General features: G+C 43.2%; 2 protein-coding genes across 4 annotated transcripts; one reads left to right on the top strand and one right to left on the bottom strand.

The window, feature by feature from the left end:
* Window positions 1-47,594: 47,594 nt before the first annotated feature.
* Window positions 47,595-67,160, bottom strand: SPRING1 (SREBF pathway regulator in golgi 1). Its single transcript, XM_043989086.1, has 5 exons — window positions 66,551-67,160; window positions 60,493-60,649; window positions 59,628-59,779; window positions 58,203-58,316; window positions 47,595-47,779 (listed from the first exon to the last, which is right to left on the bottom strand). Exons 1-5 carry the CDS (start codon window positions 66,659-66,661, stop codon window positions 47,696-47,698), a joined length of 618 nt encoding a protein of 205 aa, XP_043845021.1. The 5' UTR covers window positions 66,662-67,160; the 3' UTR covers window positions 47,595-47,695.
* A 180-nt stretch (window positions 67,161-67,340) lies between these two features.
* On the top strand, window positions 67,341-142,950 carry RNFT2 (ring finger protein, transmembrane 2). 3 transcript variants are annotated; one of them, XM_043989061.1, is made up of 12 exons: window positions 67,341-67,518; window positions 70,059-70,272; window positions 70,997-71,095; window positions 79,326-79,384; window positions 86,531-87,006; window positions 88,955-89,031; window positions 95,153-95,253; window positions 97,584-97,737; window positions 135,533-135,682; window positions 137,568-137,633; window positions 139,998-140,099; window positions 141,451-142,950. In XM_043989061.1, exons 2-12 carry the CDS (start codon window positions 70,249-70,251, stop codon window positions 141,583-141,585), a joined length of 1,443 nt encoding a protein of 480 aa, XP_043844996.1. In that variant the 5' UTR covers window positions 67,341-67,518; window positions 70,059-70,248; the 3' UTR covers window positions 141,586-142,950. The 3 variants fall into 3 exon arrangements, with proteins under 3 accessions (XP_043844996.1, XP_043845013.1, XP_043845005.1); XM_043989070.1 differs by lacking the exon at window positions 67,341-67,518 and adding an exon at window positions 67,681-67,801; XM_043989078.1 differs by lacking the exon at window positions 70,997-71,095 and having other exon boundaries at window positions 141,451-142,948.
* The last annotated feature ends 1,229 nt before the right edge of the window (window positions 142,951-144,179 follow it).

Genomic DNA, 144,179 nt, shown 5'->3' with positions numbered 1-144,179 from the left:
AAATTCCAAAGGAAAGATGTAATAGAAGTTTGGAAGCTGACTGGCTTTGGGGAATTTAATTGAGAAAACATTTAGGGGCAGCTAGGTGGCATAGTGGATACAGCCTCAGCCCTGGAGTCAGGAGGACCTGAGTTCAAATCCAATCTCAGGCACCAACTAGCTGGGTTACCCTGGGCAAGTCACTTCACCCAGATTGCCTCAAAAAAAAAAAAAATACAAGCATTCCCTCTCAGCCCTGAGAACCATTTGGACTATCATGATCTTTGAACTGAAAAGGGAAATTGAGTCATGCCCAGAAGTTTTAAAAAGAGATGAACACAGGGGGCAGCTAAGTGGTGCAGTAGATATAGCACCGGCCCTGGATTCAGGAGTACTTGAGTTCAAATCCGGCCTCAGACACTTGACACTAACTAGCTGTGTGACTCTGGGCAAGTCACTTAACCCCCATTGCCCCGCAAAAAAAAAAAAGAAAAGAAAAAAAAGAGAGAGATGAACACACAGTTTGAGAGGAAGGATCAGGAAGATGGTTTCTCCATTGGCCTGAATTGAATTGATCCGAACTAGTGAGTGCCAAGACCTGCATCAACCCTTTTGAGTCCCATTGGAAGCATGTTCTCACCATTGCCTGGCTCCATTTCCTCAGCCTCTACTATGTGATCTCTGGGCCAGCCAGCCCAGAAGGGTTAAACTTGACAGCCCTCAGCAATTCTGCCCCTGGCTTTAATCCATCAGAGCCAAAGCTAGCAGGATACACTCCCTACCATTGATGTGGACCATTGTTGACCTGGTACAGAGAGTCAAATTTGACTTTCTGTGGAACAGAGCTAGACAGGGCTGCCCCTCCACCCCTCACTGCTGGTGCGGCATCAGATCAGTGCTTACCAAGCATAACGTGCTCTTGGTTAAAATACAAGGGCCCTCTTGAATTTTTCTCTGGGCCAAGTGGTGCTATTTTCTTTTTTGCCGGGCAATGAAGGTTAAGTGACTTGCCCAGAGTCACAGAGCTAGTAAGTGTCAAGTGTCTGAGGCCATATCTGAATTCAGGTTCTCCTGAATCCAAGGCCAGTGCTTTATTCACTGCACCACCTAGCTGCCCCCAGTGTCCCAGTTTTCCCACATCCCCTCTAATATTTATCATTTTCCTTTTCTGTCATACTGGTCAATTCAAAAGAGCACAGGATTGGGAGTTTAAGGACCTCAGTTCAAATCCTGGCTTTTCCTCTTCACAGAATCATATATTTAGAGCTGCAAGGAACCTAAGAGGCCACTGAGTCCAAACCCTGCAATTTTACATGTAAGAAAACTGAGGCACTGAAAAGTAAAATGACATACCCAGGGTCATACAATCTGTAAGTCATAGGCTCCTGAATTTTGAACTAGGTAGACCCTAGCATTTAGGTCAGTGGTGTCAAACTCACATAGAAACTTGGCAAAGTATTCTAGGGAAGCTTTCCCTAACCCCTTTTCATCCCAGCACCTCCCTTCTGGTCATTATTTCCTATTTATCCTGTATGAAGCTTGCTTTGCATATATTTGTTTGCCTGCTGTCTCCCCCATTAGACTGTAAGCTCCTTGAGGGCAGGGACTATCTTTGGCCTCATTTTGAATGCCTTGCACTTAGAACAGTGCCTGGCACATAGTAGGTGCTTAATAAATGTTGTTCAATCATTTTAAAATCATGTCAGACTCTCCATGAACCCATTTGGGGTTTTCTTGGCAGGGATACTGGAGTGGTTGGCTATTTTCTTCTCCAGTTTACTTTACAGATAAGGAAACTGAGGTAAATCAAGTTAAATGACTTGCCCAGGGGCAGCTAGGTGGCACAGTGGATAGAGCACCAGCCCTGGAGTCAGGAGTACCTGAGTTCAAATCTGGCCCCAGACACTTAACACTTACTAGCTGTGTGACCCTGGGCAAATCACTTAACCCCAATTGCCTCACTAAAAATAAATAAATAAATAAATGACTTGCCCAGGGTCACATGGCCAAGAAGTGTCTGAGACCAGATTTGAATTCAGAAAGATGAGTCTTTTTTACTCCAGGCTTGGCACTCTATCCACTGTGCCACCTAGCTGACCTACTAAATGTTTATTGAATTGAATTAAATATTAACTTGGAAACTAGAGGTTAATATCATCTATATTCTATTGTACTTTTATTTATATCATTAAATACTTCTCAATTATACTTTAATCTTGTTCAGCACTTAGGAGTGTTGCAGGCCTGTGACTGACATCTTTGAACTAAGCTAACCCCCTAGTTTACAGAGGAGAAAACAGGCCTGAGTTCAAATACAATCTCAGATACTTATTAACTGCATGACCCTAGACAAATCACTTAACCGCTGCCTGCCTCAGTTTTCTAGTTTATAAAATGGAGGCAAAAATAGCATCTACCTCGCAGGGTTGTTAGGAAGACTAAATGCAATATTTGTAAAGCATTTGTAAACTTGAAAAGCATCATTTAAATGCTAGCTATTATTAAAATACTATGGAAATAGGGGTTATCATTATGGAAGTGGGACTGGGTTAGGAAAGGGGATCCTGGAGTCCTGTGTCACCTCTGTGAGCAACAGGGTAGGGATTAGGTGATCCTAGATCTAGAAATGATCATACAGATGAGTAAACTGAGACCAATGGTGGTTACATAACATCATAGAGTCATAGCTCTAGAACTGGACACAAGCACTGAAGCCATCTGGTCTAGCCCCCTCATTTTACAGCTGAGGAAACTGAGGCCCAGTAAGGTTAAGGGGCTTTCATAAAGTCACTCAAGTTGGGACAGAATCAGGATTTGAACCCAGGACCTCTGGCTCCAATCTCTCACTCTTCCCACTGTGTTACCTCCTGAAAATGATACATTTTCCTTTAAAAAGACTTACTGCCCTAAAGAACCAGATGCCCCAGTTCAGAATGGTTTGGCTGCTTGGGCCTCTTGGCATCCCTGTTGGCATAGAGGCAGCTTAGTCTCTATCTGGAGCCACCAGTCAAGCTGTCTACAGCTAGCCTCAGTGGGAGGCAAGAAGAGGATCTGTTTTAACATGGATATATATGCATGTGTGCCTCTCTCTCTAATCACCAGAATACATTTTCAGGGGAGGCAAGCAGGGGGATTAGCTGCAGGCCTCCCATTAATGTTAACTTTATTTCAGTAATGAGGTGCCGAGGTAGAGAACAATCACAGGAGCTAATATACAGTGTAATCACAGTGATGAAACTAGCATGCTGGGAAGGGAGGGAGAGAGGAATAATAGGCAGGAGAGAATGCCTCTCCCTCATGTGAAAAATCACATGGAACAAGAAAGAGGGGAAAGCAGAGGACATAAAATTGTGGACAAAAAGTTGGGGTGGCCTCAGAGACCAGAGGAATAAAAGACAGAAGTGATCCATACTGGAAAAGCTGCAGGAAACCAGACACACTCATACGCTGTTGGTGGAACTGTGGCTCAGCTAGAAAACATGAACATGTCAAAAACAGAAAGGTCCTATGAACAACAAAATATTCATAAAAACATTTTTGATAGTAGGGAAAGAAAACTGGAAGCAAATTGGCTTCCTATCCATTGGGAAATGCCTGAATAAATGATGGTAAATAAATGTTACAGAATACTACTGAGCTATAGGAAATGACAAACACGAGAAATTCAGAGAAATATAAGGAAAGGGGTACCAACTGATGCAAAAAAAAAATCAGAACCAGAACAATGAGGTACTAAGGTATTGATTAAAAATATGTCAGTAAAAAGAACACTAAAAGGAAGCTATCAACCCTAATTAATTAATTGACCAATTAAGGAGAGACAAGATTTGTGGATAGAGTGTTGGACTTGGAGTTGGGAAGACACACATTCAAATATCACCTCAGACATCTACTAGGTGTTTTGACTGGGACAAGTCACTTAACCTGTCAGCCTCCATTTCCTTATCTATAAAATTAATGGAGAGGCAGCTAGGTGGTGCAGTGGATAGAGCACTGGCCCTGGAGTCAGGAGGACCTGAGTTCAAATCCAGCCTCAGACACTTGACACTTACTAGCTGAGTGACCCTGGACAAATCATTTAACCCCAATTGCCTCACACACACAAAAAAAAGAATGGGTTGGACTCAATAGAGTCCAGTTCTGAAGATATGACCCTATGAGGTCCCATGATCTGTAATGATCAGGACTAATCAAGATTAGTCCTAGATAACTGATAATGAAACCCACTTTCTCAGTAGACAGGTGAGCGACTCTGAGTATAGAATGTGATATATACTCTTAGGCATGCCTCCCCATGTCAATTGTTTTTACTTAAACATTTTTCTTTTGTTACAGGAAAGGCTTCTGGGAGTGAAGAGAGGGGTGTTTTAGGGGGAGTGACTTGGTGTATACATAAACACAAGGCATAGGTAAAACTCAAAAAAATTTGGAGGAGGAATAAAAGTTGGGGTGCCCCCAGCTATAGGCATTGCAGGTTATAAGCTCATAAAATAAAGTTACAAGATTCCTTAGAGATTGTCTGGTCCAGTCCCCTTGGATAGGGAAATCAAGGCTGAGGAAAGTAACATGAGTTACCTAGATTCTGTTCTTAGTGAATTAGTTAATAAGGAGATTCACTATTTTTATTTAAGTTGGGAGTGTAGAGAGGAAAAAATGGAGCCATAATAGAACCCTTGGGATTTGTAGACTCCCCCCCCCAAGCTAGAAGAGTCCTCAGAGGCTGTCTAAAATAACCCCCTTCATTTTACAGATAAGGAAACTGAGTCCCAGAGAAGTTGTCACATGGGGGTCCTAGATTTGGAGTCAGAAGGATCCTCAGACACCATCTAGTCCAACCCCCTTAATTTTATAGATCAGGAAACTGAAGGTCAGGGAGGTTGTAACAAAAGGGACAGTTCTGTAAATGGTAGCCCAGGTGATTAAAACTATGGCTCACAATTAAATAGATTCTCACTTGAAGGTCATAATGGCTCCTAAGGGAGGTAACCCCAGTGTTCTTGTCTCTGATTTACAATTGAAGGAGCTGAGGTTCAGAGTGGAAACGGAAGGGTCCAGACCACATTTGGTGCATTGTGCTCAGTTGTGAGCACCATATCACAGAAGGGCATTGAGAAGCGAGACAGTGTCCAGAAGTGGGTCACCAGGAGGGTGATGTGTTTCAAGATCAGATCAAATGAGAATCAGCTGAAAGAGCCAGAGTTGTTCCACCCTTTAGTCCTAATTCTGCCCTCTGGGAAGAACAAGTCTATTAGATTCCATTCCATTCCATTCTCCACTCAGTAAGCATGGAGGTGGTATTATAAATAGAATCCAGAGCTTGGAGTCAAGACGACCAGAGTTCAAATTCTGACTCAGACCTTTACACGCTGTGGGACTCCAGTCAAGTCCCTCTGTTTGCCCCAGTTTCCTCATCTTTCAAATAGGGATGATAATAGAAAAATAAAATGATATTTGTAAAGTACTTTGCAAACCTTCAGATGTTATTTCAATGCTAGTTTGTTGTTTTTTTTTATTTTTAAATTATTTATATTTGGGGCAGCTAGGTGGCACAGTGGATAAAGCACTGGCCTTGGATTCAGGAGGACCTAAGTTCAAATCCAGCCTCAGACACTTGACACTTACTAGCTGTGTGACCCTGGGCAAGTCACTTAACCCCCATTGCCCTACTGAAAAAAAAATAATATGTAATTTAAATTATTTATATTTATTGAACACTTACTAGGAATCAACCAAAAGACAAGAACTTATGAAGCACCTTTACATGTCAGCCATTGGTGATACAAATACAAAAATGAAATGGCTCTTGCCCTCAGTGAGTTGACATTCTTTGAGGTGGAGGACAAATGCTCAGAGTAGTAGTAGTATGTTATGATGGAAAAAACCATGACCCCTGTCCTCAAGAAGGACCCAGTGTACTCTGATTGGATGGGATCCTCTCTCCACTAATTCAGTTCAATTAAATTGGGTCTTTATTGCATTGGTATATCCTTGCATGAAGCAGATCTCTACTTGTTGCGCCACAATAGCGATCAACATCTGGCTACCATCTCTCCAATGGTCTTTCCCAAACCCACCTATGCTGGTTATGAGACCACACAATCCATTCTGTTTCAGAGCCCTAACTCAACATGTTTCCAGCTTAGTTAGACTTGTAGTCTGCACTCATTCTCTCCATCTCAATCTACTCATCTATAAAGTGGGTATGATAATAGCACCTATTTTGCCAGTCTGTTTGGGAGATCAATTGAATTGTTTGTAAAAGGCTTTGCAAACCCTAAAGAGCTATGTAAATGTGAACTTTAAAATGTTTATTTCAGGAGTCAGCATGGAGTAGGGGACAGAGCACAGACTTGAGTTCAAATCCCACCTAGGAGATTTATCCTGGATAATTGTCTTTATCTCTCTAAACTTCAGTTTCCACATTTGTAAAAGGAGGATAATAACACTGCCTATCTCACAAGGTTACCTTAAGGATCAACCAAGATACTGTGCCCAAAGGGCTATAAAACTGTGCATACTCCTTGATCCAGCAATACCACTACTAGGTCTATATCCCAAAGACATAAAAAAGGGGAAGGACCTATTAGTACAAAAATATTTATATTAAAAATATTCTGTAGTGACTGAGAATTGGAAATCAAAGGAATGCCTGTCATTGGGGAATGGCTAAATGACAAGCAAGACAATTTCAGAAAAACCTGGAAAGACTTACATGAATTGATGCAAAGTAAAGTGAGCAGAAGCAGGAGAACATTTTACACAGTAATAGCAATATTGTACGATGAAGAACTGTGAATGACTTAGCTATTCACAACAATAGAATCATCCAAGACAATCCCAAAGGACTAATGATGAAGCATATTACCTGCCTCCAGAGAAAGAATTGATAGTTTGAATACAGACTGAAGCATGCTATTTTTCACTTCCTTTCTTTCATTTTTTTCTTTTATTTGAGTCTTCTTGTACAAAATGGCTAATATGGAAATGATTTACATGATTGCACATGTATAACCTGTATCTGGTTACTTACCCTCTAAGGGAGGGAAGGATAGAATTTGGAACTCAAAACCTAAAATAAAAGCAAATATTTAAAAAATTGTTGTTATATGTAATTGGGGTATAATAGAATATTATATATTAAAAAGGATCAACCAAAATACTAGTTGTAACAGTGATATTGTTTGGTGAAGAACTGTGAATGACTATTAGCTATTCTCAGCAATACAATGATCCAAGACAATCCCAATGGACTAATGATGAAGCATATTATCCACCTCCAAAGAAAGAACTGATGTTGATAGAACACAGATTGAAGCATGCTATTGTTCACTTTCTTTCTTTTTTTCTTTTGAGTTTTCTTATACAAAATGACTAATATGAAAATGTTTTACATAATTGCATATGTATAACCTATATCTGATTGCTTAGTGCCCCAGGGAAGAGGGAGGAGAGGGAGAGGAGGGATAGAATTTGGAATTCAAAAGTTTAAATAAAATTTTCATTTAAAAAATTCACTTAAAATAAAAACTTAGAACACGAAAAAAAGATACTAGTCATAAAATACTTTGTAAACCTCAAAGTGCTATAGAACTGTAAGGTTAAAGATTAGTTCTATAGTTCATTGATATAGAGAACCCCAACGTGAGGAAACTACCCCCTCCAATGAAGCATCTGTTTTTGGTAAGACATAGCTTTAAGCGTTGTTTAGAGAACTGAGAGGTTAAGTAACCTGGCCAGAGGTACACAGCCTTAATTTCCTTTTCCTATGATTATCGATAGAGAGATAGAGAGAGAGAGAGAAAGAGAGAGAGAGAGAGAGAGAGAGAGAGAGAGAGAGAGAGAGAGAGAGAGGGATGGATGGATGGATAGATAGATAGATAGATAGATAGATAGATAGATAGATAGATAGATAGATAGAGATAGATGGATGGATGGATGGATGGATGGATGGATGGATGGATGGATGGATGGATGGATGGATGGATGGATAGATGGATGGATAGATAGAGATAGATGGATGGATGGATGGATGGATAGATGATAGATAGATAGATAGATAGATAGATAGATAGATAGATAGATAGATAGATAATCATCCACAATCCCCAGCACTTCTCAAAAGGCAAACTCCTGGGAATTAGAAATTTCTATTTTGTGGCATGGAAGACATTACCTGGTAGATATTAAGATCTTAATAAACGCTGCTAAGGTAGCATAGTAGATAGAGGGCTAGAATTGAAGTTAGGGGGATTTGAGTTCAAATCCTAACTCAAACACTCACTAGTTATGTGACCCCAGGGCAACTCTTTGTGACTCAGTTTCCTCATCTGTAAAATGAGGATATGACAGCACTTACCTCCCAGGGTTATTCAAATGAATAACAAATCAAAGTGTCTAGAAAATCTCAAAGCACTTTATAAATCTTTTTGTTGCCGAGTTGTTTTTCATTTGTGCCTGACTCTCCACGACTCCATTTGAGTTTTTCTCTTGGTAAAGATACTGCAGTGATTTGCCATTTCCTTCTCCAGCTCCAAAGACCCAGAGATGAATCTTCCTAACTCCAGGTCTAGCATTCTATCCACTACACCACCTTGCTGCCCCATTATAAATTATTATTATTAAATATCACTTTCTAAATCTTCTCTAAGCTAAAAACCAACACTTCTGCCAGCCTGTATCATGTGAGGATAAAAGAATGAATTTGGGACACAGTGAATTCTAACTTGTCACTGATACCAAATTCATTTAAAAAAAAATTTAACAGTATTTGTTAAGGTTCTGCTACAAACAGAGCCCTGTCCTAGGTACCAAGGGGCCAAAAGATACTGGTGGAGGACAGGGAGCACACCAGTATAAATAAGATCCCATCTTTCTCTTCCAGGACTTTATAGCCTAACACAGTTGATTAACAATGTACACAGATAATGAGAATGTGGTCTCTCTCCTCAAAGCTTCTTCTGTTTCTAAGGATTAATGACAGACAAAGGTCTTGCCCTAGGGCTGAGCTATATTGATTGGTGAATAAATGAGTGCAAAGTCACCTAGCCCACTATCCATATATTAGCTGGCACCAAACCCAACCATGCCTTATATCCCATATAGCCATACCTCATGGCCATCTCGCCATCTGCACTACCTGTGTATGGATCTCCCTCCCTCACCCTGCTTTCCACCTCTTGCTCTGGGAATAATAGGACCTGGGTTCAAATTCTGACTCTGATACTTGCTACCCTTGAGACCTTGGTTGTCACTTAATTTCTCTAAGCCTCATTTTCATCATCTGTAAAAATGGTTGGATTAGATGGCTTCTGAGGGCCTTTGCAGTTCTGCCTCTATGATCCTACTGTGAAGGTTACCATTCCTTCTGGAAAGAGCATGTCAATTGGCTGCCTTCGGGATCAACTCTCCCTGCCTATGACTCTTCCCTTCTTTGGCCACCATGTACCTAAATGTGTAGTCCCTTCCTTTTAACAAGTAAGCTCCCTGAGGGTATCACTCTCACTGTTTTATTTGTATCCTCATAGTTTAGAACAGTGCCTAGCACATAGTAAGCATTTAATACATCTTTTTTTCATTCACTCCATTTATTCATTCAGTCAGTCAGTCCTTCCATTCATTCATTTATTCACTCCATTCATTTATTCATTCACTCATTTACTCATTGCATCCATTCATTTATTCACTCTTTCCATTCATGCATTCATTTACTCATTGCATCCATTCATTTATTCACTCTTTCCACTCATTCATTTATTCATGCATTTAATTCAAATGGAGAAATATTGAATTATCTGAATAAGTTCACTTACCTTGGCAGTATACTTTCCAGGGATATACACATAGATAAGGAGGTTGATGCACAAATTGTCAGAGCTAGCTCAGTGTTTGGGAGGCTCCAAAGGAAAGTGTGGGAGAGGAGAGGTATTAGACCAATTACCAAACTGAAGGTCTACAGAGCTGTTGTGCTAACCTTGATGTATGCCTGTGAAACTTGGACAGTATAACAGTGCCATGCCAGGAAACTGAATTGCTTCTATTTGAATGGTCTTAGGAAGATGCTAAAGTTCACCTGGCATGATACAGTACTGGACACAGAGATGCTTTCTGAAACTAAACTGTCAGTCACTCAAACTCTACTGCAGAGAGCACAACTCTGAGGGGCTAGCCATGTTGTTCTAATGCCAAACACATGTTTACCTAAAAGACTATTTTATAGAGAATTCCCACTAGGCAAGCACACACATATTGGTCAGAAGTGATACAAGGATACTCCCAAGTTCTCTCTGAATAACTTTGGAATTGATTTCATGACATGGGAGATAGCTGCCCACATCAAAGAAGGCACTATACTCTATGAACAATGCAGAATTGCAGTAGCTCAAAAGAAATGTGAGATGCACCAATTTAGAGCCATCTCCACTCCAAGCCTTCTGAGCTTGTATTGGTCTGATCAGCCAAGTCAGACACACCGTAACTTGACCCCAATACAGTGATGTCATTTTGGTCCTCTTCAAGCATGAAGGACAACAACTAGCCAACCAACCATTCAATTCATCCATTTACTTATTAATTCAAAAAGGTCCAAAATTCAAAAGGTTGTGACCAACCAAAATAGCCTAATCTTGTCATTTCTGCCCTTCATCCATGGCTGAATCACAATCTCAGGTTTTCAGCAAGCATGCTAGAGTCTACTCATAGGATCCTGGGTTTCTCTTTGGATCTCCTTTTCTCTTTTTTTTTGGGGGGGGGCAGGGCAATGAGGGTTAAGTGACTTGCCCAGGGTCACACAGCTAATAAGTGTTAAGTGTCTGAGGCCAGATTTGAACTCAGGTCCTCCTGAATCCAGAGCTGGTGCTTTATCCACTGCACCACCTAGCTGCCCCTGCTTTTCTCTTAAGAACAAATGGAAGCTGAGTCTCCTCAGCTGGTTGGCTCTGGGATGAGAGGTTTGGTCCAAATGCATTGCTGAAAAAAGTGGGTCTTTGGTTTTCATATCCCTCTCCCTTTCCACCCTCCCCACCCTACATCCTCCACTCCAGCTCAGTTGGGACCTAGCTGGAGCAGGCATCATTGATGGATACATCTTGGTGGCTAAGGTCTATATTAACATCATCTCATTTGCCTCTGACAATGACACAGATCAGATGCTACCACCAACAACAGTAGCAATAGCCTCCTGGGAAACAAGACCATCAAACAACATATTGATTGTCCAACTGTTCGGGGTGACTGAACTCACACACATCCCCTCCTGGGTTACCTGAGCATTACCAAGGCAGGGTGATTAAGCCACTGTCCATCACCACTTCTTATTCCTGTGAGTCATTTGTTCTTCATTCTCCAAAGAGGATCATGACATCACAGTGATGTCATGGCTTGCAGGGAATTGTATTTAAGTGAAAGGTCACCAACTTCGATCTTTCCTCAAGAGCCATCTGGGTACAGTAGCAACATGTACTTCAGGACACTGGGAGAAAGCTCTGGATGTCTGAGGCAATTGGGATTAAGTGATTTGCCAATGGTCACACAGCCAATAAGTGTCTGAGGTGACATTTGAATTCAGGTCCTTTCAACTTCAGGGCCAGTGCTCTATCCACTGCACCATCTAGCTACCCTTCTTGAAATTAATCTTGATAGGGCAGCACCTTAGGGTCTTGAGCAAAAGATCCAAAGGGCTTCAGAGGCCCTTTAAACAGAAAGGTCCATGGGGAATGATGCCCTCTTGTCTCCAGGTAACTGGTTCTCCCACAAAAACCCTTTCAGGATCTAACAGCCCTGCTGTCGGGAATCAGGCAAGGCAAGATGGTAGGAGCCAAGATCTCAGGGTAGAAATACTCATTCATCTGTGTTTGGTTCTTTCCCCCTGCACCTTGTTACTTCAGTCCTGGGTCTGGCACCACAACAGAGCATGCTTCCAGGTGGCGTCTTTAAGAGAACTAGTTAGAATTCTTGGCACTCACATGGTGCGGGCATCTTAGCATTTTTTTTTCCAAAGCACTTTGCTAACATTAACTAATTAATCCTCCCAACACTCCACTGAAGAACAATAGGGAAAGAGTATGATCTCCATTTCCCAACATTCACTGTAAAAGATTCAAACTAAGTCTTTCATCACTTGTATTTAACCTGGCTCCTTCTCCAAAGAAGTCCCTGAACTTCTCTCCCCGCCTCCCCAATTCTCTTCTTTACTCTTGCTTAAAAGAATCCTCAGACTCCTTCCTGGCACAGGTCAGGCGCTACCAGCAATCTACACAAGGCCTCTCCCTCCTATTGTTCATGATTATCTTTCTCTCTCTTGAAATTACATTGCAGATTTTTTTGACCCAGACTCTCAGTATGGAAACTTCCTCTACCAATGCAGACAGCAACTGTTCTGTCATTTAGAGTCTCAGAGAGTTGGCAGAAACAGTGAATGGTTAAATGACTTTCCCAGGGCCACATAGCCTGTCAGAAATGTCAGAGGTGGGACATGAATCCAGATCTTCCTAGCTTTGAAGGCAGCTCTGTCTATCCACCATTCCATGCTCCAGCCTCATGACTTTTTTATTTGTCTATAGAAACAGTAGGTTCTTAGGGCACAAACTATTTCACTTTGATCTCCATGTTCCTAGCACCTAATAGAACACCACTTGCCTTGTAGGTAGATGCTTAATACCTGTTGATTGAATTGAATGCTCCTTCATTAGGATGTATTTCAAAAGAATTGCCTGCTATTCTACCTCCTCTGCTCTAAAGTTGGACAAAAGTCTATGCAAGTTACTTAATTATTTGTTTATTATTATTATCATCACTGGTAGTAGTGGTAGTAGTGGTGGTAGCAGTGGCAGCGGTGGTAGTAGTAGTGGTACTAGTAGTGGTGGTGGTGGTGGTAGTAGTAGTGGTACTAGTAGTGGTGGTGGTAGTAGTAGTAGCAGCAGCAGCAGTAGTAGTAGTAGTAGTAGTAGAAGACCATACCAGTGATTTCATTGATGCAATCAATCAACCAACCAACCAATCATAGTCATAGTCAACTAATCTTAATTAAGGACCTACGGTGTGCCAGGCACTGTGCTAAGTGCTGGAGATTAAAAGAAATGCAAAAAGAAGCAGTCCCTGTTCTCAAGGAGCTCATCATCTGACAGACAATCAACAAGCATTTATAAGGCACCTACTATGTGTTAGGCATTGCTATACACTAGGGGTTCAACGAAAGGCAAAAGACAGTCCCTGTTCTCCAGGAACTCACAATTTAATGGACAATCAACAAGAATTTATTAAGTGCCTATGATGTGACATCAAGGAATTATATGATGGGAAGGAAAGAGGCTGGTCAGCTGGCAAGAGCAAGGATGACAAGCAGATAGCCAGTGTTCCACTGCACTCTCATACTGATGGAGAAGAACAAGGAAGACTTCAGTACATTGGGTGGACCTACAGTGGCAAATTTTGGGGAGATCACAAAAATACACATGATGGGCAGTCATGGGTGGCTTGTAACTTTTACCATTGGTGAGAAGTACTGAATTGATGAGATTCCAGGTCCATCTGAGTATTTAAGTATGTGCTGGGAAATGTTATTGGATTGAATGGGAAGCAATGTAACCCTTGCCCTAAAGAAGCTTACATTCTAAAAAGAGAGCCAACATGTATCCATCAATGTTTATATAAAACAGAAACAAAATAACCTTGGAGAGAGTGAGGTGGACCAAAAATAGCTTCAAGCAGAGTGTAGTTCTTGAATTGAGTCTTTAAGGAAACTAAAAATTCCAAGAGTATGGAGTCAGCTAGGTGGCGAAGTGGATGAAGCACCTGCCCTGGGTTCAGGAGGACCTGAGTTCAAATCTAGCCTGACACTTGACACTTGCTAGCTGTGTGACCCTGGGCAAGTCACTTAACCCTCATTGCGCTGCAAAGAAAGAAAAGAAAGAAAGAAAAAGAAATTCCAAGTGTATGAAGTGAGATGGGAGGGCACTTCAAGCATGAGGAATGGCCAGTACAAAAGCAGAGAGGTGGGAGATAGAGTGCTGAGTGTGAGGAATGTAGAAAGACACTTCTGGAGAGAGCAAGTCTACTAATGCAGACTGGTACCCTCTCTGAGACACTGAGTGACCTGTCCAGGGTGCTGGAGCCAGTAGGTTTCAGATGTTAGACTCGAATTCAGCTCTTTATCCATCACTCCACACTACTTGTCAATAACGAGAAGGATGGACATTTTTATAAATCCATTCAGAAAATTATATATTAAGCACTGCTATGTACTGCATTAGGGACTGGGAATATAGAGAAAAAAAATAAATGATTTCCTGTCCATAAGGAGCCTGTATAGAAAAGAAATGGACACTGATAAGTAAATTCAAAGTATCCATGTGAGGTTGTACCCTGAGAAGATTAAGATTGATCCTGTATCATTTTCTTATCGATCCTATTTACAAGTGGTTGATTTTGTCTCATAAACTGCCTTTGCTCTGCAGCTTCTTAAGTCATGGCTCTTTGTCTCTGAACTTAATTTAGAGTTCAGTATTTAAATCCAGCTTTCTTGCCTCAAGGAATTTAACTAACCTTGGAGAATGCATGTAAACAGAAAGGGAGTCGGACCCAAGATCTTTACTCCACCAATCTATCTTTCAAGGATGTCTAGTTTGCTGTCCAACAATCTAGGCTGCTATCTCCCACCTGAACTCAAACAATGAGCACTTCTTAGTCTCCTGAGAAGGGTGGTCATTGCTAGTACCCATCATCAAACTTCCAACTAATCTTATTGTTTCCTTTGCCTTAGCTCTTTCACCAATCATGTTGCCCTTGATTCCACAATGACATTTACTCTGTTCTGTATTCCTCAAAATCTATAAAAGGGAAATTGTCCTTTGGCTTGAGGTCATTGGCATTAATAGATGCAATCCATTGACCCGTTTTTTTTATTTAGAAGCACATGCTCCTGTGAATAAATAGCATCATGTTCAGAGCTCTGCCTCAGTTTACCCTTTGTTAAAATTCAATCAAAATGACCTTATTTAAACTTTAGTGAAGTTAAATATCCTAGGGCAAAGACAGAGACACTGAAATGTAGAGTATAAGGCCTTTCAGTTGTGACATATGAAGACTCTGGAACTATTTTCCCAGTTTCTACAAGTGAGATCATCAAAACATGACCTCTATATCTGTTCAGGTTTCAAGGGCTTAGAGGGTGAGTTCTCTAATGTTATCACTTATAAGCCCCCACTAGTGTGCTTGCCATCATGATTATCTGTTAAGGTAACTTAGTCAGACAATTGACTTTAAGTAAGGGATATTTTACTGCAATGACATAGTTGGTACAAAACATCCTCCCAAAAACCTGTGACCCAGTCTCTCACAAGTATAAACAGAGTCTCTGGGAAACTGAGTTCAAGCTTAAAGGTCACATGTTGCAAAGGGGTATCTCACATCTGGAAATCCCTTTACTGGAGCACTAAAAATATTGCCCTTTGGTGTGGTGAAGCTTCTGACGAATTTTTTGTAGCAACTCGAATCTTTGTCCAGACCATCCTTGACTTCCAATGTAGACATTGTCATGAGCTGATTCTGAGACACTGCTCAAATGGTGATGGGAAGTCCTGAGCACCTCTTAAGTTCACAAAATCCTCTTCTGGTCAAAGGCCAAAGGATAGGGGAGGAGGAAACCAAGGTTTACTTGTTTCTTCCTCTCAAGCAATTCTTTCTCAGGAGTTTGCTTAGAATGGTTCCCACCACTAAGCTGCTGAATACTCCATTCTCTTCAGTTCTGAACTGATCTGCTATTATATAGAAGACCCACTGGGCATGACCAAATTCCTCACTTAATCCAACCAGACTTCCCATCTGGCATCATTTCACTTTATCCAATGGCTTTCAAAGACATCTTTAATGGATTAAAGATTTTTCATACTGAGACTAAAGACTTTGATAGATGGATGAATTGAGACATGTTCTCCCTCATTAAAGTATCAGGGCATAACATCTTATATTTATTTTAAGTGCATTTGGGTTACTGGTTGACCAACTCAGTCATCTGTACCCTTACACAGATATAAAGGAAGCATTCCAAAGTTGTGAAGAATTCTGCGGCTTGAAGACCTCAACTACAAAATGAAAAGGCCGGCAAAGACAATGAACTTCCCCCAAGGCACACACTGTCTTTACAAACTTCTTTCCCAGGTACTCATTTAAATAAAGAAACTTGGGGAATTAAACTAGCTGGTCACTAAGTGAAGGTAGGGTCATTCACTGAGGGAAGATGATTTGAATCAGGAAAAATCACTGAACAGGAAAGCCTAGAAATCTTCCATCTCCTGCCTGGAAGTGACAAATGTAATCACTGAGGTCCTGAAGAATCAAACAAAAGAGACTCTGGCAATCCTAGGCTAAGGGTTGCTGCCCTTACTGAAAGAGCACAGTAGTACTGCAGGTGAGAATAACACTGTAACACTCCCATTGAAAAGAGCCCAGTAACACCCAGCAGAGCCAGAGGTTAGAGGTGTTGGAGATAAGAGCTACACATTGAGGAGCCAAAAAAGTCCAGGGGTGGGGGTGGGGGAGTCTAACAGATCTACTTTCCTGCAGAGATGCTACACTTTATGAAGAGCCCAGCAGGTAAGTGGTCTGCCTACAAGCCGCCCAGCAGCTGAGTGACCTGTCCATCCCAACCCAGAAGCCTAGTCCAGTCCAGCAGCAGCCAATCACAACAAGGAGCCACCCCAGCAGTCAAGCAACCTCCTTGGCCCAACCCAGCAGTGAATCAACCTATCTGGCCAAGACAGACCAAAGAGGAGAAAGCCTAGCTGAGCCACCGAAAGGATGCTGTGCTTTATGAGGAGTTAGCCCAGCTTAGTAAGAGAATGACTTAGGCATCACTGATACCTTGCCCCACAGTGAACTCCAAGAGGACTCTCTGAATGACAAATGTGCCCTGTTGAGCCCTATTGTTCAGAGTTTTGAATTGCCTTGGCCACGGCATTTCCTAAACATGTGCACCTCTAGAATGCTACTTTACATTCTTTCCCACTCTCTTCCCCATTAACTCTGATTATTTGTGGGAGAGTATGCCCCAGATTATAGGAGTGCCTTTTAATTTCTGTTTTGCCAAGCCATTTGGGTAAATGCTTTTTCTAAATGCTAATTGAGTCTACTGGGCTTGTTGTTAAGGTGAAACCTACAGGTAGGGGATCATGGGTGTTCGATGCAATTACCAGTGTGTTATTTCCTAGATCCTAAGATAGCAGCTGCCCCTTTGGCTACTTAACCTTCTAGTTTTAACTGGAGTCCTGGAATCAGAAAGGGGTGCTACATATACAAAATTAGATTAAATAATTTAAAGAGATAGAAAGCATAATAATGGGATAATCAGGGAAGACTCATAAAGGTGGTTTTTTTGGTAAGGCAATTGGGGTTAAGTGACTTGCCCAGCGAGTAAGTGTTAACTGTCTGAGACCGGATTTGAACTCAGGTCCTCCTGACTCCAGGGCCAGTGCTCTATCCACTGTTTAGCTCCAAGACCCCATCCAGACTCATAAAGACCCCATCCAGACTCATAAAGACCCCATCCAGACTCATAAAGGTGGTTTTTTTGGTAAGGCAATTGGGGTTAAGTGACTTGCCACAGAGAGTAAGTGTTAACTGTCTGAGACCGGATTTGAACTCAGGTCCTCCTGACTCCAGGGCCAGTGCTCTATCCACTGAGCCACCTACCTATCCCAACTCATAAAGTTTTAAGGTAATTTTTATATATTAATTATGTATATTAATCTCATCTGCTTCTCACAACTTTTCAAAGTAGCTACTGGTGGTAGTGGTAGGATAGGGTAGGGTTGTGAACAGTATAATTCAGCTATCTTTATTTCTCCCTTGGTTATTGTCCTTCATTCTCAAAGAAGACTATATCGGGGGTCAATGTACAGTGTGTCGGACTGTGGCTGATCAGACCAATCTGACCTGAGAAGGCTCAACCACAGGTCGGGGACAAGTAATCCATACGAACATTTGGGGTGGAGATGGCTCTAGATTTGTGCATCTTACATTTCTTTTGAGCTACTGCAATTCTGCTTTGCTCATAGCACAGTGCCTTCTTTGATATGGGCACAACACGTTGGATGGTCTTATACCCCTGTCTCCCATATCACACAATCAATTCCAAAATGTCCTTACCCTACTACTGAATCATTGCTTAGAACAGTTTCTTGATATAAGCATTATCCCTCTTGCCCTGGGAAGTTATAACAAATGTATCTATCATTCTTGTTTTGTTGTAGTAGTACAGTAGTGGCAGCAGAAGCAGGAGATAGTGATGGTGGTACTGATGTGTGTGTCTGTGTGTGTGTGTGTGTGTCTGTTTAGCTCCAAGACCCCATCCAGAGACGGTACTCTGGCAAAACACTTCAGGTTGAAATCTCTATCTCCTCTCCCAGCATATTCCTTTCAATCACCTCCCAACTACATTCCCTGTAAACACACTCAGATTAGCAAATGTTTGTGGTTAACACCATTCATGTCAGTTGTCAGATTAAAAGACAAAATAAATGTTTGAAATAAAGAAAGGCAAACAAACTTTTAAGAAAAATTCTTTTCCAGTACCTGGAAGAAAAGGCATCAGGCTCCCAAGTGGGAAGAAAGGAAATAAAGATTCATCACCTTGGATGCTGCAGTTAGAAAGGATCAGTGATGTTACACTGAAACCAACATGCTTCATGGCAGATCACCCACCCAAGCCGTGCTCTTAGAGGCCCTTCCCCATGAAGGCTACCTTGACCAGTGCTCCCTCACTATACTAAGTATTATTGTAGCCATTTTACAAAGTTAGAAACTGAGGCAACAGAAGCAAGTAACTTGACCACCGTCAAGTATAAGGGTTAGAAGTGGGATTCAAACCTTTCCTTACTTCAGGTGTATTCAACAATAAGGCACTTTCCTTTCTTTTGTGGAGGGTCAGCCACAGTCATCCCAGCACTAAGTTATCCCTTCGGATGACAAGACAATGGTCCATCTTCCACAATGGCAGGTCAAATCCTGCTTGCAGATGTGCTTGTCCCCAGCTCATTTCACCTGTCTGTCTCCCGGACACTCCGGCATCAATCACTTTGGTATGCCAGCTCTCAGAACAAGCCCACTCACTGAGCTCAAGAGCAAACACACAGAAAGAGAAAAACTTTTTCTCAGCCTAAGCTGGGGTGAACTTCCCCTGACTATTCAAAGGCCAAACTAGAATAGATACAATTGGCTCCTACTGTGTGCATGTGTTGGGGCAAAAAAAAAAAAAAAAGAATGGAAGAGATGGAGATGCTGATAACCTGACATTAGAGTCACCCCTCTCCAAAGCTCAAAGGGGCCTTAGAATAGGGGATGTCAGAGCTGATTGGGCCTTAGAACTGGAAATGTCAGGGCTGGGAGGGGCCTTAGAACAAGGGATGTCAGGGGGCAGCTAGATGGCGCAGTGGTTAAAGCACCAGCCCTGAATTCAGGAGTACCTGAGTTCAAATCCAGCCTCAGACACTTGACACTTACTAGCTGTGTGACCCTGGGCAAGTCACTTAACCCCCAATGCCTGCACAAAAACAAACAAACAAACAAAAATAATTTAAAATTTTTTTAAAAGAACAAGGGATGTCAGAGCTGGGAGGGGCCTTAGAACAAAGAACCTAGAATGTCAAATATAGAAAGGGCCTTAGACACTTAATCCAACCCTTTCACTTTACAGACGGGGAAACTAAGGCTCAGAGAGGGGAACTCAGTCAACAAGCCAACAAGCTTAAGTGCTTACCATGTGCCAGGCATTATGCTACATGCTGGAGAGACAAAGAAAAAGCAGAGTGTCCTCACCTTTAAGGAGCTCCCCTTCTCAAGGGGGAGACAACATGTAAATGCCTCCATGACACATGCAGAAGAGATGGAAGGTATTCTGCAAGGGAGACGCACTAGTAATTAAGGGGACAGGGGAAATCCTCCTGCAGGAGTGTCCCAGTGCTATTGAATGTCTGACCTGGGATCGCCAGCCAGCTTTCCTTCGGGAATTCCGCCCTTTAAAGAATGGCTTATTTTCTCTTCATCTAACCCAGGCTGCAGTTTGAAAAAGGGCTGAGGCATTCTAAAATGTAAGCAAGACCAAAGCAGCAATCTGTACCAGGCAGACAGGATTTTCACGGCCAGTGATTCAGGAAGACTCTTTAGTAGGCTAAGATGCAGCCGGGGCTGGAGGCAGAGAGCCAGGAGTGGGGACCGCTCCTGACACTGAACGTGAGCTCTCACCTGCCCTTATCATTGCATTGTTTGCCTTCAGAACAGCGCCCGCCCGGAAAGGACACAAGCTGTCCAAGCTCATCATGGCAAGCGCACGTCTGCAGGTCTTAGGATAACCTCTGCTGGCTGCTTTTGGTTGCTACAACTCATAATTGGTTAGAAAAGGATCCCTAGGATCAGAGCTGGAAGAAACCTTAGAAATCAGCTAGTCTAAGGCCAGTGGTTTTACAGAGAAGGAAACTGAGGTCCGGAGAACGGAAGGGATGGGACCCATCCAAAATTACCCAGGTGGCTACTATCTGGGATGCCTTGTCAAATGCTCATGGGCGAGCATATGATGAAATGTAACCTTATAAGGAATTTAGACAGAGTTGGATTCTCTCAGTAATGAAGAGAGAAGCAAGTGTTTGCCCCATATGTTCATGGGGCACAGCTGGAACTGGACATAGGATTTACATGTTCACCTGTATTTGGAATCCAAAGAAACTGGGACCAGTGTGGGGGTTTCCTCCCAGTTGGCATAACTACTAAAGAGGAAATTCTGTACCAAAGCAGTTCAGTGCCTGTTTTGCAATTTATAGTTTTAAAGAGGTGTCAGGGGCACTGAGAGATTGAGTGACTTGTGCAGGGTCACACAACCAGTATGTCAGAGGTAGGATTTGAACCCAGGTTTTCCAGGCTCTGAGGAAGGCTTTCTATTCATAATACCATGGTACCTCTCAAATGCAACCGATTCTGACTATTAGTGAGGTGGGGGGAGGGAGAGAGAGAAAAGGAGAGAGAGGGAAGGAGAGACAGAGACAGAGAAATCATAGAATAATAGCTGAAAGCAATGTGAGAGGTTGTCTTATCCACTCCCACATTTAACAGATAAGGAAACTGAGGCACAGAAAGAGGAGGGACCTAAAGTTATGCAACTAGTTAGCAGAAGATTTAGAATTAGCTTCTTTCCACCAAAACCTTATAAGGTTTCAGGTAGTCCTACTCTCTGAGTGGCAAAAGAATTGTGAAGGTAGGGGCAGCTAGATGGCAGTGGATAAAGCACGGTCCTGGATTCAGGAGGACCTGAGTTCAAATCCAGCCTCAAGTCACTTGACACTTACTAGCTGTGTAACCCTGGGCAAGTCACTTAACCCTCATTGCCCCAGGGGGGAAAATAATTATAAAGGAAACAAACTCACTCTCCCAAAGGTATACCTCATACCGTCTTTGCCTTCAAGGAGCTTGTATTCCAAGAATATCAACAACAAAACAATAGAAGCTGAAGTTTGTGACATTATGCTGACCAAGAAGAGATTTGAGACTTCACCTTCCTCCCTTCTTTGCCAAGGCGGGTGGGGAGGATTATAGGTTTGGAATACTACATCTAATGTCAAAGTTGGTTTATGTGTTAGATTGCTTTGCTGGACTATTTTTTTTATCTTTAAAATGTTTTTGTTATAAGGGGTGGCCTTGTGAGAGGGAAAAGGAGAGAGATTATGGAGACATGCATTTGACGTAGAAACAATAGATAGCACTAAATTTTTAAGACAACTGAAGCAAAATTAAAGCATATATTCTCTGAGCCTCCATTTCCTAATCTATAAAATGAGGACATTGGACTAGATAAACTCTAAGTTCCCTCAAAGCTCTAAATCTATGAATCATGATTAATCCAAAGAAAAATGGGAAGACTTGCCTAAAACGATATAGACTGAAGAACATGGTCCAATTTCAGTTCAATAAGAATTCGCTAAATTGTAACTTGTTGAGGACAGGGACTCTTTTTTTTGCCTCTTTTTGTATCCTCTGCTAGCACATAGTAGGTACTTAATAAAGGTTTTGGTGATGGATTCACTAAAGGAGAGTGCAGAATGGAAAGCTTTTTGACTATGTAAAGTAGGGGGTTGTAACTTTGGGGGGATCATTGACCCCACTGACATCCTGGTGAAGCCTACGGGCCCTTCCTCAGAATCACTTTTATCTTCTCAAAATAAAATACAAAGGATTCTAAAGTTAACCAACTAGATTTAAATACAATTATTGAAATTATTCATATTTTTAGTTCAGAGATCCTAGGTGAAAAACCCTGTTGTAAAGGAAAGTAACAACTTGCTCAGCCATTTTTCAGTCATGTCTGATTCTATGTGACCCCACTGGGGGTTTTCTTGGCTAAGATGCTGGAGAGGTTTGCCATTTCCTTCTCCAGCTCATTTTTTTTTTTAGTGAGGCAATTGGGGTTAAGTGACTTGCCCAGGGTCACATGGCTAGTAAGTGTTAAGTGTCTGAGGCCGGATTTGAACTCAGGTACTCCTGACTCCAGGGCCAGTGCTCTATCCACTGCGCCACCTAGCTGCCCCTCCAGCTCATTTTACAGATGAGGAAACTGAGGCAGACAAGGTGAAGTGACTTGCCCAGGGTCACATAGCTAGTCTGAGGCTAGATTTGACCTCAGGGAGATGAGCTTTCCTGATTTCAGTCCCAGTGGTCTGTGCATTATGGTACCACATAGCTGCCCCTAAGTAACATCTAAAAGCTTCAAAATTCTTGGTTAAGTACAATGGATAGCAGCAGTGCCACCTGGTCAGAATCCTTGGATGCACCTTTCTTTGATCAGCCAGTAGATGACCAAAGGGGTAGTGACCTGTACTGCAACTTACCTTGCTATTTTGCTTAATTAAGGTTTATAGAGCTTGGCATTGTTTAGGGTTCTGTTTGGGAAAAATAAAATTTTGAAAAATAAATTAATAATATTTTTATAATGCCTTAAGTTTTATAAATCACTTTACAAATATTAGCTCATTCGATCTTCACAGCAATCTCGGGAGGTAGGTGCTCTCATTATCTTCAAGTTACAAATAAGGAAACTGAGGCAAACAGTGGTAAAGTGACTTGTCCAGAGTCACACAGCTAGTAAGTGTCTGAGACTAGATCTGAAAGGCGTTCCTGACCCCACGTCTAGTGCTCTATCCACTTTGCTACATAGAAATAGGAAAGAGGGGCAGGTAGGTGGTGCAGTGGATAAAGCACTGGACCTGGATTCAGGAGGACCTGAGTTCAAATGCGGCCTCAGCAGACACTTGACACTTACTAGCTTTGTGACCCTGGGCAAGTCACTTAACCCCAATTGCCTCAGCAAAAAACAAAGAAAGAAAAAAAGAAAGAAAGAAAGAAAAAGAAAGAAAGGAAGAAAAAGAAATAGGAAAGAAACAGTTGCTGAACCCCTATGGAAGGTATGGTAGATGAAACTCTTGTTCAAGGGTTGGTTGGACAAGATAGACTCAGTCATCTCTTATGGTTCTGAGATTCTATAAAAGTACAAACTATGGTGGAAAGGCAATGGAAGCCAAAGGGGTTCTGGAGAGAGAGAGAGTAGGTTCAAATCCCACCTCTGACACAACTTATGTAATTTTGAGGAAGAAAAGCAACATGGCATCATGGATGGTTTGGACTTAAGATCAGTAGGACCTGAGTTCAAATCCTTCCTTAGACATTTTTTAGTGATTTGAACCTGGGTGAGTCACTTCATTGCTCTCTGGGTCTTAGTTTTCTGATCTTCAAAATGGCAGAGGTTGGACTCGATGGCTTCCAAGGTCCCACCCACCGAATTCTAAATCTCTGGTCATAGGGCAAGACCTTCAGTTTCATCCTCTATAAAATCGTTGTGGTTGGATGAGATGACCTCTCTCTAAAGTCCCTTCTACCTCCATAGTCTTTGCTCCCATGGCACTGTGCCAACCAGTCATCAATAAAGATGGGAAGGGAAGGGAAGGGAATGAGCATTTTTTAAGCCCTTACTGTGTGCTCAGCATTGAGGATGCAAAGAAAGGCAAAAGGCTGACTCTGCCCTCAAGGAGCTTACATTCTAATAGAGGAGACAACATGCAAGCAACCATGAACAAACAAGCTCTAGACAGGAAAGAATGGAGATGATCAAGACAAGGAAAAAGTCACAGGACATTAGTTCAAAACCTGACCCACCTCCTCAGTTATCTGAATGACTTCGGGAGAGTCACTTAATTTCTCTAAACCCATTTCCTTATCTTTGGAATTGATGGGGCAGATTCAATGGCCTCTGAAGTGGTCCCTTCCAGCCACAGGGTCATTCTTCTGGTTCTAAAGTTGTGATGAACATACCCATTATTTCTTTGCTTGCTTGAATCTGAGGGTCCCAATTTTGCATTTTGACTCCTTCCCCAGCAGATGGCGATGTGGTCCCTCTTGGTGGTTTCATACTGAGAAGAGGCTCCATGTGAGCTCAGATGAGCTCCAGGGGGCATTGGTTGGGTGATGACCAATAATTGGTCTATCCCATGAAGCACCATAACCTACTTGTTGTTGATAAGGAGGCATGTGCAGTGGTGAGGTATGTATAGAATTCTAATTATCTGGGTCAGAATTGGATTCGTTTGTTCATTCATTCATTCATGCATTTGTTCATCCCGTCATCCAGCCAACATTCTGGGCCCGGCATTTTAATAGGCACAGAAGAGCATAAAAGGAAGCAAAATTCACCTGAGATGAGCCAACTGGACAATGTCCTTTCTCTAGTTGTATCCCAGACCCATTCAGCATACACAGCCTTGTGTAGCTTCATGACCAACCATGATTCTGGAAGACCAATGATGAAGATGCTATCCATCTTCTGACAGAACTAATGGAGTCAGGGTGCAGATTGAGACATGGGGTTTTGGGTGTGGCCAATGCTGTTCTTTGTTTTGATTGACTGTGCATATTTATTACAAGGTGTTTACATTTTCTTTTTTTTTAATTGGGGAGGGGAGTTAGGAAGGAAAGAAATATTTATTAATAGAAAAAAAAATTTCTTTAAAATTTCATGTTGCTTCAACTCATTTCTGTCTCCATCAGTCAGTAAGCATTGTTTGCTTTACTATGCTTACTAAACTGTTTGCACCAGGAATTATGCTAAGGACTAAGGATATCAGAAAATAAACAAAAAGCCAGTCCAGTAGTCCCTGCCCTCAAGGAGCTTCTGTTCTATGAGAATGATAACATGGAAAATGAGGTTGGACTAGATGGCTTTGAAGGCCCCTTCTGGTTCTAAATCTATGGTCCTGTGATCTTATAGGGAAAAATACTTGCAAGATACAGAGAGTAAAAGGAAGATTATGATGGTGGGCAAGGGTTGGGGGAGATCTTCTGGTGGCATTTCCCTATACCTCTCATTTCTACAGGGAGGGGGAAATCTATTGACCTTGGCATCAGAAGCTTGGGGCTTATGACTTCCCAGCTTTGCCACCTGAAACCTAGACATCTTTGGCTAAGTTACTTTATCGGCCTTCCTCCTGCCACCTTTGCCCCCCTCCCCGGCTAGTGTATCAAATCATAGCCATAAAGATTTCCAACTCAGGTTCTCCTGATTTCAAGACCAGGACCCTATCCATTATGTCACACTGTCTCCCTTGCCCAAATCACACAGATTGTAAGCAACAGAGGTGGGATTTGAACTTGGTCCTTCTCAGTTCCCATTACCTTTCTTTACTTGCCCAAATTACTACTGGAACACAGCTCCTTAGATGCAAAACATGAGGTGGTCTTAGTAAGAGAATTTGCTTCCACCCCTATCCCAAGAAATCTTCAGGGATCCTCAGTGGGAAGTCACACTTACCTAGGCCTTGATATTACCTGCTCATATGGGCACTTTTTTGATAGCAAAGTGGATAGAAGCCTGGATTGTGACTTAGGAAACCTGGAGTCCAGGCCTGGCCCTACCACTACAACAGGTGTAACTACTTACCTGTGGAGGCATCAGTTTCCCCACCTGCAAGATGAGGGGGTTGGATGATAGCATCTCTGAAGTCAAATTCTAGCTAGTCTGTCTAAAATATTTAATGAGTGGTCGCCAATAAATTATAAGCTTTAGCAAGAGTTAGACTTTTAAGCATTTATTAAGGAGAATAAGAATTTGGTAAAGAGAGAGAAAGGCCTAGATTCCTATCTATTAAAGGGAGAGCACATTTCTAGCTCCCTTCTCCGCCAGCGTCCTCCGGAAAGAGTCCCAGACTGAGCGCCGGTCTCTTCCTTCCTCCTCCCACTAGTCTGCGTCACGTCCTGATACCAAAGAAAAGACTCCTGGTCTTGCCCTCAAAGACCTTCGCTTCATGGGCAGAACTCTTCTACAGTTAGTATCCAGCAGGTGGCGTTATTCCAATCATTACAGTCCCCCCTGTTGTTCCTCAAGAAACAAAATGTTTCCTTGACGGAACAGTAAAAACAATATAATAACTATTGCTAACTAATAATATGTGAACAACAATATAGAAAAGGAAGAGAGGAAAGTTTTGTCCAGAGGGGCGATTTTTTGTCCTCATGAACCGACGCTTTGACATTAGTCTTGCAAAGGGAGGGCCTCTGCAGAGAATACATGTTACAGATGGTGTATATTATAACAGAAAGAGAAAAAAAACAACAAAAACAACAAATCAAAACTGTTCATTTAAAGTCTCTGAAAGTCTTTTCTCAGATGTCCTCTAGGTGTAGTCGTGGAATGGAAGTCTTTTCAGGGGTTGATGTGTGGATGCTGGTAATCAGCCAGGAAATTTCCTACAAAATTGAGCTTAACACAACTTTAAAATAGCTTTGTCAATAATCAAATCAAACAATGAAAGTTCTCAAAAACATGTCTAAGGGAATTCAGAATCTTAGTTGTTAACACGTGAAACATACAATAAAACAAAAATTGAACCATTCTTTAAAATTATATTATTATTATAGTCCCCCCTTATGGAGGGTAATTGAGAAGACAATTGCTGCAATATTAAGTAATAAAAATAATTTTTATCTTTGTTTTATCACTTTTTGCATCATCTGCCTAATTGTCCTCATGCCATTATGAGAAATTTTAAAATCTAATATAATTGGTAACAGGTGTCAAGGCCAAATTCAACACTGTATTTATCATGACACATGAGATAATTATGGGGGTTACCATAAAAGAACAGAGAAATGATGGGATATGAGCATTCCCACACTTGAGCAATATGTACTGTCCATGCAGTATGCCAGGCTTAAAATAGGTGGATGGAATATATGTCCATGCCACCGAACATATTGGAGGAAACTGAGTCAGACTTAATCAGATGCATGGGATTGAGATGTCCATGGCATCAGGCATATAGGAGGGAGCATAGAAGCCAGGTGTAGAAGTGAGATGGGTGGGATGAATACTTCCAGCCATCTGTACAATATTGTGGGGAAAAATAAAATAAAATATTAAACCAAGAGAATCCAACCTCAACATTAGTCAAAAGCCGTTCCCTCGGCCATACCTTGACTTCATGCATGTCTCTCCCCTCATGTGACAGTTCAGTGTCTGCTCTTGCATGTATTCCTCTTGTGATTGGATGGCATCTTGGCCAACTGGCATCTGATAACTCAGAATAAAGGCAATTAATATCTTAAATGATAAGTTCCCATAATCCAAGTCTCATATGGATTTAAAAATTGAGGATAATAAATGATTGCAAAAAATGTGAATACATCTTGACTCAGAACACAATATATAATTATGCAACAATTTCAAATAATACCTTTTTTTTAAACTTAGTATACAATTACTTTTTGAAAAATCTGAACATATTTAAATACAAGTTAAAGCACAACACAATCCCAAAGAAAACTTTTACAAATGTTCCCCTCTTTTTTTTTTTTTTTGGAATATGCTTATCAAAAATAATACTTCTAGAATCAATTTACACTTGCCATGGCAACCAATTTGCCAGGGAAATGCTTTAAAGAGTTTGATCAAATAATCAGTTGAGAAAAATAACAAAAACAAATAACTCAGAATATGGGAGCACAATACTCCTAGAATTAACATTGTATTATGAAATCAAAACCATCTTGCAATGTTTCAAAATTAGAGATGAATAAATAGAAAAAAAATACACATGGAACAATAAAAGACAATGAAATTCAAACTAGGGAAATCTAAATGAATATGAACTTAATATTAATAAGAGTATTATAAAATATAAACTTGATCACATGACTATAAAAAACTTTTACAGATATTCTCCTTGTTTTAGAAACTAAGTATAAGATCCAATCTCAAAAGCATGAAAATCTCTATGAAAATAAACCCATACCATTAATTTCAAAATGTATATGTAATGGCATAGAAATCCTATGTAACCTCTGAACTGACCTTAATACTCTGAGTAAAGTTAGAACACTTTTGATTCCGATATCTAAAATCCCCAATACTCATATCAATACCTTGCTGCTTACTTCCACATTTCTGTAAAATATATACCCTTCCATGGCAAAAGAAGCGGAGTCTTGAACTATGTTGATTGTCATTCTTATTCAGCTTAAGTTTTTCTTCTTTAACCCCTCTATATTGTCTGTCAGGCTTTTCACCATACAAATGCTTTATAAGATTACTAATTAAAGACAAAAGCAGGTTAGCAAAATTATGAACAAAACGAGCATATCTGGAATTTAAAGGGTTTTCTAAGGTTGTCTCAGAAGCACAGTCAGGCTGGGGAAGGGCTGAGCCTGAAGCTGCAAATGCAGGTAGAAAAAGTTGAGCATGCGCATCAGATCTCTGGACTTCCCAGGCAGGGGAAGCTATGGGCTTGGCCATAGGAGGAGTAGAGGGTGGGGTCTGGAGAGGAGGGGAGGGACCAGCACAATTTGAATCAGACTTGATTTTGAACTCAGGCCTGGATTCCTCTTCCCCCACTTTGCCTCCAGGTGCTAGGGAATTAAAAGCTTCTAGAGGGTGGGTCATTGCCTCCAGGCATGCAAAATTAGAGCAACAATTAGTGTTAGAATTGGGAAAAGCTGCAGGAATCTCTTCAGGTTTCTCTGAAAAAGCATGGTTGGGAGAGGGAGAGATATTTCCTTGTGTGAGTAAGTTGCTGGCTCTTTTAACAAAAATAAAAAGAAAAATAGAAAATCCACAAAAACAAAGCATTAACATGATCTTATCTCCCATTTGTCTGGTTAAACAGACTAAAATCAAAAATAGGATAATTAGGGAGTTTAAAAGGTCCATTCGAAAAAATTTAAAGGAAAACACAGCCAGTACACCAGTACTTAGCAGTTAAAGGGAGAGGGAGGGGAAATTTCTTACCCAACTAGAAGATCAGAAGAAGACTGAGGGTTAGCTTTCCTCTTCGTGGTCAGCCATCTGTTAACGGCTAAAATTCTAGCTAGTCTGTCTAAAATATTTAATGAGTGGTCGCCAATAAATTATAAGCTTTAGCAAGAGTTAGACTTTTAAGCATTTATTAAGGAGAATAAGAATTTGGTAAAGAGAGAGAAAGGCCTAGATTCCTATCTATTAAAGGGAGAGCACATTTCTAGCTCCCTTCTCCGCCAGCGTCCTCCGGAAAGAGTCCCAGACTGAGCGCCGGTCTCTTCCTTCCTCCTCCCACTAGTCTGCGTCACGTCCTGATACCAAAGAAAAGACTCCTGGTCTTGCCCTCAAAGACCTTCGCTTCATGGGCAGAACTCTTCTACAGTTAGTATCCAGCAGGTGGCGTTATTCCAATCATTACACACCCCTATCCCAAGAAATCTTCAGGGATCCTCAGTGGGAAGTCACACTTACCTAGGCCTTGATATTACCTGCTCATATGGGCACTTTTTTGATAGCAAAGTGGATAGAAGCCTGGATTGTGACTTAGGAAACCTGGAGTCCAGGCCTGGCCCTACCACTACAACAGGTGTAACTACTTACCTGTGGAGGCATCAGTTTCCCCACCTGCAAGATGAGGGGGTTGGATGATAGCATCTCTGAAGTCACTTCCAGCCAGAATCTTATATTTTGGAGCTCTTCTCAGCTGCAATACGCTCTAAGAACATTCCAGTTCTGACATTGTGTTCTAAGGGCCCTCCCAGCCCTGACATTCCCTGTTCTATGGCTCCTCTAACTCTGACATTCCCTATTTGATGACCCCCTCCAGCTCTGACATCCCTTGATCTAGAACCCCTTCCAGCTCTGACATTCCATGTTCTAAGGCCCCTCCCAGTCCTGACATCCCCTGTTCTAGGACCCCTCCCAGCCCTGAAATCCCCTGTTCTAGGGCCCCTCCGAGCTCTGACATTCCATGTTCAAAGGCCCCTATCAGCCCTGACCTTCCATGTTCTATGAACCCTTCCAGCACTCACATCCTTTCTGCACTTCCTTCTTCCCAAGCAGCTTCCTCCTTGAGTCACTGACTACTAGCCCTCAGCCTCTGAAGCACAGACCTTGGACAGTCTCTCATTTGTGGTGAGACTCCAGAGAGTGTTCTCAGTCTATAAACTAACCTTGGCCCATCGCCCCAGTGATGCCACAATCCCTCAACCAAGTTTCTTTGGGAAGAGACAATGTATAGCATTGATACCTCAGCTCCATGTCACTTTTCTCTTGTCCTCTCCCTCCATTCTCTCTTCCCCCTTGGATTCCTCTTCAGTTCCCTCCCTCCTTTCCCTCCTCCTGTTTCTGTCCCCCCTCTGCCTCTCCCATGCCTCAGGTTTGCCAGCACCCACAGGCCTGGCTCAGCCTGTAGCCCTGCTCCTGTCAGAGGGAGCTACTAACTTCTGGTTAACACAATGCATGGAGAACAACGGGTTTTAAGATCGAATTTAACTCCCTTCCACACAGCATCTCCCTGTGCTAAATCAGGCCAATGGGCTTATTTGTGTCAAATAAATTAACTGAACCTTCTGCTAAGTTTCAGGCCATTCAATTTATCTTGTACTCTCTATCTGGCCCTTGGCAGGCTGAGAGCTGTCACTGCAAAGCTGAGGGAGGAGAAGAATATCGCGAACTATGCTAAATGAACACAAGCTGAATGGTTGCCAAGGTCTCAGCCTCCCGGAAGAGAAAAATGCTGAATCCAGGGTCCCCATAAAGCTGATGGGCAGGCCTCCGAGAGCCCCATTGCCAACAGCCTTCTCCAAAGGGCAATGGTGGGCACTCACAGGACGACTTTAAGGAACAGGGCCTCTGCCCTCTGGGCAGATGGCAGCTGCATCACAGAACCTTTTCCAGAACAGGGCTTGGCTGTGGCCTGAGGTTTCTGCTGCCCTAAGCTCAGATAATCCATTCACTGCCTTAGACATCTAGAAAGACCAACTTTTCCCGGATTTACATTGGATCATTTCTACTTTCAATGATTCAGCTGAATGAAAAACATGGTTAGGAGTTTTCTTAGTGCTTTTTTTTTTCTTTTTACTGCCTCAGGAAGATAGAAACTGTAGTGGCTTCTACCCAATGGCCCACTTATGGTCCAATAGGTCAGAAAAGTATAGTGGGCAGAGTGGGGGAGGGACCTAAGTAGAGTTGGAGTTAAAAGACCCGGGATGGAATCTTGATTCTCACACTCTATTGGTGGTGTGACTCTCTGAGCCTGTTTGCTCAGCTGTCAAATGATAACTACCTTGTTATGAGGCTCAAAGGAAATTATGTGTGGGTTGGCACACCCCAGGTTGGTCTGATGACTCCCTACAAGGAGGGGGGGGGTCATGTGTATAGATGTGTACATAGTTTTACTAATATACACCACATTAATTAAATATACTATAATTGAAATATTAAGATATACTAATATACTAATTAATATTATTAATATATTATACTTATGGCATAACATAGTTAATATTAATGCATACTAATCTAGACAAATTAATATTATCATTAATATAGACTAATATATGCAGAGAGCTTTTATTAATACCATCATTAGTATGTTTTTATTAATACTTCAACATATTAAGATCAGATAGGAACTGCATTTTAACCTAGATCAGGCTGCATGCAGGAGTATTGTAGACTGCATGCAGCCCACCTGTATTTGACACCTCTACAGTAGGACACCGAATGGACTTGTAGGAAGGCATGTCCAAGGGTTGCATAGGAAGGGCAAGTATAAACATTATACATAGTATATAACATAATATATATTATATCATATTAAAGACGTACACAGTGGATAGAGTACCTGCCCTGGAGTCAGGAGGACCTGACTTCAAATCTGGCCTCAGATACTTTACACTTACTAGCTGTGTGACCATGGGCAAGTCACTTAACCCCAATTGCCTCACCCCCTCAAAAAAAAGACATACACATAAACAGGTTGTGATTTGAATCATTACAAGGGGGAGAGGAGAAGAGAATAATCATTTATATAGGGCCTACTATGTTCAGGCACTATACTGAATGCCCATTACAAATATTACCTCCTTTGATCCTCACAAAAACTCTTCAAGGTAGGGGTTGTTAATTATTTTCATTTTACAGAGGAGGAAACTGAGGCAGACAGAGGTTAAGTGACTTATCCAGGGTCACACAGCTAGTTACTGGCTGAGGTTGGATTTCAACTGAGGGTTTCCTGCCTCTAGGCCTAGTGTTCTCTTCATTGTACCACCTAGCTGCCTCACCAGAAAGAATTATCCAAATAGATAATCCGCTGGAGTGTCTGGGTCAAGAATCTGAAACTGTTTTGTCTTTGTATCCTTAATGCCTAGTAAGCAATTAAGAAACAATTCAATTCAATAAACATTTATTAAGCACCTACTATGTGTCAGGCAATGTTGGGGATACAAAAAGAGGCAAAAGATAATCCCTGCTGTCAAGGAGTTTACAACATAATGGGGGAGGGGTAGCTAGGTGGTGCTGCAGTGGATAAAGCACCAATCCTGGATTCAGGAGGACCTGAGTTGAAATCCAGCCTCAGATACGTGACACTTACTAGCTGTGTGACTCTGGACAAGTCACTTAACCTTCATTGCCACACCCCTCCCCCCAAAAAAATAAACTCTGTGAATGAGTCCTTAATTTGAAAAGAGCAGAGAGGTTTGGGGTCCTTGGAAAAGATGGATGATGCCATATAGGAAACTATTTGTGATTGGTTGAAGATCAAGTCAAAAGTCACAGTAAGCTAGTTTGGACTCCATGAATTAAGTGAGAGAGCACTCTAAATATGGAATCTAAGGGTTCCAGGACTCTGAGAAAGAATTGCTGTTGGGGGAGAGAGAGTACCTCACCCCCTTTCTCCTCCCTCTCCATTGACCATTTTGTCAGAGAGACTGGGTTACTAGGAGGCAACACATCCAACCAGGAATAGAGGGAGTCATGACAAATGCAAATAGGCCTTCTAAGAAAAGGCAACGAAGTAACCAGAGTTGTAATCATTGAGGTTTAACCTTGTCAAAAGGTCAAAATGCTTGGAGACCCTGTCACTGTTAGTGGTGGTATACAATGGAGACAGAGTTCTTGGTGGCATTAGTTATATTGGGAGGTGAGAGACACAGTGATAACAAATAAGACATATCGAGAAAAGGGAACTTCAAGACTCTTCCCACCAACCTTGGAGCCCAGTGGAGAGCTAATATCTAAGGGGACCTTAGAAGAGTATTCCACAAAGGAAGGAAAGGACTTCTAGTAACCAGAAGCTGTGTTTACTCTTTAGACACATGTGCTCTTAACGTTTTAAGCTTACTATCCCTAGGAATTATATGTGCAAAGGGATAGTGCACCCCTGTCTTGGGGGAAATGTTTTTATGACTGCCCTTGCTATACTTGCTTAGTAAAAGTTAATGAAGGCTACTGGCTGATTATCAATATGAAGTCCACTAGTGGGGGCTCATGGGTGGCAGTACTAGAAATCCTGGCTACCCTCAGAACTGTTACTAGATTTCAAAAGGAAAAGTAATCAACAACCCTCTGGGCACCCTGTCCAGGGGTCGGTTAGGGAAGTAGGGATAGAATGGATATTACGATTTTAAGTAAATTTAGAGGGCAACTTTCAGGAGAAGAAGTATAGAAAATCGCCATTCCATCCTTTTGTGACGAAATAATGGGATTTAGCAGATGCTCAAAGACCCACCTGGAGATTAATCTATACTGATTTAATTGAGAGTGATTGACTGCTGATTAAGCCTACTTCAAGTTAATTGGATTGTAATCACACCTGGCTATCCTTTAAGAAGGTATTGTTCTCAGAAACTAGACTGTGAACTCAACTTGAGAACACCTTCAAAGCCAATGGATTTGGATAATGCCAACCAATCACCTTGAAGCAGTGTGTAAGGACCACCTCTGTTCCAGATCTATAAAAAGCTTCCACAAACAGCTTGCTGTGTATTCCTGATTAAAGCAGGCTCGTGGAGGAGGACTTCAGGAAGAACCCAATCAGGCTGGAACTCTAGGCTAGACTGGAGCTGAAGCTTCTGATTTAAGGCGACCACAATTTAGATTTTAAACATCACGCTTTCCAAGCAAATTCCTCAGAGGGCCTGATTCCCAGAGGGCTCCAGTTGAGCTCTTATGATTTCAAGCTTTCAAACCTTCAGAATAGTTACTGCCATGGGAGATTTAGCCTTCCCCAGGGACAAATTCCCTAATCATTCAGGGCTCACTGAGCTCTTCCCCAGAACTCACAGTGGATTTAAGGGGCTCAGAGCAGCTCAGATCAAGCACCTCCTGAGTTAAGATCATAAAAATAATTTAACAGAGTATTAGGAAGGTATCAACCCTTGACCAGAACTGCCTTCCTCCCTGCTGACATACAGCTGTTTCTGGGATCGAGAACAGCAGCTGTTTGCACAGGTGCAGAGAATCAATACACGATTCTTTGGCTGCAGCACAGAAAGTTATGGTGTTTGTTCATTTGAACCTTTGGGAGAAAGGAGGACTGAAACCTGTTGGGTAACTAAGATGAAATCTGGTTAGGGAGAAGAGAGATGTCCTTACTCTTAGAAAGATGTATGATGGTGGAAGTCAACATACATTTGTTGTTGTTGTTCAGTTGTGTCTGATTCTTTATAGCCCCATTGGGGTTGGGTATTTTTTGGCAGAGATACTGGAGTGGTTTGCCATTTCCTTCTCCATTTGACAAATGAGGAAACTGAGGCAAACAGGGTCCAGTGACTTGCCCAGGGTCACACAGGTAGGAAGTGTCTGAGGCCAAATGTGAACTCAGGAATATGAGTCTTCTTGACTCCAGACCCAGCACTCTGTGCACTATGCCACCTAGATGCCAAAAAGCATTTGTTAAATGCTTATTATATTGTAGTCACTATGTGATTTTGCTAGCAATATGGCAAAAACAGCCTCTGCCCTCAAAGAGCTCACAGTCCAATGAGGGGGGGGGCGCGTGACCACAGCAAACAGCCATGTTCATATAACATGTGTGTACATAAGCATACATGTAACACATGCATGCACATGTGGTGTAAATACAAACACATACGCATGTGTGTGCATGCGTACATACTGTGTATGTGAATATAAACCTATATGTGTGTACATGTATAAATACACATATACATACACACACATGTGCGTGTGAAGTAAATCATGATTCCTGGTTTCAAATCCAAAGATCCTTTTTGTTCTCTTCTAGTTCTCAAATTCTGTGATCATGTGCATCCTGACTGACATTTACTAGTTGGATGACCTTGGACAAGTTACCCAGCCCCTTTGGGATTGTTTCTATGATAAGAGAGGGTTCAGCTGAGCACTGCATCTGGAGTCCAAGGCCCTAGGGTCAACTCCTGCCAGACTTGCCACTTCTCAGCTGTGTGACTTGAGGTCAACCCCTAACCCCTCTGGGCCTCCATTTCCTCCACTGTAAAAGAGGAGGTTGGACCGGATGACCTCTAATAACCCTTCCAGATTTAATATATAATCCTATGACCTCACAGAGAAGTTAGTTGAAGAGGCTGGAAAAATAAAGCAGGATACCCATCACTTTCTCTTGCTCCTGGTCTCCTGTTTGTTCATCTGTTGAACCAGGGGATTTCTAAGATCCCTTTCAGCTATAACATTCTGTGGTTTTTATCACAATGGCCAACATTTAATAACCATCTCTTGTGTGCAAAGCATGGGGGGAAAGACCTGTGCATTTCTTTTCCTGCCTTCTTCTTACAAGCATCTCTTGTCATGCCCTTTGGCCACTGGAACATAGAATGATTGAAAGACATACTGTTGTTTGTCCTGCAAGGCACCTTGTTGTTTTCCAAGAGGACCAATAACATCATGGGGTGATGTCTTGACATGTGAGTGAATTGGACTTAGGTGAGGCAGAGCTGCACAAAGTCAGCCTCAAATTTTCTCTCAGTTATCAGTCCAGTGGCAAGACCAAAGGCAGGATGACTGATGATGGCCCAGGATGCAGCGGGTGATCTTGGAGTCTTCAGTGTCTGAACAAGCTCGAAGAACTCCACAGCACCTTCTTCAGCCACCTTCATGGTCATTGGAACAAATCGTCTTATCCCCCCATTCCACGGGGGAAGCCTTCATATGCTTGGGATAGACACCCCCACCCTGCAAGTCACTGATGGATTTGAGACTCCTCTGTTACCCTCAACTTGGTTTAGCCCGCCTGCCAAAACAGTTTTGTTATCACTGGGCTTTCTACAGCTTCTTGGAGCCAGAGGCGAGAGCTGGGTGAGAGGTGGACACCAAAGGTAGATGAGCAGCCCTGAAAACTTAGAGATCATCTGATCTGCCTCCTTCATTTTAGAGATAATAGCCCACATTTCCATGGTGCATACTGTTTTACGAGATTGTTTTATATACAATATCTCATTTGATCTTTAGAGATACTTAGGTTATCCCCATTTTATGGAAAGGAATCTAATGCTCGGAGAGGCCAAGACTGACCCATGATCACACAGCTAGTGAGTAAGGAAGGTGCTACTTTACCTGACTTAAAGTTTGGTTAGCTGACTACTCTACCTGTCCATCAAATGAAATAGCAAAGCTAAAGAGATTTGGAAAAACCCTTAAAACAAGATATATCAGGGTGTACCTGTAAAGTGAGCTAGAGAAGGAAATGACAAACTACGCCAGTATTTTTGGCAAGAGAACCCCAAAATAGGTCATGAGGAGTTGGACCCAACTGAAACAACTGAACAACAACAAGAAATATCAGGGGGTCCATGCATGTACAAAGGATTTGTAGATACATATGGAGAAACATTAATAATAATAGCCAGTGTTTGTACAGGCCAAAATATAAATATTATGTAATTTGATCCTCACAACAACACTAGAAGGCAGATGCTATTATTTTACAGTCAAGGAAACTGAGGCAAAAAGATTTTAAATGACTTTCCTGGAGTTATTCAGTTAGTAAATGTCCAAGGTTAGATTTGAATGCAGGTCTTCCTGACTCCAAGCCCACTGCTCTATCCACTCTAACCTAGCTGCCTCTTTATTTTAATATAAATGATTTTGTTTTTAATCTTATGTATTTTATTTGATGTATTTAAACACATTGTTCTGAGAAGGGATGCATAAGCTTCAGCTGACCGCCAAAGGACTCCCTGAGCTATATAAATACTTGCTATGGTGATGATTATTATTGTTGTTATTACAAATGTAGAGAGAAGTACGAGGCAGACATTCAAATAAATGTTTAAAAGAACCGTGTTCTACAAATGGTTTGTTATGAACAATTATTAGTAAGTTAAGAATAACAAGGCAAAAAATAGTCATACAATAGTAGCACATAGTCAGTCAATTCTGGCACAAGCTGAATGAAGTTCACTCACTGTCACCTAGCACCTGGAGTCTTGTTGATAATACAGTCATTAATTTGGCTGCCACTAAACCTGAACTTATCATGTGGACATAAGCTGGGTGGAAGTTTATCCTTGTGCTTTAGTACATAAAATTTTTAAGGGTATGTGGGGAGAGGGGTGAGTTAGCTGTGTGTGCCAATTATTAATCTACATGAGACTATGGAGGATAATGTTTTACCTATTGAGAAAGAACAAGTACTTTGCAAGCACTTTGGAAGCCCCTGATTCTACTGCACTAATTAAAAGTTATATATCATTCTCAACAATCCATTAAAATGATTCTCTATAGAGCCCCCACTCTGTTTGGTAACATGCCTTGGCCCCACTCTTCACATTATAGTATTTACATGTAATAGAATAACACTTTGAAAACATTAATCCAGTCTTCTCCTATTAGTTATAAGTAGAAAGGTCGTGTGTGTGTGTGTGTGTGTGTGTGTGTGTGTGTGTGTGTTAGAGAGAGAGAGACAGACAGAGAGAGAGAGAGAGAGACAGCATAAAGGGAGGGAATAAGTATTTATATAGCACCTACTATGTGCCAGGCACTGTGATAAGCACTTTTACAAATATTATTTCACCCTTTGAGATAGTGCTATTATCCTCATTTTATAGTTGAGGAAACTTATGCAAACCGATTTTTTTTTTTAATGATTTGCCCAGGGTTACACAGCTAGGAATCATCTGAGGCTGGATTGGAACTCAGTTCTTCTTGTCTCCACTTCTAGCACTTTATGCACTGAGCCACCTAGCTGCCTCTTAGGTAACAGAGGTTAAGTGACTTGCCCAAGGTCACACAGCTAGTAAGTGTCTGAGACTGGATTTGAACTCATATTTTCCTGACTCCAGGCCCCACACTCTATCCACTGTACCACTCACCTCGGGTGATCCTTAGGACAACCATGTGAGGTGGTTGCTGTTATCAATCTCATTTTACAGATGAGGAAACTGAGTCTGAGAGATGTTAAATGACTTCTCCAAGATCACAGAACTACAAAGTGTTTGGAGCAGAATTTTAACACAAGTGTCCCTGACTCCTTGCTAGATGCCCTATCCTCTATGCGACTTAGCTGTTTCTTGCCTTTATAAACTTGAGAGTGGGATATAAATGGGACTCACCATGGGTGTCAAAGGCATTGGCCAGAAGGTCCCCCTGAATGGGCCCACCTGGACTCAAACAGACAGCCACAAGCCTGGGTCTCGGCCTTTTCCTCTTCTACGGATTCATTTCAATCAAGGCTAATTGATCACAGAATGCTAGACAGGTTCCTCCCAGCGATGGACTAGCAAGAAGCCCGTGATGAGTTTTCTTGGAACAACGCACTTGGTAATAAACATTTCAAACCTCATCCTTCTCCTGCGCTCGCTCCCCACCAGCCGCACTCCCCTTCCTTGCCAAGTCCACTCCAAGAGCTTTTGTCCTGGTGCTTGTCAGATTTAATCTGCAAAGAAGAAAAGTCATGTTTACAAAGCTCCTGTCCCTTGTGCAGGCAGAGCCAAAGCAACAAACACGAGGAGGGAGAGCAATGACGAGGCACCGGAAGGAGCTCGGAGCTGGTATCGACACAAGAGCAATGACTGTCTTCCCCCCGGGGAAGTTCGAGCGTAATTTAATCAGCAACGACTCAGAGTCATCCGAGAGCAAAGAGGAGTAGATAATAAAGTCGGCCCTCCGTTCCTAGTAGTAACTCCGTTCTGCCTAAAGGGAGAAACGGGACTCCTTTCAGCTGCAACTGACAATAGAATCATGGAGTCCTCGCTTAATGGAGGAGATCGCAAGGACAATCCGCTTGTTTATAGAATCAATCGACCAACTAGCATTTATTAAGCACCTACTATGTGCCTGGTACAGCGCTACGTGCCAGAATTAGAGACAAAAAGAAAAAAGCCACCCACCAATAAGACTGCCAACCACCTGCCCCTCAAAGACCAAGCAAGTCAGCCTAGCTTAAACAGCCAGGAATCTTGGGGCAGAAACGGGAGACAGCATGGGTAGGGCAGGGCAGGCCACCATCACCACCCTGACCACCATCTCCCCTCAGACCCTCTTGCACAGAACCCTAGAGCCTTGGGAATAGCAATGCTTCCAGCCCACTGCCCTCAGCCAATGGGAAGCAGCCCCTGGGGAGGATGCAGCCTGGCCACTGCTCCTGCGGATGCTACAGCCACAGCTACTGATGACCCAGTAAAGTGCTTCCCACCAAATTCCCTGGCTGTCCAATGGCCCAACATCAGAAACAGATATGATTTTATCAGGGGTAATCACACTGAAGAACGGATGTCATCATCTGCTTTGCTTCTGCACCCCAAGGAAGACAGGGAGCTTTCCTTCTGATGTGCAGCTAAAACCTTCCCTGTGTGGGTCTCCCTGATTGGACTATAAGCTCCTCCAGAGCAGAGACTGTCTTACTTTCCTATTTGAATCCCCAGAACTCAGTAGGATGCAATTGCACGTAGTGAATGTTTAACCAGTGTTTTATTAATCTGTCTATCTCTGGGAAACTCTGCCCCCCCCATCTGTTCAGACTAGCAATTTCTAATCACCCCCTACACCAAAAGTAAACTGTTGAGAATCTCTGTTGTGATCAGAAGTTTCTAACTGCCCCTATTCCCATACAGAAGTAGCTCCAAGGACATTTCTGCCACCCCTCCCTTACTGCACTTGGGCTCTTCTGGTGAGTTTACAGGTGATCCTGGTTAGGGGTTCCCATCAACACTGCTTCTGTTGGCTAGAGGTGGCTTAAACCAATCCTGTGGCTTTTCTAGGAAAGTGCTATCAGCCCACACGAAATAATTTGTGACCCACTGTTCCATCCACCTAGCCACACTCCCCCCAATCTGAGTGTATATAACTTGTTTGTAACCCCTCTCACTGAACTTCCCTGTCTGAATAACACAGTGCATTGCTCCAGATTGCAATTCCTTGACCTTGAATAAATGACTCATTCTATTTGATCACCTCATTGACCTGAGTTTTTGTTCAGGCTTAACACATTAATTCAATTATATAATGTATGGGACCTGAACAAAACTAAAAGGATTTGTCTTGTAGCAAGGGGCCCTGGATTCAGATTCTGATATCTTAATAATTTTAACAAACTGGCTGGATCCATTAAAAGGCTAAATGACCCCCCAGAGTTACACAGCATGTGTCAGAGGCTAGGCTTGAACTCAGGTCTTCGTCTCCAAGGCTGTCTTTCTAACCACCACCCCACCCTGTCTTTTGCTGTGTAGATGGGTACAAAGGGAAGAGGACTTGTATTTGACTCCTGCCACTACCACTTATTGGGCAATCCTCCAGCAAGTCACTTCCCCTCCTGGTATGAGAAAATAATAGGGGTTTTCAGACTTCCAGGCCCCCCCCCAAAAAACCACACCTACCTTGAAAGCCTTGTTCCTGCAAGAGGATCTGAGCTCAGATATCAGCATGACTGCACCGAACTGCCCTCAAACCCAGTGAACCAATAGATTTGAGTGATGCTAGCCAAGGAGCTTTGAACAATCTTTACGGGTGGACTTTGCTCCTGCCCTTAGCGAGCTAGCACAGACGCTCTCTTGGGTGCAGGAACCTCGAGTGTGGAGGCAGCATTTTCTCTCTTCTCTAGGCTTTCCTATCTTTCAGAGGCACGTGTTCTCTCTTTATTAATCTCTAATATACTTTAATAAATGCTTAATGGCCCAAACTGGTGTAGTAGCCTCTAATTTCTAAGTAACAACTATATTAGAAACCCCAGCTAATTTTCCCTACACTTGGGACAGAAATAGGCAACCATACATTTAATTTTAAATGTCACACTGTGCCTCAGTTTCCTCATCTGTAACAGGAGGGGTTTGTTTTAGATGCTAAGATCCTTTCCTGCTTTAAGCCTATGATCTCATGAATTGAGTCAACCTGGAGCACTAAGACTTTGCTCATAGTCCACACCCTTCTGGTGCTCTGTTACTTCCAAATATTAGAAAAGCTAAGCTTTTATCCACAGCAAATATTGTTTTAAGTTTGTATAACAGTAGCACTAGGAAATCCTTTGTTGACACACCAGTGGCAAATTTATTTCTCTATGCCCCTTGGAACTGAGCACCCTGCTTTTAAAGCAAACCATTTCACATGAGCTATCCAAGGTAGAGGCAACACAAACCAGAAATATACTGGCAGCTAAGTGGTGCAGTGGTTAAAGTGCTAGATGTGGAGTAAGGAAGATCTGAGTTCAAACCCAGCCTCAGTCAGTCATATTAGCTGTGTGACCCTGTGCAAATCACTTCACCCTGTTCACCTCAGTTTCCTCATCTGTAAAACGAGCTGGAGAAGGAAATGGCAAACCACTCCAATATCTCTGCCAAGAAAACCCTAACTGGGGTCATGAAGAATCAGACACGACTGAATAAGAGGATGCTTGTTTAGCTATGGCTTGTGCTAGGTGGCCTCTGAGGTTCTTTTCAACTCAGATGATGCAAATTTCTATACTAAACATATATATGAATTCATGAATAGCCACACTAATATAGTCATGTACATTCCCATACATGTATGTGGATATATATGTGGATATATGTGTAGCAGAAGGTAGGGTGATGGATTTGATTCAGGAATCCCAGTTATGTCACAGCTTGGTAACAAATCAGCAATGTGACCTAAGCCAGGTCAATTCAATATTTTTGTTGTTGTTCAGCTGTTTCAGTTGTGTCTGACTCTCCATGACCCCATTTAAGGTTATCTTGGCAAAGATTTGGTTTTGTCATCTCCTTCTCCAGCTCATTTGATAGACAAAAAAACTGAGGCAAACAAGGTCAAATGATTTGCCCAGGGTCACACAGCTAGTAAGTGAATGAGGTCATATTTGAACTTAGGAAGATGTCTTTTTGACTCCAGGCCCAGCGTTCAAGTCACTGCGCCACCTAGCAGCCCTTAATTCAACATTAAGTCCCTCCAATATGCAAGAAACCAGAGATACAAAAAACAAGTCTGCCTGATTTGGGGGAGTTTACCTTGGAGGGCACAATGCACATACAGATCAGTAAAAACGTAATATGATGATGAAAAGGGAGAAAAACTGGTGATAGGGAGACGGGCAAGGGAGCCTTCCCAGCCAAAGAGGTACTTCCAGTCGAGTCTTGTAGGACAGTCAGAAGTCTGAGAGGACAGTGCAGATGCCAGGCCTAAGGCGGAGTAGTAAAGGAAGAGGTAGATTTAATGACAAGTATGAGGAATGGCTAGCCTTCCAGGTGGGCCATAACACAGCTGCAGTGGGGAAAAACTCAAGTCATAGGACATGGGTTCAGATTCTGACTTGGACACCACTTGTCTGTCATTGGCCAAGTCAATATGCTTCAGTCCCCTCATGTTTAGTGAGAGCTGTTGGGGGAGAGGGCCTCAGAGGTTCCTTCCAGCACTGGGATATATGAACACAGGAGTAAGGCAACAATATAATTGGAATGGAAAAGCAAGATGGAGGCAGATAATGGAGAACATCAAAGGCCAGACTGAGAAGTCTGTATTTTATCTTTGAGGCGTTAGGGAGCAGCAATCTTCAAGCAGTGACATCTCTTGTTAGGGAAGTCATAGTAGGAATTCCTTTTATATCTGGATTGGCCTGGATGCTCATTTAAGTTCCTCCTGACCCGGATATACTATGGTTGAGTAATGTGGTCAGGTTTGCCCTAATTGTTTTGGTAGCTGTGTGGAGGCAGGCTTGGGACAGGGAGAAAACAGGAAGACCACTAGTTAGAGGCTGCCAGAGCATCCTAGGTGTTAGGGTCTGACCTCTGGTAGTAGCTGAGTTAAGAAAAGTGGACAAGTGTGAGAAGTAGGGGAGGAATCAAGTCTGTGGGCCTCAGTTTCCTCATCTGGAAGACAGGGATAAAAACTGGTCTCCTTACCTCACAAGGAGATGGAGACAAGATTTGTAAAAGTGTCTCGAAAAGTCAAAGGCATTCTAATTGGGTATCTCATGAGGCAAATTTAGAGACATCACTCCAAATGTTCATATGAACTATTTGTGCCCCACCTGGTGTGTCTGATCAGCCGCAGTTGGGCACATCGTACCCTGACCCCAACATAGTGATGTTATTTTGGTCCTCTTTGAGAACAAAGGACAACAACCAACCAATTAGGTATCTGAAAATAGGGACATCTCCCTAAAAAAGTCAGAATCCACTTACAAGCAGCTTCCTCCTTCATGTACAGTCTTCAGCTGCTAAAGAAGGTGACTCAATGGACCATCTGGTTTCATGTAATTCCCTAAAGAGGGACATATAGAGGTGTGCTGGCCCCACATCCCTCTATCCTTATGAAGGGAAGATGGTTAAGAAAGACACTCAAGTCATTTTGAGAGACAAATTTTATTAAGTCAGCACCATTGAAAACACGTTACATACAGAGAAGGCCCCACCCAAACACAAAGGCCGGTGCCAAGATGAAAAGGCAAAAACAAAGGGTTGCCAATCAAATCATCTTTTTAAGAAGCTTATTTAGGTTACACTAGTCAAGGATGACTTTGGGGAAGTCTGAGTGGGAAGAGTAGGGTTGGAATTGAGGGAAATACTTCTAGAAACACAGCGAGTGGAAAGAAAGAATACCAGATACATGAAGAAGAGACCCTAGTTTAAACCCTGCCTCCCCCACCTACATTTACTAGCCAAGTGACCCTGGGCACAATTAAGTCTCAGTTGCTTCCTGTGTAGCATGGGGACAGAACTAACTTGATATCCAACTTTCCCAGGGTTACTGGGTCCAATGAGGTATTGGATGGAAACATTGTATGGTAGTTATCCTACATGTTAACAAGAAAGAACTCACAGGGAAAGAAGAGGGGGACACAGGGAGTCAAGTCTAGTAGTTTCCACCAAACTTGGCTGAATCCAAGATGGCGGAGGGGAACCTGGACGAGGGAAGCAAGAGCATGGTGTGCGTACACACATGTGCAGAGGGTAACAGTAAGAATGAGATATCATACAAGATTCAGTGTTGACAAGTAGCACCACAAACAGTAGAGACACTCAATGTGAAACAGAGCTGGAGGTGGGGGGAAGCCCCTAGCATTCAGAGCAAGCATCAAAGCTGGGGGAGGGGGAGAGGGAGAGAGCTCTAGCACAAAGACCAAGAAAGCAACAGAATTGGGTTTTTTTTGTGGTTTTCTTTTGGGGAGGTGGGAGGAGCCCTTAGCACACAGAACAAGCATCAAAATTGGGGGTAGTGGGATTCTTAGTACACAGACCAGGAAAACAACAGAACTTTTATTACTGGGGTGGGAGGGGGAGTTTTTAGTACGTGGAGGAAGAACACAGAGCTTTTTTGGGGGGAGGAGCACTTAGCCCCCAAACCAAGAAAATATCAAAGGTGGAAGAGAAGCCCTTCTCATACCAAAGCATCAAAGCTGGGAGCAGGGCAGGATTGAGGAGCTCTTAGGACATGGACCAAAGAAGCAGCTGAGCTTTGAAGTTGGGGAGGGGAGGGTGTCAAGAGGAGATGTAGGCCTCAGCATCCTGCCCCCCCCCCAAAAGCATCAGTGCTTGGGGAAACTCAAACTGAGAAAGGTTAAGATTTAGGTGGAGAAGGTTGGGGTGGGCGGAGGAACTCATCACTGAGTTCAAGAAAGCATCAGAGGGTGTGTGTGGCACAGAGAGCAAGCAGCAAAGAGGGGTGTGTGTGTGTGTGTGTGTGTGTGTGTGTGTGACAGAGAGAGAGAAGTAGAGAAGAGAGACAGAGAAAGAGAGAGCCCTTAGTACACAGAGCAAAAAGCAAAGCTGGGGAGGGGACACAGACTAAGCATACAGAGAAAGAAGCAAAGCCAAAGGGGGAGGTGGTTCTTAGCACTCGGAGCAAGAAGCAAAGCTGGGGGTTCTTAGCACTCAGAGCAAGAAGCAAAGCTGGGGGCTCTTAGCACTCGGAGCAAGAAGCAAAGCTGGGGGCTCTTAGCACTCGGAGCAAGAAGCAAAGCTGGGGGTTCTTAGCACTCGGAGCAAGAAGCAAAACTGGAGGCTCTTAGCACTTGGAGCAAGAAGCAAAGCTGGGGAATCTTAGCATTTAAGCAAGAAGCAAAGCTGAGGGCTCTTAGCACTCAGAGCAAGAAGCAAAGCTGGGGACTCTTAGCAGAAGCAAAGCCAAGGGCTCTTAGCACTCAGAGCAAGAAGCAAAGCTAGGGACTCTTAGCAGAAGCAAAGCTGGGGGCTCTTAGCACTCAGAGCAAGAAGCAAAGCTGGGGGCTCTTAGCAGAAGCAAAGCTGGAGGCTCAGCATTTAGAGCAAGAAGCAAAGCTGGGGGCGGGGGGGGGCTTTAGCACTTGGAGCAAGAAGCAAAGCTTGGGGTGGGGAGCCTTTAGCACACAGAGCAAGCAATAAAACTTGGCTGGGCAGAGGGAGCCTTTAGTACTTGGAGCAGGCAGCAAAGTTGGGGCAGGGGAGCTCCCAGCATACAACAGACCAAGAAAGCATCAGAACTAAGGAGAGAATGGGTTGGCTGGGTGGGATGGGGAGCTAAAACAGAGAATCAAGATGAAAAGGAACTTTACAATCATTCAATCCAATCCCTTCCATTTTACAGATGGTAAAACTGAAGGCAGGAGAAGAGCACACTTTACCCAAGATTATCTATCAAGCAAGTGGCAGAGTGGAGACTTGAACACTCAAACACAGGTCTCTTGACTCCCTGACCAGTGTTCTCTCAATGCTCTTCCAAAGGCAGTTACCTTGCTCCATTCTTCGTCAGGTCAAAGAGCCAGAGTCACTTTTCAAGTCTGGGGGCTGTGGCCCATCCACAGGCTGTCCACGAGGCAAATGCTCCCTGCCACAACAGAAGTGGTCTCTCACTGACCGCTTGCACATAAAAAACAAACGGAAACCTCTCAAAGTTGGGAACGGTTGGGAGCACAGGGGACCTAAAATGTCAGTTCAGGGGCTGGGTTAACTGATGCACAGAAGCAGCAAGACAGCAAGTCTGCCAGGCATACGCTGCAAGGCCATGCTCAGCATTTCTACCCGGCTTCAAAAAAACAAGACTGATTTTCTCAAGGTCTCCCCCAGGGGAGCAATTGAAAGCAGGACGTAGAGAATCAGAAACTAGGATGATTCCAGCATGAAACCCTTGGGTAAAATTGTTCTCTCAAATACCAGTGAATGAGCCAACACCTAAGGGTAGACCAGCTGGCCCGCTGGAGGTTTGGGTAGAAATGTCTCTTGGGAGGTATCAGATTCTTTTGTACATTAGGCTGAAGGTAATGGGGCACCACCGACATCAGGAAAAGTTAGGCATGAAGACATTTCACTGGACGAAAATCTGGAGCCCCAGTGGGAGGAGTCTGGGCCCCAGGAGAAAAAACGATTTGATGTGTACAAATAGATCCTTTGAACTCACAAAACATGTTAACATGAGGCGATCAGCAGAAATCTAATCTTTTGTTCTGGGACACAATTAACTAGAAGCTGAAAGGCAATAGGTTTTAGCTGCAGGAAATACTCCTCTTTTCTACTATTCCAAGTCAGTTCAATAAATAATTTACAGTTATATACAAAGCTGGAGCTCAGGCCACAAGCAAAACATTGAACCCCAAATCCCAAACAGAGGGGCACGACTCCCAGTTCCATTTTGTAGGAATGGAGGAGAGAGGGGAGAAAAGGGGAAGGGGTCTGCTCTGTTTGAGGGAGGGGTTCCAACCACTTGGACGATCCTCATCTGAGCTGTGGCCTGAGAGAACGTGTCCGCCCGGCAGGGCCAAGGTATTCAGCATAAGGAGAAGGGTGGGTTGCGGAGGAGGTGTCCTGCTTCCCTCACAGTCCCTTTTCAGCACCATCCTCCAGCTCATACTAGGGCAGGCAGAGGCCCAACACTCATTGGAGGGGTAAGTCTTCTAACCCATGGGCTCATTTTGAGTCTGAAGAGATACCCCACCCCCACGCCCCAGGCAGAGGTCTTCAAGGATATTCCACCTTCTCCAGGTTCTGGCCTTGTGGGCACAGTTCTTTCCACCCTTGCTCCCCATCAAGCAGGGAAGAGCTCTGGTGGGTTCTCTCCATAGCAATATTTTGCAATGGGGTCTCTGTAGGTGTTCTCATGCTGCACACTCTGTGGGGGAAGAGAAAGAGAAGAGACCCATCAAAGAGAGCAAGAGAGATATGGGGGAAGCAGTAAGGAGGGGGGAAACGGGAGGGAGAGAGGGGGGAGGGAGAGAGAGAGAGAGAGAGAGAGAGAGAGAGAGAGAGAGAGAGAGAGAGAGAGAGAGAAAATGAGCAGAAAACTTCACAAGACTTTCCAACTTGGAGAAAGGTAATGAGACAATCTTGGACATCTTCAACAGAAACTATCACATTCTACCTGCTTCTCACTCCAAATAACCATTAATTCAACAAACATTTATTAAATACCTGCTGTATTCAAGGTACTGTGCTAGTCCAAAAACAATCCCTAGCCTCAAGAAGCTTGCATTATAATGAGGGAAACAACACATGAGTGGAATAGTGGCCAGGGAAGAAGTACTCTAGCTTGAAAAGTTACCAGGATTGGGGTGGAGCCAATGGAGAGCTGACTGATACATTTCAAGAGTAAGCAGCAGTGCTGATTTGGGTTTTTTCCCCTTTCTTTAAAAAAAAAATTTATTATTTATTTTAAACACATTAAAAAAACCTGAGTTCTGAATTTTCTCCCTCCCAATGAGAAAACAAGAAATGTGCTATCAATTATATGTGTGAAATCATGCAAAACATATTTTTCCACATTAGCCATGTTGCCAAAAAAAAAAAAAAAAGGCAAGAAAAATAAAGAAGGTAAAAAAAATTATGCTTCAATCTAGACTCCATCAATTGTCTCTTTACATAGCATTTTTCATCATGAGTCCTTTGGAACTGTCTTGTATCATTGCATTAATCTGAGTGGCTAAGTCTTTCAAAGTTGGTGATAGTACAATGTTGCTGTTGTACAATGTACTATGTACAATGTTCTCCTGATTTTGCTCATTTTAGTCTGCATCAGTTCACATTAAGTCTTTCAAGTTTTTCTAAAATACTCCTGCTCGTCATTTCTTATAGCACAGCAGTATTCCACTACAATAATATGCCACAAGTTGTTCAGCCATTCCCCAATAGATGGGCACCCCCTTAATTTCTAATTCTTTGCCTCCACAAAGAGTAGCTATAAATAGTTTTGTGCATATAGTCCTTTTCTTTGATCTCTTTGGGATATAGACCTAGCAGTGATATTGTTGGGTCAATAGGTATGCAGTTTTACAGCCTTTTGGGTATAGCCCCAAATTGTTCTTCAGAATGGCCAGACCAGTTAAGAATGCCACCAACAGTGTATTGGTATACCAATTTTTCCACATTCCCTCCAATACTTGTCATTCTCCTTTTCTGTCATATTAGTCAATCTGATAGGTATGAGGTGCTACCTCGGTGAATTAACATTTTTCTAATCAATAGAGATTTGGATCATTTTTTCATATGATCATTTGACTCCAAGGTTAGTGCTTTATTTATTGCACCACCTAGCTGCCCCAGCTAGCATTTCTAGTACAACACTAAATAATAGACATCCTTACTTCACCCCTGATCTTATCAGGAAGGTTTCTAGCTCACCTTTATTACACATTTGTTGATGGTTTTACATAAATACTCCTTATATTTAAGGAAAGTTCCATTTATTCCTATGCCCTTTTTTTTTGGTTGTTTTTTTGCGGAGCTATGGGGGTTAAGTGACTTGCCCAGGGTCACACAGCTAGTCAAGTGTCTGAGGCCAGATTTGAACTCAGGTACTCCTGAATCCAGGGCCGGTGCTTTATCCACTGTGCTACCTAGCTGCCCCTATTCCTATGCTTTCTAATGATTTTAATAGTATGTTATATTGCCAAAATCCTTGTCTGCATCTATTGAAATAATCATATGATTTTTGTTGGGTATTTTTTGTTATTAATATGGCCAATTATGGTGATAATTTTCTTAGTATTGAATAAGTCTTCCATTCCTGGGATGAATCATATCTGGTCATAGTATATTTGTACTGCTGTGATTTCTTTGATAGCATGTTATTTAACATTTTTGCATCAATATTCATTAGGGAAATTGATCTATAATTTTCTTTGTTTTGGCTCTGCCTGGTTTAGGTATCAGCACCATATTTGTGTCATAAAGGGAATTTGGTAGGGCTCCTTCTTTGCCTATTTTTCCAAACAGTTTACATAGTTTGGAATTAATTGTTCTTAAAATGTTTGGTAGAATTCATGCTGAATTCATCTGGTACTGGGGTTTCCTTAGGGAGCTCATTTATGGTTTGTTCCATTTCTTTTTCTAAGACAGAATTATTTCAGATAGAATCTATTTCCTCTTCTGTTAATTTGGGAAATTTTCATTTTTGTAAAAATTCACCCATTTCACTTACATGGCTAGATTTATTGGCATACAACTGGGCAAAATATCTGCTAATAATTTCTTTAATATCCTGTTCATTTGGTGGTGAATTCAACCTTTTCATTTTTTTTTTTGTTTGTTTTTTTGTTTTGTTTTGTTTGCGGGACAATGAGGGTTAAGTGACTTGCCCAGGGTCACACAGCTAGTAAGTGTCAAGTATCTGAAGCCGGATTTGAACTCAGGTATTCCTGAATCCAGGGCTGGTGTTTTATCCACTGCACCACCTAGCTGCCCCCAACCTTTTCATTTTTGATACTGGTAACTGGATTTTCTTTTCTTATTTTAAATCAAATTTACCATTGTTTTGTCTATTTTCTTGCTGTTGTTTTCATAAAACCAGCTCCTAGTTTTATTTATTAGTTCAAGAAATACACAGATCCTTCCTTTAGTTTTCAGGATTTCCAATTTGGTGTTTAACTGAGGATTTTTAATTTGTTCTTTTTCTAGTTTTTTTAATCGTATGCCCAATTCACTCATGCTCTTTCTCTATTTTATTGGTATAAGTGTTTGTTGTTCAGGGTTTTGTTTTGTTTTTTCAGTCGTGTCTTGACTCTTTGTGACCCCATTTGTGATTTTCTTGGCAAAATACTGGTGTGGATTGCCATTTCCTTCCCCACTTCATTTTACAGGAGAGGAAATAGAGGCAAACAGGGTTGTGATTTGCCCAGCTCATATAACTAGTAAGTATCTGAGGCCAGATTTGAACTCAGGAAGATGAGTCTTCCTGAATCCAGGCCCAGAACTCTTTTTGCTATGCCACCTAGCTGCCCTATTTATTTTAGTTCAGATTATTTAGTTTCAAATTAATTTTTAATCTTTGCATCCAAGGCCCTTTATTGAATGCAATTTTTATTGCATTATGGTCTGAAAAGGATGCATTTAACATTTTTTGCTTTTCTGCATGTTTGTGTAATGATTGGAATGACGCCACCTGCTGGAGACTTACTGTAGAAAAGCTCTGCCATGAGGAGAAGGTCTCTGAGGGCAAGCCATGTGGTCAAGGTCCTTAGCATCAGGAAGTGACATTTGCTACTGAGTACTGTCTATCAAGGCTACCAGCCAATCAACTTGAGGAGCCTCCCATTTCTGGGAGGGGGACATGAAGTAGGAAGTAGAAACTGGCAGAGGGGTTCGGTCTCTTTTTGGTTCCTGACCTCGCCATGGTGGGTCAGAGGATAGGGTCTCTTAGAAATAGTTAGATTTTTACCATTCTCTCTGATCCTAATGCTCTTTAATAAATACTTAAACATTTAAATACTCTTGTTAAAGCTTATAATTTATTGGCGACCACTCATTAGATTTTAGATAGTTTAGCTAGAATTTTAGCCCCTTACATTTGTAAGGTTTTTATACCCTAATACACAGTCAATTTTTGTGAAGGTTTTATATAAAGCTGAGAAAGAGGTACATTCTTTTAGAATATTATTCCCTTTCAATTTTTTCCCCCAGAATTTTATCATATCTAATTTTTCTAAAAATTTTATTCTTCTCCTTAGCTTCTTTCTTATTTATGGCTATATTTATCTAGTTCTTAGAGGGGAAAGTTGAGGTCCCTTACTAGTATAGTTTTATAATTTCCTCCTTTAAATTACTTAACTCTTCTTTAAGAATTTGGATGCTCTGCTATCAATGCTAAATATATAAGCACCAAATAGCAGAGCATCCAAATTCTTAAAGATATGATAAAATTGAGAAATTAGGCCTTTATTAGAGATATTTGTGTCAAAAATTCCCAGTTTTCTGCTTCCCTTGTAATCTTGGTGACATTAGTTTTGTTTGTGCAAAAGCTTTTTATTCTTATATAATCAAAATTATCTATTTTATATTTTTACTCTCTATATCTTCATTGGTCCTAAATTCTTCCTCTGCCCATAAATCTGACAGATAAATGATTCCATACTCTCTTAATTTGCTTATGGTATCATCCTTTATTTGTAAATCATGTACCCATTTTGACCTTATTTTAGTATACGGTGTGAGATGTTGGTCTATACCTAGTTTCTGCCATACTGTTTTCCAGTTTTCCCAGCAGTCTTTGTCAAATAATGAGTCTTTATTCCAAAAGCTTGAATCTTTGGGTTTATCATATACTAGATTACTATAGTCATTTATTATAGTGTAATTTGTACCTATTCTATTTCACTGATCCACCTCTCTATTTCTTAGCCAGTACCAGCATTGTTTTGATAATTACCGTCAAGTGTGTTTCTTGCAAACAACATATTGTTGGATTCTGTTTTCTAATTCACTGCTATCTCTTTTTTGGGTGAGTTCCTTCCATTCACATTCATAGTTATGATTACTATGTATTTCCCTCCATATTTTTTTTCTTGTTTATCCTTTTTTTTTTTTCACGCTATTCTTTCTCAAAAGTCTGTCTTGCTTCTGACCACTGATTTTCTTAATCTACCCTATGTTCTCTTGCTACCCACTCGCTTTTATCTTCTTCCTCTCTTACCTGCTGTGGTAAAAATTATTATTGGAGTTTTAGCTGACTCATTTGGGAGGGGCCACACCTGGCCCATCCTGAAGTTGTGTATGCTACTGAGGTCAGAAGGAGAACTCTCCATAGGCAGTTTTTGAAGAACCTCCCCTTTTGGGGGAGAAAAGACTGAATGCTCCCTGAAGGAAAGCAGAGGCTCTTCTGGAACACAAGCTCTCTCTCTCTCTGGCTTCTCCCCTTCCGGTGGCACGAGCAACTGCAGACTTTCCAGGTTTTGGTGAGTTAATTATGGAAAACCCTAAATTCCTCTGAATTAGCTTAATTGGAAACAATCTGGGGATTGCATAGGCTCAGTTTAGAGTTAAGAGTATTTATCTGTATTTCTTTTTTTCCTATTTCCTTATCTTTGATTTTTATTAGTTTCACCTTTGTTGTTTAATTAATTCCCAAGTAATAAAATTTGATCCTTTTGTGAATTAAAGCTTAAAGGCTCCTTTCTTATTGGCCTGGGAAAAATATTTTAAAAGGGCAGTTCAGAGGGGAGGGTGAACCTAAAAGGTCCCTCATGTTTCCGGAACCCTAATATTCTGGTGAGTCACCCAATTAACGCTCCGTATATCAAATTTTGGCCCTCACACTGCTGAATAATATAGACTCCAATTTAGTGTATGTTATTTCCTCTTTGAACTGATTCCAGGGAGAGTAAGCTTCAAACGTTTTCCCCAACCTTCCCTTTTTATCCCCTCCATTGTAAAAGCTTTTCTTTGTGCACCTCTTTTATGTGAAGTAATTCTCTCCATTCTTCTCCCTCCTCCTTCTCGCAGTACATCTCTCTCACCCCTTCATTTTTTTGAGATCAATCCATACACAACACAATCATACACAACTCATTCTCATGTCTCCTATGTTTACTCCTTCCAATTGCCCTAATAATGATAAAGTTCTCAGGAATTACAAGTATCATTTCCATATAGGAATGTAGACGGTTTAACCATATTAAGTTACTTAATGATTTCTCTCATGTTTACCTTTTTATATTTCTTTTGAATCTTCTGTTTGAATGTAAAATTTTCTAGTCAGCTCTGGTCTTTCCAGTAGAAATCCTTGAAAGTCTTCAATTTTATTAAATGCCCATTTTTTTTCTTGAAGGATTATACACAGCTTTTCTGGGTAAGTTATTTTTGTTTGTAATCCTAGATCCTTTGCTTTCTGGAATTTCATATTGCAATCCTCTGTACCTTTAATGTGGAAGTTGCTAAATTTTGTGTGATCCTGACTGTGGCTTCATGATACTTGAATGGTTTCTTTATGGCTACTTGAAATATTTTTTCCTTGACCTGGGAGCTTTGGAATTTGGCTATACTATTCTTGGGAGTTTTCATTTGGGGACCTTTTTCAGGAGATAATGGGTGGATTCTTTCAATTTCTAATTTACCTTCTGGTTCTAGGATATTGAGGTAGTTTTCTTTGATGATTTCTTTCAATATGATGTTTGGGTTCCTTTTTTCATCATGGCTTTCAGGTAGTCCAATAATTCTTAAATTATCTCTCCTTAATCTATTTCCCAAGTCAGCTGTTTTTCTAATGAGATGTTTCACATTTTCTTCTATTTTTCATTCTTTTGACTTTGTTTTATTGTTTCTTGATGTCTTGGGGATTAGCTTCTCCTTGCCCAATTCTAATTTTTAAGGAGTTATTTTTTTTTTTTGCTGAGCTTTTGTCATCTTTTTTCTATTTGTCTAATTATGCTTTTTAAGGAATTCTTTTTAGCAAAATTTTGTGCCTCTTTTACCATTTATCCAATTCTCTTTCTTAAGGTGTTATTTTCTTCAATTTTTTTGCGTCCTTTACCAAGCTATTCATTCTCTTTTTGTAATTTTTCTTGCATCAATTTCATTTCTTTTACCAATTTTCTCTCTACCTTTCTAATTTTTAAAATCCTTTTTAAGTCCTTCTAGGAATTCTTCTTGGGCTTGTGTCTATTCACTTTTCCCCCCTTTGAGATCTTCTGACTTTGTGTCTTGATCTTCCCTGTCACCATAGTAGCTTTTCATGCTCAGGTTCTTTTTTTGCTGTTTCTTCATTTTTCCAGCCTATTTCTTGATCTCCTGGGTGGTGCTCTGGTCTTTACCTAGCAAAGAACCTTGCTCCTCTATAGCTACCAGTATGTTCCCCTTGGCCCTGAAACTCTAATCAGGTTCCCTGCAGTCACTTGTGTCAGAGCTGTTCTTTGCTCTAGAAATGTGACCCAGAACTAAGTATGGGCAATACAACAGAGCCCTGCAGCCAGTACCAACAAAGCAACCCCTATAACCTCTTTCTGAGCAGTCATCCAATCCCTTTATTGGGTCTGGGCTGAGAGCTCCTGAAGTTTTGGTTGTTGCTGTCATAGTCACCTCCAAGGCCAGCTGCTGGTGCTGCTGCTTCATGCCCTCTGGGCAGGCCTCCATCCTAATGTCACAGACCTCTCCTGCTGACCTCCCAAGTTGTCTTGGGCTGGAAAAATATCTCACCCTGACCTTTTGTTGGTTCTGCCTCTCCAGAATTCAATTCAAGGAATTATTTTAGAGTTGTTTGGAGGACAATTTGGGAGAGTTCAGCTAAGCTGCTACCTGTACTCTGCCATCTTAGTTCCATGCCCCCAGCAATACTGATTTGATTATGATTACAGGACTGGGGGGGAGGAATGGAAGGACAAGGAAGGCAATAGAGCATGGGGATAACAGCAGAAATATAACTGGTGAGATGCTGAAACATAAGGGAAACCTGGGTTCAAGCCCCACCTCGGACACAACCAGGTTCTATGTGACCTGGGACAAACCACTTAAGCTGTCAGACACAACTCTTGAAGACCATAAATTGGAGACGATTAATCACAGAATTCCAGGAGGCAGAGCGAAGGGTGCAGAGGACCAAATCTAATGTTAATGGTTTGTTAAATCCCAAGCAATGAGCAGGGTTCCCTTTACCAAAATACAAGAACTATCTGCGAGTATCTATCAGTTATCTGACTCTTAGAGTGCTTAGTCCAAAGCCTGACACATAGTAGGTGCTTAAGAAATGTTTACTGACTGGCAGACTCATTTATCCTTTTCATGCATCTCTCCAACTAGAAAGTGTGTATTTGGACTCCAGACTCCCCAAATGTCAGCTCCTGAAAAGCCCCATTCCAGGAGGAAAGCTGTGTAAGGACATGCTTCCAAAACACCTTCCATTTACCCAACAATGGCCTAATGATCCCGAAGTACACAGTAAAAACCAGTAGGGAGAAACAACAAAGGAGAACAATTTAAAAATCAAAAGGACAGGAGGCAGAGGTCTGAGTCAGTGATTAAGGCTGAAGAGGTGCCCATATCAACCAAAACCCCTTTTGATTTCATGAAGTGGGAGCCACAGCAAACAGCCAACCACAAGAGAGAGGGAGAAAGACTACAGTTCACTTACTAGAAGGATCAAAATCTCTGGCCTCCATGAAACAATCTAGGGCATGTCAAACAGCCAGCGTGAGTCCTTAACACTAATTATAATAATGATGATTATGATAGCCGATAATAGCTAACATTTCTATTAACTATGTGCCAGTCGCTGTATTAAGCACTTTACAACTGTTATCTCAATGGATCCTCAGAACAACCCTAAAAGGGAAGTACTGTTATTATCCCCATTTTTACAGATGAGGAAATTGAGGCAGACAGAAATTAAGCGACTTGCCTAGGATCACAGAGCTAGTGTCTGAGGTTCAATTTGAACTCAGGACTTCTTTGACTCCAGGCCCTAAGCTCTAACCTCTGTACCATCAAGCTACCTTTAAAGATAAAGAATTTAGTTGTAGGGGGTAAACCTGTAATTTCATTAATAATGGGATGTCCCCAGTGAGGAAACTCCCTCTACAAATTCGAGGTAGCGCCTCCTCTACAACAAATGTTAGTTGTCTAGGGCACTTAGAGGGTGAGTGACTTGTCCATGGTCACCCAGCCAGTCTGTATTGAAGGCAGGATTTGAAGGTAGGTCTTTCTAGCTTCAAATTGACTGAATAGGCATTTCTTGAACACCTACTATGGGCTAGGCATTATAATTAAATGCTGGGTGGGGGGGGATGCAAAGACAAAAATTTCACAGCAATGCCTCTCTCAAGAATTTAACCATACAATTTCAGAAAAACCTGGGAAGATTTATATGTAAAGTGAAGTGAACAGAACCAGCAGAAGAGCATACACAGTAACAGCCGTATTGGGCAATGATCAACTGTAAATGATTTAGCTCTTCTCAGCAATACAATGATCCAAGACAATTCCAAAGGACTCATGACTAAAATGTTATCCATCTCCAGAGAGAGAACTGATAAGTTCTGAATGTATATTGAAGTATGTTTTTTCACTTTATTTTATTCTTTTCTTTTTCCTTTTTTGCAACATGGCTAATATGGAAATGTTTTGTATGACTTCACATATATAACTGATATATCTCAATGGGTGGGGGAGAGGCAGGAGGGAAGGAGAGAATTCAAAACTCAATTTTTTAAAAAATTAAATGATGTCATTTTAAAAAAGAGAAAAGTGGAAAAGGTTGTTTTGGGGGTTTTTTTGTGTGAGAGGCAATTGGGGTTGAGTGACTTGCAAAGGGTCACACAGCTAGTAAGTATTAAGTGTCTGAGATAGGATTTGAACTCAGGTACTCCTGACTCCAGGGCCGGTGCTCTATCCACTGTGCCACCTAGCTGCCCCAAAGTTTTTTTTTTTTTTTTTTAAGAATTTAACCCTCCATAAACATATCTGCTTATCTTTAACTCACCTCCCCCACCAAGTTGTTACAGCTACTATAACAAAACAACCTTCTTCCTCCACTCACAGAATATTCCTCTGACTTTAAACAGCAGTTATTTGCAAGTGCTAATGAATTTTATTGTGGGAAGTTAGGAATTCTCCCAAGCCCGAAAGCCTCTTTCCAGGCAATATGGGGTCACTCCCCAGACTTGAGGTGAAAGGAGGCTAGTCCCAGTATATTCTACTTTATGGGATGAAGCATCTATGATGATAAGGGAGGAGGGACCCTTTCCTTCAATCCTTCACTCATCTCAGCAGCTACATATATTTTGCTTCTCCATTCTGTAATGGGCTGAGTAGAACCCTTGAATTTGCTTATAAAGGTATCCTTGTGAAGGATCTTCTAAAAAGACCTCCGCTTAAATAAGTCTCTGAGGAGGCCTGGAGGTGACCATGGCTTCCCAAAGGCCGCAGCTGTGGAACAGAAGCTCAGACTGGTCCTACCAAGCTAGAAAGAATTCCAAATGTCATCCTGACGATGGACCAATACTGAGGATAAGCATGGTGAAGCCAGGAGGGGCTCAGCCCCAGCAGGCTGGACGTTAGCCTTCTACCTGCTTGGCCAGGGCATTCAGAAAGGAGATTTTTTTTTTTTAATGGCCCTCTCTCCTGTGCAGGATCCTTCTGCCTCCTCAGTGATGGTGGTGTTAAAAAAAAAAAATCCAAGAACTCCACTTTGAAAAAAGTCTCCCCAACAATCAGAGAATAAACAATAGCTAAATTTTCCCAGCCTCCGAAGCAGCTAGTGTATTCTCCTCTTGGAATTCTTTTCTCCCTCCTCTCCTTCCCATCCCAACCTACCCCACCCCATAACATCTACCCACCTGAGATGAAGTCCTGCATTTAGCCAGACACAACTCAAAGTGATCTTCCACAGCCATGAAGAGGTTCTGGAACGCCGCCGCAGCCTGGTTGAGGAACCGTTCTAATAGTAATTGCTGAGGAAATAGAGGAGGTTTAAGCTGTAAGGTCCCAGCAAATTAACTGAAGCGTAGGCCTGGGAAGGAATAGTATGAGGACCTAAAGGCACCTCACAGGCCAGCCAGTCCAACTCCTTCACTCCATGGCTAAGGAGACTGAGGGCCCTGGAAGTGAGTTGCCCAAGGTCACATAAGTAGAGCATGTGGCTGAGTCAGAATTCAAACCCAGGGCCTCTGACTCCAGATCCAGTGCCTTCCTCCATGGTGCAGTAAGAGAAGGATGTGCTTTATTTAAAAGGAACACCATTATGCTCACAGAGCCTCACAGTGTTCTGGAACCGCCCATTTGGCTTCTTTCCTTGTAAACATGGGCTGGGTTACAGGAATTAACTTCCTGTAATTGCCAACAGGTTCTGAAAGACCTCCCAGCAGGAGTCTTAATAACAGTCATAAAATAAAGAACAGGAAGGCAGGGAGGGGCAAGAGGAAGAAGAGTCCTTCCTAAGAGAAGTGCAAACTATGCACCTTTCTCAGGTGATCAGGAGTAATGCTCCACATTGGTGGGGTTATGGAGAAACAGGCACTCATGTACTGAGTGTGGACCGCCAGGTTCCTCTGTAAAAGTATGCATCCAGCTAGCAATGTGAGGCTCAGCGATTTATACAAAGTTACAAAACTAGCGGGGCAGCTAGATGGCGCAGTGGTTAAAGCACCGGCCCTGAATTCAGGAGTACCTGAGTTCAAATCCGGCCTCAGACACTTGACACTTACTAGCTGTGTGACCCTGGGCAAGTCACTTAACCCCCATTGCCTGCAAAAAACCAAAACCAAAAAAAACAAACAAACAAACAAAAAAGTTACAAAACTGGTGATAAACTAAGTTATATCACCTGACGCTAGGCACAGTGATCTAAAGCCACTGGAAAAGACTTTAGTGATCATCCAGTTTCCTCACAGTACAGAAAAGGAAACTGAGGCCCAGAGGGATTAGTAACTTGTCCAAGGCAACACAGGTAATAAAGAGCAGGGTCAGGATTTGAATACACACACCCTCACCCAAACTCCCAATCTTTTGCTCTGTCTATTGCCTCCTTCTTTGGTGTTCCAAAGCATGGCCTAGTGAATCAAGGTCTGGACTCTGAGACAGGAAGACTGAGGTTCTGAATCCCCTCTCAGACACTAGCTGTGTGAATGGGCTAAGTCACTCTAAAATTCTGGGGCCTCTCTTTTCTCATCTGAAAAATGGGTGTAAAAGCCACCCCTACCCCTGAGATGCGGTTAGAACAAGTGAATATCTATTAAGAGCCCGTTGAGATCCCAATGATGTACCTTGCTGGGCTGCAGGCAGCAGGAGACGCAGTATTCATAGGCTCCACAGCATCCATTGGACAAACAGCCATCACAACAGAAGCGCCTGGCACTGGCGGCATTGACGTTACAGCAGCCATTCACGAGCAGGTCCTTCCTTTCACAGACGTAACCTTGGGAACCAAAGAGAAACCCTGGGATGAAGCCAGAGTATTGAGAATGCTCTCCAAGGTGGGCAAGAAAGGGAGGTTGCCCTGACTGCACATAATTACTGGAGTAACCACTAATTTCAAGAAGCCGTTCTTACTGAGCTGTATGCTGTGCTTAGAGCACCAGACCAGCTGTCGTAGTTTGTAGGCCATGTGGGTCTGACTGTTAACATTTACAAGTTATCTATTCATCCATGGCAGCAACCCACAGTAAAACCCAGTTTGGAGGCCTACGGGGTCTGACTCATGGTTTTTAACTGGGCTGTGTCAGCACAATTTATCATCGATGATTAAGCAAGAGAGGCGAGATTCAAGAAGGGAGCTTGGTAGCTTCTGAGAGATCTAACAATGAGGCTGCTAAGGGTCCTGATTCAGGTACCATCTTGCAGCATCTAGACCTCAGACACATCCCTTTCCTCTTCCAATGGAGAAACTTAACCCAATGCTATGATCTCATTGCAAATTCTGACTCAACATATTCAAAACAGAACTCATTATCTTGCTCTAAACTAATCCATCCTCTATTCAGATGTTAAAATGACTTTCTTAAAGCATTCTGATCTTATCACTCCCCTCCTCAAGAAACCTTCATGGTTCCCTATCACTGTCAGGATTCCATAGTGAGGCCCAGAGTGGGGCAGCACATGAGTAGCTGAGCTGAAGGGCCAGGGCCATACCTAGCTCATCCGTGATGAGAAGCTTCCCTTGGATGGAGTTCCGACATTGGTTGCTTGGACGACTGCTGTTGCCCAGGTTAAACTGCACTTTCCACGGGATGGGCTGTTCACGGTCTTGAACCTGGAGAAGATTCCGGTCTCTCACTGCCCTCTCCTCCTACAAAAAGGACCAGAAAGAAATGGTGGTAAGTGATGAATGACTTCTAGACCACCTATGGGTCAAGGTCACTTGGGTCAGATGAGTATTCTGGGAAAAATAAAATGCTTTAAACTCTTTTTTTTTAAAGATAGAAACACTGAGAAAACCCATCTACTCAGATTTCTAGTCATGCCTGAGCTAATTAGAGGCAATGAGGTACAAAGTAGGACCTGGAATCAAGAAAGCTTATCCTTCAAATCCAGCCTCAGACACTTCCTAGTTGCGTGACTCTAGGCAAATTGCTTAACCCTGTTTCCTTCAGTTTCCTCATCTCTAAAATGGGGATCACCTACCTCTCAGGGTTGTTGTGAGGATCAAATGAGATAAAGATTGTAAACTGCTTTGCAAATCTTAAAGTGCTATATACATTATATCAGCTATTATATCATCTCCAAAATGTTGTTTGTAAGGATCTAGATCTATCTTTCTTTTCTTTTCTTTTCTTTTCTTTTCTTTTCTTTTCTTTTCTTTTCTTTTCTTTTCTTTTCTTTTCTTCTCTTCTCTTCCTTCCTTCCTTCCTTCCTTCCTTCCTTCCTTCCTTCCTTCCTTCCTTCCCTTCCCTTCCCTTCCCTTCCCTTCCCTTCCCTTCCCTTCCCTTCCCTTCCCTTCCCTTCCCTTTCCCTCCCTTCCTTTTTGGACCAGATTTATGATTTCATCTGTATAGTGAGCCCCCAATGAAGAATAACTTACATATTTAAATGGGTATTGATTCACCAACCAATAGTCTCAAAGGATATCTAATAATAGATAGTAGGAGAACCTTAGAACAGGGATTGTCAGAGCTAGAAGAAACTCTAGAATCCAGAATGTCAGAGTTTGGGGAGATTTTAGAACACCGAATGCCAGAGCTTGGAGAGACTTTGGAACAGGGAATGTCAGAGCTGGAGATGGGGGTGGGGGGGTGGGAATCTTAGAATATTGAATGTCAGAGTTGGGAAGGATGCTGTTCCTCTCCCCCCGCCCCTCGTCTCATCTCTCTGTTTCTCTTTCTCCGTGACTATATTTAATCTGGAGAATATTTAATGGGAATAGATATTCCACATATGCATGCATGCACTTTTTTTTGGCTTGAAAGAGTTATACTAATGTTAAGTCATTTCACTTTTCTAAGGCCTGATTTCTCATCAGTATAAGGATAGTGACGCTTCTTCCATTAAAGACTCATCCTTGGATGGGTTGTTGTGACAATGTGCTTTAGGAGCCATGATGCGCAATGGAAACAGGCCTTATTTGGTAGGGAAATCAAAATGGCTATGTGCACTGTGGTCCATGGTTTGGTTTGGTTTGGTTTTTAAATTCTTTGCTATAATATGAGGAAGAGGTTTTTAACCTTGTCTATGTCATGGACCCTGCAGGAGGTCTGAGGAAGACTCCTGCACCCCTTCTCAGAATTATGCCTTTAAACCATCACAGAGGGAGGGAGGGGGAAAGGCTCTATTTGAAAATGAAGGTGACATCATTTTTAATGTGACTTTTCATGAAGAGCTGAGACAATTTTTACATAATTGTCAAGAAATGTTGACGGTGATGAGTCACACCAGTCTCCTGACCTTAAATCCAAAGCAAACAGGCCGGTGGCCTCAAGCTACCTTGCTGGGGAAGTGCTCAAAGAGGAAGGAACTGAGGTGGTAGGCAGGAAAGAAGCCAAGCATGACAGAGAATCCCAGTTAATATTTATGACTGCTCTGCAGTAGCAAGAGGGAGAGGGGGGAAGAGGAAGGGAAAGAGGGGGAGGGAGGGAAGAGGAAGGGGGACAGGAGAGGAAGAGGGAGGGGAAATGGGAGAGAGAAAAGGTGAGGGAGAGGAAGAGGGAAGGAGAAAGGAGGGAGAGGGAGAGGGAAGGGAAGAGGGAGAGGGAGGGGGAAGGGAAATGGGAGAGAGAGAAGGTGAGGGAGAGGGAGGAATCAGGGGGAGAGGGAAAGGGAAAGGGAAGGAGAAGGGGAGGGAAAGGGAGAGGGAGAGAGGAAATAGGAAAGGAAGAGGAGGGAAAGGGGGGGAGGGAGGGGAAGAATAAGAGGGGTAGAGAGAGGAACAATCATTCCTCCATTTTATCCAAGGGTCAATTTTCTGGGGCTGCTTGATAGAAACTGGGGCACTGTTCAAATGTCTCAGTTTCTATCTTAAGCAAGTTGCCAAGACCTCATGGGACTTTAGAGCTAGAAATTCCCAAGTCCCATGGGGGGTGGAGAGGGGAGGGTGAGTGCCCCAAGCCACCCCAGACCTGACCAAAAATCCATTCCATGTAGCAAGCCTTTATTAAGCTGCTGCTATGTACTGAACACTGCCCTAGACTGGATGGGAAGAAAAGACCACAAAAAAGCCTCTGCCTCTTATGGAGTTTACATTATCCAAAGCAGATACAAAATGTTCCCAGATACATCTATACAAGATACAAAATACATGTAAAAATCCTCTGGCTGGGAGGGCGGGGCAAGGGAGATTTAACAATGGGGAATCTGAAGACTAAGAGCTGGAAGGGCCCTCAGAGGTTATCAAACCCAATCTGCCCATTTTACACCTGAGGAAGCAGATGGCTCACACAGTAAGCACCAGGGGCAGGATTTGAAACTAAGTCCTCTGCCTTCAGAACCAGAGCATTTCCCCTGTACCGCACTACCTCTGAAAGCCTTCTTTAAGGTGGTAGTTTATGAGTAGGGCTCAGAGTGGGTTCTAGGAGGAAACTGAGTGGCCCAGTGGTTAGAGCACCAGGCCTGGGAATCAGGAAGCCCTGGATCCAAATGCTGACTCTGGCCCTGACGGTATAGCCTCAGACCAATCACTTGCCCTCTGCACCTCAGTTCCATGTCTATGAAATGGGGATGGGGCCTACAGAGGATCTCTAAAGTCCTTTCCATCTATGATTTCTATCGCTCCATCGGCTCCAAAGCCAATGAACTTTTCCAGAAGTCAGAGAAAATCAAGGTCCCTCCCTTGGATGAGTAAGACAGACCCTTGTCTAAAGCCTTGGGAGCTGGCCAGACCCTGGGATCCTGAAGGCAATGCTTTCAGACAATCAGCTCTTTCCTGATTTCAAAGTCACCCTCCAGGTCAGCCTAGCTCAGAGAAGGCTCATCCCCAAGGGGGCTGGTCACCAAGTGAGGAAGGTAAGAGAGGCTCAATGAAAAGAGAAGTCAGAGGTCCCAGTTTCAAATACATGTACAGTTGAATGAAAAATGCTATCCATCTCCAGAGGAAAAAAAGGATAGAATCTGAATGCAGATCAAAGCATACTTTTTTTAAATTTGGGTTTTTTGTCTGGTTTTTTTTTGGGGGGGGGGGGGAGGAAATGAGGGTTAAGTGACTTGCCCAGGGTCACACAGCTAGTAAGTGTCAAATGTCTGAGGCCGGTTTTGAACTCAGGTCCTCCTTAATTCAGGACTAGTCCTCTATCCACCTAGCTGGCCACTTGTCTGTTTTCTTTCACAACATGACTAACATGGAAATATGTTTTGTGTGACTACACATGTATAACCTACATCAAACTGCTTGCCTTCTCAGTGAGGGGGTAAGAATAGAGAGGTGGGGAGGGAATTTGGAACTTAACATTTTTTTTAAAGAATGTTAATTCTTACATGTAATTGTGGAAAAGTCAAATATCAAATTTTAATTTTAAAAAAGAAAAAGTTGCCAAGAGCAGTTGTGACCACAAACCCATACATAAGAATTCATGTCACAGTAAGAAAACCACATGTTAACATTATCTATGTTCTTTTGTATTTTCACATATATTGTTCAATGTTTCCCAATTGTATTTTCTTTCTTTCCTTTTTTTTTTTTTTGCAGGGCAATGGGGGTTAAGTGCCTTGCCCAGGGTCACATAGCTAGTAAGTGTCAAGTGTCTGAGGCCGGATTTGAACTCAGGTACTCCTGAATCCAGGGCTGGTGCTTTATCCACTGTGCCACCTAGCTGCCCCCCAGTTGTATTTTCATCTGGTGAATGCTGCTGACCACAGGCATCCCTGTTGGATACCTCTGGCCTTGAGCACTGAGATAATGTCCAGGGTCGAGATTTGAACCCAGGTTTGACTCCCAACACCAATTCTGCATCCACTAACCCACAATTCCTCTCTTTTACTAAAATGGTTGCTGGTTGACTGGTGAACCCTTGACATAGTGACATTTTAACAGTATTAAAAAAACCAGCTGCATATATTTCACAGAACCAATAGTTCAATCCAAGCCTGAATGAGAATCTCCTCCATACCATATGCAGGAAAATATAAACCCCTTTAGGGCAGAGACCTGTTGTTTGTCTCTGTATTCTCTGGATCTTGCATAGGGCTGGTAATGTCCTCTGAATGACCTTTATACAAGTAGTCATCCCCTTCAGCCTGATGTCCCTCAAAGATGGGGGATGCACTTCTGATCCTAAGGCGGCAATCTCCCTTTGTGAGTCCTAATCTTTAGAAAGTTTGTTTTTCCTTCCCAAAATAAAATTTTTCCAATTTCCATCATTTGCTTCATGTTCTATCCTCAGAGGCCAAGCAGAACAAAGCTAATCCCTTCTCTACCGCAGTGCGCTAGAAAGACAGTGACCTACTCTAGCCCACGCCCCTCTCTTTCTCTAGACTAATTATTTAAATTTCAGCTCATTTTAAAAAAGTACTTCACAGGCACAATTCCTACAAACATTCTGCCCCTGTTTACCAAGGAAGAAAAAAAGGGAGGAATGGGGGGGGGGGAGGGGAGAACCCTAACAGCCCCTGGTTTCCTAGTACCAGTCAAAACAATTTAAAAAAACAAAGGCAACAACAGATCGGTTTTCTCCCTCTTTATTCTCTCGTTCTTCCATACTCCCCTGCCAAGTAACTACAGCCAAGGCAGGGGAAAGTTGAAACAGTCCTTTACTGCCCGTTCAAGGTCACCTACTTCCTGTTCACATACTTAGTACCACGCCCCCCAACCACCCAGCCAGGCTGACCACAAAACTGGAACCCAGCCCACTGCACCTAATTGTGATTGCTGAGAAAACCTCAAAACGGCGACAAACAAAATCACGAGACTGGGTTCCCAGCTTCGTTACTGATACAGCCAGGGAATGTCTCCCCATTTCGAGGCCGAGATGCCTCTTTCCATCTCTTTCATCCATCTGGATACATTTCAAGCACTCTCCATGGTCCAACATTCCAAGACTCAATTCCAAGACTCAATTCTCTCCACCATCTTCTCAAATCCCGACGAATCTAATTGGGGTGGTTGCTGACAGGTAGCTCTAGCCCTATTTTTTTAGGATGTCAACTGAGGCCCAGCAAAGTGGGCGGAGCTTTGGGGATTCAGGACTCCCGGGTTCTAGTCTCCAGCAAGGCACTCTGGGAGGTCTGTAAAACTGAGAGATACAGTATCTCTCCCTAACATCCCTTCTGGCTCAGAAAACCCGATTCTGACGTTTAAACGGGGTCAAACTGCTAATCTTGCCTAAACGATCTGGGGCCAATTTCCCGTCTATAAAATAAAAGGTTTCGGGGAGGTGGGTGTGAGTCCCTATGGTCCCTTCCACCTCCGGCTCTAAAAGTGATGGCGAGTGGATTCTAGTCCGGATTAGCTGCGAAACGCTGGGCATGCCCCTGAAATTTCTCGGGGTCTCAGTAGATGGGCTAGATGGGCTGGGTTCCCTTCCAGTGCTGCCATAGTGTTCTGACGGTCCCTTCCCTCCCTGCTGTATCCTTCTGGGTTCTAAAGATCCCTCCCTGAGGTCCCGTTCTTATGTTCTAACGTCCCTTCCCGCACCGAATCACGGTTGTTGGCTTGGAAACGGCTGAAGGGGCGATTTATCCCACGTCCCCTCCCCCTACATCCCAGGATTTTGTAGCTGAAAGAGACAAAGGAAATCAACAAAGGGGGGGGGGCGTTGAAACTGACCTGCTTGAAGGTGCTGGTGAGAAAGTAGATGAGGGACAATCCGAAGACCAAGCCGAGCACCCAGCGCTTCCTCAGGAGCCTCCTCCACACCATAGAGGCCAAGTTCACCATCCCCGCCCCCGCTGCCCGCTGCGGCACGCCCGCGGGGGGCCGGGGGTGCAAGGGCCTAGGCTCGCGGAGGTGGGGGATCCCAGCTAAAGGAGCTCAGTCCAGGGGACGGGTGGGGCTGCGGGGCCCATAACGGCCGGCTGCAGCCCGGAGGGGGGGCGGGGGGCTCCGGGCCCCGCCCCCCACTGCGGCAACTCAGCTCAGCCCAGCGCGGGGCCCCCGCCCCATCGTCTCCGGCACGCGAGGGTCCGGGCAAAATGGAAAGGCAAAGAGGGGGTGCTCCTGCGAGCCCGGCCGGCCTGGGTGGGCTCCCGGCCCACTGGGAGAGGAAGGCGGGCCGGGGTCGACCGGCCCCGAACCTTGCCCTCTCCTCCACCCCCCGGCTCGTGCTGTGCAATGCCAAGCACTCCCGGGCTGCCCGGGTCTGCAATCCGAGCACGCACCGAAGCGCCCGCAGCAGCGCGAGCTGCGGGGCTCCACCGCCTCCCCCCAGCCCCGGCCCGCGCGCGCCCAGAACGAACCCGAGACCAGTGCGGTAGCCTCTCCTTCTACCTCCCACCCTCCCCTCCGCCCCAGCAACCAAGCCCTAGCGCAGCTCGCTTGCTATTGGGCGCCGCAGTCGCCGTTCGATCGAGTTTCGGCCTTTCTATTGGCTGCGGCGACGAGGGAAGGCGGGCTTTCAATTGCGGGAGGCAGGAGGAGGCTTTGAGTCGGTCCTAGCGCCCATGGCTCAGACCATTCTCCAGCCCGGGGGAGGGCTGGACCATGGGGTTAGGAGGAAGAAGTCGGAAGTCACGTGGACGCCTTGCGGCCCAGTTGATTGGCTTGGCAGGACATGAATGATGCAGCTGTGATTGCAGGTAAAGAAAGAACCCCGGTTTTTTATTTCTTCGGATGCGGCTACAGCCCTTCCCCCACCCCACCCCCGCCCCTATCTCCACCCCGCTCCGGGAGCCTGCAGTGGTCTGTGCGTCCCTGGATTGCAGGGAGAGAGCCCTGGGCACCTGCAACTGAAAATGCAACCTGGCTTCACGCCCACCCCGCAAAGCTGGCAAGAGATGCTTGATGCATGCATGCCCTGAAATGCAGTAATGCAAAGGCCCGTGGGGACAGATTAAAACGCTGCATGGCCTGGAAGCCACGGTGCGGCCTTTCTGGGGTACCCAGGACGATTCCAAGGGACTGGGGAGGGGGCGGTGTAAAAATAGATTTGATTCCAACATGGGGTAAAAAAAAAAAAAGAAAGAAAGAAATCCAAAAAGGAGATTTTGTTTTCACTCCACAAAAATTGAGATGGTTATTTGCATTCTCTAACAGTGCTCTAGCAAGGGGTCTGAAATCATGTTTAAAAGAAGCTTTGTAGCGGGGAGTGTTAACGGAATGGTGACGTCCAGCATGTAGCACAGTGCCCGGCACACAGTAAGAGCCCAATAAATGCCAATCGGTTGATTGTTTGGAAGAGTTTTTTTTCTCATTTAAGAAGGTGTGGGATTTGAGGATCTAGGGCCGGTTTCCGTTTGGATGGTAAAGATTCTGGGAAGTCTCGTTATGCATGTGATTGTGCTGCGTGAAGGTGGCAGCTCTGAGTTGCTTCTGCAGCTGCTGAGTTGAGAGGGGCGGGTTTTAACAGCTTCTTTGTTCTTCCCCTGTGAACACCCATCCACCTTGTCACCAGTGAATTTGTAAAATGGTTGATGCAGTTTAGGAGTAGCCTATATGGCCCTGAAACAAATCGTCCTCCTTCCAGAAAGATGGGTCTTTGGAGGACGATATGTGTTAGCTTGATGGAAGAATGTTTCCACTGAGAAGTTCCCTACACCTCAGAAATCGTCATAAAAGCATAGTTTTAGAGCCGGTGGCACCTCAGTGGCCACCCCCATTTTAAGATCAGGAGATGGGGGCCCAGAAAGGATCACAATACTGCTTTAGAATGTTTTTTTTTTTAATTTATCTCATCAATATTCTTTCACTGGGGGGGGGGGCAGGGGGAAGGGCAGGGGTTAAGAGTGTCAAGGTGTTTTGCTAAAAATATACTAAATTGACTAAAAATCAAAGGATCACATTTAGAATTGGAAAGGTCCCGTCAGCCCCATCAAGTCCAATCCCCTCATTTTGCAGTTAAGGAAAACCAAGCCTGGGTAAAGTGATTTGTTCAAGGTCACATGGGTAAGAAGTAGCAGAGTATAAATTCTAATCCAGGCCCTCTGACTCCAAATCCAATAAGTTTTCCATGGTACCAGTATTGAAAGCCCTATAACAGCAACAACAAGAAGCATTTATTAAGTACTTACTGTGTGCCAGGAAGAACCCACCGGTATGGTTTCCCAAGGTGGATACATTATCCCTGCCTGCCTTTTTGTGGGATTATGGGGTCAGGGTGGGGAAAGATATGACACATAAAAAATTAACTCTCTTGCAAAATGCAACATAATAAATGTGCTAAGAGAAATTCTGTGGGAAGTAGAATTCCAGGGAAGGATGGATCATTTCCGACTAAAATAATAATAATCAATATTTCGGTAGTGCCCATGATGAACCAGGCATTATGCAAATATTACCTCATTTGATATTCAACCCTGAGAGGTAGGTGCTATCATTAAACTCATTTTACAAATGAGGAAACTGAGGCAGACAGGTTAAATGACTTGTCCAGGGTAACTCTGCTAATAAGCATCTGAGGCCAGGTTTAGAAGTCAAATCTTCCTTATTCTTAAACCTGGCATTATTTTCACTTCACCACATAGTTGCCCCTAAAGGAATCAGGGAAGTCTGCTTGGAAGAGGCTTTGCAGTTGGGTCTTTTAGGATGGATGGGTGGGATTTCAGCAGATGGAGATGAGAGGTGAACAGAAGAAGAGGCGTTCTGGGCTTAGGGAAGAACATGAATGAAGGGTTAGAAAAAAAGAGAAAGCTTGGGATAATTATGTCTGACAGGAGTCAGAGGAGAAGAGTGTAAAAGAAAGTCGGGAAGTACATATGGAGTAGGGGAGGATACTAACCAGATTGTAGGGAGTCTTGAATGCCAGGCAAAGAAATTTGAAATTTATGTGGTAGGGAGCCACTGAAAAAGTTTGAGTAGAAAGAAAAGTCATGGGGGTCATTTGGCAAATGGGACTGGATGGATTGGAAAAGGAGGGTCCAGAGATGGGGTGGCCATTTTGGAAACCATTGCAATAGGCTAGGGATGTGATCAAGTAGAATAAAGAGGAAGGAGAGGCACCATTTGGGGGGCTCTTGGACCTGATAGAAATACTCCTAAGAAGCTCACAGGGAAGAGAAAAAAGCAGAGTCAGCCCTTAGTTGTCCAGGAGAGCAAAAGCCCTGTCAGCAGGGAACCACCTCAGCAAAATGGCAGGGGTCTGGCTGTGACTTTCACAGGCCTTTTCTCTTGTGCCCCATAGCCTTTTCTGCCAGCTGGCCTGACCATCCAGTGCCCCCAGAGAAGACAAGAAGGAGGAAAGGAAGGTCTGCTCTTGCTGGGATCCGCCAGTCTTCCCTGTCACCATTCCCGGAACTTTGTCTCCAGGGGTGAACACCCCACTGGTCCTGAATACCAACCTCCGGTCCCACCGTCATGGGGCTCTAAAGTCCATGTGGCTCACAACTCTGAACCAGGTGAGAGGGGTATGTGTGTGTGTGTGTGTGTGTGTGTGTGTGTGTGTATGTTTTAATGATAGAATCATAGACTTTTAAACCTGGGGCCACAGTTTAGACCCTGAAAAATCAGAGCTGGGAAGGGCCTTAGAACTTAGAATGTCAGAGCTGGGAGGGGCCTTAGAACCTAGAATGTCCAAGCTAAAAGGGACCTTAGAACACAGAATATCAGAGCTGTGAAGGGCCTATGAACCTAGAATGTACAAGCTAGAAGGAGACTTAAAAAAGGGAATGTCAGAGCTGGAAGGGGCCTTAGAACAGGGGATGTCAGGGCTGAGAGGAGCCTTAGAACAGGGAATGTCAGAGGTGGGAGGGGCCTTAACCTAGACTGTCCAAGCTAAAAGGGACTTTAGAACACAGAATATCAGAGCTGTGAAGGGCCCATGAACCTAGAATGTACAAGCTAGAAGGAGACTTAGAACAGGGAATCTCAGAGCTGGGATGGGACCTTAGAACAGAGAATGTCAGAGGGGCCTTAAAGAATGTCGGAGCTGGGGGGAGCTTAAAACAGGGGATGTCAGAGCTGGGCACTTTATATTCTATAAAGTACTTTCCTAACAACAATCCAGTGAGTCAGAAAGGGTGTCCCCATTTTACAGATAAGGTTTGAGGAGATGAAATGAAATGTCCACAGTCATAGAGGAAGCCCAGCTAAAACTCTTAGCTGCCCCTTTGCTTCCATTAGGATTCACGAGAGCAGTTGAAGGAACTGGAGATGTTTGGCCTGGAGGAAAAGAAAACTCAGGAGAAACATGATCTCTGCCTTCAAGCATCTCAAGGGCTGGTACGGGAAAGATGGTTTAGATGTGTTTTGCTTGGCTTCAGGAACAGTGCCTGGAAGTTGCAGGGAGGTGTATTTAACCTTGTAAGGGAAAACTTCCTGCTAACGGGAGCTGTCCAAAAGCAGAAAGAGCTTCCTGAGAGGTAGTGAGTTCCCTGTCACTGGAAGTCTACGGGCAGAGGCTGGAGGCACAAGCCCCTCTAGGGGATGTCATAGAGAGGCTTCTCCAAGTCTTGGGGATGGGGTGCAGATGACCTCCGAGATGTTATAATAATTCTTGGGTATTTCCTCTTTTGGAACCAGTTTGAGCAGTGGTTGTAAAATAGGAAATGTGGGTCTGGAGAGCTTAGGAAGACCTGTGGCTAAAATGGCCAAGCTGTTATGTTCATGTAACTCTTCACAAACCGACACGGAGTCCTAGGATCATAGATTTAGAGCTGGGTGGTATCCCAGCAGTCCTCCAATCCAATCTCTGCATTTGGTTGATGAGGAAGTTGGGGCCAAGAGATGGGAAGGGTAAGCTAGTAAGTGAAAGAGCCGGGATTTGAACCCAGGTTCTCTGATTCCAAATCAGTCAGTGAGCTAGCATTTAATAAGCACCTACTGTGAGCCGGACACTGGGCTGTGTACCGGGGAGACAAAGAAAGGCTAAAAACAAACCCTGGCCTCGGGAGCTCCCAAGCCTAATGGAGGAGACGACATGAAAGCCGCTTTGTATGAAGAAGAAATAATTGGGGGTCAGCTCTGGGAAGGCACTAAGATTTGGAGGACTGAGAAAGACATCTTTAATAATATGGGGCTGTAGTGGGACTTAGAGGAAGCTAGGTAAGCCAGGAGGCAGAGATGAGGAAGGAGAATGTTCCAGGCATGGGGGGCGGAGAGCCAGTGAAAATTCCCAGGGGACTCCTGGGTGAGGAAAAGCAAGGAGGACCATGTCGCTGGGCCACAAGGAACATGAAAGGGAGTAAGGTGTAAGAATACTGGAAAGGGAGGAAGAGTTCCAATTATAAAGGGCTTTAAAATTCATCAGAAGGGGGCAGCTAGGTGGTGCAGTAGATAAAGCACCAGCCCTGGATTCAGGAGGACCTGAGATCAAATCCAGCCTCAGACACTTGACACTTACTAGCTGTGTGACCCTGGGCAAGTCACTTAACCCCAATTGCCCCGCCCCCAAAAAATCATCAGAAGATTTTATATTCCATCCTGGAGATGATAAGCAGCCACTGGAGTTTACTGAATGGGGGAATAATATGGTCAGACCTGCACATTAAAAAAAAAAAATCAGTGTGACACCCAAGTGGAGGATTAACTGGAGTGGGGAGAGATTTGAGGCAGACAGACCCACCAATAGCATATTACAATAGTCTAGGCCTGAAGTGATGAGGGCAAAGGCAATATCAGAGGAGAGAAGGAGGTATATCTGAGAGACTGAGAAATGAAAGGCCTTGGCAACTGATTGGAGGGGGCTGCAATGAGAAAGAATGAGGAGTTGAGAATGATAACTAAGTGGTGAGTCTGGGTGACTAGGGGATGATGGTACCTTTGACAGTAATAGGAAGTTAGGAGGAGGGAAGGGTTTGGGGGAAAGATAAAGAATTCAGTTTTGGACATGTTGAGTTTAGGATATCTACATGCAGATTGTGAGAAAATTATTAATAATTGGGACTCCCAGAGGCCCCCTACTGAGAGAGCCTGGCCTGACCTTTCTTAAGGCCAGCCCGGAGTCAAGAAGTTACCTCATTCAAAACCACACCCACCTAAAAGTCTTGTTCCCGCCAGAGGATCTGTTTTCTGGGTTCTGATATCAGCACAACTTTGCTGAACCACCCTCAGATCCAGTGAACCAATAGATTTGAATGATGCTAGCCAATTGCTTTATGCAGTGCCTAAGGGCCGCCTTTCGTCTTTCTCTCAGAGAGCTTATGCTCACTGATCTCTCTCTTGGCCTGGGAATGCGGAAGGGGAGCCACAAGGCCCAGTTTTTTTTTCTCTCTATCCTCCCCAGATGCTAACTTTCAGATCCATGTGCTCTATCTTTACTCATACTTAATATGCTTTAATAAATGCCTAAAGCCCCCAAACTGGTGCAGTAGCCTCTAATTTCTAAGTAGCAAATATATAATAAATCCCAGCTAATTTTCCCTAAACTTGGGACGGTAATAGGGCGACCACATTTAATTTTACACCCCACAAATTCAAATGTCTGTGCGGTTCAAGATGCCTAAAAGGTGATGGGAGATGTGTGTCTGGACGTCGGGAGAGAAATTAGGGCTACGTGAGTAGATGTGAGTCATCTGCATGGAGATGATCATTGAAACCATGGTAGCTATTGAGATCACCAGGTGAAGCAGGTTAGAGGTAGAACAGGTAGAAGAGAATAGATCCTTGGGGGATCTCCACATTTAACAGGCATGATGTGGATGCAGATCCAGCAAAAGAGACAGAGAAGAAGCGGTCACATATGTAGAAGGCAATCCAGGAGAGAGTGGTGGTCCAAGACCTTAGAGAGAAGAGAGTGAACAACAGTATAAAAGGCTGCAGAGAGGTCAAGGAGAACGAACATTGAGTAAAGGTCATTGGGTTGGGGAAGTAAGAGATCACTGGTAACTTTGGAAAGAATGGTTTCAAATGAAGAATGAAATTCGAAGCCAGACTGCAAAGAATTAAGAAGAGAATGAGAAGGGCAGCTAGGTGGCGCAGTGGATAGAGCACTGGCCCTGGATTCAGGAGTACCTGAGTTCAAATCCAGGCTCAGACCCTTGACACTTACTAGCTTTGTGACCCTGGGCAAGTCACTTAACCCCAATTGCCTCACCAAAAAAAAAAAAAAAAGAAGAAGAAGAAGAGAATGAGAAAGGAAGTAAAGGCATCTATTGTAGATGACCTTCTCAAGGAATTTAGCCACAAAGGTCAGAAGAGATATAGAATGATGGCTATTGGGGATGGATGGGTCAAATGAAGGTTTTTGGAGGATGGGAGAGACCTGGGCTTATTTGTAGGCAGTAGGGAAACAGCCAGTAAACAGGGAGAGACTGCAGATAAATGATAGACTGGGGGGCAGCTAGGTAGCACAGTGGATAAAGCACTGGTCCTGGATTCAGGAGGACCTGAGTTCAAATCTGGCCTCAGACACTGGACACTTACTAGCGGTGTGACCCTGGGCAAGTCATTTTACCCTTATTGCCCTGCAAAAGAAAAAAAAAGTCCTTTGGGATTGTCTTGGATCATTGTATTGTTGAGAATAGTCAAGTCATTCACACTTATTCATGAAAGAATGGATGACAGAAGGGCAATCTGTTGGAGGAGATGGAATAGAATGGGATCACTTGAGCAGGTAGAGGGGCCAGTCTTGGTAAGGAATAAGGCCATCTCATCATGTGAGACAGGTGAAGTGGATAGTGTCAGGACGCACCTGAGGGGTAGGAGGTGAAGAAGAGGAGAGGAGGCACTCTCAGCCAATGGCCTCCATTTTTTCAGTAAAATATGACTCAAGGTTCTCAGTTGAGAGGATGTGGGAAGGGGGCGTGATGGGAAGTTTGAGGATGGATGAAGATGTTGGGAAGAGCTGCTGTGGAGAGTGGGTTGGAGCGTTGATAAGAGGTATGGTAGAATTGCCCAGCAGCAGTGCCTGGTTGAGATTCCATACCATAAATTCATAGTGTTCCCAGTTAAGATGGTTTTGTGACTTGCTCCAATTTTGTTCAGAAGCCAGTGAGTAGGACTGAGGGCAATGGGTGGTGGGAGGGATCCAGAGCTAAGGGGTAAGGGACTGTAGAGAAGAGGGCATGTCGGGTGGAGCAGGTTCACCAAGGGGTCAATATGGGGAAAGGACAAGAGTGTAAGTATGGGAGTGATGGCCTTGAGATAGAATAATGGGGTCAGGGGTTTGGAGATCATAGTGAGGACAAAGAACAGGGGGGTGCAGAGGAAGCAGCTGCTGGCTAGAAGAACATACACAAGACTTGTCTTAGCATGTCTCTGCAGCTTTCTGTCCTGGAATGAAGAAAGATCGGGGTCCATCCTCTTTAGGGAAGCTTATGTTCTAGCAGAAAAGACAATAATACTTCAGGAGGAAGTGGGGAACTGTGGGAAGACCATTAGCTCAGAATCAGAAGATCTGAGTTGGAATATTGGCTCTGTCATGTGCTACCCATGGGATTGTGCCTCAGTTTCTTCATTTATTCAAAATACATTATATATATAATATATATACATATATATATATAATTTTGCAAACCTTTAGTTCATTAGTAAATGCTAGCAATTATTGGAGGCAGCAAGGTGATATGATGGCTGGAGCACCAGGCCTGGAGTGAATTTTGGTATAGTGCTTTAAAGTTTTAACCCACTTCATCTGCTTTATTCTTTTGAGGCTTGCAAATGCCATTGAGGTTCTCTGAGATTCAGTTTACTCATCTGCAAAGTGGAAGTAAAAATATAAAAAAATTTTATAACATTTAAAACTTTTTTTTTAAAGTTGTTTCTGGGGCAGCCAGATGGCACAGTGGATAGAGCACCAGCCCTGGAGTCAGGAGGACCTGAGTTCAAATCCGATCTCAGACAGTTAACACTTACTGGCTGTGTGACCCTGGGCAAGTCACTTAACCCCAATTACCTCACAAAAATTAAAAAAAAAAAGTTGTTTCTATACCCATTTTACAGATGAGGAAATTGGGTCTCAGAGAGGTGAAATGACTTGCTTACATAAGGAGAACTTAGTGAGATCAGAGCTAGAGAGCTGAAAAGGGCCTTGGGAGACCAGCAAGCACAGCCCCTTCTTTTGCAGATGAGGAAACTGAGGTTCAGAGAGATGAAGTAATTTGCCATTCCTGTAGTAACTGTCAGGAGTGGGATTTGAACCCAGGTTTTTGTGCCTCCATGCTGCATCCACGACCGCTGCATTGCATTATGTTGCTAATTAGACCATAGATGAATATGTAAGCAGAATTTCAGAAGGCAACACTTTGCTGTCATATACATAATTAATCAGTCAATCAACGAGCACTTATTAGTCACCTACTGTGTGCCTGGACAACGTGCTAGGGACCGGTGATAAAAAGTCAAAACAGAAAACAGAGCCTACCTCCAAAGAGCTATATTCTATTGAGGGAAATGACATGTATACGTATAAATAAATATAAAATAGCCATAGAATATTTCAAGATGGAGTCACTGGCTGCTAGAAGGGCCTCATGGAGCGGCTCATGTTTCATTTGAGCTTGAAAGGAAATTCAGGATTCTAAGAGACAGAGGGGAGGAGGGAGGGTATTCTGGGCACAGGAGCAACCAGGGCAAAGCATGGAATGTCCTGGGCAAAGCCAAAGCAAGTGGTCTGTTCTGGCTAGAACATGGAATCAAGAAAGGAGCATAATGCATAAGTCCAGAAAAGTAAACTAAAGCCAGGCTTTACAGACCAAGCAGAGGAGCTTTGTTTTGATTCTACAGGTAATAGGGAGCTATGGAGCTGTTTGAGCAGAAGAGTGACATGGTCCAAATGATTCTATAAGAATATCGCTTTGGGAGGCAGCTAGGTGGCACAGTGGATAAAGCACTGGCCTTAGATTCAGGAGGAGCTGAGTTCAAATACAGCCTTAGACACTTGACACTTACTAGCTGTGTGACCCTGGGCAAGTCACTTAACCCTCAGTGCCTCGCCAAAAAAAAACAAATAAATAGAATATCACTTTGGCAGTTGTGAGGATGCTGGATGCTGGTGCCAGTTTCTAAAGCCTCTGATCCCCCCCCCACACACACACACACATACTCACCCTGTGCTAATGGGGATAACTTAAAGGAGCAGAAGTGGAGAGATTCAAGTCTATGAGCATTTACTAATAAGCACCTACTATGTGCAAGACTTGGGGAGTGGTTCAATCCAATAGAAAATTTCTAAGTATCTACTGTGGCACTGAGAATACAAAAAGAGACCAGCTTTTGCCCTCTAGGAGGGGACAATCTGATAGCCAGCCATTTCTGCAAGAATTTATTTTATCCTGAGCCCATTTTGGGGCAAGGCCCCTGCCACAACTAATTTACCCTGTTGAAATTTCCACCCATTGTTCCTAGTTGTATCCTCTGGGTCCAAGCAGAGCAAAGCTAATCCCTCTTTCACAAGACAGCACTTTTCAGTGCTCGAAGACAGTATTTCATCCCCTAGCCCAAGTCTCTTCTTTTCCAGGGCAAACATTCTGACTCCTTCAACCCAGACTCATTTGAAATTGACTCAAGGTTCCATAGCATCCTGACTACCATTGTCCGGACACTCCCCTGCCCTTCAGTGTCTTTCCTGCGATGTGATGTCTAGTACTGAGCAGATTAATCATCAAAATAATTGTAGTTATAATAGCTATCATAACAGCCACAATAAGAACAGTTAGCATTTTTATAGGCTTTAAGGTTTACAAAGCGCATAATAAATATTATTTTCTTTGATCCTCACAAAATCCTTATTCTAGTCCAGCAGTCCATGCACTTTATTTCCTAGCTGGTTCTAGAGAAAATTTGTACAGTGCCTAAAACAGAGGGCTAATCACCCCCAGGTTGCTAGAAGCTATGCCTATTATGGCCACGAGGTGGCGAAGTAGATAGAATACCAGGCCTTGAGTTAGGAAGAACTGGGTTCACATCCAGCCTCAGGTAACTACTAGCTGTGTGACCTTGGGCAAGTAACTTCCCCCTGTTGGCCTCAGTTTCCTCTTTGTAAAATAAGTTGGAGAAATACATGGCAAATTGCTCCAGTATCTTTATCAAGAAAACCTCAAATGGAGTCATGAAGAATAGGGTAGGACTGAAATGACTGAACAAAAAATCCTATCTTCATTTTCCTGCTTCTTGCGCCCACCCCCCCCCAAAGTAGCTGAGTTTGATCTCTTACTATTCCTAGGATCTTGGGTTGAGATCTTGAAGGAACCTTAGAATTCGAATATAACCTTTGTTCTATGCACATCTCCTTCTTATCCCCATCCCAGATGCTAGCCTCTCCCCTCCCTTTGAAATTGCCCTGTATTTCATTTGTATCCATTCAAAAATACTATGTTAAAATATTCAAAATATCCATTTTGGATGCACATATTGTTTCCCCTGACAGAATGTAACCTCTCTGAGGGCAGGGACTATTTTTGTCTTTGTATCTATCAACTGTGCTTATCACTGTCCTTGGCATAATTTAGGGGCTTACTAAACACTTGTTGATTGATTGATTAGTTGATCTGTGGACCTTAGCTTTCTTGGATTATCTACAGATTAGTAGAAAATAGTATTTAATGGTAATGGAAAATAGTAAAAAAATAGTTGGTTAGTGAAGATCTGTAGAATATCCCAACTTAGTGTTGCAATCTCCCATTCATTAATTATTTAATTCATTTGTATTCAGTGAACATTTATTTAGCATCTCCTGGGTACTAGGTAAGCCCTAGAGGAAATTTTAAAAAATGAAAAATCAATCCCTGATTTCATGAACAATATGTTCTGTAGGGGAATCTTGCATTCATTTGTTCATTTGAAAAAATATCTATTAAGCACATGGACAAAAACCATTGAGCTAGCTACTGGTGGAAGATACAAAATTTCAGACCTAAGCCCTGCCCTAAAGAAATATGCAGTCCAGTAAACTCACAGAAATAGCATCTTTGATCCTGCCCTTGTCATGACCCTTAGTGCCATGCCACATTCTCAGAATGTTGGCAGTCCTAGCTGGACCCTTTGTCTCCCCTGCTGTGTTCTTCTTTGGAACTAATTTGACCCTTGATTCCACAGTAAGAAATGTTGGGGTGAAGGAGGTCAGGAAAACAGGTGGCCAAAATGGGCCAGCCCTTGTGAGCATGTGCTCCCTTAAGGCTGGGTAGGTTGCCAAGTATGGTCCCGAGTTGCCTTGGTGCTGTTGCTATGACAATTTCACAGTGGTTGCCATGTGGATAGTGCAAGACAGCATCACAGCTGTGGGGAGTCAGTGCAGAGCATCTTAGGGCAGGATTTGTGATTTCTTTGAATGCCAGAGAGGAGTGTGGGAGGGGTGAGGTGGGTGGGTGGTTAGAACCAGAGATGCCTAAGATGGGAGGGGCCTGGGCGGGGCCTTAAAACGGAATGTCTGAGATGGGAGGGGGGAGGGTCTTGGAACAGAGCTGTAACTGATCATAACTTTTAAAGGCCCCCTCTTTTTACAGTTGAGGCCTTGGAAGCCCAAAGGTGGGGGCAGTTTTCAGCACAGGTACCTGATGGGATGTTTTGGTTTCAGGTGTTAAGAAAGATGCAGAGGCGGCACAGCAGCAACACGGACAGCGCTCCCCCTGAAAGGTAAAGCAGCTGCCACGGTGGTCCTTCTTGGCACACATCAGCTCCTCTATCTGAGTGTCAGTGATGTCATCCATGAACACTTTGGTGGATTCTGAGACTCAGACCAGACATTCTCCCTGGTGATGGGCCAGGGAGGGAGTATGGAGGTTGGGCTTTCTATAGCCCCTGTGACCTTTTGTCCTCCCAACAACTCTTTGGGGTGGGTAGTGTAAGTTTTTTTTGTTTGTTTTGGGATTTTTTGGTAGGTTAGTGTAAGTTTTAATGAACCCATTTGATAGATGAGGAAACTGAGCAGAAAGCTGAAGTGACTTGCACAGAATCACACCGGGGAAGGGAAAGGAAAAGGAATAAGTATTCATGTAGTGCCCACTATGTGCCACTATTATGTCATTGGATCCTCACAACAACCCTGGAGGGTAGGTTCTGTTTATTATCCCCATTTCACAGATGAGGAAACTGAGGCAAACAGGATTAAGTGACTTGCCCAGAGTCACACAGCTAGTACGTGTCTGAGGTTGGATTTGAACTCAGATTTTCCTGACTCCAGGTCTGGTCTACTGTGCCACTTAGCTGCCCTTATAAGGAGCTACTGGAGTTTATTAAGTTGTGTGTGTGTGTGTGTGTGTGTGTGTGTGTGTGTGTTTGTGTGTGTGTGATGATGATTAGATCTCGGCTTTAAGAAGATCACTTCAGCAGTTGGATAGGAAATACCATAGAGTGCAGAGATATTGGAGATAGGAAGACTGTTGCAATAGTCCCAGTGAGAGGTGATGAAGGCTTTCACCAGCTTTGCGAAGCTTCCCATTTCTGTATTTCATCTTACTCAATTTAGCCCAGTGTTTTAGCCCATCAAGGTCTTTTTGAGTCCTAACTATCAAACAGTATGAAAGCTGTCCCTGCCAGGTTTGTGTCATCTACGCATTTGATAAGCATGCCATCTATGCCTTTATCTCATTTCCTCCTCACAACAATCCTAGGAGGTAAATGCTATTATTATCCCCATTTTACAGTTGAAGAAGATGAGAGAAACAGGTTAGGTGATTTGCCCTGAGGGATTTGAACTCAGCACCTCCTGAGTATCCTATCCTTCTGTGCCACCTAGCTGCTGTCTTACCAGCTCTTAGGTATCTATATACTCCCTGTTTTCTGTTTTTTATCTGTCCTTTCTAGCATGACATAGTGGATAGGGACTTGGATTCCCACCTTAGATACTTCTTAGCTGTGTAACCTTGGACAAGTCACTTTCCCCCTCCTGGCCTCAGTTTCCCCATCCATAAAATGAGGAAGCTGGATTAGGTGGCCTCTGAGGTATCTTCCAGCTCTAGAACTGTGATCCTTGGTCACTAACCTCTCTGTGCCTTGATTTCCTCACCTGTAAAATGACACAGTTGGACTCAGCCTGGAAGGTCCTTTGCAACTCTGAATCTATGAACATAAGAGTTTTCTTGGCTCACAAAACAAAAAGGAAATAAGAGTTGAGCAGGTCTGAGTTCTCTCTGTGGTCAGTTGTCATCCCTGAGCAGCATTTCTTGTGTTCTCTTTGACACTCTTTTTTCCCTCAATGTGCATAGGATAGGCAGATGTGGACGTGGGGCCTAGTGGCCCAGTCTGCTCTGTGCCAGCCATTCCTCCATCTTTTGGCCAGCATAGAAGTGGTTAAACCGGGAGCTTCCTCCCAGCCACTGTCTGTCTCTCATACCTGTATATTCGTCTCTCCTCCCAACATTCCCCCAGCGGTCCTTGCTGGTTCAAGTCTGAGGACCCAGGGATTGAAGCAGGGCTATAAAAAGCCCTGCTCAGGGGCAGTGTGCATTTCCTGGGAGGACTGGGGTCCACTGAGAGCTCTACAAACTTCCAAGCACGGAGTGGAGCAAGGGGACCAGGAGAGTTTTCCAAGGCTCCCAGAGGAGACAGGATAAAGGAAGATATGTCTGCCTATTTGTGTGTATACACAGGTGTGTGTGTGCATGTGTGTGTGCATCCATGCACACATGCACACACACACACACACACACACACCCTGAAGCCTCACCTTTGTGGTCTAGATTTCTCATGTTGAGGAATTCTCAGGCTTTTTTGTTGAGCAAAGGCTTTCACTTAGCAATCTGAGGACTGCTCTTCTTGCTTATTCATAACAACCACCTTAATTTCTATAACACGCTAAGGTTCACAAAATATTTTCCTGCTGGTGAAGTAGGTCATACCTGGATCATTATTCCTTCTCTGTCCTCCAGTCTCCATTTCTCCTCCCAACTCAGGCTGCACTTGGGAAAGCAGGAAGGAAGGAGCAAGGGAGGGAAGGAATGAAGAATGAAGGGAGAGAGGAAAGAATGGAAGGAAGGAAGGAAGAGGAAGAGAGGAAAGAAGGGAAGGAAAAAATAAGAGGAATGTAAGAAATGAAAGGAGGGAGGAAGAGAAGGAAGAAAGGGAAGAAGGGGGAAAGGGAGAAACAGAAGGAAGAGAGGAAGGAAAGAAGGAAGAGAGAAAGGAAAGGAGGGAGGAAGGAAAAAAGAAAGGAGGGAGGAAGAAAGGAAGGAGGGAGAGAGGGAAGGGATCAAGGAAGAGGGAGAAAATAAGAGGGAAGAAAGGAAGGAATGAAGGAGAGAGAAAATGAAGGAAGGAAGAGAGGAAACAAAGAAAGGAAGAAAGGGAGGAGGAAAGAAATGAAAGAGGAAGGAAGGGAAGGAAGAAAGGAAGAAGGGAGGGAGGGAAGCAAGCAAGGAAGGAAGCATTTATTAAGCACCAATGTGCCAGGCTCTGTGCCAAGAGTTTTACAAACATTCTCTCATTTGATCCTCACAACAACCCTGGGAGGTAGCTGCTATTATTATTCCCATTTTAGAGTTGAGGAAACTGAGGCAAACAAAGGTGAAGTGACTTGCCCAGGGGTCACATAGCTAATAAATGGCTGAAACTGGATTTGAATTCGGGTCTTTCTGATTTGGGGCTTAGCACTCTATCCACTGTCCCACCTAGCTGTCTATTATTTTAATAACATCCCTCCCTCATCAGAGTTAACCTTTATGTTCATTTCAATCCAAGTTCGCCCAGATGAATATAATCTTAGAGAGGGGGCAGGCTCAGAAAGAATTGTCCAAGGTCCTGAATACCTTTAAAGCTAACCACATTGGGGGGAAACAGGAGGGGGAGTATCCCATTGGAGAATAATCCTGAAGGTGAATGTCAGTTTGATGACCAAATTTTTGAATGCCCAAAGGTTCACATGGATCAAAAAAAATGGGATTGGGGGCAGCTAGGTGGCGCTATAGTGGATAAAGCACCAGCCCTGTATTCAGGAGGACCTGAGTTCAAATCCAGCCTCAGACATTTGATGCTTACTAGCTGTGTGATCCTGGGCAAGTCACTTAATCTTCATTGCCCCATCCCCAAAAGTGGGATTAAAGATTTCAATCCAGTAAAGTTCTTTTATATCTCCTAGTCCAGTGTCCTCATTTTACATGAATGACTTCCCCCAAGGTTAAACAGGTAGGATACAAGCCTACATTCCTCTGACTCCCAATCCACTGTTATTTCCATGGTGACTTAACTACCTAATATCTGTGGGGATGTTTCCTCCAGGGAATGGATATAATTGAGTCTTGAATTTGTAGAGAAATAGCAGACTACATCAATAGATAGAGGTCCAGGTGTGGAGTCAGAAAGAAATAGATTTGGATCCTGATTTTGAAATTTGGATTTTTGTGTGGCTCTGGAACGATTCACTTTACCTTTCTCTGCCTCAGTTTCCTCATTTCTAAAATAGGGATAGATAGCATTAGCATCTATATTTCACTGGAGAGTTTGGAAGATTAAACAAGATGAGAGGAAGAACTTTCCAAAACTTAAAGTACTATGTAAATGTGAGCTTTGGGGGGTGGGGTGGGGTAATGGGGGTTAAGTGACTTGCCCAGGGTCACACAGCTAGTAAGTGTCAAGTGTCTGAGACTGGATTTGAACTCAGGTCCTCCTGAATCCAGGTCCGGTGCTTTATCTGCTGCTCCACCTAGCTGTCCCCTAAATGTTAGCTGTTTTTAAAAAATTACATTTATTAGAACCCTACTGGAGCTCTTGAAATTCTAGGAACATGAATTCTATTTCTTTCATTCCTGACTTAGTCTCTTTGAGTACTTTCTGCCTGTCTTTTTTTTTTTTTTTTAGTGAGGCAATTGGGGTTAAGTGACTTGCCCAGGGTCACACGGCTAGTAAGTATTAAGTGTCTGAGGCCGGATTTGAACCCAGGTACTCCTGACTCCAGGGCCGGTGCTCTATCTACTGCGCCACCTAGCTGCCCTTTGCCTGTCTTTTTAAAAAATTGTTATCTTTTGGGTTTTTTTCTATCACTTTGTTATCCAAATTATCCCTCCCATCCTACTATCTCCCCAAAGCCATTTTAACAAAAAATAGAAGAAAAAGGAAAAAAAATACACAGCAAACCAAACACTGCATTAATCCAATCTGATGTTATATATAGTATTCTGTACCCTTAGCTTCTCACCTCTGCAAAGAAAGGAAGGAACCACATTTTCTTACCTCTTCATGGCCAGGTTTGGTCATTTTAATTACCCAGCATTCCATTGCTTTTCTGGCTGTTGTTTACACTGTGGTACAATCCCTTCTCTCATGGAGTCATAAATTCTTGAGAATAAGGATTATTTCATTTTTCTATTTACCATTCTCTCTCAGGCTGCCTTCTATCTCATTTGGATCAAATGTCTTAAAAGTCTTAGTGTCATTTTAAGCTTTAATAACTATTAATTTTAATTGAAATTAAGTAACTCTTGATTTTAATGGCTATTAAAGTTCAAAATGACACTTAGACTTTTGGAACACCATGTACTTATCTTGAATGTGCTCATTTATCTATGTTTTCTCTCCATTAGAACATCAGCTCCTTACATATCACCATTTGGTTCTACAGATGGGGAAAATGTCATGACTGAGAGAAGGATAGAGAGAATCACTGAAAATGAAATGGACAGTTTTTATTATATAATATTAAAAAGGTTTTGTACAAACTAAATCAATGCAGCAAATTAGAAAGGAAATAGTTAAGTAGGGAAAATCCTTGTAAGTTTAGCTAATAAAGGGCTCATTTCCATGATATATAAGGAACTGGTTTAAAATTTTAAGAATAAGAATTATTCTTCAATGGAAAATAATCACAAAATATGATAAGGACATTTTCACAGCTATCCAGTCTATCAACAGGGATATGCAAAAGCACCCAATCACTAATAATTATAGAAATGCAAATGAATAATAATAACCTAATCCAATAAAAAGATTTATGAATCATCTAATCATTTACTATTAGCCAGGCACTGGGCTAAGCACTGGGGATACAATTGATAATAAGAAAGGCAATCCCTTCTCTCAAGGAGCTTAAAATCAAAAGGAGGCAGGAAAAGGTGGGGTGAGTGTGGGGACAGGATACTGGGAGTATCTTGTGCTGTGGAATTAAAATCAGATAGGTCAGCAGATACAAAGTGGGGAGGTATTAATATAGTGCTTACTATGTGCCAACCACTGTGCTAAGTGTTTTACAATGATTTTGATTCTCATAATAATCCTAGGAAGTAGGTACTATTATTATCCCAATTTTACACATGGGGAAACGGAGGCAAACAGAGGTTAAATTACTTGCCCAGGGTTGCACAGCTAGTAAGTGTCTGAGACTGGATTTGAACTAGCATTTCCAAGGTTCTGCATCACACCTATCAGAGTAACAGTTGACAAAAATGGAAAATGACAGATGCTGGAGGGGCTGTGGGAAAACAGGTACATTAGTGCACTATTGGTGGAATTATGAATTGATTCAACAATTCTGGAAGGCAATTTTGAAATATACTCCCAAAGTTATTAAATTATGCATATCTTTTGGCCAACAGCAAAACCACTAAGTGTATACCCCCAAAAAAGAAATAGACACAAAAATATTTATAGCAGTTCTTTTTGTACTGGCAAAGAACTGGAGATTATAATGTCCATTGGGGAATGACTGAACAAAAATGATATATTAATGTTTTATTTTGTTTTTTGGTGGGGCAATGAGAGTTAAGTGACTTGCCCAGGGTCACACAGCTAGTAAGTGTTAAGTGTCTGAGGCCGGATTTGAACTCAGGTACTCCTGACTCCAGGGCTGGTGCTCTATCCACTGCGCCACCTAGCTGCCCCCCCCAATGATATATTAATGTTATGGAATACTGATATGACATAGGAAATAATGAAAGGATTTCATTAGTATGTTCTTCATTGACATCAGTCAGCCACATAAGTTCTCTCAAAAGTCTATGGTATACTCTTCCTGAAGTATACACAGGCAGAATTCAGGGGAAGATTAGATTTAAACATAGAAGAGAGTTAGAATATACTGCCTTCAATCTAGGCCATGAGTCACAGGTAAAGAACACACATGGCCAGAAGGTAAGTTTACAGCTACTGGTTACTAGACAGCCTTTCTTGAATCCAGAGATTGCACTTTTCTTTAGTATCTGGTCGTATTCCTTGAAACGACTTCATCTGTGTCAATATTTGTTCTTGGTGTCTCTCTCTCTGCTCTCCCTTCTAGCCTCTCCTTTCTTGGATGACTCTTTGCCCTCAGTATATTCAGTTGTTGTTGTTGTTCAGTCAATTCAGTCACATCCAACTCTTTGTGGCCCCATTTGGGGTTTTCTTGGCAGAGATAATGGAGTGGTTTGCCATTTCCTTCTCCAGCTCATTTTCCAAATGAGGAAACTGAGGAAAACAGGGTTAAGTGAATTGCCCAGGGTCACACAGCTACTAAGTGTCTGAGACTCAGGTCTTCCTGACTCTAAGCCTGGCTCTTTATCTACTCTGCCACATAGCTGCATTCATTCATTCATTTATTTATAACATTTATTTTTTAGAAATTTTGAGTTTCTCATTCTCTCCCTCTTGCCCTTCTCTATACATTGAGACCACTGATTTAGTTCACTTTGCATCCGTTTATATAAGTCTTCTCATGCTTTGTTGTCTATGCGACCTTCTTTCAACTGCCTATGCATCTTTTGGGGACATTTTTCTGCATTCAGATAGCATTAAGTATCTACTCTGAGCAGACACTGTGTTTAGTGCCGGGGTAACAAAGAAAGGCAAAAACGGGTTTGTTTGTTTTTTCCTCCTCAGAAATCGAAGCCAGACCCTTAGCTCTGAGACCAGTGTGGACGAAGGCGGTGTCTTTGAAGGTTTGAAGCTTGAAGATTCCTCCCCTCCACCCATCTTCTCTGGATTAGCTGGTCTCCAGCCAGGTACCCTCACTGCCACCCAATTCCAGTCAGGCTTGGTTCTGGGCTCAGCCCCTGGAGGTGGGGAAGTATTCATTCAGATGCCGGCCCCCCGAGAAGAAGGGGCCAGCCGGGGAGAGAGTGGGCCCTTCCATCACCGACCAGCCTCCCACCACTTCCACCATGGCCACCACCGGGGAAGCTCCCTGTTGCACGTTGGTGGTGACCGGCACGGGCACGGAGAAGAAGGTGGTGAAGATCAGCCGGGGACGCCAGCCCCAGCTCTCTCAGAACTCAAGGCCGTGATCTGTTGGCTGCAGAAGGGACTCCCTTTCATCTTAATCCTTTTGGCTAAGCTGTGCTTCCAACATAAACTGGGTGAGTTCTGAGAGAGGGTCTATCTTGATGGGCTGAGAGACCCAGAAAGACTACAAAGGGGAATTAAATTTGACCTAGATGATGGATTTTAAGCCTAGAGAGACAAGAGCCCTAACTCTCTAGTCAGACAATCTGAAGTTCAAATGTCCTCTCTGAGGACATTTTGCCCAAAGTCACCCAGCTAGTAAGCTTCTTCCCTATGAGACTTTGAAAATAACAACAATAATAGCAATTGTTAACATTTATATAAGGGCTCAGTGGATAGAGTTTCGGGCCTGGAAAATGCATCTTCCTGAGTTCAAATCTGGCATCAGACACTTCCTAGTTGTGTCCCTGGGCAAATCACTTACCTCTGTTTGCCTCAGTTTCTTCATCTCTAAAATGAGCTGGAGAAGGGAATAGCAAACCAATTTAGTATCTTTGTCAAGAAAATCCCCAAAGGGGTCATGAAGCGTCAGACCAGTCTCAGACTCCAAAATACATGGTTCTTTCCATTGTTTCTGTCTCATTAATCAGGAAAAGGTGACTCAGAAACTTAACTAATATCAGACTTGCATTTGTTTGAAGTGAATTATTATCACCAGTTCACTAAGTCCCTTCACATTCCAGTGCTCTAGAGCCTAACTTCTTGAACGGCGGGTGGCGACCACATATGGGGGGGGGTCATGAAAAATTTGGCAACGGTAAAAAGTTTGGTATACCAATTTTATATAACTATATATCCAGGGTCTTGTAAAAATTTATCAGGTGAAAAGGGGTCACAAGAAGAAAAAGTTGAAGAAGGCCTGTGCTGGGGGCAGCTAGGTGGAGCAGTGGATAGAGCACCGGCCCTGGATTCAGGAGGACCTGAGTTCAAATCCAGCCTCAGACACTTAACACTTACTAGCTGTGTGACCCTGGGCAAGTCACTTAACCCCAATTGCCTCACTAAAAACAAAAACAACAAAAAAAGAAGCCCTGTGCTAGACAGCGAAAACTAAAAGTTGTAGAGTAGATGCCAACATGCTTTGGTGAAGGGAGTTTCCTCTGCTGGGATTCCCTATGCCAGTGAAATCACAAGTTCAATCCCTTTCCCTCCCCCTCTCTACTATGAACCAGGCAAGAGAAGCAGCTTGGTGGGGTGACTTTGGACCAGGAAGACATGGATTCAAGGCCTGCTTTTGACATCTACCGACCGATTGTGTGACTGTAGGCTGGTCACTTAACCTCTCAGGACCCCCAGCAACTACGATTATAAATTGCAAAGAAGTTGCCAGGCTATACCAATAGGAAACATTTCCCAAGTCTGGATTTCCCTACCTAGATGCAGTCACAAATTCCAACCATTCCACCATCCCCCAACTCCCTTTCCTCTAAAAATATTGCTGAGTGTTGAGGTCTGTTGAGGAACTAGAACTATGACTTCATCAATATGAGGGACTCCCAATGCAGATCAGCACCTGTACGGCCCCTCACACACAGTCTTAGAGAATTGCCTGGGCATTCGAACCCCAGCCGCATCGACTAAGGCTGACTCTGTAGCCACTACCCCAGGCTGCCTTTCTTGCCTTTATAGTAGGTGCTTAATAAAAGGATGGTGACTATTCAAAAGGCAAGGCTCAAACAAACGGGCACACACTGATATCAAGTGTCTATCTCACCTTTCCCTGAAGAGAAAGAGAAACAATGAAACAGTGCAAGGCTATGTGGGGATTCCATTAGGAGATACAAGGTCTATTTCCCCAGATAAGGAAGGAGCCCATTCAAAGTCAATACAAAGTTCCTTCATCCAGGGGTCGGAGAGGATGCTAATAATGGTGGGCATGAGAAAGACCTTGTATATGAGGAGCTGTGCTCTGAAGGGAGCTGGGGATGAATGCCAGGAGGTGGAGGGCAATCCTAGGGATGCCGTTAATGTTCCTTCCTTCTTTCCATCAGTGAGGCTGACCCTGTGCATCTGTCCCCACAGGCATTGCCGTGTGCATCGGAATGGCTAGCACATTCGCCTATGCCAACTCCACGCTCCGCGAGCAGGTGTCTCTGAAGGTGAGTCTGTTTGCTTCCCATGGAGGAAAAAGACCAGAGCCCCAGTTTCTCATGAATCGTGTTCCTCAAACGTCTGCTTCCCTATCCTCTTTCACCTGCCTTAGCTATTACAAAGATCATTCTCAGTGATATAGTGGGCCAGCCAAGAAGGCAGGAAGAAGGGCAGAGCGAGGAGGTGAGACTCCTGCTGTCTTCTGCACTCGTGACATCTCCCCTGGAGTATTGTGTTCAGGACACTGCAATTTAAAAAACACATTGAGATGCTGGAGAGGCTCCCAAGGGGTGCAGTCAGGATGGGGAAGGGCCTTAAGTCCAATACTTTGAAGACAAGCTGAAGGAACTGAAGATGTTTGGGGGAAGGCATCACAGCTCTGTTCAAGTATTCTAAGGCTTGGCATGTGTAAGAAGAAGTCATCATCATAAGAGATAGCATGTCTATAGCGCTTTAAAGTTAGCAAAGCACTCATTTGATCCTCACAACACCCCTGAGAAGTAGGTGTAATCAATATCCCCATTTTACAGACAAGGAAACTGAGACAAATAGGTGAAGTGACTTGCCACATACCTGCGGGTCACATGGCATAATGCGTGACTAAGTCAGAACGTGAAAGCAGGTCTTCCAGACTCCAAATCCAGTGTGCTACCCATGGTAGTGCCCAACTGCTTTTAAATCCCCACTCCATTATGCCCAACATGTAGCCAGCCAACCTCGGCTTCAAGGCCTCCAGTGAGGGGTTGCCCACTTTGGGAATGCTGTCAAGGTTAAGAAGCATTTCCATGCCCCAAGTCCAAATCTGCCTCTCTTCTCTCCATTGCTCCTGGTTCTGTCCTCTGGGGCCGGGCACAACAGGGCATGCACAGCTTGTCAGAGTGGAGAGACTGCTGAATTTGGACTCAGAAAGACCTAAATTCTGATCTGGGTGACCCTGGGCAGGCAAATCAGCCTCACTTTCCTTCTGTGTAGCATGTAGATACTAACAGTTATGCCACCTGCCTCCCAGGGTTGTTAGGAGGAGAGCACTTCATAAAAGTTAATTAAGCATGGTATAAAAATCAGTCATTATTATCTTCCTTAGTCCTGCTTCCCTGAAGGTAGCATGGGGTAGGAGATAGAGAGCCAGGTAGGAATTTAGGAAGACCTGAATCAAAATCTTACCTCTCATTGTCACTGGCACCTCCCTGAGCCTCAGTTTCTTTATCTGTCAAATGAAGGGATCAGACCAGATGGCCTTTCAGAGCCAGATCTAGGGCTATGATCCTGTGGTCTTTTCTCAGACCTGTCATTTTATCCTTATGGGGACCTTCTGCTGTAGAAACTGCATTCCCCAATGCAGCTTAGCTCTTCTGTAACAAGGTCAGGAGAACAAAGGTGTGGATCCGGAAAAAGTAATCTAGTCAAACCCATTTGTTTTACAGATGAGAAAACTGAGTTCTGGAGAGATGAATCAAGTGAGAAGCAGTGCTGCATAGTAGATAGAGAACTGGCCTTGGATTCAGAAAGGGATGGGTTCAAATCCTGTCTCTGAGATGCACTGGCTTAGACAAGTCACTTCCATGTCAGTGCTCAAATAGAAACTGATCTCGAAAGGCTTCATATGGACTTAGAAAACCACAAATTCACATTATCTGCATTGTACCATATTTTTATTTATTTTGTTAAATATTTTCCAATTATATTTTAATCTTGCCCAGGCTGTACTTGAGTGTTATATACCACATGCAGCCTGGCCACTGTTTAATACCCAACTCTCCAAGGTTACATGGTGGGGAACAGGGGCCTCCCTTGGTAGATGTTCCTCACTTCAGGGTTCCCTGTGGTCATACTAAAATTATACTGTCTCTAAACATGTACACATGTGTGTTCAACTATATAAAAATGAATGCAAGGTATTTGGGGCAGAGGGGCACTTTCAGCTGTGGAGAAGCAGGAAAGTTCTCATAGAGGAGGCCAAGACAACAAGCATTATTAAGCACTTACTATGTTCAAAGCACTGTGATAAGTGCTTCATAAATATTATATCATTTAATCCTAACAGTTTATGATAGCCTGAAATTGAAATACCCTGTGATATCTCATGTGTACCTTATAAAAACTGTAGGGTAGGTCCTATTATTATCCCTACTTTACAGATGAGGAAACTGAGGCAGAGGTAATATGATTTGCCCAGGATCCACAGCTAATAAGTATCTGAGATTGGATTTGAACTCAGGTCTTCTTGATTCCAGGTCCAGTGCTTTGTGCACTGTGGCGCCACCTAGCGACTTCATGATGGCACAGCTACTCTGTGACAGGCAAATCCTGAATCTTGGTCACCTTGACCCAAAGTCTGTCCTGCTGTTGTTGTTAAGTCTTTTCGGTCGTATCTGACTCTTGATGACCCCATTTGGAGTTTTCTCAGCAAAGATACCATATTGACTTGCTATTTCCTTCTCTCCAGCTCATTTTACAGATGAAGAAACAGAGGCAAACAGGGTGAAATGACTTTCCCAGGGTCACATAGCTAGGAAATGTCTGAAGTTAGATTTGAACTCAGGAAGACGAGTCTTCCTGACTCCAGGCCCAGAACTCTATCTACTGGGACACCTAGTTGCCCTAAAGGCCAGCCTTCTACTTGGCTACAGTGTTTCTCCATTTTGTTTTTATTAATAAGTTGTTATTATTATTACCAATAATATATTTAAGAGTTAACAATATTAAACTATACATAACAATTAATATATTTAAATTGTTGTTTAGCTGTTACATCATAATTATGTTTTAATATAAATAATATTTAATATAATATCATCATACTTAATATAATTTAATATAAATAAATTCACATTATATGTTTATAATGTTATTATAACTAATTATCATCATCCTTATCATCTCTCTTGCATTTGAACTTGGCGATTCCAGGGTCAATTTTCTAGCAAGAGTGTTTTACTAGAAGAACCTGCTTTCCCTTCTTTTTCTAGTCTATTGTATCTGGGTTTTTCCCAGTGCTTGGCTAAGTCCAAGTTCATCCTTTGGCTCTGGCCTGGATTTATAGAGAATTAAACTGGCAGGCGTGATTTACTGGGGGAAGAAAGGTTCCTCAGTGGCTTAATCACACTCATCACAGCCGTCTGTTGGCCCCGAGTGCCTTCTGAGGTCATTCACCGTGACCGCTCCTGAAATAATGGGTGGATGGAGAGGCATTTATATTGTCCAGTCTCTGCAAATGCACATTGGAACAGCCAGTGGTATTCTGATCTGCGTCTGGAGACAGGGCGGATCGAGCATTTACTGAAACCGCTCTCAGGTTGACAATGAGAAAGTGATGACATCATCTCATTCCAGCAACGGCCTATCATGGGAAGCCGAGTGGACCTTGGAAAATGCTAACTTTGGCTAATCAGAGGCAGTCGGCCTGTGCTTTGTGCCCTCCCGTGTCTGGGAATGGAGACAGAGCTGCATTTTGTCAGTAGTCAAGGGGATTGCTCCCACGGAAAGAAGGAAGGTGGACGTGAATCCAATTCAGTTCAGCAAATATACATTTAGTTGGGCCCTATTATGTTCTAGGAGCTGGGGAATCCCCACAGAAAACCAAAACAATCCCTCAAGGCCCTCATATTCCACTGGAAGAATAAAATATCTAAACAAATAAGTCAATTCAAAGTGAATGTAAAATAGATAGGATGTAATATAGAAATATAAAAAAGAATATACATATGTGCACAATATAATATAATGTATAAGTCAATTCAAAGCATATACAAAATAGGACAAAATATAATAGGAGTATATAATAGAATAGAATTTATCTGACACAGTATAGCATATGCCCATTTAAAGTGTATACCAAATAGAATATATGTAATACAATAAAATATATATGATATAATATCATATATAAATCAATTCAAAGTATATAAAAAGGACAGAATAGAATTCATATAATATAATATGTCAATTCAAAGCATCAGTAGAATCCATATAATACAATATGTCAATTCGAAACAGATAGGATGTAAGTATACAATTTTTAATACAATATAATATATGTTCATTCAAAGTATGTACAAAATAGAGATAGGATATAGCATGATATATAATAATAACTAACATTTATATAGAGTTTTAAGGTTTGCAAAGCACTTTACCCATATTATCTCACTTGATCTTGACAACAGCCCTAAGAGGTAGGTGCTATTATTAGTCCCATTTTGTAGTTGAGAAACTGAGGCAAACAGAGGTTAAGTGACTTAACCAGGGTCACACAGCTAGTAAATGTCTGAGGCTGAATGTACCCTCAGGTCTTCCCGAGTCCAACTCCATCATTCTATCCATTTAATGTCCTCCAATATATTAATGTTTTGGTCAATTCCCACCCACCGTGTACCACTCCATAGCTCCCTGAGGAGTATATTTTCAATTCTTTGCCCATCTTATTAATGAGGAATAAGAGAGGCAACTTACCATAGTGGTTAGAGTGCCAGCTAATAGGAGAGTGGCATGTCCTGAATTCATGCCAGGTAAGTATTGGTGTCAGAAAGACTTAGGGTTTGAATACTGCCATTGACACCTACTATTTGTTTGACTATGGACAAAGCAAAGGGGGACTTACAAAGTTATAGACAAGTTATAATCTGTCATCCTTCTTAGTTCCTTGTAAAAAAAAAATACCCTCTTACATGAACGCTGTCCTTTGTTCTCACTGCAAATTCCATGTATGGAAGAAATGACATATTCTTTACATGTGGATAAGGAAATAGACCCAATTTAGTCAAATGCCCTCCAAGGTATCATAGGATGATACTAATATGAAAAGCTAGCATTTTCAGGGTACTCTAAGGCTAACAAAGCATTGTAGAAATGTTATGTCATTTGATCCTCACAACAACCCTGGGAGGTGTGTGCTATTGTTATCCCTCTTTATAGATGGGGAAACTGAGGTGGAGAAAGGTTAAGTGCCTTCTTTGTCCAGAGTCATACAGCTAGTTAGTGTTTGAGGCAGGATTTGAACTCAGGTCTTCCTATCTCTAGGCCCAGCACTGAGTGTCAAAGGCAAGATTTCAACCCGCATCTTCTAACTGAAAGATCTTTACATGATACCAAGCTATTTCCCAAATGGTTTGTTCTTAGAAAAGGGAAAGAATCCGTCTATAGGCATTTAGTCAGAACTAACTACGTGCTAGACTCTGTGGTGGAGCAGCTTAGGTAGCACAGTTCGTAGAGAGCTGGCCCTGGAGTGAGGATGACACCTCTTCGTGAGTTCAAATTTGACCTCAAACATTTATTAGTTGTGTGACCCTGGGCAAGTCACTTAATCCTGTTTGCCTCAGTTTTCCTCATCTATAAAAAGAGCTAGAGGAGGAAATGGTAAACCGTTCCAGTATCATTGCCGAGAAAACCCCAAAGAGGGTCACAAAGAATTGGACATGACTGAAAAATGACTTAATAACAACAGGAACTCTTCCTGCCCTCAGGAAGCATATGTACTATCAGGGAGACAATGTGTACACCTATGAGTATAGCCAGAATAAATATAAGAAAAGGCCCCCATTGCTTTCCCTCCCCTTTTTCTTCTAAATTGAAGATTCTGGGGACAGCTAGGTGGTGCAATGGATAAAGCACTGGCCCTGGATTCAGAAGGATTTGAGTTCAAATCTGGCCTCAGACACTCGACACTTACTAGCTGTGTGACCCTGGGCAAGTCACTTAACCCTCATTGCCCCCCCCCCAAGAAATTGAAGATTCTTCTCTAGACCTGTCACACTGGGCCTGGAATCAGGAAAACCTGACTTCAAATCCAACCTCAGAACAAGTCGCTTAATCTCTGTCTACCTTGGTTTCCTCAATTGTAAAATGGGAATTATAGTAGCACCCACCTCCCAGAGTGGTTGTGAAGATCAAATGAGATAATCTTTGCAAAGCATTTAGCACAGGGTCTGGCACGTGGTAATTGTTTAATAAATCCCTCCTTCTTTTCTCTTTGTGCCTCCGTTTCCCCATCTTACAGGGTTGTTCCTCCGAGGGTTGTTGTGAAGATCAAATAAGATAATCTTTGGAAAGCACTTAGCACAGTGCTTGACACACAGTAGGTGCTTCATAAGTGTTTGTTTCCTTCCTTTCTGTCTCTTGGTTTGTCTTCAGGAAAAGAGATCAGTCTTGGTCATCTTCTGGATTTTGGCCTTCCTGGTGGGGAATACCCTATATGTACTGTACACATTTAACTCCCAACAGCTCTACAACAGGTGAGTACAAACTACTGGACTCCCCTGGGCTTAAACGGGAGGGCAGAGAACATGGACACTGGGGCCAGAGCAGAAGCCTTCAAGCTTGTTCAGTAGCATGCAGTAGTAAATGATTCTGCTCCTACCTTGTGCCGGGGAATCATTCAATCGACAGGCATTTCTTAATTATCTGCTACGTGCCAGAAACTGTGGGAGGTGCTGGGGATACAGAAACAAACGTGAAATATCTCCTGCCCTCCAGCTGCTTTCATTCTACTGGGAGGATACAATATCATCCAGTCACCAAGCATTTATTAATCACTGCCTGTATACCAGGAACTGTGCTAGGCTCTGGAGTTTCAAGTACAAAGACTGAAACAGGCCTTGCTCGCTCTAATGAGAGAGAGACAGAGAGACAGAGACAGACAGACAGACAGAAAGAGACAGACAGAGACAGAGAAAGAGAAACAGAGAGAGAAATAGAGACAGACAGACAGAGACAGACAGAGAGACAGAAAGAGACAGAGACAGAGAAAGAGAGAGACAGAGACAGAGAGCAAGTAGAGTTTAGGGGTGATTAGGGAGGGGGTGAACACTAGACCCTAGGAGGGGCAGGGGCAATAAAGATTAAGGGAAGCTTCACAGAGGAGGAAGCACCTGAGTGTCTGAGCTGAGACTTGATGGAAGACAAATTTCTTAGAGGCAGAGATGAGTAAGTGTACTCTAGATAAATTGTTGTTTTAAGTTGTTTTGGTCATTTCTGACTCTCTGTGATCCTATATGGAGTTTTCCTGGCAAAGATACTGGAGTGATTTGCCACTTCCTTCTCCAGCTCATTTTACAGATAAGGAAACTGAGGCAGACAGGGTGAAGTGACTTGCCTGGGATCACACAGCTATTAAGTGTCTGAGATCAGATTTGAACTCATTAAGAAGAGTCTTGCTAGGGGGCAGCTAGGTGGTACAGTGGATAGAGCACTGGCCCTGGAATCAGGAGGAACTGGGTTCAAATCCGGTCTTAGACACTTGACACTTACTAGCTGTGTAACCCTGGGCAAGTCACTTAACCCCCATTGCCTCACCAAAAAAAAAAAAAAGAGTCTTGCTAACTCCAGGCCTGGCACTCTAAGCACTGTGGTGCCCCCTACCTGCCCCATATGTGAAAAAGACAAAGTACCAACTTGTATAACAGATGGAATGACCAGGAAGACCTGAGGTCAAGACCAGCCTCTGGTAGCTGACCTTAGGTAAAGAAAGATGGAAGAAAACAAGCATTTATCAAGCACTTACTGTGTGCCAGACACTGGCTAAGCACTTTACAAATATTATCTCATTTGATCCTCACATCAAACCTGGGAGATAGATGCCATTATCCCCAGTTTGCAGTTGGGGAAACTGAGGTAGGCAGTAGTTAAGTGACTTGTACAGGGTCACACAGTTAGCAAATGTTCAGACGTTTGAATTCAGATCTTCCCAGCTCCAGGACTGTTGCTCTATCCACTGCGCTACCCAGCTAGCTACATGTTAGGGCTCGAAACAATTCCAGAAAACTATGCTGGTCTGCATAGTTTCCTCACCTGGGATCTCCCTATGCCAGTGAAATCCCAAACCTTCTAATCCTATGCCCACTTTACTGTTATAAACAGAAGGAAAGGATCAGAGGGTCCCAGCTCTAGAACTGACAGGACTCAGTTCAGCATAGTGACCTAACCAAGGTCACACTGGTCATAAGGACTGGGGGGGGGGGGAGGAAAATTGAACTCAAGTCCTTGACTCCAAGGAAGTCAGTGTTATTTCCCATCCACCCCTAGTCTTGGGACTTGGGAGCCCATTATGATGGTGATGGGATCACTGCTGGTGCCTAGGGCTTGGGGCTGGGGACTTACCCATGGCATATTCCTAGTACAGACTTTCAAGTGAGTTAAAACATGTAAAGAGCTTGGCAAACCTTAAAATGCTAGCAATTAGCTGTTTTCATTGTTATTATCATGCTTTAGGAATCCATGACTTTGTTGGAGTGGATTCATAACAATAGTAATTAATATTTATACAGCTTAGAGCCACTAGGGGGCACCATAGTGCATAAAGCACAGGGCCTGGAGTTAGGACCATCTGAGTTCAAATTCGATCTCAGATACTTCCTAGCTGTGTGAACCTGGACAAGTCACTTAACCTTATTTGCCTTAGTTTTGTGACCAACCTGAGCAGAATGGGGTGTGAGGGGAGACCATCAGCCCTGTGACTTGCCTAGTTGCCTTGGCTCAGGGAGTGAGGCCAGCAAGGAATTCGAGCCTCAGCCCTGGGTCGATACAAAGAATAAGGAAACATAACTCTCTGCGTCCTCCCCACCAGCCTCATCTTCCTGAAGCCCAACCTGGACAGCCTGGATTTCTTTGACCTGCTTTGGATTGTGGGAATTGCAGACTTCATGCTGAAATACATCACCATCGCACTCAAGTGTCTCATCGTGGCCCTGCCCAAGATCATCCTGGCTGTCAAGTCCAAGGTAAGGAGCTGCTTTCGTGGTCAGGGACAGGTCCCCTAAAGTGAGGTGTGTCAGGGTGACAGCTTTGGGCCTTGGGAGTGAGGGATCTAACAATTGAAGAGCAGCTAGCAGTGATCATCACTATTGTCAGTGTATGGAGTGCAAACACTATACACCATGGAATATTGATACATAAAGCCCCCTACTCTTCCTACCTAATGTCCTTCAACTCTCTATTGTCATAGAATCACAGAATGTCAAGGCTGGGGTGGGGGTGGCTTAGAACAGGGGATGTCAGAGCTGGGAGGGCCCTTAGAACAGGGAATGTTAGGGCTGGGAGGGGCCTTAGAACAGGGGATGTCAGGGCTGGGAGAGGTCTCAGAACAGGGGATGTCAGAGCTGGGAGGGGCCTTAGAACAGAGTTTATCAAAGCTGGGAGAGGCCTTAGAGCATAAAATGTCAGAGCGAGAAAGTATTTTCAAAGAGAGAATGTTAAAACACAGAGCGTAGACTCCCAGAGCCAAAAGGTTCCTTTGAGATCATCTGGTCTAACCTACATGAGGAAACAGACCCAGAGTACCTGGTACCATTTTGCCCCACTGACTGCTTTTCCCAACAGCTTAGAATCTTACAGTTAGAAAGGATCGTGGGGCGGCTAGGTGGATAAAGTGAATAAAGCACCGGCCCTGGATTCAGGAGTTCCTGAGTTCAAATCTGGCCTCAGACACTTGACACTTACTAGCTGTGTGACCTTGGGCAAGTCACTTAACCCCCATTGCCCCCCACCCCCCCCAAAAAAAAGAATGGATCACGAAGTCACTGCATTTTGTCCCTCCCCAGAGAAAAGAGCAGGAGGCAGTGGAAAGAGATGTAGATTTAGAATCTGAGGCAATGGGTTCAAATCCCAGCTCTGGCACTTAGTGTTTGACCTTGGGAACATTGCTTCAGCTGTGGGCCTTGGTTTCCTCACTGGTAGCATGAGAACTAGATGACCCTAGAGGAAGTTGGCAGATGTGATTGCTGAGCTTCTATCAGTGATAGCGAAATATCATGGAAGAAAGGAGAGGTGCCATGAAGTTGACAGAGGGCAAAAACCATGCTGTTTTTTTTTTTTTTTAAAGAAGAGAACGGGGCAGCTAGGTGGCGCAGTGGATAGAGCGCCGGCCCTGGAGTCAGGAGTACCTGAGTTCAAATCCAGCCTCAGACACTTAACACTCACTAGCTGTGTGACCCTGGGCAAGTCACTTAACCCCAATTGCCTCACTAAAAAAAAAAAAAAAAAGGAAGAGAACAGAGTCTACAAACTGTAGGCCAGTGAACTTAATGATACCTCGAAGGTATCATTAAAGAGTTGGTTAATGGACATTGAGAAAGGAAAGCAGTGAATGAACATTGCCAGCCTGACTTTCGTCAGGAACAGATGGTGCCAGACTCACCTTAATGGGGTTCCAGATCTAGTAGATGAGGGGAACACTATTGCTACAGATGACTTGAATTTTAGCAAAGCTTTAGATAAAATATTTCACGTTCCTCTTGTGGAAAGGATGGAGAGATGTAGGCTAGATGATATATAATTAGATAAATAAAGGGGCAGCTCAGTGGTGCAGTGGATAGAGAGCACCAGCTCTGCAGTCAGGAGGACATGAGTTCAAATCCAGCCTCAGACATTTGACACTTTCTAGCTGTGTGACCCTGGGCAAGTCACTTAACCCCCATTGCCCCCAAAATAAAAAAATTAAAATAAATAGATAAAGACCTAATTGGATGGCTGGACTCAGAACATAGTTGTAAATGCCAAATGGCCAGAGGTCTTCAGTGTAGTGCCCCAGGAATCTGGGCTTGGACCTGGGATATTTAACATTTAATGTCTTGGATAAAGGCATGGATGGTAAGCTCATCTGAGTTGTAGGTGACACAAAACTTGAAGAGATAGTGAATACACTGAAAGAATCTAGACCTCTAAGCCCCCTGAATCTTGGCAGCTTGGAACAGAAGTCAGAACTACAGCCAGTGGGACAAATCCTGCCCACAGGCCTGTGAGCTTAAAAATTGTTTTTGTGTTTTTAAATGCAATGAAACTTTATTTAAAAATGCAAAAAATAAGGGGCAGCTAGGTGGCGCAGTGGATAGAGCACTGGCCCTGGATTCAGGAGTACCTGAGTTCAAATCTAGCCTCAGACACTTTACACTTACTAGCTGTGTGACCCTGGGAAAGTCACTTAACCCCCATTGCCCTGCCCCCCCCCCCAAAAAAATGCAAAAACCATTCTTAGAATGGTTTTTGCATTTTTAATAACGGTAATTTTGTTGTCCAGTCATGTCTTTCAACCCCATTTGGGATTTTCTTGGCAAAGGTACTGGAGTGGTTTGTCATTTCCTTCTCCAGGTCATTTTACAGATAAGGGAACTGAGGCAAAGAGAGTAAAGTGACTTGCCCAGGATCACACAGCTTTTAAGTCTCTGAAGACACATTTGTATGCAGGAAGATGAGTCTTCTTGACTCCAGGCCTGGTACTCTGTTCTGCTACCTAACTGCCCCTCAAAATACAATAAATAACAACAGCAACAATAATAAATTAAATACAATAAATTTGTATTAAAAATATAAAAACCAGGGCAGCTAGGTGGCACAGTGGATAGAGCACCGGCCCTGGAGTCATGAGGACCTGAGTTCAAATGCGGCCTCAGACACTTGACACTTACTAGCTGTGTGACTCTGGGCAAGTCACTTAACCCCAATTGCTTCACCAAAATATATATATATATATATATATATATTTATATATATATATATAAACCATTCTTAGCTGATGGCTGGACAACAACAAATGCCACCATCTTCTTGTCTAGAACAGAGATGTAGAATTTCTTGCACAAGCTGCCCTCAAAAGGCCTGTGTGCTAGGGAACCAGATTAAAATGTAATTGGGAAATGTTCAACAAAATAAATACAAATACAATACAATGTAGATAACGTTAATTTGTGGTTTTCTAAGTTTATATGTGGCCAGATGATTTCTATTTGAAGAGGTCATTGTGCTGAATCTAATCAACTCAGTAGGGGAAAATTTTTCACTTGCATACAAAAAATCAATTTCCCCAGTTTAAGATGATAATAAAGTTTGTTTGTTTAAGAAAGATTGGGAGGAGGATAACAGACTGCAAGGTTAATAAGAGTCATCAGTGTGACATCACAGCCCAAAAAAGCTACTGCAGTCTTGGGCTACAATACATGGATCTGAGCTTCCAGAAACAGACAGGTCACCTTCCCTTTGTCCTCTGCCCTCCTTAGGCCTCCTCTTGTGTCCTGCATCCAGTTCTTGGTGTTTCAGCTTAAGAAGGGTATTGACATCGGGGAGAATGTCCAGAGGTGGGCAGTCAGGAGGGTGCAGGGCCTCCAGTGGATGTCATTTGAGCATAGACTGAAGGGAGTGGGCCCCCAAGAGAGTACATGACAGCTGGCTTCCAGTTTTAGAAGAGTGATCATATAGAAAGGGGACTAGCTGTGTTCTGTGTGGCCCCTGAAGACAGAGACAGGAATGGTGGATGGAAGTTATAAAGAGGCACATTTGGGCTTGTGGTATAAAAAACTGGGAATTCCTCTTGAGCGTGGGTTGGATCAGGTCGCCAGTGATGGTCCTTTCCAGGAGTGTGCTGGAGCCACCTCCTGAGAACTCACTATTTTTTTTTTTTGGTGAAACAATTGGGGTTAAGTAACTTGCCCATAGTCACATAGCTAGTAAGTGTTAAGTGTTTGAGACTGGATTTGAACTCAGGTCCTCCTGAATCCAAGGCCGGTGCTTTATCCACTGCACCACCTAGCTGCCCCCTGAGAACTCACTATTAAATTCACCATGTTTTTACATCTCAAAAATAAACAAACGCTACAAGTCAGAGTTTGCTTTATTAGTATTAATAGCTAATATTTATATCATCTTTATATGGTCTCTTTACCAAGGAAACCCCAAATGGGGACACAAAGAGTTGGACATGACTGAAAAACGACTAAATTAATGTTGCATTTACTATGTGCCAGGCATTGAGCTAAGTGCTTAATGATTATTATCTTATTTGATTCTACCCTGGGAGGTAAGCACTATTATTATCCGCATTTTACAGATGAAGAAACTGAGGCAAACTGATGTTGTGACTTAGCCCTGGGTCATACAGCTAGTAAATGTCTGAGGCTGCATTTGACTCCAGGCCCAACTTTCTATCTGCTGCATGATTATCGAGACTTAAAAAATTGGTGAAGAAAATGTTAAAAATGTGGATTAAATTTAAAAGTTTGTTTTGTGTTTTTTAGAATGCAGGTTGTTAAACATTTACTAGTGTACCACTGGTCCCTTCCAAAACTTGGATTCTGTGATTCCTTAATTTCCTTTCCAAATTTGTGGTACTTTTACTGTGAATCATTTATCTGACCAATATTGTCTATACCCATCTGCCACTGAAACACTCTCAGGAATAGGCAACTTACCAGCCACCAAGACAGCCCATCCCACTTTTTAGGAATTTCCCCCACCTTTATGTTAAGCCCAAATCTCCTCCCTTGGAACTTTCAGCCACAGGTTATAGTCCTGCCCCTGAGGGCCAAGAAGAATATGTCACTTTCTATTCCATTGATAAAAGATGCTGTTGATGATCACTTCATTTTCTAAAATTTTTTTTTTCGGAGACAATTGGGGTTAGGTGACTTGCCCAGGGTCACACATCTAAGTGTTTGAGCCCAGATTTGAACTCAGGTCCTCCTGATCCTAGGGCTGGTGCCTAACTGCTTCTCTTGATGATCATTTGAACAAGACATTGGCAGGATACAGTGATTTACACTGGGTCCCCGCACCCCTTTGGGGATGGTCCTGAGTATCAGGTTCTGAATGAAATTGATACCAGGAAATAGCCCCAAATAAATTATAAGCTAGAGAGACAAAACAAAACCAAAATGCCACAGAAAAACACAAAGTCGGGGATTGAGAATTTCAGTTCCTTCTCCCTTATCTCCACCACCTCTGTGTCAGCTCATTCCCCACCACCCCACAGGTGCCCTCCCTTTCCACTATCTTCCTGATTCCCAGGTTCCCTTTACATTTTGCTTTTCCTTGAAGTCGGGAACTATATTTATTTTTGCTTGTATTTGTATCACTAGGGCTTAGCACAATGCCCAGCATATGGTTGGTTGGTTGGTTGTCACCCTTTGTTCTCAAAGACCAAAATCACTATGTTAAGGCCAAGGTACAGTGAGTGGTTCTAACTGTGCCTGATCAGACCGACACAAGGCTCTACCATGGGTCGCATGCAAGTAATCCATATGAACAACTGGGGTAGAGATCTCTCTAAATTTGCACATCTCATGTTTCTTTTGGGCTCCTGCAATTCCGCTTCACTCAGAGAGCATGGCACTTTCTTTGATGCTGGTACTCCATACTGGGCGGTACTGGGTCAGTGTCTTCCATGTCTCACAATTGATTCCAGCGTTTTTCAGAGAGACCTTGAGAGTGTCCTCATATCACATCTGACCTTCCTGTGAACACTTGCGTTGTATGAGCTCTCTGTAGAAGTCTTTTAGGCAAGTAAAGATTAGGCATTGGAACGATGGGCCAGCCTGTGGCAGTTCTCCTCTCTGCAGTAGAGTCTGAATGCTTGGCAGTTTAGCTCAGGAAAACACCTCAGAGTACTGGTATAGGCACATAGTAGGTAACTTAATAAATGTGTGATCTATTAATAATCCCCTTCTAATCCCATATATAGAGACTAGAAGCTGGAAGTTAGGATAGAAGTGAATGAACTAAAGAAGACACAGGTGCTGCTTCCTTATAGAATCTGAAGGTTGCTGGTCATGGGATCATAGATTCAGGGCTGGAAGGGGCCTTAGAGGCTACTGAGTCCAACCCCCTCATTTTACAGGTGAGGAAACTGAAGTGACTTGCCCAGGGTCACGCAGCCAACACTGGAAGTGTAGGATTTGTTCTAGCTGACAAGAGAATAGGTGTGACTTGGCCCTAAGCCTGAAGTAATCACTGATTACTCTCACACATTAGCTAGGTTAATTGTCAACATAAGGGATTTGCTTTGGTTTAGATCTCTGGTCATTCATTTATTCATTCAACAAATATCTGTTAAGCACCTACTGTGTGTCAGGCATTGTGGGAGGTCCTGGGTTCAGAACAACAAAAAGGAATCCTTCTCTACCCTCAAGGGGCTTATGTTCTACTGGAGGGGAAGGGCTTGGGGGGGGGGGGCGGTGTGGATAGCAAATAAATATTTATTTATAAGTGGGATATAAATAACAGATATATCAATAAATAGCTGATAAATCAATAGCCAATAAAATTCATATAAAAGATGAATCTAAAGAAAGAAATTGAACATAAAACAAACAAAAAAATAAAGTAAGCCAATATAAAATTCATAAAAAGTCACAATTTATAGCCCTTGGTTGAACCAAAAGGCTTTTTTGTTGGAATTTCTTGATAAATTGCCAAATTAGCTGAACTTTGAGGCAGTGGGTTGCAAGGGAAGCTGTGGTTGGTTTAGAATCAGACAACCCAGTTCTGCCAGTTACCAGTTAACATCAAGAAACAGCAGAGTAACAACAACGATAATAGTAATAGAAGGCAGCATTTATATAACACCTGCTATGGGCCAGACATTGAGCTAAGTACTTTCCCAAAATTATCTCATTTGATTTTCACAACAACCCTGGGAGATAGGTGCTGTTATTAGCTCCATTTTACAGTTGAAGAAATTGAGGCAAACAACTTAAATGACTTGCCCAAGGTCATACAGTTAGGATGTGTCTAAGGCTAGATTTAAACTCATATCTTCCTGCCTCCAGAGCCAAGCGCTCTAAATGTGTCTCACACAGTTGTCTCTGCAGCTATGCGACTTTTCCTCAGGGGGACTCAGTTTCCATATGTGTAAAATTAGGGTATTAAACCGGATACCCTCTCAGGTCCCTTCTAGCTCAAAGGTCCATGATTCTATAATCTCATGTCTCCAGAGAGCACCCTGAATTCTAAGAGAGTAAGTAATTCTCACAGAGTAAGTGAGAGAAGCAGATTCTGGGGCAGAGAGCCAAGTTTCCAAGATGACTTCTTGGAACGCCTTGCCTGATGTGACCTGCCTTGCCTCCTCCCTCCTCCCTCCTCCCTCCTCCCACCAGAGAGGGGCGCCCTTGCCCTCTCAGTTTCCCTATATGTAAAATGGGAGTGATCATAATTGATCATTGCAAGAGCAACCTCAAAGGGCAGTTGTAAGGAAAGTACTTGGTAAGCCGTGATGTGCCATAGAGATGTGAGGGGCTAATAACAACCAGAGGAACAGTTATATTATGACAACTGTAATAATAACGATCATTTTTGTTAGTAAGAAGAGAGAGAAGAAATAAGAACTCTGTGGGGACCTGGTGAAATGCAGAGTCTTCCACATCTTGTTCCTGGAGTTGTCCCAAGGACATTTTCAGGGAGCCCATAGTGTGGAAACCTCTAGCACAATACTTTTATTCAGTTACCAAAAAACTGTATTGTATACCCCTATGAAATAGTCTATAGAAAAAGAAACATTAAAGAATAATCGGGGTGGGGCAGCTAGGTGGCACAGTGGATAGAGCACCGGCCCTGGAGTCATGAGTACCTGAGTTCAAATCTGGTCTCAGACACTTAATACTTACTAGCTGTGTGACCCTTTGCAAGTCACTTAACCCCAATTGCCTCACAAAAAACCAAACAAACAAACAAAAAAAACCCAACCAAAACCAAAAAGAATAATCAGAAACAACAACAATAGCAACAAAAAGAATAATCAGAGAGTGACTTGTTCACAGACCTATTTTATTTGTACTTCAACAAGAACAGCAACAATAAATAATATAGTAATAATAAAAATACTAATTCTTAAAATAATAAGAATTGCATTTATATAGCACTTACTAAGTAGAAATCAGGGTGCTAAGTGCTTTACAAGGAATGGACCTGTGATTTTCTTGATACAGAGAACTCCCAGGTGAGGAGACCCTTCTACCTGGTCACATGGCCAGGACGGCTGAGAGGCAGCACCAGAAGCCAGGTCTTCCTTGCTTTGGGATTGGCTCTCTCTCCTCTGCCTCTCATTCAACAATAAGAACAATAGTAATAATTATTACTGAACATAAATAATCACCCCAGTTTCCTTCCTAAAAATACCCACCTCCCTTGGCCTCATGTCCTGGAGCCTGGTGGCTTGAGCCCAGGCTGCCCCAAGAGCAGCTGGGAAGGTGTGTCTCTAGCCCAGGGACACAGCAGCCCCTGCCACCCCAGGGCCTTGATGTTGGCATCCTGGGAGCTGTCTTCCATGACGAGCAGCAGCTTGCAGCCACCAGCTGCTCAGGTCAAGATGGACTGGTGCCTGCTGGGTACCTCAATCCCAGCTGCCCGGGGGCTCTTGGAACATCCTGTCTCCTTTCAGCCAGCCTATTTCCCTGTGCCCTGGGGGAACCCTGGGATAGCATGGTACCTGGCACATTGTAAGCTCTATATAAATATTAGCTTTGATAATGCTGTGGTGGTGGTGGTGGTGATGATGATGATGGTGAAGATGATGCCAACAAAAGAAAAGGATTCTGGGCCTGACCCAGCTTTGTCCAAGACACTTGCCCAGCCCCCTGGCATAGAGCATTGCTTTACCTGAGCTCTCATTATTCTTCTGGGATTTTGTCAGCACTCTGAAGCTACAGAGGATGTGGGTGAGCTCTCTCTGGAGCTCTAGCATTGAAGCAGGCATTGGCTTAACGATATGGGAATAGCAGGTTTCCTAGATGACACCTGCCAATGACCCACTAGTGGGTGCTTCATAAATAATCGTTGATTGATTGTTGATTGGCGATTGATTGTGGCTGGACCCAGAGTTCAGCCCAAGAACTTCCTGACCCCAATTCAGTCGAAGCTCCGAACAGATGGGAAGGAAGGAAAGGAGCCGAGCAATAGCTCCAGGCCGCTGGGTGCTGGGGAGGCCAGCCAAGCCCCGACTTCAGGAGGTGGGCGTTCAGACGTCTGCCACACTCGTCTGTAGAAGCAGGACCATGTGGCCAGGGAAGAGGAATCGTTCTCAGGAAACAAGATTTCCACATCACTTTCCTCACTTTTTGAAAATGCTTTTGCACTGACTGCTCTGGGGTGTGAAACCCCCTACACCGTAGGAGGAGGCAGCCTGCTATGCCAGCTGACTGGCTGCTCCCCCTTCTCCTCCTGCCCTCATCCTACCTCTGCGAATCCTTGGGCCGATGCTGGGAATCGACTCACTTCTCATCCCTACCTGTTGAGAGAATTCTAGGTCTAGCGTGGGAAGCTGCCCCTCAAGCCATCTAGTCTGGTCCCCTTGATATTGATGTTCAGTCGTTTTTAGTCATGTCTGATTCTCTGTGACCCCAACTGGGATTTTTCTTGACTTATGCTAGAGTGGTTTGCCATTTCCTTCTCTAGCTCATTATTTTATTTTATTTTATTTTATAGTGAGGCAATTGGAGTTAAGTGACTTGCCCAGGGTCACACAGCTAGTAAGTGTTAAGTGTCTGAGGCTGGACTTGAACTCAGGTCCTCCTGAATCCAGGGCCGATGCTCTATCCACTGCGCCACCTAGCTGCCCCATTCTCTAGCTCATTTTAAAGATGAGGAAACTGAGGCCAGGTAGGTGAAATGCTGTCCAAGGTCCCCCACAGGATCAGAGCGCCAGCGTCATCTGATCCAGCCCCTTCCTTCTTCACTATACCATGTCTCTCCTGTGTCCTATTTCACCTCTGAATACCCAGCCTCCAGACTCGTGTCTTGTAAGTAATAGGTCCTTGACAAATGATTATTAGTTGGCGCTAGACTTTATATGATTATAGATTCATAGACTTAGAGCTAAAAGGGACTTCAGAGATCAAGTTCAACGCCCTCAGATTACAGATGAGGGAACTAAGGTTAAGAGATATGAGAGACTTGCTCAAGGTCAAAGACATAGCAAATGGCTGAGCCCAGATTTCAACCCAGGTTGTCTGACATCAAATACAACCCTCTGCTTGCTTCCTGTCTCTGTGTGATCATCAACAAAATCATTTTTTCCTCTCTAGGTTTCAGTTTTCTTTGCCTATAAAATGGGATTCTGTAGAAAGGTGGTGGGCTCCAGGTATGACATGGGACATGCACCATCACATGTAGCCATTATATTTGTCTAGCCTAACTGTACTTTAATGCAAAGGAGGGTTTTGCTGAGAGAGAGAGAGAGAGAGAGAGAGAGAGAGAGAGAGAGAGAGAGAGAGAGAGAGAGCATGAGCACAGTTACATGGCGCAGTGGATAAAGCACCAGCCCTGGATTCAGGAGGACCTGAGTTTAAACAAATCCAGCCTCAGACACTTGACACTTGCTATCTGTGTGACCCTGGACAAGTCACTTAACCCTCATTGCCCCGCAAAAAAGAGAGAGAGATTTAAATGGGTAAAAATTTTAAGATAAATTTTAAAATAAAATATGGGAAGGTTGAATTGGATGGTCTTGATGGTTCCCTTCTGGATCTAATAGTCTTTGAGTCAAGTTCACATAAAATTTGTCTGAGTCTTAACAAGAGCCAGATCGCTTCCTCTTCCAACAGGACATAGCTGGGGATTGGCTAAGGCTGGATGCGGTTGGGATGGGGGGAGGGGCAGAGAGGGAGCTCTCCATTCCCTTGTGGCCAGTGGAGGTGTTCACGACAGTTATTAATGTAACCCTGGCACCTGTCCAACTCCTCTTTATTATTATTATTATTTTATTCTGTGAGATTAATGTGCTAGGTCATAGTAGGATCCAGCCTGTAAAAGTGATGTGAATAGTCTTCCCAAGATAAATTGCGGCCCTGGAAAAAGTTCACAGCCTTTCCTTGCTTGTCTGAGTGCTATCCCCATGCTCATTAATCCTTGTCTGGGGAGAAGAAAGGGGCTAGGTCTTTATTTGCCGCTTCGGTGGGAGGGAGGTAGAATCACATCTGTCAAGGGCCCGTAATGGCTCACGGCGCAGATGCTTCATCCTTGGTACCTTTCTCTATCCGGTGATAGTTCAGCAAATTTATTATTATTTTTTTAATTTAAAGTGCTTTTGGTATTTGGATTTGGTTGACAGCCCCATGGCCCCCTGACGTGAGAGACTAGGTCACCCCACCTGGGGACTCTGGGAAATGTCTTCATTTTTCTATTCTTATACTCATCTCTCCTCCCAATGCCATCCTCTCCTACTTCCTGAACTCCTCTGTGAGATCAGTAACCCCCAAGACACCCCACTGTGTCCCCAGCTGAGAATTGGCAAGAGCCCTTTAGCACCCAATGGCAGCTAGCCAAGATGACTATGGGTGTCTAGAGATGGTCAGTCTTCTTTACCATCAAGAATGAAGCACCAACCAGCCTTGGTTTGGTCACTGAACTGTTGAGTGAACTTACACAAATTGCTTATCTTCTCTGAGCCTTTGTTTGCCCATCTGCAAAATAAATGGCTTAGGTTATATGCTTTCTAAAGGTCCTCCAACCTAGGGCCTTCTGTGTTCTAGGCTTCTTTGGGATTCCAATGTTCTTTGTTCCAAGGTGCTTTTGAGTTCTAACAACTATATTGTTGTTTGTCTTTCAATTTTGAAAAGGACCATGACATCAGGGTGATGTCATGACTTGCAGTGATTTGGATTTAAGTGAGTGAGGGCTGTGCCTCACAAGCCTCACTTTCTCCTCCAGAGCCATCTGGGTCCAGGAGCAAGATATATCTCCAAGATGGCTGGAGATGGCCCCGGATGTTTTGAGGCAATTAAGATTAAGTGACTTGCCCATGGTCACACAGCTAGTAAAATGTCTGAGACCAGATTTGAACTCAGATCCTCCTAGCTTTAGAATCAGTGTTCTATCCACTACTCCACTTAAATGCCCATGAGTTCTAACATTCCCTGGTCTAAGGTCTGACTTCCCCTATTCTAAGGCCCCTGTTCTAAGGACCCTCCCTGCCCTGACATTCCTTGTTCTTTTTTTCATAATTTTTTATGAAAAAATTGTTAACATTGATTTTTAAAATTGGATATTTTAATTTTCCCCAATTACATGTAAAAACAATTTAAATGTTAATATTTAAAAATTTTGAGTTACAAATTCTCTCTGTTTCTCCACCCCTTCCTGAGATGGTAAACAATTTGATGTAGGTTATACATGTGCAGTCATGAAAAACCATATTTCCATATTAGTCATGTTGTGGAAGAAAACATAGCCCACACACACACACAAAAAGAAAGTGAAAAATAGTATGCTTTGATTTGCATTCAGATTCCAAAGTTCTTGTCTTGGATCATTGTATTGCTGAGAATAGCTAAGTCTATCACAGTTGATCATCACACAGAGTTGCTGTTAACTCTGTAGATGTTCTCATGGTTCTGCTCACTTCACTTTGCATCAGTACATATGAGTCTTCCCAGATTTTTCTGAAATGATTCTGCTCATCATTTCTTCTAGCACAATAGTATTCCATAATAATCACCTACCACAATTTGTTCAGCCACTCCCCAATTGATGGCTATTCCCTCAATTTCTAATTCTTTTTCACCACAAAAAGAGCTACTATAAATGTTTTTATTTTTGTTTTGTTTTTATAAACAGGTCTTTTCCCCTGTTCTTTTATACAGACTTAGTAGTGGTTTTATAGCCCTTTGGGCATAATTCCTAATTGCTCTTCAGAAAGGCTGACTCAGATCACAACTCCACTAATGGTACAGGTGTCCCACTTCTCACACATCCCCTCCAACATTTGTCATTTTCCTTTTCTGTCCTATTAGGTAATCCAATAAGTGTGAGGTATTACCCCACACTTATTTTAATTTACATTTCTGAAATCAGTGATTTAGAGCATTTTTAATATTATAGACAGCTTGGATTTCTTCATCTGAAAACTGCCTGTTCATATCTTTTGACCATTTATGAACTGGAGAATATCCCCTGTTCTAAGCTCCCTCCCAGCTCTGACATAATGTGTTCTAAGCTCCCTCCCAGCTGACATTGCCTGTTTTAAGGTACCTCCCACCTCTGAACATTGTCTATTTGGGGGGGGGGCAGGGCAATGAGGGTTAAGTGACTTGCCCAGGGTCACACAGCTAGTGAATGTCAAGTGTTTGGGGGCAGATTTGAACTCAGGTCCTCCTGAATCCAGGACCAGTGCTTTATCCACTGTGCCACCTAGCTGCCCCTGAATAGCATCTCTTCTAAGGCTCCTCTATTGTAATATCCAAGAGGCCACCTAGGCACTTAATAAATGGAGAATTGAGTTGAGTCCGCTCCAACATAAAGGGAACCTGACATATGCCACTGAGTAAAAGTGTGACTTTGGACCATACACCTCCCCTTTCTAGGCCTCAGTTTCCTCATGTAAAGGGAGCCACCTAGTCCAGATAAACTAACTCCTCCAGGACTGAGGGGCTTAGCCATTGTGATTGCTGAACTGCTCTTAGTGATGTTTGAAAGATCATGAATGATGAAAAAGGTACCCACCGAAGACCTGAAGAAGGACATGTGTCCCATTTTTCAAAACAAACAAGTGGGAAGAAAGGTTTGTCAACAATACTGGAAGTGTCCTGGACTTAAATTTCTGGGGAAATTCTCACATTATCAAATAGATTGCTAACAAAAGTCTAGAAAAGTAAGGTCTGATGACAATGAGCCATCTGGTGTCACAATTTCTGGGCTAACCCCCAACACCCACACACATTGGCAGCTTGGGTCCCCAGGGGCTGACTGACTATTTCCCACTCTAACTCTTAGAGGCTGGAGGAAGGGGACTTTTCTAATACTAATGAGCCCCCACTGGTATGTTCCCATATTGATTATTCATTTATATCAATTAGACAGAAATACTTAGCTTTTAGAAAGTGGCATTTCTATTGGACAGTCTGGTAGCATCCTGGTCAGAACACATCAGGAGTGTTGTGATCATTTCTGGGCACTATACTTTAGAAAGGACAGCCATAAGGCACCATAGTGGACAAAGCACCAGGCCTAGAGTCAGGAAGACTCATCTTCCTGAGTTCAAACCTGGCCTCAGACACTTATTAGCTGGGTGACCCTAGGTAAGTCACTTTGCCCTGTTTTACTCAGTTTCCTCATTTGTAAAATGAGCTAGAAAAGGAAATGGCAAACTGTTCAAGAATCTTTGTCAAGAAAACCCATGGAGGGCAGCTAGGTGGTGCAGTGGATAGAGCACCAGCCCTGGATTCAGGAGGACCTAAGTTCACATCTGACCTCAGACACTTGACACTTAACTAGCTGTGTGACCCTGGGCAAGTCACTTAACCCTGTTTGCCTCAGTTTCCTCATCTTGAAAATGAGCAGGAGAAGGAAATGTCAAACCAGTCTAGTATCTTTGCCAAGAAAACCCCAAAATGGGGTCACAAAGAGTCAAACCTGACGGAAAACAACTGCACAACAATGAAATTCTCCTCTATTAGGATGTAAGCCCCATAAAGCAGGGACTGTGTTTGCATTTCTTTGTATGCCCAGATTTAGCACAATGCCTGGCACCTTGAGGGATTTAGAGACAGGTAGGTGGCACAGTGGCCAGAGAACTGGGCCTGCAATCAGGGAACCTTGAGTTCAAATATGACCTCAAAAACTTAATAGCTATTTGACCTTGGGCAAGTCATTGGACGCCTGTTTGTCTCAGTTTTCTCAACTGTATAATGGGGATGATAATAATAGTGCTTAGTTTCCAGGGTTGCTGTTGAGGATCAAATGAGAGACTATTTATAAAGTGCCTGGCATACAGTAGGCACTACATAAATGCTGAGTGACTTGCCCAGGATCATGTAAATTTCTGAGGGGAGATTTGAACTCAGATCTTCCTGATTCCAGACATTATGTCACACAGCCTCTTCCCCTCTGTTGTCTCCACGGTATGTCTAAGGCATTACCAGAGGAATTTATCAAGTATCTTTGCCTGGGAATCATGGGATTTAGATCTGAATCCTCTCTTTCTACCCCCTCCTTTTACAGGTGAATGACCCTTAAATAGTGAGGGAGCTGGACTACATGTAGTTTGGTGGCCATGGCCCAGGCTCCTGAGGTATCACTGGGGAAGGGGCCACAAAGCCTTTCTTTCCCTTCCCTTATTTCTTATTCCCTTATTTCTTCATGTCAGGCAGCTAGGTGGTGCAGTGGATAGAGCACCGGCCCTGGATTCAGGAGGACCTGAGTTCAAATCCGGCCCCAGACACTTAACACTTCCTAGCTATGTGACCCTGGGCAAGTCACTTAACCCCAATTGCCTCAAAAAAAAAAAGCTTCATGTCTCACTTTGTGACCAACACACACACACACACACACCACACACACCACACACACCCCACGGCATGTGGGAACAGGAGATGTGGAGAGAACAGCCCATGGCCCTCGGCCTCAGAGCCACCACCTGGCTTATTTACCCCTCCAGCCCCCCCAGAGTCAGTGCAGTAACATGGGAAGAATGCTGGATTGAAAGCCCGAGGATCGAGACTAAGAATCCTGCATCTCCCCCTGCTTACTTCTGGGCCCTTGGCCAAGTGTCTGTCTGTCTGTCTGTCTGTCTGTCTGTCTGTCTGTCTCTGTCTGTCTGTCTGTCTGTCTCTGTCTCTCTCTGTCTCTCTGTCTCTGTCTCTGTCTCTGTCTCTCTGTCTCTCTCTCTGTCTCTCTCTCTGTCTGTCTCTGTCTCTCTCTCTCTCTCTCTCTCTCTGTCTCTCTCTCTGTCTCTCTCTCTCGGCCTGGGTCTTCTCATGGGTAAAACAAGGGGGATGTTGGAATAGAAGACGCCTAACTTTCTCTCCAGCTCCACAGCCCGTGGGATCCATGATCCTGCTCTTCTGAACAAAGTGCTGCCTTTAAGACACAGCAACTTATTCCACAGCTTTGCAGAAGTCACCTTTCCTGCCCTCAGTTTCCTCATCTATAAAATGAGGACTTGGGAGTAGTTGAACGAGCCTCATCTCTAACATTCTCTAAGGCCCCACCCAGCTCTGACACTCCCTGTTCTGAGGCCCCACCACCACCACCACCACTTTCACATTCCCTGTTCTAAGGTTTCTTACATCTGACATTCCCTGGGGTTCTTTTAGGGTTTTTTTTTTGGTTTTGTTTTTTTTGGCAGCACAGTGAGGGTTAAGTGACTTGCCCAGGGTCACACAGCTAGTAAGTGTCAAGTGTCCTGAATCCAGAGCCAGTGCTCTATCTACTGCGCCACCTAGCTGCCCCTTGACATTCCCTGTTCTGAGGCCTCTCCTGGTTCTGACATTCCCTGTTCTAAGGCCCCCACCCAGCTCTGACATCCCCTGTATTAAGGCCCCTCCCAGCCCTGATATACAAGAGTTCACTGACCTAGCACCTCTCCCAACTCATAGCCCCTCCAGGAATACATACAAAGGCCTACTGGCTACTCACAGGTATAGCTCTACTGTAACTGTTGAGGAGAAAACTCACTTCTCCCCATGGATCTTTGCAGTTTTCAGATTCCCTGGTTTCTAAATTCTCCTCCCCTAGCATCCCTTGTCCCCTGTCTCTAGGGCCAAGCCATCTCTGTCCTCTGTCCCCAGAGCTCAGCCAGCTCTATTTTTTTCTTTGTTTTGTTTTTTTCTGTAATCTGTTCCCCGGGAGATCATCGGGGCCCATACGGTGAGATGGAGGGGAGTGGAGGAGGTGGGGGCCACAGGGACGCGGCCGAGGCCTGGGAAGGCACCCGGGACTTCCAGGATCCCAACCTCCCCTCCTTGGGCTCTTTCCTGATTTATTTTCCCAGGACTCCACACCCCCCAAGCTGTTGTTCCTCCCCCAGTGAAAATGAAAAACTGCCTTCGATACATGCCTGACAATGGAGGGCTCTCCCCACCACATGGCTCCTGAGGTTTAATTTACTGTAATTCATTTTATATTGAACTAAATGATATTGTTTGTTTTTAATGGCGAAAATTCAGCACAGAGGAGGGGCAGCCAGGACTCCTCCGGGGGAAATTAGGAACACAGCTGCTATTTCAACTCTTTTTCCCCTCTCCTGGACCTCCCTCTCCTGCTCCCCCCTGCTCCTGGGCCCTCCTTGCTCCTGGGCTCCCCTGCTCCTGGGCCCCCTCTCTTCTGAACCCCCTTCTCTTGGTGCCCCCCTCCTGGGTCCCCCTTCTGTCCCCCCTCTCCTGGGCCCCCCTTTTCCTGGTCCCCCTTCTCTTGCCCCCCTCCTGGGCCTCCTGCCTCTTTGGGCCTCTGCAGTGGCTTTTCTGATTGAAAGATGATTCCCCCCCTCCCCAAGGGGCTTAGATGGTCAGTTTCTTTGCATGCACTTTGCATGCAAAAGTCCTCCCATTACCCTTCTTGCTCCAAGCACCTTCCCAGGACCTACCACTCCGGGGGATGGCGGTGAGGTCCAATGACTAGAATCTGTCATTCCAGAGAAGTACTCACTAAACAGCACTTGTCTTCACTGTAGATATCTACTATTAAGTACCAGCTAAGGTGATTCTGGATAAATACAACAACTGGATTTCGAGTCAGAAAGACCAGGGGGCAAGTCCCATTTTGGAAACTTATCAGGAGACAGTGGAAAGAACACTGTCCATGGACTCCTAGAAGCGGAGTTCAAATCCTCCCTCTGATGATTACTTCCTGCTTTGGGCAGGTCATCCTCTCTGAGACTCAGTTTCCTTAAGTGTGAAATGAGAGGGATGGCCTCTGAGACTCCATCCAGATCTAGTTGTGTGACTGTTCTCACCTTGTGACCTGGAGAGCTTTGTGACTGTGGAGAAAGCCCCTTCCTCTCTTTTGTGTCCACTTTCTGTTATAGTTTTCACTAGAAAATAGGGGACCTGGATAGCAAGGGAGATAGAGGGCTGGTACAGGAGTAAGGCATGGATTCAAATCCCACCTCAGTTATAATAATAATAATAACAATAACAATAACATAGTAGCAATAACCATAATATTGTAATAATCATAATGATATATAGTAATGCATAATGTAGTCTATATTGTATCCCATATAATATAGAATAATGTTATAATACTAACTAATGCTTATATATTACTCAGATTTCCAAAAATCTTTACGTATGTGATCTCATTTGATTCTCACAAATCAAGTCAACGAGTTTTTTTTTAAGAGCCTACATTGTTCCAGGTGCTACCCTAAATACTTGGGGATATAGAGAAAGGCAAAAACAGTCCCTGCTCTCAAGGGGCTTACAGTCTAATGGGAGTAGGCACAGGGAGTCACCACGCCAATGAGAGACATACATAATTATTATTCCCATTTTACAGATGAGGAAACTGAGATCAAAGCAAAGTGACTCAGCTAGGGTCACAAAATTAGTCAGTGTCCAAATCAGGATTCAGTTTTTGGACTTCTGGACTCCAAGTCCAACGCTCTGTCCACCACACTATCCGGCTACCTGTGAAGTTACTGGCTGCAAAGACATGTTAAGTTATTTCACCTCTTTGGGCTATGAAGTGGGATAATAACAGCAGCTGTGTCACAGGGGTGTAGTGAGGCTTGTCACCTAACACATGTGAAGGGCATAAAAATGAACTCAGGTGTGCTGGTGGATCAATCAATCAATCAATCAGAGTTTCTTACGTACCTACTGTGTGCCAGGCCCTGAGCTAAGCATGATAGATCCATCCATCAATCAAAATTTCTCAGGTACCTACTGTGTGCTGGGCACTGGGCTAAACACTGGGAATACAAAGACAAAAATCAAACAGCCTTGCCCTCAGGAAGCTTACATTCTATAATGTCTATATTAACGTATGTCTACATACAGCATGCAGAGAAATACTTTATGCAAGTCCTGGCTGAATAGCTCTGGGCCATTTCCCTTTATCTAACCTCTCTATGCCTCTGGTGACCTCACTATGATTGTAGGTTACAGATGTGCCAAAATGGATACTTAGCAAACATTGGATATTGATGGATTTGTCTGGGCATTTTGAGAATTGGCTGGCCCAATTCTGAGAGAGCAGAGGGTTTGGTGTCCCACATTTAGGGCCAGAGGCCTGGCCTCTGAGATGTCTTCTGGGACCCCAAGACTCTGTGTAGGGATTAGCATCATACCCAGCCCCCTTGTCCAGAATTCCTCAGAACTAGAATCCACCTTGGAAGTCATGTCGATCAACCCAGTTCCCTTATCTTTATAAAAGAGGAAACTGAGGCCCGTGGATGTGAAGTGACTTGCCCAAGGTCACCCAGAACAAAACCTTCCTTTTCTGATTCCCCACATGGTCTTCTTCGATTATACCTCACTGCCTCACTTTCCCCATCCACATTATGGGGATATCATAGCAGCCAGCGTTGTGAGGCACCAAGGGAATTAATTAGTTGGATAAGTGGTGATTACATTGCTCTTCTCCAGTTAGATAATTATTAGGGAAGTGAGCACATTCCCCAAGGTGGCTACTAGATGTCCATTTGCCCTCCTTCCTTCTGGGTGGAGGGCCCCCACCTTTCTTTAGCTGGTGCTTTTCCTATCCAGTGGCCAAGGGTCATAGAGTATCGATAGCCTGTCGTTCTTGTCCATTAGCAGGCATGTTCTGTCAGTCTATTAACTTTATCGGATTTATTCATCAAAAGTAATCAAATTTATGTAATCAATTTTAATTGATTAAATCAATTTAAATTTTCAATTTAATCAAATTTATTAAATTCATTGCTATGTGACCGGCACTGGAACTACAAAGGCAAAAATTAAGCAGTCCTTGACCTGAAGGAGTTACATTCTATTGGGGGAAACAATACATAAATGCATGGATACACACTGAATAAATACAAGGTAGTTTGGGGAAGGGGGACAGTGGTAACTAGGGGTATACAGTGGATAGAATGCTAGACTTGGATTCAGGATAGACATGAGTTCAAATCCCACCTCAGACTGTGTGACTCTGGGAAAGTCACTTCATTTCCTTCAGCCTCGGTTTTCTCATCTGTAAAATGGGAACAATAATTAGCATGTGCCTCACAGGATTGCTGTGGGAATCAATAATATACGTAAAGGGGTTAGCCAGCCTTAAAGTGCTATATTAATACTATCGATGATGGTGATGATGGTGGTGGTGGTGGTGATGATAGTGGAATATGGTACTCAGCTGAGCCTTAAAGAAATAGAAAGATTATATAAGGCAGAGATGAGCAGGGAATGAATTCCAGGTGTGAGGGACATACTGTACAGAAGCATTGAAATGGGAGAAAGAAGTGGTATATGGGACATACAGCAAGAAGGCCACTTTAACAGGACCATAGAATGTGGGAAGGGAAATAATATCCAATAATGACCATCATAATTGGAAATGATAGCCAATAAAAGGCAAATAGTATCTAAAAAGGTTGGAGAAATAGGAAGGGTTTTAAAGGGTTTTAAATGTTTGATGCTAGCAGTAATAGGGAACCACTTGGAGTACATTGAGGACAATGTTAACATGGTCAGAACTGTGGTTTAGGAAAATCACTTTGGCAGCTGACTGGAGGATGTTTGGGATTGTTGTTCAGTCATGTCCAACTCTTCATGACCCCATTTGGAGTTTTCTTAACAGAGATACTGGAGTGGTTTGCCATTTCCTTCTCCAGTTCATTTAACAGATGAGGAAACTGAGGCAAACAGGGTTAAGTGACTTGCCCAGAGTCACACAGCTAATAAGTGTCTGACACCAGATTTGAACTCAAGAAGATGAGTCTTCCCAGCACTCTCTGCACTATGGCACCACCTAACTGCCCTAGGATTGGGGTAGGGAGAGACCTGAAGCAGGGAGATTAATTAAGGAAATTTGCAGTAATCTAGGTGAATGGTAATGATAAGGCCCTGGAACTAAAATGGTGGCTGAAGGAGTGAAGAGAGGGAGAAATATGAGGTTCCATAGAGGGATAAACAGCAAGATTTGGTGACTGCTGATGACATCCAGGTGAGCCTGGGGGACTAGGAAGATGGCGGTGCCCTTGACAGTAACAGAGAAGTTCAGAAAAGGGGTAGGTTGAAGGGGAAGGATAAGTAGTTCTATGTAGGACTTGTTGAGTGTGAGATGCCTTTGTGACATCCAGTTTGAAATGCCCAATAGACAACGATATGAGACCAAGTTCAGGGGAAAGACTGGGGCTGGATGTAGAGATATGGGAGTCATCTACATAGAGATAATAACTAGATCCATGAGAGTTGTTGAGGTCACCAAGTGAGACTGGGAATAAGATGGCCCAGGTAGTGGTGCCACAGGGAGGGCTTGTCCTATGGATAATGAGTGAGCCAAGAAGATGTAGAAGAATCAGATGAGTAGAAGGAGAACCAGGAAAGAGTCTCATGAGACTCAGAAAGAAGAAGCTATTCAGGAGGAGAGGGTGGTCAATAGTATCAAATGTCAAACCTTATGAGGATTGAGAGAAGACCAAAAGATTTGGCAATTAAGAGTTATTAGTAACTTTGTAGGGAGCAGTTTCAGTGGAGTGATGACCTCAGAAGCCAGATTGCAGAAGGTCAGGAAGAGAATAGGAAGAAAGGAAGTGAGTACCAAGTGAGTTTGGTTCTGAATGGGTCAGATTTGGGTTTTGTTTTAAGGATGAGAGAGACTTGGGCACATGCATAGGCAGCAGGGAAGGAAACTAGGGGAGAGAGAAAGAGAGATAGACAGAGGCAGAGAGAGAGAGACAGAGAGGGGGAAGAAGAGAGAGAGGGATAGAGGGACAGGCAGAGACAGAAGGAGAGGAAGGGAGAGAAAAAAACAGAGGTGGAAGAGTTGAAGTAGCAGATGATTGAGGGAGCAATCTGTCAGAGAAGACAAGAAGAAATGTAGAAGGGTTAGGAAAAAGTAGATCTTTGTGAAGAGATCTGCCTCTTTTATCAGAGATTGGAAAGAAGGAGGAAATAGAAGTGGGAGATGTCATGGGAGACAAGGAAACCAAAAGAAGGAGCTTGTGGTAAATGGCCTCATTTTCTCAGAATATTAAGAAGGCGAGGTCCTTGGCTGAGGGCATGGGAGGTTTGAGGACCAAAGAGAAGGACTAGAACAGCCTCTTTGGGGATAGAGGTCTAGGGAGGTGTAAAGGATTGTCTTGATGCAGTGAGAGCCCAGATGAGGTTGGGTGACATACATCTGTCTTGGAGCCAGCTCTCTGCATTGCTCCAGGGAGAATCTCCTCCCTCTTTGCCCTTATCTCCACCTGTAGTGCTTTGTACATGGTATACCTCCAATGTCCCTACTGGGATGTTCAGTTTCTCTACCCAACTCCCATGTCTCAAACGTGAGAAAACTAAGGCTTACAGAGTGATTGCCTCCAGTCACAAACAATTAGGGTGGGTACTCAGGGCAGTGGAAGACATTCTGGGTTTGAAGTCAGAGACCTTAAATCCTAGCTCTGCCTCATAATGTCTCTGTGACCTTGGAAAAGTCATTTAAACTCTAGACCTGAGTATCATTATCTATAAAATGAGGAGGTCAAATACACTAGATGACCCCTATAGCCCCTGCATGGATTCATGGAATCCAAGACCCTATGTCTGATGCTCTTTCCCTTGGGCCTCTCTACCCTTTTTTTCTTCATCAGTTCATTCTGCCTACATCTGATACCATTTTATCAAGCTGCCTCTCTGGTGCTTGGAGAAGCCCCCTGCCCAGGAGACACCAGTTGAGATAGAGATGCCACTGCTGGGGGTACTGTGCTGGTGGTAGGGGTGCATGGTGGAGATTCTAGCCCTGCCTTGGCATGGGACAGCAGGGGAGAGGCAGTCTTAGCCTCTTCAGAGAGAATCAGATCCCAGGCCATTTAGAGCCTAACTGTCAACACCTTATAATTACCCTCTCCCCAAGTCCCAGGGACACAGAGATCTGTTTGTCTCAACCACACCATGTATTAAAGGCTGTTGCTGGAGCACGTGGGTGCACCCTGTTAATTTTGATGGTAAGTTTTAAATAAACAGGGCCCTAGCCAATGAGGACGATGGAGCGACAGCTCCGGCCTCCACCTGATAGGCTGCTCTCAGCAGGCTGACTTCTCATCTCTGCCTTGCTATTCCCATGGGGACAAGGAGCCTTCGAACTCAGCCCTGGGGACCATCTGCCAGCTTGCTCTGGCAAAACCCAGCCCCAGATCCAAAGGATTCGAGACCTTTAAAGAGAACTCATTTCAACAGTCTTCCTCTCAGCAGAAGCCTGAGGGGGGAGGAGTGCAAGGGTTTGGATCCCCATTTTGCAGTGAAGGAAACTGAGACTGGGGGACAAGGCAAAGGGGCTTCCTTGCTAGAACTGCACAGATGGGGTCATAGAATTATTTAAGGTTTGAAGGGACTTTGGAGACCATCCAATCTAGGGGATCTTAACCTGGGGTCTGTAGAAAGATTTCAGGAGTCTGTGAACTTCGATGCAAAAAAAAAATTATATCTTTATTTTTACTAAATAACTGACATTTAGCATATCCTTCCATCATTTAAAAATATTATTCTGAGAAGAAATGGGTAGGTTTCACCAGACTGCCAAAGGAATCCAGGACACCAAAAAGATTATGAATGTTCAAGGACCCTCATTTTACAGGACAGGAAACTGAGGCCTACAGAGGAGAAATGACTTGTCCAAGGTTGTATTAGGTAGTAAGTAGTAAACTGGACCTTCTGGCTTCAACTCCAGTTCAATGATTATTCAACCAACAAACATTTATTACATGTTTAGTTAATATTCATTGCAATTAATTAATTCACTGTAAGTGATGAAATCACCCCTTCCTCTCCCATGTCATGTTCCTCTTCAAGAACGAAGCACAAACAACCAACATCTTGTGAGTAAAAATAAAGATATAATTTTTTCTATAATATTTTACTTGTTATATTTCACAATTACATCTCAGTCTGGTTTATGTCCTTCTTAGGAGTGTTGTGGGTTAGCCTGCAGCCCCTAACCCTTTCATTTCAAGCCAACAAGCATATATTGGGCACCTAGGGTGTGCTAGATACTAGGGATAAGGGAAGGAGATGGTAATATGTAAACTGCTAAGTACAAGACAGAGTGGGAGGGAGGGAAGGGAGAGAGGAAAGAGAAGGAGGGAGAGAAAGGGAGTGAGGGAAGGGAGGGGGAGAAAAGAAAAATGCAGGGAAAGAAAATGGGAGAGGAAGAAAAAGATCGAGGGAGAAGGAAACAGACAAATATGGAAGATAAAGAGGCAGAGAAAGAGAGAAGAGGGAGATGGGGAGGGAGGAAGAGAGTGAAGGAGGGAGAGAGGGGGAGTAAGGGAAGGGATGGTAAAAAAAAGAATGAGAGAAGAGAAGGGGAGAAAGAATGGGAAAGAGGAAGGAAGAAAAGATTGAGGGAGAGAAAGACAGTGATGGAAGAGAGGCAGAGAAAGAAAGACAGAGAAGAGGGAGACAGGAGGGAGGAAGGAAGAGAAAGGAGGGAGCAAGAGAGGGGAGGAGAAGAAAGAGAATGAGAGAGAGGAAGGGAGAGAATGAGAGAGGAGAGAGAGAGAGAGAGAGAGAGAGAGAGAGAGAGAGAGAGAGAGAGAGAGAGAGAGAGAGAGAACCATATTCCTCCTGGAAGAGCCACCTGAGCTTTAAGAAAATTCTATTTTAATGGGATAGAGGTAAGACAAGATTCCATTCCAAGTGTTCCCTAATTTGACTGAGCCATACAACAGGGCTCTCCTTTCCCATCTCGTTGGTTTGGTGGTGTTTTGTGGTACTCAATCCCACTGGCTTTGGAAGAGAACCCCCAGAGTAACTGGAGCTTCAAGGCAACCTGAATTTGCAAACCTCCTTCAGCTTCCTGTTCCCTCCAAGATGCAATAGCAATACCCTGCCTCTCCTGCTTCTCCTCCTGCCTATCTCACTGCTCCCTCTCAGTCTCCTTTGCTTAATCCTCCTGTGGTTCTCCATCCCTAAATGTGGACATCCCCTAAGGTTCTGTCTCGGGTCATCTTTTCTTCTCCTTCTATACTCTCTCACTTACTGATCCCACCAGCCCCCACGGTCTCAAATATCATCTCTATGCTCTCTACTAGCCAGGTCTACTTATCCAACTCGCCCTCTCTCCTAACCTCAAGGGCCATAGCTCCAGCCAGCTCTGACCCAAGGTCCTGTAGACATCTTGAACTCAACATGCCCCAAACTGAGCTCATGATCTTTCTCCCAAGCCCTCCCTTCTTCCTAATTTTCCCATTACTGTCTAGGATACGACCGTCCTCCCAGTCACCCAGGTTTATAACCTACATGTCATTCTCAACTGCTCGATCTCTCTCGATCCTCCCCCTCTCCATATACAATCAGTTGCCAGGTCCTATAATTTCTACCTTCATAACCTCTTTCAACTATGCCCTCTTCTCTCTTCTGATGCTACCACTGCCCAAGTGCAGGTCCTCATCACCTCACTCATGTTTGGATTATTGCAAATAATCTGCTGGTTGGTCACCCTGCCCCATCATTCCCCATTCCAGCCCATCCTCCATTCAGCTGTCAAATAATCTGTCACCTCAACCCATGCCTGAAATGCCTCCTTCCTCATCTCTAGCACTATTCATCTTTTGTACCCTCTGAAGCAGTAGACTGCAGTGGACAGTGTTAGGTATGTAGTCCGAAGATTTGGGCTCAAATCTTTGCTACTTCCTGTAAGACCTTGAGGAAATCGCTTACCCTCTCTGTGCCTCAGTTTCCTCATCTGTAAAATGAGGGGATTGGACCTCTAGTTCTAGATCTATGACCCAGCTCAGCTACCCCTCTCCAGAAGTCTTCCCTGGGCTCCCCAAGCTACCGGTACCATTTTCCTCCTTAAATTATCTCTCATTTATTTATTTCTGCATATGTTGTATTTCGTCACCACCCCCAGTCTGCAAACATTTTGAGGGCAGGGACTGTTCTTTTTTTTCTGAGGAAAAAGTCGCAGAGTAGGTGCCTAATAGGTGATGACTGAGGCAATCAAATTATTCTTACCGGAGCAGGAGCAAGGCGAGATTGAGAAGAGGGAGAGGGAAAGGACATTGACTTACAGTCTGGGAAGCATTTTGTGTTGGCTAAACTTCAATGGGGCTTGCGAAGGACTGGGGGTAGCGGCGTCCTAGGGGGCAGGGAAGGAGGTGGGTATGGATCTGTCAAAGGAAGCGATAGCCTTGTCATTAGCAAAAGCAACCTCCTGTCCCCAAGGCTTAAGGAATAAAGGATGATGGCAGCAAATTGGGGCTCCAGCCTTTCATGCTAATTTAATAAATTGCTCACTGGAGTGAGGTGGGGAGGCTGGGCTGGGGCGGGGTTGTTGGTGCAGCAGTTATGCTATGCACTGACACCCCCCCACGCCCCCCTCCCCCAGCCCCCGACCTCAGACCGGGAGCAAAAAGGAAAAAAAAAGAAAAGAAAAGAAAACCCACGAGTCCTCTCGCCACTGCGGCTGTGACCTCATCCCGGAGCAGTGCATCCCGGGGGGCTATGAGATCATGAGAATGCCAAAGCTCTCTGAAGGATTCGATTTGTTGAGAGCAGTGGGATCAGGACGACAGGCTGACGGAGTGATCTCATCCCCGAGACCCGGGGGGAAGGCACTGGCAAAGGCTGGCTGCATCCCAGCTCTGCTCAGGGCTGAAGGGGATTAATGACCACGGCTGGGGATGACATCACCGGTGGTACCCCGGAGCCAGCGTAGCGCCCTGCCATAGTTGGGGGGGTCTCCCCCCCTCCTCCATCCTTTCGTTCCTCCCTCCTCCTCTCTCCATCTCTTTTTTGTCTTTCTCTTGTTGTCTTCTCTCCTCCATCTTTTCTCTTTTCATCCTCTTGTCTCCTTTCTCCTTTTTCTTTCTATTCTTCTTTCTCTTTGTTCTCTTTTCTCTTCTCCCCCCTTTCTCCTGTTCTTCTGCATCTTTCTCTCATGTTTCTCACTTTGCTTTCTTCCTTTTCCTCTTTTCCTCTCTGAACTCTGCTGTCTTCTCTCATCTCTTGTTTCTCTCTTTTCTTTTCTCTTTTCCTTTCTATCTCTTTCACTCTATAGTTTTTTTCTCTCTTCTTCCTCTTTGTCCTATCTCTTTACCTGCATTTATCTACCTTTACTACTCTCCCTCTGTCTTGCTCTTTTTTTCTCTCTGCCTTGCTGTCTCTTCTCTCTTGTCCATTCTTCTCTTGGCCTTGCTCCATCTTCTTTCATTCTCTCTCTCTGTCTCTCTGTCTCTCTGTCTCTGTCTCTCTCTCTCTCTCTCTCTCTCTCTCTCTCTCTCTCTCTCTCTGTAGCTGTTTCTCTGTCTCTGTCTCTCTGTCTCTTTCTCTCTTTCTTTTTTTTCTTTTTTTTTCTGTGTGTCTCTCTCTCCTCTATCTTGCTCTTTCTCCCCTCTGCCTCCCCTTTTCTCTCTTTGTTTTCCTGGTTCTCTTCTCTGCCTCACCTCTCTTGTTTCTTTCTGTATGTCTCTGCCCTGTTCCACCCAACTTCCTTGACACCCACCATCCACACTTTATCAACACTTGGGAGACCTGTGAACACCACTGCGGCTCCCTTGCTGGCTTTCTTTGACAATCCTCGTTTATTTTACCATTTTCTTCTGGATCCTGTTCTGAGGATGTCAAGTGAGCAAGCCTAAGTTGGGGGTGGGGGAGGGGAAATAAAAGGGGACATATGTCTTTCAGATATGAGGAAGATCTCAGTTAAGTCCCAGGCTCCTCTTCTTCCATCTGTGTGTCAAGTTGGTAAAAATTTTTTAGTGTGAAAGAGATAAGTACATCAGAGCTGGCTTTCCTGTGGGGGGAAGGTGTCATACTTCACTTGCCCCTCTCTTCTTTGCTACACTGAAATAACAAACAAGGTTTGCAGGCCTTCTCTTGTACACAACCCCAGGAAAACAAACCCTTGTTTTCAGGCTATGGCTCAGGCCTTGAATATCAAAGCAGGAAACATGGCCCCTCCACAGTGAGCAACCCCACAATAACAAGTGAGAGCAGAGTTAAAATAAACAAGAGCAGGGCTAAGAGAGCTCAGGAAAGAAAGAAGCTGGAAGACTGACCTCAGAAAAACTTTTCTTCTGCAAGATAGGGGAAATACAAGGATTGAGAATGAGTAAATGTGAATAAATTAGAAATAATTTCTCCAGTATTTTCATATTCACAAATTATTTAAAAAGTTTTAGTGCTGGAAGGAAACATAGAACAGGGACTGTCAGAGCTGGAAGGGGTCTTAGAACAGGGAATGTCAGAGTTGGAAGGGGCCTCAGAACAGAGAATGTTAAAGCTGGGAGGGACCTAATTTTTTTTTAAACAAAGGCCCTAATTTTACAGGTGAGGAAACAGGCTCAGAGAAAAGGTGAGTGATTTGTCCAAAGTTTCAGTGAGTTAGTGAGAGAAGATCTTTCCAGCAAGAATCTGAAATCATTACTAATAGAATTTTACCCATTTAAAGAGCCCCACTTAATGTGGTTTTAAATGAGTTCTATTTCCAATAATTCTCCCTGTATTGGAGAAGCATACAGTCTTGGATTTAGGAGGGATATCAAGCCATTCCTGCACAAGAATCCATTTTACAGTCCTTTCACAGATAAGTAGTCATTAAATATCTTCTTGAAGACTTCCAGGGAAGGGGAGCCCACCATCTCCTAAGATATCTCCACTATCTCCATTTCTCCTTTGTGCCATTTTTAGAATATATTTCCCTGTATTGAGCCTGCCTCTTTGCAACTTCTACCTGGTTCTCTGTGAGGCCAAGTAAGACAAATAATCTACTCCGTCTTCTATATGGCAACCCTCCAAATACTGGAAGATACTATCATGCCATCACCTATGTCTTCTCTTCTCTTTTTTTTTTTTTTTTTTGAGGCAATTGGGGTTAAGTGACTTGCAAAGGGTCACACAGCTAGTAAGTGTCAGAGGCTGGAATAGAATTCAGGTCCTCTGACTTCAGGGCTGGTGCTCTATCTACTGTGCCACCTCACTGCCTCTATCATCCCTTTTCCAGGCTTAACGTCCTCAATTTCTTCCCTCATGTGCATGGTCTCTAGTTATTTCATTATTCTGGTTACCTTCCCCTGCATACACTCCAGCTTATCAATGTCCTTCTTAAAATGTGGCACCTGGAAATGACCACAATACTACAGGTGCCATATGCCTAGGGCAAAATGTACTAGGACTATCAACATCTTCATTCTGGCTACTAATCTTTTTTTTTTTTTTTCCGGGCAATGAGGGTTAAGTGACTTGTTGAGGGTACTAATCTTTTAATGCAGCCTAAGATATTGTTAGCTTTTCTTGCTACATATCACAATTTTGACTCTTATTGACTGACTCTGAAGTACACTAAAACTGCAAGATCTTATTTTTCCACAGTAACTTTAATCTCACCATACACTTCCATCCCCAAGAGACAGCTAAGTGGATGGACTTAGAGTAAGACATACCTAAATTCAAACCCTATCTTAGGCTGTATGACTCTGAGAAGGTCACTTAACCTTTCTCAACCTCAGATTCTTCACCTATAAAATATGGTTGGACTCAATAACTTCTTGGATCCCTTTCAGTTATTTATCTATAAGCCTAAGCTCTTGTATTTGTGTATCACTATTTTTTTTCTGGGATAACTTTTTAAAAATTAAGTAAGCAATTGATTAATTTAGAGTTTTTCCCCACCTTACATGTAAAAGCAATTTGTAACACCAATTTTTATGTGTATAGGTATTTTCAGACACTGAGAACTATGTGTATTCCTTAATATTCCCCTTCAGAAGTTGCTACAAGTTAGTCATATCTAATTTTCCCAACAATCTCTTAAGCATTGTGTTTCCCCTCTCCCCATCTTATATTTCTCAAGTTGATTTTTAATCCCAAATTTAGAACTTTACAGTTGTCTCTATTATATTTCATTGCATTTATTCGTTTCTGCCCTATTTTTTTTTTGCATCCTGACATTCAGCATATTTGCTATCCACAGCAGCTTTAAGACATCTATAGATTTAACAAATCAGTCTTCTATGGCTCTTTCCACATCATTTCTAAAAGTATTTAGCAGAACAGGGCCAAAGATATACCCCTCAGGTACTCCACTAAAGACCTCTCTCCAAATTGGCATCAATCCATTAGTGCCTACTTGTGGGGCCTGTGATTCATCAGGTTCTGAATCTAAATAACCATATTGTCATATAGCCTATATCTCTCCATCTTGTCCAAAAGGATAATGTGAGGGACTTGGTTAGTTGCAGTGATGAAATGTTAATATACTCTTGTCTACCAGTATAATCACCCTTTCACAAAAAAGGAAATTAGATTAATCCAACACAATTATTCTTGAGGAAAGGCATGCTGTCTTTTTTGTAATCATAGTTTTCCTTTCTAAGTGCTCACAAATATGCCATCCTTTCCATGATGTACTCCAGAACTTTGTTGACAATAAAAGTCAAATTGATTTTGGTTTACATAGATTGATTTTGATTTAATAGATTGTACCTTCTTCCTTTTTTTTTTTTGATGTTTGGGACAATTTTAATCTTTTCCTGGTTCTGCAGCATTTTTTCTGTTCTTCACTTTCTCTAAAAAATCATCAAGATCAATGTCTCTGGAGTCAGAGAATCTAGGTTTAAATCCTGCCCTTGTTTACTATTTTTGTCACATTTGTGCAAGTCACTTAATCTCCTGGATCTCAGTTTCCTCATTTGGAAAATGAGAGAACTGTACTAGAGTTGGCCTCTGGCATCCTTTCCAGCTCTAAGTCTGCCATCATTTTACTGAAGTTGCTCATGGGGCTGGGAACTAGAGAGAACTTCATTTCACTTGTTTAGAATTTTTGTTTCAAAAGGAATGAGCAGGGCAGCTAGGTGGCACAGTGGATAAAGCATCAGCCCTGGATTCAGGAGGGCCTGAGTTCAAATCTGACCTCAAACACTTGACACTTACTAGTTGTGTGACCCTGGGCAAGCCACTTAACCCTCATTGCCCCTCAAAAAAACAAAGAACAAAAAAAGGATGAGTTAAAAGTAAATAAATAAAAGGGATGGGTTGCCAAGTGCCTTGGGAAATAATTCTTCCAGACCCAGTGGTCTGAGCTCATTGGGCACAGGTGGATACCATCAATCAATCAGCAAACATTAAGTGCCTACAATGCACCAGGCATTGTGCTAATTCTTTTTTTTTTTTTTTTTGCGGGGCAATGGGGGTTAAGTGACTTGCCCAGGGTCACACAGCCAGTAAGTGTCAAGTGTCTGAGGCCAGATTTGAACTCAGGAACATCCTGAATCCAGGGCCGGTGCTTTATCCACTGCGCCACCTACCCGCCCCCTTTTGTGCTAATTCTTAAGGATACAAAGAAAAACAAAAGAAAGTCCCTGCTCTCAAGAAGAGCATAAGCTAATGGGGGGAGGCAAAGTGCAAACTATGTACAAACAAGGAAAAAAGAAATAATCAACAGAGGGAAGGCACTAGAATTAAGAGGGACCTGGAAAGGCTTCCTGTAGAAGGTGGAATATTTCCCTGATACTTGAAGTCAGGAAACTGTACCTTACGATCTCCTTATTTTTCTTGGGTTTCTGCTCTGTTAATCATTTTTATTCCATCCCCCCTTCTTCAAAGATCATTCTTCTTGGAAGGGAAGGTAGAAAGACTGAGAGCTGTTATTAGTTTACTTAATACCAAGTTCAGGATTTTCCAACAAATCTTTTTTTAAAACACTGAGGAAAACTAGGAAAATTTATAGGAGCTGATTCATAATGAAGAGAACAGAACCAGGAAGACAATTTATATACAAAGACCATAATGTTGTAAAAACAATTTTGAAACACTTAAGAATTCCAATCAACCACAGTTCCAGAGAACCCTTGATATTCTGCCTTTCTTCTGATAGAGGGGTAGGTGATGCATTCTGGGTACAGACCAAAAATTTTTTTGCATATGACTAATGAGAGGATTAGTTTTGTTTAACTATACATATTTGCTGCAAGGGTTTTGTTTTTCTTTCTTTTTCAATTGGGGGGAGGGGAGGAGGATAATGTGGATTTTCATTAAATGAAAAAAGAATATTTAATTTTTTAAGAAACTAAGGAAAGGAAGATACAGAGTTGAGAATTGATTTGACCTAAGGCCAGACCTGGATTCTTAGAATCAAAGTCTAAGAGTTCAACGGAACTTCAGATATCCAACCCATACACAAAGGAAGACTCCCCCATCCCCATACAACATCCCAGGAAAATCGTCACCAAGGCTCTATTGGAAGACCTCTGGGGATGGGAAAATCATCGTCTTCAGGTTCAGCCCATTAGACTTCTAGAAAACCCTATTATTAAGGGATTCTTCCTTTAGAGCCAATCATCTCTTGCCCAGGAATATCATCAAAGTTCCTCCAAATCATTCTCACGTGGCTCTTTTCCTCTTTTCACTTCGTTTTTTAAAATTGTATTTTCACTTTCAGTTTTAAATTCTTTCCCACCCCCCACCCAGTGAGAAGGCAAGAAACGATACCATTATACATATGAAATCATGCAAAACATATTTCCATATTAGTCAAATTCTGAGGTGGGGGGTGGGTTTGGAAGCAAGAAAAATAAAGAAAAGAAAAATATCCTTTAATCTGCCCCCTGAGTCTATCAGTTCTTTATCTGAAAGTAGATAGCATTTTATATCATGAATCCTTTTGGAATTGTGGTGGATCATTGGATTGATCAAAATTAAATTAATCACTTTTACAGTATTGCTGTTAGTGTATACGGTGTACCCTTGGTTCTGCTCACTTTACTTGGCATCAGTTCATATAAATCTTCCCAGGTTTTTGTGAAATAATTCTCTTCATCATTTCTTTTTAGTGAGGCAATTGGGGTTAAGTGACTTGCCCAGGGTCACACAGCTAGTAAGTGTTAAGTGTCTGAGGCCAGATTTGAACTCAGGTACTCCTGACCCCAGGGCCAGTGCTCTATCCACTTCGACACCTAGCTGCCCCTCTTCATCATTTCTTACAGCACAATAGTATTCCATCACATTCACATACCATAATTTGTTTAGCCAATTGATGGGCATCCCCTTCGTTTCCTATCCTTTGCCACCACAAAAGACCAATTATAAATATGTTTTGTACATATTCCTTTTTTCTTTTATAGACCTATTCCCTATAGGGTATAGAGCTATCAGCAGTAGTATTAGGTCAAATTTTATACCCTTTTGGGCATAGTTCCAAATTGTTCTCCACAACTGTTAGATCAGTTCACACCTCCACCAATGGTGTATTAGCATCCCTATTTTTCCACATCCCCTCAGCATTTGTCATTTTCCTTTTCTGTCATGTTAGCATATGAGGTGGTACTTCAGAATTGTTTTAATTTACATTTCTCTAATCAGTAGTGATTTAGAGTATTTTTCATATGGCTATTGAAAGCCTTGATTTCTTCCTCTGAAAATTGCCTATGACCATTTATCAATTGTAAAATGGTTCCCTTTTTTGAAAAAAAATTTTAATTATTTTTAAATTTAAATAATAAAATTTTAAATAAATTTTTTAATTTTTTAAAATTTAAAATATATTTGAGAAATGTGACCTTTACCAGAGAAACTTAATATAAAAAAAATTTTCCCCTGGTATCTTGCTTTTCTTCTAATTTTGATTTTATTGGTTTTGTTTGTGCAAAATCTTTTTAATTTTATGTAATCAAAACAAGCCATTTTACCTCCTGTGAAAAATGTTGCTTGAAATCTGAAACTATTAGGCCTCCTTCACAATTTTTCATTGATTCCCTTGATATCCTTGACCTTTTGTTCATCCAGATGAATTTTGTTATTTTTTTTTCTAGCTCTGTATAAGCAATTCTTCAGTAGTTTGATTGGCATGGTAGTGAAAATGCAAATTAATATAAGTCAAATTGTCATTTTTGTTATGTTGTCTTGACCCACCCATGAGAAATTAATATTTCTCCAATTATTTAGATTTGTCTTTGTGTGGAGTATTTTGTAATTTTGTTCATATAGTTTCTACGTATGTCCCAAGTATTTTATACTTTCTGAAGTTTTTTTTTAAGTGGAATTCCTCTTTCTTTCTTTTTCTGCTATGTTTGTTGGTAATTTATAGAAATGCTGATGATTCGTGTGGGTTTATTTATATCCTGCAATATTGCTAAAGTTGTTAATTGTTTCGACTAGTTTTTTAATTAACTCTCTAGGGTTCTCTAATATGCCATCATATCATCTGCAAAAAGTGATGTTTCCTTGTTGCCTGTGCTTATTCCTTCAATTTATTTTTCTTGTCTAATTGCTATAGCTAGTATTTCCAATACAGAATTTAATAATGTTGATAATGGACATTGGAAAGGCTTCTAGTTTATCACCATTATCCTCCATTATGCATTCATCCTTTTCATTTTTATACTTCTAATTTATTATTTTTCTTTTTAAAATCAAATTATTCAATGGTTTATCTATTTTATTGCTTGCTTGTTCATTTTTGTTTGTTTGTTTTTTAAGTGAGGCTATTGGGGTTAAGTGACTTGCCCAGGGTCACACAGCTAGCAAGTGTTAAGTGTCTGAGGCCGGATTTGAACTCAGGTACTCCTGATTCCAGGGCCAGTGCTCTATCCACTGCACCACCTAGCTGCCCCTGCTTGTTCATTTTTAATTGGGTTTTGTGTGTGTGGTTTTTTTTTGGTTGGTTGGTTGGTTTTGTGTTTTTTTTTTTTTTACAAAATAAGCTTCTAGTTTTATTTATTGGTTCATTTTCTTTTTTGCTTTCAATTTTATTAATCTTTTGATTTTCAGGATTTTTGTTTTGGTATTTATTTGAGAATTTTCAGTGTTGTTTTACTAATTTTTAAAGTTGCATACCGAGTTTGTCGATCTTCTCTTTCTCTCTTTTATTGATGTAAGCATTTAGAGATATACAATTTCTCCTAAGTACCACTTTCACTGTATTCCACAAATTTTGGCATGTTATCACATTGTCATCATTATCTTTAATGAGATTATTGATCATTTCTATGATTTCTTCTTTGATCTATTCTTTCTTTAGGATTAGATTACTTAGTTTCCAACTAATTTTTAATCTGTACTTCTAATAGTACATTTAATATGTTTGTGAGGTTTCCATGCCCTAATAAATGGTCATTTTTTTGTCATGCTAAGAAATAGTTATACACCTTTCTATTCCCAGTCAGTATTCTCCAGAGGTCTATCATATCTAATTTTTCTAAAATTCTATTCTTTAATATCTTTCTTCTTTAATTTATAATTCAATTTATCTAGGTCTAAGAGGTACAAATTGAGATGTCTACTTTCTCCTATAACTCATTTAACTTTTCCTTCAAGAATTTAGATATAATGCCATTTGTTGCATATGTTTATTATTTATATTAATTTACTGTCTATGATAAGCTTTAGCAAAATGTACTTTTGCTGCTATCTATTTTAATCTGGTTTATTTTTGCTTCTGCTTCATCTGAGATCATGATGACTATGTTTGCTTCTTTTACTTCAGCTAAAGCATAATAAACTCTGCTCCCATCTCTTATTTTTATTCTATGTGTGTCTTTCTGTTTCAAGTGTGTCTCTTATAAAGAACATATTTTTGTATCATTATAATTGTTATTTTACCATTTGACCAGTTCTGATTTTTTTGTTTTGCTTTGGGTTTTGTTTTTTTGCAGGGCAATGAGGGTGAAGTTCCTTGCCCAGGGTCACACAGCTAGTAAATGTCAAGTGTCTGAGGCCAGATTTGAACTCAGGTACTCCTGAATCCAGGGCCAGTGCTTTATCCACTGTGCCACCTAGCTGCCCCCAGTTCTGATTTTTAAGGAATTTTTTCTTCAGCTTTTTTTTATGGTTCCTCTTTTACTAAGCTGTTAGTTCTTTTTTTCATTTCTCTTGTATCACTTTCATTTCTTTTCCCAGTTTTTCCTCTGACACTCTTATTTGATTTTTTAAAACTTTTTTGTTCTTTTTTAAAAATTTATTTTGTTAGGTCTTTGGGGGATTCTTTTTGGGCTCATATCCAATCTGCATTTTCTCTGACACTTTATTTATGGATGTTTTCAAGTCATTGTCTTCTTCTGAGTTTGTGTCTTGAGCTTCCCTGTCACCACAGAAGCTTTTAATGGTCATGTTTCCTTGTTGTTGTTATTGTTTGCTCATTTCTCCAGCCCAATTCTTGACTTTGGACTTTATGTTAGAGTTCGGTTCTGCAAGGGGTATGGCTATCCTGAGCTTCTGTCTTTTATGGTCTGCTGCAGCTTTCACAGCTCAGTGGGAGCCTAGAAATTTTTGATGCTTCCAAAGTGGTGTGATACAGAGTGAAGTCTGGTCACTGCCCTCCTACTCTAGTCCTTACCCAGGCAGGGCTTCTGATACTTCACAATCATAAGTATTCCTCTCTTCCCTGGAACTTCAACAGAGAAGTGGTTAATGGGCAGCAGTGCTGCCAAACAGCACCCACCCTTGCTCCTAGTGCTAGTACAAGGGTTGTGTGGAATCTCTGATCAGAGATTCATCCCATCACTATTGCCTCATAGCTACTGCTACTTCCACCAACCAACCCACCTCAATGTCCACAAACCTTTTTTATGTCTTCCATAGCTGTCCTGCGCTAGAAAAATGGCTCACTGTGACTTTCTTGCCTTTCCCACTCGAAATTCAATTTGACACATGATTTGTTGTTATAGAAGAGACATGTTGGGAGAGCTCAGCAAAATGTATTGGCTTCATTATGCCATCTTGACCCTGTCCCTCCACAGCTTCCTTTTTAATCTTATATGGCCCATTAAAAATCTGGTATTTCAGAAAGTATTCCAGTGCCTTAGAGGTAGAGAGACCTCAGCAGGCAGCTAGGCCGGTTCACATCAGGGGGAAATGTACCTTCTTTAGTATATTCAACAAGTGCTTTTCCTGAAGACCTTCAGGGTGAAGGAACTCACTACCCCAAGAAGTAACCCATTACCCTTTGGGACAGCACTAATCTAGGGGGAATTTTTCAAAACATCTAGCTGATATTGGCCTCTTGACATCTTCCATCCATTGTTCTGCCCTCTGGGGCCAAGAGGAACAAGGCTAAGTCCTCTTCCCCATGACAAACCTTCTAAGATTTGAACAAACCTTTCCTATTCCCCCTGAGTCTTCTCTTCTCTAGGTTCAGTCTTTCAAATTCTTTCACTTGACCCCCATATGGCATGGTCTGTCAAGACCTTTCACCATCCAGATGGCCTTTTTGTGAACAATGTAAATTCCTACTCAACCCCTTCTCTTCAACTTCCTTGTTTCTAATTTTTCTGCCATTTCCCAATCAGTCTTAGAGCTGAAATTCCTCTATCAGCAACAACAACAACAGCAACAACAACACTCACATACTTTAAGGATGAGTGATTTTTGCCAGAGTTAATATTCCTGTTAATGTTGCAGTAACAGGTAATTAGTGGGAAGACTTTGAGCATTGTCGGACCTCTTTCATCCAACCTGGCAATGATTCCCTCCCAATGTAACTGGGTTAGTCCTCAGACAACAGAACGATAATTGAAGTTATGCTGGTGAAAATTCTACATGTGGTCGGTTCAACAGGGGCCACAAACTTTTGATACAGCTTCAAGGTGAAATAGCAGCATCCCCTGGAAACACACACACACACACACACACACACACACTCTACTAGAAGTGTAAGGTTTCCATCCCCCTGAAATGCAATCTAAATGCTTGCTCCCTTCACCTTTTGATTTTTCCTGGGCTACAGGCAGCCACTGGGTGAAGGCAGCAGTCAGAGGTTGCCTCTCCCTGACACTAGTCTCTGCCCCCATTAGGAGCCTGCTTAAGTGCTTCTAGATGCTGATTAATGGCCTGTGGAGGACTCAAAGCATCATTATCGTGGATGCCCCAGCCTCCCCCCCCCCAACATTGCCCTTTGGGTCTTTAACAGTAATCATAATTTATGCCTCTGGTGTGGTTACAGGGCAAGTTCTATCTGGTGATTGAAGAGCTGAGCCAGCTGTTCCGGTCACTCGTTCCCATCCAGCTGTGGTACAAATATATCATGGGAGATGACCCCTCCAATAGCTATTTCCTAGGAGGGGTCCTCATCATCCTGTACAGCCTGTGCAAGGTAAGGTGGGCCAAGGAAAGTAGACTTCTTTCTCAGAACAGCAGAAACAGAAGGTTCTTCTCCAGCAAGAGAGGAGAGGGGGAAAAGCCACCATTGGATCATTACCATTATCTCTTGCCTATGAAGCGGACCATATGTATAGTGTCCATGAATCAAATTAGTCTAAATTAGCCCATGACACTGTGCACTCCATATTTTTGCTTAACCTCAGAGTGCAAAGGGTAGAGAGAAAATAATGCTGTTGATGACCATACATGGTAAGGACTTCTGATTTTTTTTCTTCAACTATTATAAGATTATGGTTCATGAACTGAGCCAGAATTTCATTAGCATAGGGAATTGAGGAACTCCTACCAATGCAGGTCAGTACTTTCTCTGCAACTTAGGATCTTTGAGAACTGCTTAGAGCAGCCAGTGTCTATGGTTTAATGTGTGTCAAAGACACAACTTAAACCCAGATCTTCTTGACTCCTAGACTTTCTATCTACTCTATCACAATGTGTCATCTCTCTCTAGCTTTTTCAAGTGTAAAGTGAGGATGATTTCCCCACCGCCCCCTACACTCTTTCATATAATAATAGAGAATCAAGAGGCATGGTTTCTCATCTCATTGCTACTACCAGGTAACTGTATAACCTTGGGAAATGGAAACGACCTCTCTGAAAGTGTTTTGTCATCTGTGAAATGACAGAGCTGGACTAATGTTGTCTAGTAGTATCATTAGGAGACTGGAAGCAGGATTTGAATCCAGGTCTTCCTGACTCAAAATCCCTGCCTTCATGGAGTTTACAGGACTCAAAAAATGGCTAATGGATTTATATCAATCATAAGAGCATCAGTTTAAAAGGAAAATAGACCTTAAAGAACACTGACTTCAACCTCATTTTACAGACAAAGAAACTGCATCCCAGAAAGCTTAAATCATTTGCACAGGGTCACACAGGCTAGTAAATGTCTAAGACAGGATTTGAACTTAGGTCTTCCTTGACTCCAAATCCCTTTGGAGTTTCTAGCTCTCAAGAAACTGCTATGTAGATTAAACCAATCAAGAGTCAATAAGTAGGGGCAGCTAGGTGGCTCAGTGGATAAAGCACCGACCCTGGATTCAGGAGGACCTGAGTTCAAATCTGGTCTCAGACACTTGACACTTACTAGCTGTGTGACCCTGGGCAAGTCAGTTAATCCTCATTGCCCCACAAAAAAAAAAGTCAATAAGTAAGCATTCATTAAGCACCTTTTGTATACTAGAGACTATGCTGGGTGCTGGGATTACAAAGATTAAAACAAAATAGCCCCTGCCTTCAAGAGGTTTATTGGGATTTATGACATGGCAATTGAGCTGTCTTCCCATTCCTTTTTTTATTTTGTTTTGTTTTGGGCGGTGCAATGAAGGTTAAGTGACTTGCCCAGGGTCACACAGCTAGTAAGTATCAAGTGTCTGAGGACTAATTTGAACTCAGGTCCTCCTGAGTTCAGGGCTGGTGCTTTATCCACTGCACCACCTAGCTGCCCCTAAAGAGGTTTATTGGGGAAGGGGAAGGGGCAACAATATGGACTCAAATGTAAAACATATACAGTACAGAGTCAGAATGAATGAGATGATGTGTGTGAGAGCTCTTAGGGAAGTTCTGAGTACCAGCCCCACGGGAGACATCACAGTTGGAAATCACAGCTACTTTCCCTAGAATCTCGGGCCATCATGGAATCTCTACACCTTGGGTGTTGGAAAGTTAACATTTTAGGATCACAGATGTGGCCCCAGAAGGGGGCCTCTCCCACATTCTTAACCTAGCCAGGGTTGAGTGGAGTTTGATTCCCCACCCCACCCCTGCCCCAGGTCTGGTGGATGGAAGTGGGATGGAAAACAGTGGCTTTTTTCTTTCAGTCCTTTGACATCTGTGGCCGGTTGGGCGGAGTGAGGAAGGCCCTGAAGCTTCTCTGCACCCCTCAGGTGAGTCAGATTCAAACAAAGGTCCAAAAAGGTTGGATGGTCAGTTGAAGATTTGGTTGCTCCCTCCCTGCCTCACAATGCCCCTAGGAAGTTCATAGGTGTGATACAGATTGTAAAGTGCAGGAAACACTGGCCACTGGTCAGAGAAGGTTCCAGGTGTGTTGTTAACCAGCATTTATGAAGCACCCGGCAAGTTCCAGGATACAAAGACAAAAGAGCTTCTCTGCAAGTGGAAGGAGGAAATATGTCAATTCCGGTGGGCAGTGGGAGAAGGACAGAGGGAAGGAGGAAGAGAGGGAGGGAGGGAGAGGAGGGAGGGAGGGAGGGAGGGAGAGGAGGGAGGAAGGGAGGGAGAGGAGGGAGGAAGGGAGGGAGAGGAGGGAGGAAGGGAGGGAGAGGAGGGGAGAGATGCAACAACAATAACAGCAGGCATTCAGTAGATGCCCGCTATGAGCATCTTCCTGGGGGAGGCTGCTGTTGTTATCCTTCATTCTCAAAGAGGATCATGACATTAGGAGGTGATGCCATGACTTGCACTGAATTGCATTTAAGTGAGGGAGGGCTGTGCAAGGTCACCAACCTTACTCTCTCCTCCAGAACTATCTGGGTCCAGTGGCAAAATATACATCAGGACCACTGGAGATGGCTCTGGATGTTTGAGGAAATCAGGGCTAAGTGACTTGCCCAGGATCACACAGCTAATAAGTGTCCTCCCAGCTTCAGGGCCAGGTCTCTATCCACTGCATCACCTAGGTGCCCCATCTGGGGGAACGTGCAAAGCCTGGAGAAGGCACAGTCTCTGTTCTTGTGGAGTTTATAGTACAATGGGAGGAGAAGATACAATATAGATATTATTAAAAACAATATTACATATATAATATAATTATATACCATTATATGATAACATGATGTATATTCTAGAGTTACACAATAATATACTATATGAAGTCTGTAGGGCAGCTAGGTGGCAGAGTAGATAGAGTCCTGGGCCTAGAGTGAGGAAGACTCATCTTCCTGAGTTAAATCTGGCCTCAGACATTTCCTAGCTGTGTGACCTTGGGCAAATCACTTAACCCTGTTTGCCTCAATTCCTCATCTGTAAAATGGGCTAGGGAAGGAAACGACACTCCACTATCTCTGCCAAGAAAACCCCAAGTAGGATCACAGAGTCAGACATGATTAAAATGATGGAAGAAGGGTATGACTAATCGGAGAGAGCAGGGGAGGCTTTCTGTAAGAGGGGGCTTGGAATGGATAGATAGACACACAGCAGGTAAATCAACCAATCAAGAAGCATTTATTAAGCATCAGTTATGAACCAGGTACCATGCTGGGCATTGAAGATAGAAATACAGACATGGAACAGTGTCTGCTCTCAGGGAGGCTCACATTCAATCTTATAAGTAAATATTTACAAAGTCATTTCAGGATTGGTGTACAACTGAGGAGGGGCAGCTAGGTGGCACAGTGGTTAGAACACTGGCCCTGGAATCAAGAGGATCTGAGTTCAAATCTCACCTTAGACACTTACTATCTGTGCGAACCTGGGCAAGTCACTTAACCCCAATTGCCTCAAACATCCAGGGCCATCTCCAGTCATCCTGATGTATATCTTGTGGGGCAGCTAGGTGGCACAGTGTATAAAGCACCGGCCCTGGATTCAGGAGGACCTGAGTTCAAATCTGGCCTCAGATACTTGACACTTACTAGCTGTGTGACTTTGGGTAAGTCACTTAACCCTCACAGCTATATCTTGCCACTGGACTCAGATGGCTCTGGAGGAGTGAGGCTGATGACCTTGCACAGGCCTGCCTCACTTAAATCCAATTCAATGCAAGTCATGACATCACCCTAATGTCATGGTCTTCTTCAAGAATGAAGGACAGAGGGCAGCTAGGTGGTGCAGTGGATAAAACACTGGCACTGGATTCAGGAGGACCTGAGTTCAAATCTGACCTCAGATACTTGACACTTACTAGCTGTGTGACCCTGGGCCAGCCACTTAACCCTCATTGCCCTGCAAAAAAAAAAAAGAAAAGAAAAGAAGAAGAATGAAGGACAGACAATAACAACAACCAAGGTAGTGGGGGAGGAATCAGGAGAAGCTTCCTGGTGGAGAAAGCACTCAAACTCTGCTTTAAAGGGAAGCTAGGGATTCTAAGAACTAGTAATGAAGAGAGATAGCCTTTGGAACCTGGGAGCCAGGCTGTGCAGTGGTGGAGGAGAGCCTTCCAATCATTCAGACATTCATTAAGTACTTACTTTGTACCAGGAATCCAGGCCTGGAGAACAGCCTGAGCCACGTACCTGTGGACAAGAGCCTGTCTCTAACTGAAAATCAGTTCCCCCTTTGTCCCCACACAGAACTATGGGGTGCGGGCCACGAGCCAACAGTGTGCTGAGGCCGGGGAGATCTGTGCCATATGCCAAGCTGAGTTCCGGGAGCCTTTGGTCCTGATGTGCCAGGTGAGTATGGGTCCCCTGATCCCCAGCCCGGAGGGGCTGAGGGAGCCAAGGAATCTTGGACGCTCTGAGTTGGAAAGAGACCCCCAGGGCCTTTGAGTTCACCATCCCTGACCCGAAGTCCCCTTTATAGCATCCCGTAGATGTGGTTGTCCAGCCTCCTCCAGGAAAGAAGAGCCCACCACCTCGTGAGGCAGCCTGTCCCACTCTTGGCCAGCACGACTTGTTAGGAAGTTTTTCCTGACATCATCGCTAAATCTGTCTCCTTGCAGCTTCCCCCCATGGCACCTGGGTCTGCCCGCTGGGGCCAAGCCTAACTAGTCTAATCCCTCTTCCATGTGACAGCCAGCCCTTGGAAGGGCTGTGTGAAGTCACAGCCCCTGGGGCCCTGGGTCATGTGGCAGAGGAGGAGGCTGACGACTTTGCTCAGGCCCGGTGGGGATGACAGTCCAGATTACCAAAGCCCAGAGCACCTGGGGAGGAGGAGAACTGTGGCTCAGGGACCTGCCCGTGGTCACAGGTCACATACTGCTGGAGCTGGTAGGCCTCTTAGCCATTCCCTAAGCGTGGCCTGCTTCATGACCCTTTAAGAAAGTGTCTAGATGGCTCTTCTTCCTTAGGCTCTTTCTCCATTTTAAAAGGCCCACAAACATACTGAACACTCCCTTCCAGGAGCCCCAGTAGAGTAATTCAATAACCTATTGTAATTTAATAAGCATCTATTAAGCACCTACTATGTGCCGGGCACTGGAATACAAAGACAAAAAGAAAACATTCCCTGTCCTCAAGAAGCACCCATTCTGTTAAGGGAAGTGTAGTATACACAGGAACATAATGATGAAATAGACATAGTAGATGTAGGTCATTTCTGAGGAGATGGATATCAGGATGGTCTTCCTTTAGGAGATGGTACCTAGGATCCTAGATTTAGAGCTGAAAGAGATTCCATGAGCCAGCTGGTCCAGCTCCGCCCCCGTTTTAGAGATCAGGAAACTGAGGCAAACAGGGTTAAGTGACTTGCCCAGGGTCACACAACTAGTAAGTGTCTGAGGCCAGATTTGAACTTGGGTCTTCCTGATTCTAGGCCCTGTACTCTATCCACTGCACCATCTAGTTCCTCACATGACCTCTTTAGGGTGGAGAAAAATGCAACACACAGTAGTTACTTAGTAAATGCCCTGTGAATGTTGAGAATGACTCCCATTGTCTGGACTTGGGTGACTGGAAAGACGATGGTGCCCTTGGTGGAACTGGGGGATCCAGGAAGAGGGGTAGTGTGGGGTGGAAGGTATTAAGTGCTGTTTTGGAGTCCCACAGGGCAGCGTTCCTCTCACTGTGCCCCTTACCCCTGCAGCATGTATTCTGCGAGGAGTGCCTCTGTCTTTGGTTCGACCGGGAGAGGACCTGCCCCCTCTGCCGCTCAGTTGCCGTGGAAACCCTGAGATGCTGGAAGGATGGTACCACCTCTGCCCATTTCCAGGTGTATTAGCTCAAGAGACTCTTGGGTGGGTGGAAGGGCTCTGCCGAGCAGAGACATTGGGAAAGGTCCCCAGGTGTCCATCACACATCAGTCTCGTTTATAGTTGGCTTGTCCCCAACAAGGCCTCCTGTCCTCAGCCACATTCTGTGAAGGTGAAGCTGGTGAACAGTTGCTAATATGAGTGTCTTCTATGGGGTTTTGTTTACTCTGGATCTAGAACTGAGATTCTCCCCTGAACTCACTTCTCCATCTTCCCCTCCTTGATGAAATCCCCTGACCCTGATAATGTCTTCATCCCTTTTCAACCAGGAACCCAATATCAGCCCTAACGAATATGACACAGTTCCATTCATTGCCCATCTTCTAGCCCTTCCCACCCCTCAGAAAGTGGTAGATAATCTTGGTCACCTAGCTGTAGACCACCCAGCTAGGTGGTGTGGTGAGTACACCACCGGGTTTGGAGTCAGGAAGAACTGAGTTTGAATGCTGCCCCAACCAATACTAACTGCAAACCCTGGCTAAGTAGCTAGCATTTAACCTTTCTGAGCCTCAAGTTTCCACATCTGTAAGATGGGGATAATAATACCACCTACCTCACAGGGTTGTTGTGAGGATGAAATAAAATAACATGGGAAGTACTTTGTGTAACCCAAAATGCTATGAAAATGCCTCTGGGGGCAGCTAGGTGGTGCAGTGGATAAAGCACTGGCCCTGGATTCAGGAGTACCTGAGTTCAAATCCAGCTGCAGACACTTGACACTAGCTGCGTGACCCTGGGCAAGTCACTTAACCCCCATTGCCCCGCCAAAAAAAAAAAAATGCTTCTGTTAGTACTAGTTGTATGATTATGTCCTGCCTACTGGACAGGGATGATGATTTGGGCCATCATCTGGGTCACTGGGAAGAAGAGCAAAGATGGACACAGATGTTGGAAAGGAAGGGGCTTCAGGAAATGAAACCACTCCCTTTCCCTCCTCCCCTGCTCAGTGACTTGGGCAGGCACCTCCTCCATACCAGGCACTGTCCTACATCCTGGCAGTGGTAGAGTCAACCTCACTGGAGGCCTCCAAGAAGATGCTTGATGGCCATTGTCAAAAATCCTGTGGTATGGATTCCTGTGTGGGTCAAAGTTGAAGTAAATAGCCTTGGAGTTCTTTTCCAGCTCTGAGATCCTAGAAAATGTAGCGATTCTAGAAAGTCTAGAAAGCTCCTAGTCCCACAGACTAGGGAGGGATAACAACATTTAGGGATGGGATGGGCAACATGTTGCTTGGATGTAGATGGCTCTCAATCCCTCCAGCACATACAGCTTTGTTCCCTTTCTCATACTCCTCATTTCTTTTCCCATCCGCCTTCTTCCTCTGCCTCCTCTCTTCCTCCCTCCCATAACTGCTTCCTATTCATATATGAGTCATCTTATATTCATATCATATATATATATACTTATACGTGAACATATTGTCTATCCATTAGACTATAAACTCCTTCATGGTGGTGGTTGGATTTTTGTATCCCCAACACTTAACGAAGTTGCTTGTTTACTAATTGACCATTCCTTTTGCCTGTGTCTGCCAGTGGCATCGATAGGCATGACTGCATCCTCCTGGTGGCCCTGAGGGCAAAAGAGATAGTGCATATTCTGGATTTATAAGTGCTCTGGGACATGGGATTGGGTCCAGTCATACTTGGGTTTCTCCAGCTTAAGCCATGAGGAATATTAATTTTTATTTTCTTCTCTCCCTTTGAGAGAGTTCCTGGCATAGTGGAGAGAAGATAAGCCTTAGAATCAGGAAGATCTGAGTTCAACTCCATTCTCTGATAGATATTTGATTTATGACCATTTGTAAGTCAAATTGCATCTCATTGCTCCCATTCTGCAAACCTCTAAGTTGCAAACACTTTGCCAGTGTGTATCAGTGCAGGGAATTTCCAGAGTATTCTTTACTTCCATGATATTATGAGTTCAACCCAAGTAAAAAACCCTTCCGGCTTCTTCCCTAACCAACCTAAGACCAGAAGATCATACATCTAGGGCTAGAAGGGGCTTCAGATGCCATCTGGCCCAACCCTACACCCCTATTTTAAAAAAGATTAGGAGAATGAGCATCGTAGAATGCCACACAGGCTGTGAATTTGAACCCAAGTTTTCTGACTCTAAATCTAGCTCTTTCTGCTACCTCTACTTTGCTGCTTATTCCACAGAGAGACCTATGAAAGGAAACATCTAGACCCCATTTCTGTTTTTAAATATTATTTTATTTTTATTGATTTGTTGTTTAATTATTTCAGTTTTGTCCTACTCTATGACCCCATTTGGGGTTCTCTTGGCAAAGATACTGGAGTGGTTTACCATTTTCTTCTCCATGTCACTTTATAGATGATGAAACTGAGGCAAACAGGGTTGAGTGACTTGCCTAGGGTCACACAGCTGGTAAGTTTCTGAGGCTGGTTTTGAACTCAAGTCTTTCTGACTCCAGGCCCTGCACTTGGATACACCTGGAGCCTAGCTGTTCCATTTTTATGGATAGATTTTGTGTATTACATCACCTTCAGTTCTGAATATATCCTTCTTCCTCCATGATCCAGAGAGTGAAAAGCAATTC

The sequence above is a fragment of the Dromiciops gliroides genome, chromosome 1 (genome assembly GCF_019393635.1).
Source record: "Dromiciops gliroides isolate mDroGli1 chromosome 1, mDroGli1.pri, whole genome shotgun sequence".
Lineage (NCBI taxonomy): Eukaryota > Metazoa > Chordata > Mammalia > Microbiotheria > Microbiotheriidae > Dromiciops > Dromiciops gliroides.
The sequence above is the reverse complement of the archived record's forward strand: the minus strand, read 5'-3'. Positions and strand labels throughout refer to the sequence as shown.

Coding starts and splice junctions, on each gene's coding strand:
- SPRING1 (XM_043989086.1), bottom strand. CDS start 66,661: ATGGTGAACTTGGCCTCTATGGTGTGGAGGAGGCTCCTGAGGAAGCGC. Junction 60,650..66,550: donor TCACCAGCACCTTCAAGCAG/GTCAGTTTCAAC, acceptor TCCTTTTTGTAG/GAGGAGAGGGCAGTGAGAGA. Junction 47,780..58,202: donor AATGCAGGACTTCATCTCAG/GTGGGTAGATGT, acceptor CTTCCCCCACAG/AGTGTGCAGCATGAGAACAC.
- RNFT2 (XM_043989061.1), top strand. CDS start 70,249: ATGTGGCTCACAACTCTGAACCAG. Junction 70,273..70,996: donor GGCTCACAACTCTGAACCAG/GTGAGAGGGGTA, acceptor TGCTTCCATTAG/GATTCACGAGAGCAGTTGAA. Junction 97,738..135,532: donor TCCTGGCTGTCAAGTCCAAG/GTAAGGAGCTGC, acceptor GTGTGGTTACAG/GGCAAGTTCTATCTGGTGAT.